Source organism: Epinephelus lanceolatus, chromosome 11, assembly GCF_041903045.1.
Source record: "Epinephelus lanceolatus isolate andai-2023 chromosome 11, ASM4190304v1, whole genome shotgun sequence".
In the NCBI taxonomy this organism is placed as follows: Eukaryota; Metazoa; Chordata; class Actinopteri; order Perciformes; family Serranidae; genus Epinephelus; species Epinephelus lanceolatus.
Window position 1 is genome coordinate 34,644,761 of NC_135744.1, and position 111,026 is coordinate 34,755,786.

Consider the following 111,026-nt stretch of genomic DNA (forward strand, 5'->3'; position numbering starts at 1 on the left):
CTAGCTAACCAGTTAACATTACGAGGCAGCATCCTAGCTGGCGTGTTATCGTAATGTGAAAAATCCGACAATTTTGCAGAGCAGGACAGATGACAGATGCCAGATAGTGCGAGCTAGCTAGCTAACAAGCAACCTGACGACAGTAACGTTAGCTAACTGGCTAGCTTTCTGTCAACTCCAATCTAGACATTGTAAATAGTAATACGTTTTTTCCCCGTCTCTTGCTCGGTGGTAGCCATGGTGACGTCTACCCCTCACTGGCAAGTCAGCATCTGAAATCCCTCGCTCCGAAGAGCTAGTTTCATCCCCACTACCCCTCGTTATGCCCCCTACCCCTACACGCAAAAAGGAATTGGGACACCCCTACCCCTCGCGGGAAAGCGCAAATCTAGGGGTAGGGCTAAGGGGGGGTATTGGGACGTGCCTTTAATCACTCCTGTGTTGTGAATTAGACTCATGGTTGCACTTATGATTGAAATAAGACTGGAATAGTATCTCTGTACATTTCAGAACTGAAAACAACCTTTCACAACAAAGAGCGATTTGTGGATGAGAAGTTATCTGAAGGAAGGATGACTGTAGTGGGAATGGGATGGAGCAGGAGGGAAGGAAGTGATGGTGGTGAGGTATAGCAGAGCTTAAGGACGGAAAGTAGAAGGTGAGGGATGCAGAAGGAGGGTTTGACGGAAGGGAAAATGGCTTGGCTGTACCTTTGAAAAGACATAAACAAGAGAGGGAGTTAATATGTTGAAGGCATCTGAGACAAGGTGGTAAACAGACCACTTCCTGCCCCATTTTCAAAATAAAAAAGTAAAGGAGTGTTAGGTATATTTAGATAGTATCAGACATTTTTCTACTTTTTTATTCTCTATAATCTATTTGAAAAGCTTTATTATATACACATTTAATGATGCCAATGGGGTATACTGGCATTATAGAGACCACTGAGGGTGTCCTTTTCTTTACTATGTATCTTCTTCTACCCCAATAATCCCAGAATCCTTTTGCCAATGACTTTTATTTGGTTGATCCCCCTCACACTTCTCCTCTTGATCCATCTTTTCCATCTCTCTCTCTTGCCCTCCTCTCTGTCTGTTTTTTCCTCCTCATATTTCCTACCTCACCCCCTTCCCTTCCTCTCCTTACCAGTCACCCTCACCGCCTCCGCCTCCTCCCCCTCTCTCCAGCACCTGTGCCCCTGCGGAGGGGGAGTTCCGGGGAAGAGGAAACCCCCAGGGCAGCCAGGCACCTCACAGATGGTTAGCAAATTACACCTTCATTACCTCTCCTCTTCTTCTCTTCCTTCGGTCACTGCTTCACATTTACTTGCTGTTCCTGTGACACCTCACATCTGTCAGCAGCTGACCGCTCTGCTTGTAAAAGTTGCAGCTATTTAGGAAGTTCTGAATAATGAAACCACAGTGCTGCTTTTATCTAATGTTTGCAAGTTACTATTTTTATATGAACTAAAACTCAGTGTGGGCTAAAATATTTAATGTACAGCTATGCTACAGTAAAATCATAGATACAAAGACCCAGGTGGCATTATGTATGGTGCAGTTTGCAGTCATTAAAAGGGTATGTTTATACACTGCAAAAAATGTCCAGCCTGAAATGTAGTTTCAACATCTAATCTTGGCAGCTGCATTAAAGGTTTTTGTTTTTCTTAATTGTATTATTACTGCGCAGGGGCATTGTTTAGCTAATTCCAGTAAATTGAACTCACTCAGCACAGTAATGTGTCTTTAAAACCATATCAGAAACATGTAATTTAATTTTTTAGAAATTGCCTCAAGACATTTTTTTGTCTTTTATGTAACTTCCCTTAAAAACGTTACATTGTCCTTAAAAAGTTGTGTTTATTGAAACCAGAAAAATCTTGCAATCCATCTGACACAAGTGATTAAACTATAAAATATCCCGAGATTAGTTTCATGTCTAGATTTTTTTGTACTGCACAGCATTAACCACAGGGAAATGTTGAACTCGTGTTACGGTCTTCCAGGGAACAGTGGAAACAGAAATCATATTTAGTCAGGAGCAGTTTCAAGAAAGGCAACTCTTGTAGAATTTAATGTTACTAAATCACAGTCATTAATAAGTCATATTAGGTAATAATTTAAACAGTATCACTTTACAAACAGCAGGATGATTAACGGGTACAATGACCAGCTTTCAGCTTTCCTTTGGCTTACTTTGATGACTCCATTTCCAGAGAGATCTTTACACGTCGTCTCTGTTGGACTGGAAAGTGAACGTGTCAAAACGACTGGGGAGGTAATATTATAAAACAGTCTGATAGATGCTCACGGGAGCTATAACATGGAGCTCTAATCGTGATTCACTGGGGTCTGATATATGACACAACATCAGCCTGAGAAGTCTGTTTTTTGTTATTTCACAGAGTTCGAATTAAAGTTCCAAAGTTTTGTATGATTTTTGAAGAATTTCCAGATGAACTCTGTGTAACGTTATCCTGTACGAGGCTGTGTGGCGGACAAATATGCCAAACACAAAGGAGAAAGTTAATCATCAATGGACCAGTTTCTTCTGCAGCTTGAATAATGACCGCAGAATAGTGGTTATAATGCAATTAGGGCTTAACTACAGTAACTTGGTCCATGGCTATCTTGAAAAATCAACCTATGAAAATCTTGGGCACAAAATAACATAATAATCACAGAAAATATATTTGTGCTCATTTCCGAAAATGTTTTGTGGATCAGCATTTGTGTGGCTCTTCAAATCTCCTGCACTGAACAGCTCCTTTGTAAGGCCCAGACACTTGAAAACTGACATCTAAGAACCAGTGGCGAAGAAGGCCAACTGTTGTCGCCTCACGTGGCCTATGTCCTGCCAAAAAGTTGCACTTGAACACACCACAAAGACTACAGCCAATGGCAAACAAACATGTACATTCTGCATCTGCATGATGTTGAAAGAATCAGATGTTGAAAGAACAAATGACATTAACCGTGCACCAGCAAACATTAACATTTGCAATTATGAACTGTTTCTGCAAAGGGCTCAATGGCTAAAAACATAATCTTACCTAATAAAACAAGTTTATTTCGATCAGTCCCCCTTGATTTTAGTCGCTTGTTTACTTTCCTCACTTTCAGTTTCACTTCTCGAGCACTGAACTGAAAAGGTAATCAGAGTTATCTCTCTCACCAATGGGCACACAAGGGCCGACTAGTGCCAGCCTTGCAGGACACACTGCAAAAACTGGTATGACAGATGCTCACTGACGGCCTGTTGACTGTCGGCTTAGTGTTCTTGGGCAAAGATGAATAGTGGTTACATGAGGTTCAGAATCAGCCACAACTCAGCCCTGAGCAACAGTAACCATTCGCTATTGACCAATCAACAGACTGCAGTGGTCCCAGCTCCACCTTTTAGTACTGGATCTGTGTGCTAGGTACCCCAATAGAGGGGTGACCAAAAATGGGGACAGTACAGAAGCGTTCCATTGGTACCATCCACAACTTTTCACAGTGGAAACGGAAAAAAAGCGTACCAAACTGAAGTTTACCGTACCGTAATGATTGGTGGAAACAGGGCTTTACATTGTCACAGCATGAGCCACACAGCTGTGGCTAAAAATGAAGTGTGACAAATGTTAGTAGGCCTATGCTAACATGCTGAACTAAGATGGTGACCATTACATGAGCCATATGCTACCTGCTAAAAATATGCATGTTAGCATTGTCATTATGAGCATGTTAGCATGCGAACATAAGCATCTCACTCAGCACTACTGTGCCTGATGGCAGTCTCGGAGAGCCACTAGCATGTAGACTCTTAGTCTAGTTCAAAAACTATTATTCATAAATTACTTGGCTTACAGTTGAGCCTTTTGTGTGCCTATTTAAAATATGTATATGCTGTGTTTCAAATTATAAACCACGCTGAAAGTTTGTATCTTTTTTTTTAAAGATATTTTTTGGGGCATTTTGCCTTTAATAGACAGGACAGCCAAGTGTGAAAGAGGGAGAGAGAAAGGGGATGACATGCAGTAAAGGGCCACAAGCTGGACTTGAACCCAGGCCGCTGTGGCAGCAGCCTTGTACATGGGGCGCCTTCTCTATCCACTAAGCCACCGATGCCCTGAAAGTTTGCATCTTGAATGCTGCTTCCAGTGTCCTGATAAAGGAGGTCCCCAAAAAGGTCAAATGAAAACACTCAAATGTAGTGAAACACACAACTGTGATAGTTAAGTCAAGGATTCACCTTATTAAAGACAAAAAAAAGTGTTCTCTATCTACATAATATTGTCGCTATATTGTATATTAAAGTAGTCTATAATTCCCTCGTAGCGCCCTCAAGTTCTCCTAATTAAAAGTTTGTGGTTGTGGTTTCGGTCGCGAACAGTCTTTAGTTAACCAGCTGTTTATTAATTTGTAATGACCACTGACTGACTGACACACACCCTGTATCTTATTTCCATGCCTCTTTCAGCCCAGCGTGAAAGCAAGGGGCCCAGTGCACCCATTAGTCAAGCCGAGGAAGGCATGGAATAATAATGAACGCACCTCACACGCATGAGCAACTAAAACCCCCTCCACCACCGCCGCCGCTGCCACCGGTGAGTTTCCAGGAGGTATTTCCATCATGTAAAATGTATGTCCCTCTAACTGCAACAGATCTCTCCATCTTCCATCAGGGAGGGAGATTTCTCTGTTTCCGGTGCTGTGAAGTGGACCAACTGAAATAGCAGAAAGCAAAAAATCACTTCTTGCTTATTTCTGTCTCCCAAAGGTTGTTAAAGTTTCACCTTACATCTTGTAGCCATCATCTTTATCCATATTTGTCATCATCATCATTAATCCCCATGGTTACGTCACTGTAATCGTAGGCCAGCACTTGGTTTGCTCATCTGTCTATGAGCTGCTGAGTTTGAGGTGAAAGGTCTTTATAAGTCTAGTAAAAGCTTTCACGTTTGTCTAACATTAACTGTATGATTATGTAACCATATTATATACTTTACTGTTGTGCAAACAGTCTAATCAGACCAGTGTTGTAACTACAGGGAGAAACTGTGCTGCCTCCGGCCATAAAGTCTTTCCTCATGTCATGCTGTGCTCCATACTGCATCTGGCCTCTCCCAGTATTTAGTCTGCCTTCTTGGATACAGTATGAAAGACTCCACACTACTACTACCGCTATTATCATTATTATTATTGTTATTATCATAAAAAGATAATTAAAATAATGGCATTGCGAGGCAGCTGATGGATTGAGCAGCACGTTTAAGAGAGTGGAAATATGCAGGAAACAATTTCTTTACAGCTACACTCAGGGTGTTGGCAGATCTGTTTTGATGACGCAAAAAACAAATGGATGGAGAAAGAGTCAGAGAGGATATTAAATGGTAAATCCTAATTTCAAATTACATAGGAGGGGGTTTCCTAATACAATTTAACATGAACATGGACACTGGACATGACAGAGGTGAAAACTTAAGTTGGGTTGCTTTTGTAAAGTCTACCATTTCTTATGTAATGAATTCTAAAAAAAAATGCATTCAAACTCTTATACCATGGTAGCCTAAAGCCCAGTTCAGACCAGTGATTCGCGGCGAGCTGAAATTGTTTTAGAACATTGCAGAGAAAAGATGCAGTGTTGTGAACTGGCCGGTCTGAGCTCGACTCAAGCCAGCTGATGGCGTCACATGCAACTCAGGGCTAAAGTCAAAGAGGCTAAAGTCAAGAGGGAGTGAGACCAAAACAAACCCGTTACATAAGGTAAGATTATTTTTCTTTAGCGATGAGCTCTTTAGCTGAAACATTTGTGATGCTTTGTGTTCTTGTTCACTGGCACACGGTAAATACGCTTTGCTCCTTCAACATTGGATTGTGCTGTTAACATGCAAACTGGCTAACTAGGGTCAAGACAGTCTTTCAGTTTCCCTATTTGAATGACGAATATAGACTACCGTGTCTGCTGGTGTGGACAGTTATTTCCTCTCAAGCAAGCACAGAGCGTACATGCTGCTTGATCTTTGGTTGAGGTCTGTGCGGTGTATTCATGGGCAACTTTGTGGCCGAGACACGGCAACATGGGCCAATTCTCTGAAGTTGGTTTAGTGTGTCTGGAGAGGTTCATTTATTTGATTTCTCTGTGAACTGCAGCAGTGATGCAACTGGTTTAAATCTTATACAGCAACAATTCATGATGAAACAATACAACCATTAGCTCGGTATACCCAGGCGTAAAGGCATAGGTGTAGATTTTGGGGAGGAGCAGGGGACACATCCATAGATGATGTGTATTAATCCCCCCTCAATAAGAAACATGAAAGTACCAGAGGACTTTTATTTTGACATTTCAGACATTTACTCCATAAATTTATGCAGAAAAGGCACAAAATGGTGCATAAAAATTCACCAGAATGCATGAAAATAAGTGTTTGACACTCATAATTTTCTGGCGAAGGACCTTCAGACAGATGCAAACTTGAAACACGCTACAAGGTTTAATAAAATTGTGTTTAAAACTCGGAAAAACTTTTAAATGGTCTTAATTGTTGCTTTGCAAAATTAAATTATCTCGGTTTTGACCATGAGTTTTTAATGACTGACCCACCATCAGGGTCTGTGGGTTTAAGAGGTTAAAAGTCTTCCTCATCACCTGCATCATAACAGAAAGTTAGAGATGAAGATCTTAAAAGGAGAGAGCAGACACAAAGATGAGACAAAGCGACAATGCAGTGGCGGAGATGCTGTGGAACAAATGGAGAGGCAGACAGGGAGATGGAGATAAAGGAGGTAGAGCCCACAGCAGGCCAGAAGTCCTCCAATGCTACTGCAGTGGAGTGACAATGAGAGAGGAGAGAGTATGAGTCATACACAAACCCCTCCCCTCTCCTTCTCTATCTCGCTCCCTCTCTCCCTACCTTCCTCGCCCCCCACCAGCCCCCCCACCCCTCCTGCCTACAGTGCCGATGTAGCCGGGTTACGTCGACCCTGACTCATTCATTCACAGCCGAGTCTCAAGCCTACTTTTGTTATACAGATGAAATCATGCTACTTAAGAGACCATCACAGCTCTCATTATAGTGCTCTGACATACTTTACCGCTCTGGCTGCCGGAGCCCCATTCATAAAAATGCTCCAGTCTCTGACTATGTGCAGAGAAGGACACACACACACACACACACACACACACACACATCTCCAATCCCTTATTTGGTTGTCTTGTATAGCTGAATGGGTTGTGGACGAGTGTGTGTTACTGCTAGGGTTTGGTGTTTAATCCCTGCTGGGGCCACCCACACTGTGTTCACCCATAGTACTGTAACACTTTGGATACATTCCTGTGAATGTGCTCTATCTCTCCTCCATCATATTTCCCTCTATGAAGATTCACCTCTATTTGGTTATTTCTCCCTCCTTACATTCCCTCCCCTCCAACATTTTTCCTCCTCTACCCTCCTCTTCATCCTCTCTCAGTGGAGCAGCATCTACCTCCATGTGGTTAGCTCATCTCCTTTTCTTCCTCTCCTTCTCTCTCTGGTTAGCTCATCTCATCTCTAGGCAGTCAGCTTTGCAGGCAGCTAATTATAGGCCACACTGTGGAGCGCAGGGCCGGATGTGACAGCATGCTGTGTTTGTGTGTGTATCTGTGCACTGTATGTATGTGTGCCTATGTGCGTTAAGCGCAGACATATATGTTGCTGTTGCTGTTTGTCTCCACATATGTCTTGCTGCATATGAGACGTGTGTGTGTATCTGTGTACATGTATAGTATGTGTTCACATGTTGTGTTCTTTCACATCTGATCTAGGACCACTTTGAGCTTTAGCTCCTCACAGTGGATATCTCACTGCTCCTTACTTTATACATTTTGGGACTGTAGTCCATTACTGAGGGTCCTCACAAGTATAACAATGCCAATGCGTGTGTGCATGCATGTGTGTGCATGTGTGTGGATGAGCCACCAGCAGGATATCCAATCCCAGCCCCTCCCACACTGTACTGCAGCTCTGACTCATACAAGGTGGAGGCAGAGACAACCAGGGTCTGATGACTGGCAATAAGTGTGCACATACACACACACTCATATATATGGTCTATATAGCAAAGTAAACAGGTGTGGAGATGACATATATGCATACTACATGTAGCATGAACAGAGGTGAAATTACATAGTTACAAGTATTACATAATACTGCATTTATAGCTATAAAGAGAATTCTTGACAAAAATTCAGACACCTCAAAAACTCCTTTAAAAGGTCATTAGATAAACTTAAAAATGACCCATGGCCACAGAAAGTATTCATGTCTTATTGTCTGGCAGGTATATAAAATCATATCACCTCAAGCATTGTTCCAGTTAACAGTTTAAACACTGTTTGAAGTCAGTGCAAAGATATATATTAAATTGCAGGTAACCATGGGAACAGCACTTCGGAGTTGCACTAACATTACCATCAACTCTTCACTGGTGAAACAGACCTAACCATGAGCTAAACTGACTGTAATATCTGCTGTTTAGAACTCACATACAGCCAGATACCAGTTTGAGCTTTAAGTCCAGCACAATTACCTTGTGAGCTAAAGACATGTAAGATAAAGCATTACTACTATGTCAATTTACACATCCAACAGACAGAGCATTAGCCAGTCTAGTGTTCGCTCTCCTTTTAGCTTTGTCTTTGTCTCAACCAACTCCTGAGGGAAATATCTGCCTCTTTAGTTGCTAAACTTCACTGTGTTCGCTAACTTTGCTGTTTGGTCCTGGGCAGGTGATGTGCAATGAATTTATTGTAATTATTGCACCTGCTTCATCTGGAAATGATTTTGAAAGAGATTAAACCAAAACATTCAGGCAGTGGGCTGTAAAACCAAAACAATGAGCTAAAAGACATTAAAACACTCTGTTGTGGATAGCAACTGGTACCTGGCACTTTTTTCAGTGTCACCTTGGTTTAGGTTCAAAGTGAGCTAAGCTGAAACTAGAACTTGGAGTAATAACACTGAAGACCGCTGATTGATCAGAGAGAATCATCGAGAATCGTCACTTGCACTGCATTTACTCGACCCAGATTTTTAAAAATGGCAAAACTATGCCAAACAATACTGCTATGAATCAGCTGAGAATCCTGCCTACACTGATGGGGCACTATCCGTAATGGAAAACGAAATAGAGAATAAAACTTGGTACCAAAAGTGAGTTGAGTCGAGTCAAACCATGCAGTTAATGAGGCAGTGGTTAACTAAAATGACAACGTCATTTTAAAAAATTGATTAAGCACAATGTCTCTTTTTGTTTGTGTAAGTGGCCGTGGTATAAGTGTGATACTGCACAGTAAGAAGTGCTGATATAAAAAATATTATACAACAGTTAGTTCCGGCCCTGCAATCTGATTGGTCGAGAGAGAGTAAAACCGTGACGATATTGGAGTACAACATCACGGTTATTTCACTGTGTATGTATCACTCCGCCTCACAGCTGATTGCAATCAACAATCAAATCAAAACTGACGGTTAGTGTCAGTTAGGTCGACAGTTACGTTGTAGGCTAATTAATTCATCCACTGTCAAACAGCCAAAAATATGGATTTATTTCCTATAATAAGTTTTGAATTGAACTATGAATGGTCATCAGAGGAAGATGAGGGAGAGGAGAAGCTGAATCCATCTGAGCACACATCCAGGTTTGTCAGTGTTTCATCAGCGGAGCTCAATGACTTGGAGAAAAGCAACATACTGTCAGATCAGAAGGCAGAGTCGGCTGTGCCTGTGCAGCGACAGTCCACCATGCAGTCACCAGAGACTTATTTCACCGGCTGCACAATTAATGGAAATGTGCAGATAAATGTGTATAAAGAGTAAGTGCCTGTCGCACCATGTTTGCGTTACATAGCAACGGTGACAGCGGAGTCCTGAGGGAACTATTTTTGTTGGCGGAAGACAAATAAAATACTTAAATTATCTATTTTGTCCTCATTTTTCAACATTTCTTAATCAGCCTTGCTTATTTAACTGTTGAACTGTTGTATAAAAGCAATATCACACTCGAGCTCGTGATGTTATACTCGTATATCGTCATGGCTGTGATTCGGTCATAGGCACGAGGCCGCAGGCCGAGTGCCGCAGACAATCACAGCCGTGACGATATACGAGTGTAACATCACTCCCTCTCATGTGATATTGCTTAAATAAACTCAGCAGAGGAAACCAGGGTGTTCTCGTAAGCTGTTGCACGTATAGCTATGAAAAGTAACACACCAAATTTCATCTATGTATTCAATGTAATCGTGAGCTGGTGTTTCATGTATAATCCATGCATTCAGAAAGGCTGCAATCATGTGACCAATGCATTGTGAAGAAGGAAAGAAGGAAGAAGTCTGCATAAGGCCCAGATCACACAGAAAGCATTTTGCAGGTTGCAAAAGGTTGCGTTTAATCGAATGCCACTGCTAAAAGAAATGCTAGCTGTGCCTTTTTGTTGTTGCCAGGCAACCACGCCATCACCTCCTTACCATAAACTTCCTGTGTAATCAATATGCTGTTTATTTATTTTATTTATTTCACAGTAATTAGTAGGTAGTTAGTAAAATGGACAGGCAGAGGGTACTTTCTGTAGCTCCAGTTGAGGATAAAAGGCTGTCAGCAAATAATTTGTTGGGCGCAGGGAAACAGATCTGTGTGGGTACATGAGACCCTAAAAAAGAGGGTGGATCACAGGGAGTACCACCACTTGGTCCAGGAGATTCGCCTTGATGATGGCCGTTTCCAGGCATATTTTAGGATGACTCGGGGGCAGTTTGACAACCTGCTGTCTATGGTCGGGCTGTATAGTTGTGGGTATTCAGCAACCACCACCAGTTTCTCCACCACTAGGCCCGTTTCCACTGAAGAAGTTCCTGGTACTATTTGGGGGGCAGGAACTACTACAGGAACGTCCTCTCGCTCGGCCCTCTCAACCGCCGTGTCTCCACTGAGAGAGCGGAGTAGGAGGAAGGTTCCTGTAAAATTACCGGGCTCTGGATGTGATGTAATCGTTGCGCGACCATTTTGACCGGGGCGACGTAGGGGCGTTGGGACGCTATTAGCTGTTTGCCGATAGCGGTGACTGTAATAACTCACTAAACTCACAAAGTGGCCCGTGAAAAGAATATTTTTTCCAGCGGATGTCTTAGTTACAACATGATTGAGCTAACTGGAGTAGTTTCATGCCGTTTCCGACAACGGGAGGCTTTTAACAGATGACGTCCTGATGTTAGCTTTGCTGCTGCTGTTAGCTGTCCCTGTCAGCTGCAGCCACTGATGCTTTCTAGACATTGTGATTTCCCAAAACTGAATAAATACCACACATAGCAACACAAAACTGCTTTGCTAGGTCAATCATGTTGTAACTAAGATATCTGCTGTGAGTTTGTTTACACGGCGGTGGAAGCTATGAACGAGCTAACCCTCGTCTGCTGAGTTTTAAAAATGCCGGCTATTTTGTTGCTTTCTGTTGACATCACATTCCACCTTGAGTATATCCAATCAGCACCAAGTAACCCCCAAGCCCCAGCCAGGAGTTTTTCGGGGCCGTTCTGAGTACCTACTCTGAGGCAGGGACTTGTTTAGCCCCTGTAAAAGTTCCAGAACTCTGTCCTTTGGGGGTGGTTCCTGCAGTGGAGACACGCACCAACGGCCCTGGCCCCGTAAAATTACCCCGAAGTTCCTGCGGTGGAAACGGGCCTACTACTGTTTACCAACTGTAAACTTGTTGTTGTGACCACCACAGAAGGCCCGCCTCTCAAATCATCCGATTGGACAATGGGAAAAAAAGCACAGATGACGTGTGGCACTTTCCCACTCTGAGTTGAAGCTTTTCAACTTGAGGAGTTCAGAACGCTCTGGCAAAAATGCCACGTGCCTAGAGCGAGAAATACGAGGCTTGTAGCAACACAAAAACAGTGAGTAAAAGGCTTAATTCTCATTAAAAAACAGTTACAAAAAGCCGCCTCCAGCTGCTGAAACACTTACTGTGTGATCAGGGCCTAAGGGGGCAGGCTGGAGTTGTGGGTGGGTCACAAAACTTCTTCTCCTAAACTTACCTAATTTTACTATCCTTAACCTAACTAACGTAACACCCCACCATGTTTTTTTCTCTCTTCACCTATACAAAGTTTACTTGCCTGAACCTAACCTACAAAACCTCATGTTAAGTATCTCGCTTCATATGTAACATCATTCCTGTGGTGTTAATTTGTTAGATATCAAACGGACCGTTGTATGAGGACGTTTAACATCAGTGTGGTCTTCATTATTTTTTAATTTTCTATAAATATAAATATATATATCCATATATATATATGTGTTGAGAGTGACCTAATTATCACCAGAAATACTTGCAGACTCTGAATACTGTATGACAGCTTATTGTATTTATATTTGACCTACATCCTTTCATAGTTTCTGTAAAACAGGATAAGGTGATACAAAGAGGAAGTGTCAGCATTATACACAGGCAGAGAATGTGCACATGGATTTGTCAATGAATGAAACAAGGTTGCATCCAATCATACATTACGCACATAGACGCATATGTCTGCATACACACACACGCGCGCATAGACAGACAAATAGGAACGGCTTCACACGTAAAGGATGTGTATGCGTTGAGATGCCATGGGAACTCTCTCTCTCTCCTCCTCCCTCTCTTTCTTCTTTATCACTCACTCTTTCCTCCTCTCCTGGTCTGCGTCTGCCTCACGGCTTCCTGTGTCGTCCCCTCCCCCACCGCTATAAAAGGAGAGAGGCCTGTTCATTCATGCATTCAGCCAGTCAGCTGAGCGAGGAGAGAGGAAGGGGGGAGGGAGGGAGGAGGGGAGACAGAGATAAAATGAGAGGAGAGGATGAGGAAGAAGAGGAAGCCTTCCTCCCTGTGATGAATAGGTCACCTGTATTACATCACTGATAGGGGATGGAGCGATGGAGAAGAAAAAAGAAACGAAAGGTAGGACAAAAAAAGACTAGACCCCTCCTTTCCTTCTCTCTCTTCTTCATCCTCTTCCTCTCTGTCTCCTCCTCCTCCTCCTCTCTCTGCCCTTCTCTCTCTCTCTCTTTCTCTCCCCCCTCTTCATCACCCCCTCCCCTCACCGTCCTGACAGTATGAGTCACAGACAGACCAGTTCCCTTGATGCACTGCGGAAACGTAATGTGACGTAGCCTCCACATCTCTCCCTCCCTCGCGACACGCGTCCCTCCATCCCTCCCATTCATCCGTCCGCCGCTCCCTTCCATTCATCCATCCTTCCGTCATAGCACAGCAAGTCTCCATTCACAAAAAGCCCTGTAAGCCGAGAGAGAGGGACACGGCAGGTGGATTCACAGCACCAGAACGAACGCAAACTGTGTCACACCAGAATATTGTACATTTCAGTGGAGCACAAAAGCAAACATTATAACACAACGCTGCAGCGGTAGGCAGATGTGAATTATCAGCACATGTATCATGAAAGCTCACCAGAGTGGGCAAAAATCTTGGCAAATGCAATGAGCATCTTCTTTAGTTTCACCATTACTTCTGAGTTTATCCATTAATGCTGTGCAAGGTTTATTGTTGCCATGGTTACAGCATGTGCAGTCAAATATGAGCTAGATTGCCAAGAGCACTGATTTATAACAGTAATTCAACTGTTGACAGGAAGTATGTTTGTGGTGTCCAAGCATGTGACAACTCAGAGTCAAATATGGACGACTAACCATGAATTGAAAAGGACAGAATAAAATGAAAATGCAATCAACTACTTGTAATATATATTATGCAATACATATCAACAAAAGATTTACAATAGAGTCCAAGACAGTTCATTATGAGCAGTGGGAAGATTGTAGTCTACAGTCTCTCAGGCAGAACTGATGAATAGTGTGAAGAAAAAACAAAAGCCAGGTCTTTGACATCACTACAGGATGAAGTCATGGGCAAACTCGCCTCTCTGCGTTTGACACAGCGGCATCTTGGTGCTCACAGACGCTCTGCCCGTTAATAACACAGACAACACAACAGATATGCGTTTTATGACATTTAGAAGCGTCTGCAGAACTTAACCCGTCAGCAGACTGTGGAGGTAAGCAGTAAAGTGAGAAACAAGTGTCATTTTTCACAGTATAGACTAAAAAGTGCCATCCAGCATGAAAAATAGAGGGAGAGATGTAATGAAATAATACTATTGTCTGTGTATTATAACCGGAAATGGACTGAAGGGACGGAAAAGCATTTATGTGAAAGTTGCAAAATCTGGATAGTAAACCCATTCTGTTGTAACTGCCTTTGATATATTGTTTTCTTGTATGCAGATTACCTTGTATTGAGCACAGCTAGAATAATACTAATCAGAATACTTGTTACATTAACTAGTCTTTCATAACTGTAACCATAACCACATACAAGTAGGTGTTATCCAGGATAGGTAATGTTTAGTAGTGAAATGATAGTTCAGGTTTTGGAGAATTGTGCTCATAAAAGGAATATTTTAAGTGCTGCAGGGATGATGTTTATTTTTTAGGCCAACCTGGAAGTTATCATCACCCTGGTTCCCTCAACAAGAAGCCACTGGATTTTGGATTATTGCAGAAAATAAGCTTTCTGGTGAACAAAAAGTTTATGATGTTTACCATGGTTGCGTGACTTGAACGTCACTAACCCATGAATGTCGCCACCACAACAAGGCGGTAAAGCTGTATTCAGCATGATGACGTTCTGTAGTCTCATTTAGCCACTTGTTAGCAACCACCATTTTATGACATGTAACAGCTTCAGAATCCACAAGTAGGGTATTTAGTGGCACATTTTATGTTGTAGAACAAAATGTGAAAGTCTCTTAAGCTTACCACAGACCTTATTTCAGACATCTAACCACAAACCCATTAAACAACCCATTGACTTTGAGACAAAGGGCCGCGAGTGCTAAAATGCTAACCTATTTCCAGATTTTAGGACTCATTCCTGCACCGCTCTGTAGGCTTATTTATACTCCCTCAACGTACAAAAAGAGATACTTTACATTGTAAACGTCACTGTCCTCATACTTCCATGTGTCCTTTATGATGGCTTAGATACAGCCAATAAAAGGACCTAGAGGGCTGATTCAAAAATTTCACACAACCACAAACGAGTTGACTGGAGGAGGTTATAGTGTACCTTTAAACTGAGGCAGCATTGTAGATGGCAGTGGTCTGTCCGGTCACTAACGGCACATCCCAACATGTGGACAGAGAATTCTTTTCACTTTATGTTACTATGTATTATTATATGTCACCCATTCGTTCTGTCCTGCCAGTATTTACATTTCTTTGTTGTTTCCTGCGGTCGAATCTCTCTTGAACTACGCTACACTGCCTCCAAGATCTCTGGTGGTACTGGGGCATTTCGTCTGTATCTGTAAGCTCTCAGAAAACGTGCACAATACAAGTACGGACAGGAGGTTCCGTCCATGTCTGTTTCTGTATCTACGATTGACCGTAAGACCTTGTTTCTACTTAGGTATGTTAAGGGTGTCCATAGATCCGTAAATATATGGATGATGCCTCTAGTGGTCAATGCAAGTAAGTGCATTTCTCTAGGATGGATAGAAACCTGATAGAAACTACCTGTAGCCATGGTGGGGGAGGCTAATTTTGTCTGCTTTTCGCCATCCACTATTTTGGACTATGCACTTGGAACATTACCAGGACGGGGGACAGGGGACAGGACTTCCGGTTGCCTCGTCTCCGTACACAATGGAAACAAGGCATTACGCATGTTTGACAGCATGCTAGCTTAGCTAACAGCTCAGGCTGGGAACTGCCCATTGGTCCGACAGCCCATTGGTCCGACATCCCATTGTTCTGACCATATTAAACCCATTGTTCCGAAGTCCGTTCCAAAATCATCATGATGCCCTGTTCTGGTTAGGTTTAGGCACAAAAACCACTTGGTTAGGGTCAGGAAAAGATCATGGTGTGGGTTAAAATGAAAAAGAAAATGACGAACACATAAGCTGTGAGCCTGCTTCGCCTCAAGCCTTTCCCAGCTGATCCAGCTGGTCGCGGCACACCATCAAGGTAGAAATACGCCCGCCGGGAGCCGTTCAGCACCGCGGACAGTCGAACTAATGGGATGTCGGACCAATGATATGGACCCCTCAGGCTGCTAACTAGCTAACAGGCTAGTTCCTTCAATTCAGTTGCCTGTGTTGACTGTCAAGTGAGTTTGTATGATTAAAAGAACTTGTTTATCTAGTTTTAACACATTCTGAATCTGAGTAAAATTATTCTGTCAAAATATACATTACATACAGGCAGATTGACATTATGACTCGTTCAGCCATTCAAACGTCTTTTCAATTAACTATTTCACAGTACATGCCATGTACTGTACCTGCAGCAGGTCCTGTTTCTGTCCCAGTAATATTCCTAGCAAATATTCCAAACTACTGGATGGCGAAAAACAGGCATAATTAGCCTCTCCCCCGTGGCTACAGGTAGTTTCTATCAGGTTTCTATCCATATGTAAAGAAATGCGCTTCCTCACATCGGACACTAGAGGCATCATCCGTATATTTACGGTTCTTCCGTAACCAGTCACATATGCAAGTGGAAATGAGGCGTAAATGAGCAGTTATATCCAAGTTTGCTAGCTCTTTCTCTTCCCTACCTTTGTTGGCACATTGCAGTGCTTGTTTGTATGTTTACGGCACCACCTGTCAATCAGCTGAACAGCATGAAACGGGTCGCAGGTGTATCGTGTCTCCCATGTATTATAAAAAACTGGGTATCCACACTTCACCATAGCATTACCAGGGGTCACACACTCTCACCTTCTGATTCATTAGACTTCAGTAACTCAGCTAAGATATTCATTTAATCATTAAATGTGCTCTAAATACCCAGGGACCTAAATATCTACAGTCTGAGGGTGTGTGATTCTGAGTGAGCAAGAAAATGCAAAATTCCTCTGAAACCGAGCAATCCTGCTCTGAGTGTGTCTAATCCCTGCTGATTACATCACTGCACATATGTTATAATGGATGACATCACTAAATGGTCACAGTAGCCAGAGACAAATGCTTCACTGACTTGAGTATGATTTTATGAATGAATGGGTGACATTCAGGTTTGCCCTGCTGGTTGGCTGAAGAGAGGAGCAGAGAAAATCTTAACGTACAGTATGATTCACCACAACAAAGTGTTAGGGAGGGGGTGGTGATGTCATTGGTGGTGGTGGGGGAGTCATCTGTGAGTCAGAGAGGAAAAAGAAGAGGAGGAGATGGAGAAGGAGGAGGAGGAGGAGGAAGAGGATAAGGAAGAGAGGTGGGTAAAAAAAAAAAAAAAAAAAGGAGCACATGGGGAGGTGGGGTACCTGCTGTGTGTGACCCATGGAAACAGGCAATACTGGCCTGTGGATGACTCACCACTGCTTTACCAACCTCTCTCACACACACACACACACACACACACACACACACACACACACACACACACAAAACACAGGGATGCTCACGCCATTCGCCACGGCACACATACATGTAAAATCACATCACAGCCTGTTTCTTGGTATTAAAAGCATGTTGACTTACACACACCGTAAACACACGTCGCCTACATCAGGACGCTCACACAGGCACATACACACAGACGCACGCACTTATACGCACGCACATACGCCACATGAAGTGCAAGGGAGAAGAGGGGAGGGTCAGGATGACTCACACATCAATGATAACACCCCTCCCCCTGCCCAAATCACACATACACAAAAACACACACTCACTCACACACAGACAGACAGACAGAAGAAGTACATATCATTTGGATGCAACCCACATCCTCCCCACATCCTGGGGAACCTCCCATCTGAAACTCAGACTGACAGCAGGAGGCTCCAACTGACTTAAGTTTGTCTAAGGTGATGGGAACTCTCTGATATTATGACTTTAAAATAAATATGGATAAAGTCAAAATGTGGAACGTTTACAGCAGTATGTCTATACTGGTTTCAAGGTTTCTGGTCTTGTAAGCGCTCAACTTTTAACATCAATTTATTTTGATTAACGTCACTTTTGATATCTTTGTATAATGTATAATTGTATATAAAAATGAGATCTTGGCAGAGATGATCGTCACTGGTCGTGTTTTTTCTCCCAGTACATCCCAGTCCACATTTCTCAGAAACCCCCTCCTGTTAACAGAATTGATCTTTTTAAAGCCAAATGTTTTATCTATCTTTGTCTTACTGAGGAGGATAAACATGTTACAAGTGATTTTTCCACCGGCCTTTCACCCATTCCACCATCTGCCTTTCTGAGAAAACTCTGACAGCTCCAGCTCCATTTGTGCTGAACAGTGCCCTCTGGAACTCTTACGAGCACTACACACTGCTGCTGTACACCACTGTGCGCTGGTTATTGCTGTACTGGATCTCCTGCTCTTATGCTTGAACTGTCTGTGATTTGGTTTTTATTGTGTATGTTTTATTTTTGCACCCACGCTGCAAATCAGTTTCTCTTTGTGATAATAAAATCAATCAGTATACCCGACTTCTATGGGAAAGCGACACTAGCAAGTGGACACATCTGATCCATGCAGGATCATTCATTAATTTCAAAATGCAAATTGGTATCTCTAATTTTAGCTGTCCTAATTGTCCCATGTGTGGAAGGGATCTTTTTTACCTTCACAGAGCAATGATAGTGTCACACCTGGCAGCTGCTCAATACAGCCAATACTGTGCAACTTTAGCGGAGCAATTTAAGTTAGAAATCTCATTTCCTGTCCGTGGGCTCCGCTAAGGTTTCATTTGATTATTATGATATAGGCCTACACAACTGCTGAACTCGTTGTTGTGGTTAACCCATACAACCTATTGTTCCATTAATGCTGACTATTTCAAGATATAACCACCACAGAAGGTTCAGTAAATGCTTCTGTCAAAAAAAACAAGAACTATAGTCAGCTATGAAGCATAATTTTAATCCACAGATTGATATTATCTAGACAGGAATGTTGCTGACATAATTTTCCCACACTCCCAGTGGTCCAGACGATCTAAATCCAGCAAAAATATTGAGTCCAAACACATTATAACATTCATAAATATCCACAAACTGCCACTGCATCATTCCATCACTGGTTTTTCACACATATTCTAACATTTTGTATATTGTTTTACCCTCTTCTTTTAAGAAGCACCTGGACAAAACCTTAGAAAAATATGTGCAAAATGTTATTTTTCTGTGATATTACTATAAACTTTGAATTTGACCAAGTGAAGCTTTATGATATGGCCCGACTAGCCATGTTTCCATCAGCCTGTTTAGATGCGCATCTAGAAGTATCGCATCGGAAAATTATGATGGAAATTAAAATCCCCTGATTCGCACAAACTAAAATACGCTCACTTTAGCCAGGTTTTGGTTGATTTGAAAAAATGTTGATTCGCAATACGGGGGATGGAAACAGTTATGTTTGAATTAAGTCTGACATAGCGCACCTCTCTCCATGGTGATATCCACACTTCGGGTTGGGAAGGCGGTAATGCATTTACAAGCTGGTTGCCAACCGCCAGAAAACGTTGCAGAAGAAGAATGCGAGACTTGTTTTATTTCCGGTACTGCGGAAAACTCGCGTGAGTTCGTAGTTTTCACCAAAGTCCGTACATTTAATGGAAACACACAGGATTCGTATTTCTTTTAATGCGCATTTCCCAATGATTCAAATCACTTTTGGATGGAAACATAGCATTGGGAAATGCGCATTAAAAGAAATACGAATCCTGTGTGTTTCCATTAAATGTACGGACTTTGGTGAAAACTACGAACTCGCGCAAGTTTTCCGCAAAACTAGAATTCGTATTTTAATTCAGATTTTGCCGTTTCCATCATAATTTTCTGATGCGAACTAAACAAGCTGATGGAAACATGGCTAATGATTTGAATCACTTTTGGATGGAAACATAGCTAGTGACGATCATAAAAACACGATTCTTATTCACATTCTTGTTGAAAGTTAAATGAGAAGATGGATATCACTCTCAAGACATGAGATTGATATCCATCTGGACTCTCAGTGAGAAAACAAATAAGCGTATTCCCAGAAATCTTTGGTTTCATTAATAACACCTGTGCTTTTCCTAATTTGATAAGTCACACTGTCTGCTGTGAAAAAGATGTACTCTCAAATAGCATCAAAATGTATTATTCCATCACACAAGCACTTTACGTACTCAAAGCTTATTAAAGTCTGTAGTTTAGTCAAGTGAATCTACAGAAGCTGTGAGAGGTAAGTGAGGAAAAAAAGGTTAGCATGATAGCATGTATAGAGTGCCGAAGTCTCGCCCCTTCCGGTAGAGCTCATGGGACCTTAGATCAGGAAAAAAAATGGCAGTGAATGAGGAGAGCAATATTTTTACCTTTTGTTCCCGTTTGAGTTGTGACATGAAATCTAAATATGTCGTTAATGTATTTAAAACGTAAATTTTAAGGTCAAGAAAGTCATACTTTGTGGTAAAACTGTTGAGATATAAACTTTTTAATTAGAAAGACTCAAGAGTACACAGGAGGAGGTCGCGTATGTGACGTCATAGCTTTCGCTTGCTTCCTGCAGTTTGGCCTCCCCGCTGAAATTCCACTGTTTTATGATTAATCGATTTATGATTGAAGATGTCTGTGTGTTTTGTGCCAGGTTGCAGTCACTCCAAGCTGCTGGAAGCGAGCGAAAGCTATGACGTCACATACGCGACCGCCTCCTGTGTAGTTTTTCTAATTACGTTTTTTTCAAAAGCTTATATCTCAACAGTTTTACCACAAAGTATGACTTTCTTGACCTTAAAATTTATGTTTTAAATTCATTAACGACATATTTGGATTTCATGTCGCAACTCAAACGGGAACAAAAGATAATATTGCTCTCCTCATTCACTGCCATTCATATTTTTCCGATCTAAGGTCCCATGAGCTTGACTGGAAGGGGCGTGACTTCGGCACTCTATAATGTCTGTATCTGTATACTAACTGTGAAATATCTACACATGCCATTCAGTCTTAACGTTACTCTTTATTATATTCTGCTTCTTTTTGCTGCTTACTTATTATACTGTTTGCTTATTATATAGCTTTTTTTGTACAGTTTACTTATTTTACAAACTTATTTATTGCTTTATATTTTTTCTACTGATGCTTCCTGTTAGCACTATCACTCTGCTTCTGTAATGTTGCAAATATCCTGCTGTGGGACAAATAAAGGATTATCTTATTTCATCTTAAATTATCTCATCTTGTGTTATTAACATTACAGTAAACTAACGTTAGCCATGCAGTCGAGTCAACCTAAGTTGCAGCTGTGAGTTAGCCATGAACAGTGTTCAGTTCCAATGTTTTCACTCACTAGCTAGCGTGCTAACAGCTAACGTCAGTATCACTACCGGTAGCTAACAGAAGATTAGCGTCAATTCAATTGCATTTCTAGCCAAAAGAAAGACATGACAGTAATGCTACATTATTTGCTAACGCACACCTTGTGTTTAAAGTGCGTTAAGAACTTAAAACTCACCAGGAAGAAAACCTGAATGCTTGTAGTCCTATTTTGAACATGGAGTAACTGGCACTTCAGCTTCTTGTAGCTAAAATGAGTTTTACAACAACAAACACTCAAAAATTTGACCTGCCAAAAAATAAATAAATAAAATTGAATAAAATAAAATTAAATTAAATTAATAATATAAAATAAAACTTCACCTGCCAAAACTTGTATTCACCTGTTTCCACAGATTGGAAAAAAAAAAAGTAATTATCGTGGCAAACTTTTTTTCCACTTGTTTCACATACGAAAAATAGAAATAAAATAAAGGAATCAGAAAGATTTTACCAGAAAAACCTCTTTTTTCATCTTAGGCCATGAACACAGGAGAGAAAACAACTTAAATCAGACTTAGAAAATGGATCACCAGAATTTCTTTCTTATTTGCCTCTCATGGCCTCCGTATTCATCACACACTTACTGCACAGTTTATTTTCTGCAGATTGAGGGGAAAGAAGTTTTTAACTAGTCTGCAGTGTAGCATTTACTTGTTGACATAGCCATAAAAAAAACACAACTGCACAAAGTTGAGTAGTGTTTATAGCAAAGTCTCCCTATTGTATTGGACAACAGGCTTTTTGTCCTAAACATATCATACCACTTTATCAGCTATTGTAAATCAAAATGATCTTTGCACAAAAAGTCTGTTTAACAGAAGCCGGAAAAGTAAAGCTTTGGAAAGATGGCCTCCTCCCAGGCTCTCTGTAAATCAGAAAGTCCCTCTTATCTTTTGATAGCTAAAACATGCAAGCAGTTCAGGCACTTGGCTAGCACACATAATTCCCATCAATTACTCCAAGAAATACTTCCGTCTCTGTAAATCGAGGGCAGCTGACAAGACACAGACAGCTCTTGGCACAATGGAGTCATTTTATGAATGACATCTGGATAACGAGAACACCTGGACTGGGTGACCCTGCTGGAGCTGGGGAGGGATGACGTGACGGAGGCATTTGAGTTGACTGAGGCTGAGTCTGCATGAGATGTGGTTGATAAGGAATTTTTGTTGTTTGTGTGCTTTGCCAGGATTTACAGCTGAAACACTGTCAGCGATTAAACCCATACGCACCTGGCAAAATGAAGAGTGTTTATCCAAGGTCATGTACTGACGTGGTGGTTCATTGGACCGGTGGTGATAGTCTGGAAAATGACCTTTGGCCTATTTGTGTTTCTTTTTCTCTTTATAGGGCTGAATATAAGAAGCAAATGGAAAAACAGTCTTTAAGTACTTAAGTAATTGGTTTTCTAAAGCTGAGACAGTTCACATTTTCAGCCCTGGAGTTAACTGAACATCTGTAATTTCTGACCAACAGCTGTTTCTGTTTTATTAGAGTGCATTGTGCAAAAGAATAAATGACTACAGGAAATCTGATTTTAAGAAAATAGGCTACCAGTGGCACAAGTCAGAGGTAAACAGCTGCATTTCAGTTTCTTGTCATCAAATCTCACAACACACACTCCTCTAAAAAGTGTGGACCGCATAGCATGAGCTCACAATAAATAATCCAAGTATTAGACTGGACGTATACAAGCATACAAATCTGGTTTGCTTGACTTCTGTGTTCTACACTCGGGAACACTTTAATCACATGCTGTAAAATAATCACTGTCAGTGCATTGACGGGGACATTTCCCCCCTGTGCCCTGTGAAAGATGACCTGAGAGGAGTTAATGTCATGTCAGCTGAGCGCCACTAGAGGCCAATATCCCGCCATGATGATGTGACACTGCTGTATGTGACAGTAAAAGTTTCCAGTGAAACCCAAAGACTGTTTGAATCGGTGTGACATGTCTTCCAGGTGGAGTGACCTTCACTTCCTGTTTCAGCTGCAAGGAAAAACACTGCTGACATGTATAATTAGCCACCACCAGTAAATCATCTTGATTTGCACGAGCACACACACACACACACACACACGCATGCACGCGTCTCCTGTGTGTTAAATTTAGCATGGCTAAAAGTACGTCTCATGTCAGTAAGTGAACATCGTGGTCAGCTCAGCTTCCTCCACCTTTTTGAAGCCTCCACACACCGGCCACACTGTGAAATACTTCACACGGAAGGCTGTGTTTTTATGTAGGTGTGGTAAGGTCACCTGTGTGACATTAACTTCAAATTAAACTTGAAGTTTAAAAACAATTTATCATCTCCTGATCTCTCAAATTCTTAATATATGACTGTAACTTAAGTATTTTGGAGACAAAAATAATCCCGAGGTGCAGGGAATAAAGCTTCTTTGTAAATTTTATGATTCTTTTGAAATGCTTTGCTTTACAATTTTCTCTGTTTTAATTTCAAGTTCTTGTGGCGAGCAAGCTGACAGGAAGTGGTATCCTGCGACCAGAGTGAGACCGGTGTCTTGTCATGTGATATTTTCTACTGGAAGCTTGTTACCATCTGATAAAAAGCTTGACACAAAAATAGATTTTTCTTTTTATGAGTTTAATTCCAAACATTTTCCAAACCAGAAACTTAAAATTCTTCTAAAAAATAATCATTCCACTTCCACGATAATGAGGGTGAACATAAAAAGAACGATTCTTGTCATAATTCATTTTTACGTCAAAGAAGAAAAAATAAATCTCAGCCCTGTGTTAATATATTTCTTGTTACTTACAGGGCAGAGTTTCCAAATCACATCTGGCATCTGGGTGTCCAGTAACTAAGACAGGGCGTCAGAATAATTTAATTACTAGAATCATCTAATTGCACATTTGAATCCAGTGACAGACTATCGGCTTATTTCATCCTCATCACTGTGTCCTTGAGCAGGGCAGCCCAAGAAGCTCTGCTGACATACATGTATTATATATAAGGAAACAACAATCCTGATTACAGTATGTGAAAGCATGAACAATTCCTAAATACAGGAGGAAAAAATGCTCTAGGGGAAACCCGGCCCCTACTCTGCTATGTGTGGTCCTCAACCATTTTTAAGTCCTGAACCCAAAAGATGATTTTCCCTTTTCAGTCTTGAATCATACACTATTTCACAAGGGACAAAAAGCATTGGTCAGAAGGGTTAAAAGCACATTAAATCGGTACTTGAAATATATTATTTCACACTGCATAAATCAACCCATAACCCCAAAATTACCCACTGGCCCCTGGGCTGAGAACCACCTCTCTACACAAATGACTTCATCTGATAGAGGACTGGTGGAAAATAACACAAACAAGACTGCCCCCTGGTGGCTACGCAGGAGAGCAGTGCATGCTGCTGCTACCAACAGACAGTAAAACAGTAAATAAGGCATTCATTTATACATCACACACTTCATAATTGCAAATAGCACTTGACAGTTCACCACTAACAACTGAAGGGTTTAAACAGATTTCTCAGCAATCACTATTTTACACCAAGAGGGGACAATAGATGTATTGTCCAAATCAAATGTCAAGCAGAGGAAAGAAATGTTCTTTTCTCCATTTCTGATTGGATCAAGCCAGACAGTGTGTGTCAATGCAAAGGGGAGGGGGAGGGGGAGACGATGGAAACTGATGGATTGTAAGCTCAGTAAATGAAGAGGACTCGGGTGCGGGGCAGGGTGGAGAAGGTGTCGGTCATCTTGCGGATTCTGGCGTAGTTGATGAATCCTCGAAGGAAGAGCAAAAAGCCTGAGGAGCAAAACAAAAAATTGTTTCATGTAAAAAGAAAACAAAATCTCACTGCGGTCATAAATGCTATCTATTATTGCAATTCTTCGATCTGTCCAATGACTGTGAACAGTCATTAGGTCTGTCAGGCTGGAGAAATTATCACAGTAATGTGACCGAAAATATTTAAGACAATTCAATACTTTTTAAGGCCTTATATTAAAAAATCTTAATTTAAGACTGTTTAAGGACATGAGGCCCCCTGATAAATATGACAAAAACCAACAGATAAAACTGCACTTATTAGCTGAGATGAAACTAAGATTAGCAAGATGAAATTAAAAAAACAACTACTAACAAAAAACTTTATCTGAGATCAAACAAAGTTACATCTGTGTGGTAGGAACTGAAATATAACTTAACTTAATAAGCTGATTTAGCAACATGGGGATGACATTACCATGGGGAGACAGCAATAACAAGTAAACTGCTGTATTCCTAGGAAATTAAGTTGAATTGTTTTGGTCACTTGCGATAAAGTCAACCAACTGTAAACATGACATTAGTTGGGTTTTCATCCAAATGTGGTGCAAAGTTTAACTAAACTTTCAGAAAATCTGAAAAAGAAAATGCAAATTCCTATGTTCTTCCATTCATTACTGTTATGTGAATACTGAAAATTGATTTATCAATTTAAACAGTAGGTGCCACTGCAGAAGAGGGCGCAATGAGATGATGTAATTAAAAAAATATCAGTCAAACCTCAAACAAATGAAAACAATGGATGTATTAGTCACAAAGAGCACATCAGCCAATGTAAGTAGAGTTTGGAACAACCAGTATTAGAGCTATGGGCTCTTGGAAGAGTGTTGATAACAGTTGTGTGCATACATAAGCATGTTTAAAGCTATCCAGAGACAACAAAGAAAGTTTGTTTATTGTTTGTTTGTTGAATCTGTTTGCACTGCAATTAGTCACATTTGCCTTTTGTTGATATACCAACTTTTCCACCTCCCCCAAGTGTGAAAACTTATTTGTGATATTTCAAGATTTTTTTTAATACTTTGCATTTCCTCTCAGGTTTTTTATGCCCAAATTGAAATTGTGCATAAAAACAGGTGTATGGAGACGCACCCAGTGACAGTATCACCTTATAAATTTGAGAAGGCAGTCATGTTAGCATGCAGTCTTGTCTCATAACAAATCACTGGTCCAAACTGGGCTTATTAAGGTTTTTCACTATGGGCATGGCCATTAACATGCACTGAGTCACTTAAGCGATTGTTAAAGTCAAAAAACTGTTTTTTTCTTTTTTGTTCTACGTTGAAGAACACTGGTATATCATTAGAGAAAACATTAAGACAATGTCAATTTACTGTGGTGAACCACTTGTTCTCCTTCCACTTTGTTCCTCTATGTGCTGTATGCTAACAACAGCATAATCAAAGTTAAATATCCAGCTGTAACTATTTTGTAACATATTTACAGTCTCTCTCACCTCAACAATGTTGCAATGTAGCTCCAGAGAGCAGAACTGTGTCACAAGCAGGACAAAACCCTCTGATTCTCTATTAAAATCATTTAAATTTAGAGGTTGGCTACTTACCCAACACCAGGAACACCCACCACAGCCAGTACTGTCCATCAAAGTAACCGGGGAAGTACGTGGAGAACTAGAAACCCAACAGAAATGACTGGTTAGAATAAATATGGCCGGCACTGGTTTCACTCAAATGAGTCCTGCACTTTAAAAGCCAGTGAAAAAAGCAGCGCACTTCTCAAGAGATCTTGGAGGTGCAGCGCCAACAAGCCAACCACTACAGACACAACATAAAAATACCAGAGTGGTGTTTGAGGCTTGGGAGTTCTTTGTGCGTACATAAAACCATATTTTATATGTTTGTATGTGTTTGTGTGTAAGTGAGTGTGTGTGGGCTCCTTGTCATACCCTGACTATGAGGATCCATTTGATTAGAGAGAGGCCGAAGCCCGAGATGGCTCCGTAGCGGCCGGCTGCTGAGGTGGTCAGACAGAAAGACAGGAAGAAGCCGATCCAGTTGAACAGGAATGCCACTGAACAAAGGATGGAGGGGAAAGAGAATTATGGTGTTAGATGTGCCATCAAAAAAAAATTGTATCTCAAATAAGAGGGGAAGCCATTTCCACACAAATCTAGGCAGAGAGGAGCTGAAGATGCAAGACGAGTATGTGAGTAGATTGGGTAACTGACTGAAAAAGGTGAGCATGAAGATGCCGTCATTTCCTATCCTCAGCTGATCGGCGTCTTCAAAGTCGTCTCTGGTCACAAAGTCTTCATCCTGTGATAAAATAAGCGACAGAGGAGCAAAACAAAAAGAGAATTAAGTAAGTTATTCAAGCAATAAAACCATTTCACCACAACCAGGAAGTAGCAGAGCTTTCCAGGGCTTTACTTCACTTATTTCAAACTATTTCTAGTCTTCAGATCAATTAATTTGATAAAGCTTGTTTTATTTCAACCAATTTAAGATGCTGGATTTAGACTTATGCAAGTACAATGTAGTGATTAAGCACGGGCAAGCACCTGCTGATGGAAACCAAGCTTTGCTCACAACAGAGAGAAAATACAACACAAACAACCAACAGACCAATGGAACCATCACAACACAGCAAGCCCATCTAATTACTATCATTGTCACTTTATCTTAAAGGTCTAGAGTCAGTCAAATTCAATACAGAGCATCAGAAGAACCAGTAAATCTTGTATCGTTATTACCTAAGCACGAGCTTGCACTCTTAATACACAAACACACAAGAAGGGTGAGGTGCTACAAGGTACATAAACACTGCAGGTACATCTGCGTTCTCACACACCAAATACACGTCCTCTCTCATCATACACTCTCCTCCCACTCCTCCCAGTTACCTCCAGTGAACTGCGAATTACATCGTCAAAAGTCTCCAGGCGCTCCCTGTGCTGAGGCTGCTGCTGAGCGCACGGCAGTGTGTGGCAGAGAAACACAACACCAGCAAATCAAACAGGGTGGCCCCACATGCAGCAAGGTGCAAAGCATCACAGTGACCACTAGAGGTCAGAGATGAGCTTTCATTTTTTACTGAATGGATACTTTTTTTTAAAAACAGTCGTTTTTACAGGCATGTGTGGAATTCTGATGGATAAGACAGAGACTCAGAGATGGCTTCCATAACATGAGAGGTTTGATTATTGGTCTCAAACAGCCCCTCAGGCATTAAATGCAAGTTAATTAGCCTCTTACACAAGATGTGGTGTGCTTTGTCCTTTGTAAATAAAAAGGACTAACCGGAAAAGAAGTAGTTTCCACACACAAACATTTTGTGTCTGTAAAGAACATGGTTGTTTCCCTAAGAAATCATGCCATTAAAGCTTTTGAAACTTTGAATGCATCTTATATCAAATACTCTTTCATTAACAACATTAACATTAGAAACATCTGTCTTTCTAAACACCTGCAGCTTTTTGAAAGCAAATTTTAAAAGGCAAATTTAACTGTAAATTTCAACCTAACCATCTGTGAGATAACTGATACAGAGATAAAGCAGCTCTGTATTGTAGCAAGTTTGAGTACCACAGGAAATGTTAGCTTTTGTACCTAACAGGATAAGATAAATACCTGCCCATACATGAAATGCCTGCCAGCACTGCATCAGAACAGAAAATGTTTTTCAGTCTGAAGCCCCCTCCAATGTTTAAATGCTGCAATTATTACTCAGATTTTGGGAGAATAAAACCAGGTGCAAAGTGCACCAAGGGTGGTTAAGGGCAGCCTGGGAGACTGAAGTGTTCACAAAAGTAAGAGACACAGACTGTGCTCAAATATGTGAAAAAATGTAACACAATGTTCTTTAATATGTTTTTACTAAAAGTTTTTCTTAATTTTTATGAGTCTCTTTTTGTTCAAACCAGCAGTAAATGTTGGCAGCGAGTCATGTGGGAAAGACAGAGACACAATCAGATAGACAGAATGAAAAAAAAAAAAAAACGTTCCATTGCAGGGTGCTAAATACTTCCTGCCTCGCAGACAACACAGGAAATGTTTGAGCACAAGCTACAACGTGTGTGTGCGTATATGCGTGTGTGTGTGTACATAGTGAATGTACCCACAGGCTAAATGAAAAAAAGTGAGATACTCACTCTTCCAGCTACCAGGGGAACAGTAGTCTCAGCCTTGGTTCTTTCTGCTTCATCATAGGAAGGTAGCGTCGTTGCTACGTTGTATGACGGAGGCTTGGGGAAAGCCCCGTCTTCCTTGCAGTCAAAGTAGGCTGAAGTGAAGACAGCATAGTTTCAAACACTATGGCTGAAGTTTTACTAATACAAAGTTGTATTACGCATTGGCAGACAGCTGACTGGCAACCGCATCACATATTTACATATCACTGCTCATACTAAAGCCACTATTATACATGTGTTATTGTTCTTGTGTTTAGTCACTGCAAGCAGCTCTGAAAGTGGAAACAGACTCGAGACATGGAGGTGATGCATGATGTAGAATTTCCTACAAATCCCCGCTGACAGCAAACTGACTTTTTCAGATTGCAATAAATGTGCTGCTTATGCAAACAAGCAAGATCTCTATTGTGGAAGATTTTGCTCAGTGAGCAAATTTTTGACTGCCCCTATAGTGGTTATAAAACATGGTTAAAAAGACTCCCCGCTGTTCTGTAAGATGGTTGAACATGTATGAGTCAACCATTATAAATAACCAGGAGGCCTTCTAAAAGCAACCAGCTTTCACATCAATTTCAGGAAGTCGCATTCTCTATTTATATCATATCAATAATTTACGCTTAACTTTATTTGCCTGGGTCAAGACCTTTGAATCTGTTCACTCCGCTGAGTTCGAGTTGATTGATTCAACTTTAATGAAGATAGAAACAGAGTGTAACGAGTTGAAAAGGTCTCTCTGATGTAAGGCAATAACTTCATAGTTTTTAATCAAGAGCTTCAATAATTGGATCTAAAAGCTCGTGAAAAATAAAGCGTGCCAAATTTAGAAGGCTACAGCTGTTTTTCAATGTGTCAGACATATTTTTATTCAACATTTATGTCAATGTAAGTATTGGATCAAACTCAGTATCAGCAGATGTCCAATATAAGAGGACATACGAGATAGGGGGACAAAGAATGATCGGGATACAAAGGAAGCATTCATTTCTGACCTATGTTTACCTATCAATTTATTTATATGATATCAATATTAATACCCCATTTAACGCCTTGACTGTTTTTCTTTAACAGTCCACAAATGTGTATCATTCACCAGCTCAAGAAATCTTACAGGACCACGTCTCCTCAGGTCACCCCTGTGCAGACCAACACAAATACCACTCCCCATTCTACCACCATTGCAGATGACCAGGGACCAAAGACACATTTGGATGAGTCACAGTCTTACCAGCATTGTCCACTGCGATGCTGCTGTACGGGGGTGGAGCATCAGCTGCTACCTGTGGACTCTCCTCTGGGTCCTCCTCATTGGGCAGCTGTGGGAGAGAGAAAAACCACATCCTGGTTTATTCAAGGCCATAATGCACTTGTGTCAGCAGCACTCGCTGTTCTCCATTTGAGAGGGACGCTTTTAGGTAAAGATGCTTCACACTGTGTGTGTGTAGTGTGAAATTATTATCTTAAAACTGTAGCTTATTTAAAGAACTCACACTGAACATCAAAAAATGATCAGAGATTAATGGAAACTCGGCCCACGTCAAAAAAATGTCTTCAAACACATCTGGATATTATAAAGACAAAAAAGCACAGACCACAACATGTTTTTCATTTCTCCTTATTTTTCCCCACTCATTAAAAGCAGGAGACACATGACTGACCAGACTTAGCCACTCTGGATTCAGCTAAAAATGATTTTGAAACCAAAGCTCATATGATCAATTAGCCAAACCCTACTGTCAGTTTCCAGGAAAGACCATTGAAGTGGTGCCGAGTACCAAATAGTAAGACTGCAACACTGGGGTTAGTAGTAGGACAGCAGCAGTATACTGTGAAACTATACCGTGATATGAAAATGGACAGCTATCATACCGTGAATATTTGTTTATCTACAGTATTGAGGGAAAAAAAAGGAACTGGACGGAAAATCTCACCTGTGTGTGCATAGCTAAATTCCCCCTTACACATATTTCCATTTTTAAAAAGTTTCAATTATAATAAAGCATTTGTTCAACCAAACAATCTGTCTTTTTTCATTCCTTTGAGGATCACTGTAACTGATAATAATAATAATAATAATAATAATAATAATAACTGTGTAATACTGTATACCGCCAAACCATGATGTTTTCTGAGACGGTTATACAGTGAAAATCTCATAAATTACAGGTTAACAACATCTTAGTTTTCCCTTGGTGTTGGTGACACTTTATTTTACAGGTCCCATAGTTTCTTATAGTTTCTCAGAGAGGATAAATAAATGTGTGCATCACATGACATGACATTAAAGGGGAAATGGGGACAGTGGTAACCTGTAATTGGCAACTGGTACATTTACAAATAACTAAGCTAATTCCAATTAACTCCAATTAGTTTCTAGTGAGCTCCTCAGTCAGTGAGATCACCTGAACATGCTAAATTCTAAATTTTGTCTACAGGCCTGCCTCAATATACATGGAAGATTAATGATATCTTCCACCCAAATACTGAATGATGATGAATATTTGTTTGGGTTAAAATTAAGCCGTTATTTCAAGGAAATTCTTCTAGAAAATAACTGCTTATAAACTCAACACTGCAAATGCAAGTTACTGTGTCACTTCAACACCTCTCAGCAACTACAACATGAAACAGTCCATCTTTAAATGCTCGCTGCCTCATTGAGGCACATTTCTCGTCACCCACAGGAAGTAACTGGCTTTCTAATAGAGCAGTCTCTAATGCGTCTGCACATCAGCAAGCACTGCCATCACCCACATGAGCAGACTTATAATAAGGACAGTCTGCACCTTGCTAAGTAGGTTAGCCGGCGGATTTTTGCGGTTAGCGTTAAACTAGATGACCAGCGAACACACCCACTTACTGCAGGTCATGTGCTAACCAAACACTAACATTAGCCTACAGAAAAGGGCGTCGAGAAACGTTCAGTGAAGTTCCACCTTACACCACTATGCTAACTAGCTAGCATATAGACAAAGCTTTTCTGATATACCTAATCGAAATAAAAGACAAAACGCCCGAACAGGAAATCATGTTCACAGTCACGTATCGTTAGCATTAGCATCAACTAAACAGCTAACAGGCAACGTTAGCGTTAGTTAGTTAAGCTAGCGTGCCGTTAACAGCCAGCTCCCCACGATAAAAAATAACGAAATTAATCGGAACAAAATTGACCTAATTAACGTTAATGACACCCTAGAATAGGAAACCGTCACTTTCGGGAAGGTGACACCACCGACACACCTGAGAGAGTGTGAGCTTCTTCAGTCAAGCCAGGCAGAGTCTCAGTGTTAACAGCTAACGTTAACGTGTGCTGTTAAATCTTTAACGTGTTAGCTGTTAGTAACCGTTAGTGTTCACATACCTGCTGGTATCTGCCGCTCGGTTCGGCCATTCCGATGTGAACGGCTGGCTATCAACAATAGAGAGAAGAACACGCCACCGAGACACCCAACGAGAACAAAATTATATAACTGTACAAACTGTAAAGTCGATCCTCGCCACAATGAAAAAACCTGTTTCTCTCTCGACTGCTCAGCGCTCACACCACTGTCAAGCTACACTAGTGTTAGCATACAGGCTAACACGACTTCCGGTTATCATTTTTAAAGAAAGTCCAGATTGAGAAACAGAAACAGTATCTTTGCAAATATATTAACCTAATTTATATCTCAGCACTACTAGCTAATATATTTATTCAGACACTTCTTTCTCACAAAGAAACGTCATCATTTCTGTTTATGAAAGACACTTCCGGTGCTTTTATTTTGAAATCAAAACCAGTCAGTTTCCGTTGTATTCTTGCTCACTTGACGCAGGTCTGGCTCTCAAATCGATTGACGTCATTGGCCACAACAAACCCTCTACCGCCCCCATTTGGAACAAAGTGAAACAGCCATAAACATTATTAAAACATTACTTAAAGAATTAGCTGCTAAAATTAAATTACTGATTAAAAGTTATCCATCATCAGCGGTGAAGAAAGTACTCAGATCCTTTACCTAAATAAAAACAGCAATATAGATAAAGTATAAGTCCTACATATAAAATTTTACTTAGGTAAAAGTACAAATAGTTTTTGCATTAAAATATACAAAGTAGTACTCACTTTGCAGAATGGCCCATTTCAGGATAATGTATGTCATGTAATCGAATTACATTTATTGGTGCATTACTTACATGTACATATATGATGTTACCTCACTAATTTAATTTATTTGTATGTATTATATACATACATATTACTTTTTATACTGCTGCGTAGCTTGTGAATTTCCCCCTGGGGATCAATTAAATCTTATTGGTATACTTGTGTCATAATTTAACACATTTAATTCAACTTAAATTATCACACAAATATAGTGGAGTCAAAGCAGAAAGTGGAAGTACAAGTACCTCGAAATTGTGGTAGAGTACTTGAATAAATGTACTCATACATTTTTAATAGTAACTCATGAACATCAGTAAGTAGCACGACTAATGTACTAAATTTTAAACACACTCAGAGTGGGCATCATTGTGAAATAAAAACAAACGTTACTGGGTCTTGTAAGGTTTTATTGTATCTTTATCTAAAATAAAAAGACAACAACAACACCTGTGACACTTTGTTTCCAAGCTCAAGTGTTGGAGAAGTTATACCTGTACCTGAGATTGATTTCTAGACAAGTTACTTTGTAGGTATCCGGTACCTAATAAGCACAGGGTAAGTGGTGCCTATGTGCTTTTGGTTGTAGTGGTGGCAAACAATCTCCACGTCGTAGAAACTGAACTGGACTTTGACGCGCTCGTTGGGCGAGGTGAGGAAACAGAGGGTGTAGAGGGCAAACTCAAACTCGGGACTGACGCCGATGAAGATGCTGCCCTTGGGCTTTATACCATCCTTCCAGCTGAACTGTAGTGCCAGGATGTGTTTGTTCTCGTCTGGCTGCAGGGAGACAGAGAGAGAAAGCAATGGCAGGTGATGACAGAGAGGAGAAGAGGATGGTGAGGGATGGAGAAACATGTAGGGCTGTTTGACTAAAGCAGCTGTGGGCTCGTCATTATCAGTCTGAGTAGAAGAGACCAGACGGAAAGATGTGAAACAGACTCATGCTGTTTGAGGTGTCAGCTTGTTATTATGAGTCTTAACTAAGAGACTGAAATATGAAGAGGAAGTGAGACAACAAATTTAACTCAGACAACTTAAACAGAAACATCTGTTTATAACAGCATTATTATATACAACATTATTATACACCTGACATATGGAAGCCAATTTTCACCAAGAAAAAAATAAAAACCATCAAAATCATAAGATAACGAGTCAGAATTTTGACTCAAAAAGGAAATAATTAATTAGTAAGTCAAACTTTTGACTTGCTACCTCACAATTTTGACTTAGTATCTCATACTTTTACTTATTATCTCATAATATTGACTTTTTTCCACATAATGTGAAATTCTTTGAGTTAGCTCATGATTTTATCTTTTTATCTAATAATGTTGATTTCATAAGTCAAAATCTTGAAATTATCTCATAATTGTGATTTACTATATCATAAATTTAACTAGCTAAGTCAAAATTTTGTGTCACAATTAGTATTTTTATGCTTTTTATCCACAACCTCTCACCTATTTCCTTTTCCGGGTGGAAATGTGCTTTAATATGATACATATTTTTGGGTATAATTGCCCTATTCGTCAACTCAGCCCTTAGCTGATCAGGATATCAAACATAATAGTGTCCCTTAGTTCCAGTCCTTCATGCAAATACTTGGGCGTGCAGTATGCTGCATGATACTTGGAGAATGGAGAGAGGGGACTGGTGGATGATAAGCAAAATAGGATATGAAAATGATGCAGTGTTTCAAACTACAGGAGACTTGTTTCTGTGTTGAAATAGAAGCATTAGGCTCCGGTTAGAAAGACAAACTGCAGAAAGCTGAGCAGAAGGTGAGAGAGTGAGTTTCGTCATGGCAGGATGTGAGGTTTCTCATGAGTGTGTGAGAGCAATGATGAGAGCCAGACTGCAAAGAGTGCAGATCAACTTTGGGTGAAAATATATTCTTGCCCCATTGTGGTCCATCTTGATTAAAACAAGAGATACAGTACACAATGACATTGTACCTGGGGTGAATGTGCGTCAACGCTGTAGCCTTTGTAGTCAATGTGTCCCAGCTTCTCTTGAAGGTAGAGCTGGATCCAGTTGTGGAAGCCGATGACAGTGCGCCCTCCTCTCGTCTCTCCAACAAACACATGTTCAAACCCGGAGGAGTCTGGTCTGTGGGGAGAGACACAGGCACATTTGACGATTTCAGTGTCACTTATTTTGTCAGTCTTATTTCCCAAAAGTGTAATTTGATCACCTCATGAGAGACTTTAACTCTAAACTTAGCAGCTTGACGTCTGTTCCAAGAACTAAATTGTCCTGAGTCATGAGCCATTTGGACAAAATATAGTGTTTAGTTGCTGCTAACCATTTTCAGTAGCTGTACTCACAGTGCCTGGGATGTGCTACACAGAGCCAGTTTCTCAGAGTAACACAGTTACCATCACAGTGCCAGATTCCACTGGGGAGGTTTTATTTAGGTGCTGTGCCGGATTCCACCCACCTGCTGGATCCTCTCCTCGCATAGAGTTCAAACCAGATCCTGTACAGCTGCTCCTTGAATTTCGTCTCATCCTCTGGAGAGAGGTTCTTCTCTGCCAGGTATTTATGAGCTATCTGAAAGCAAACAAGAGTTTCCTATAAAATGTTGCCTTTTTTTTGTCTCATTTATATTTGATTGAATGACCCTCTGACTTTTCATCTAGCGCCATCATGAGGTCAACATTTTAATTTGTCCAATGCAAATCTAATAATCTTCCCAACAGCCTCAGGTGTAGCTGGTGTTTGGTGCTAATAAGTTAATGTTAGCATGCTAACTTGCTTAAATAAGACAGTGAACATGGACCTTTATTTTTGGCAAAATTAAAGACATTTATACCATAAATTGATGCAGTAAAAGCACAAATTGGTGCATAGAAATTCATCAGAACGCAGGAAATCGACTGTTAGATACTCCGAATTTTCTGGTGGAGGACCTTCAAACCCCCCGTTTCATGTGTCCGTCCCAATATAAAAACACAACCTACACCCTTGCAAGGCTGTGTCGAAGTACAACCTCACAGAGACACTAGCACAGCTATAGACCTTGGTATAAAAGTGATAATTTAATAATTTAAAGGTTCAGTGTGCAATTCTAGAGAACGATAATTGGGTGTTGAGTCTCATTCTCAGGTCGTCAAATACTGACAAACGTGGGTTGGTAGAACCACCAACCCAAAGCTTTGGTATCTGACAACCTGAGAGTGAGACTCAACAATTAGCCATCTTTCTTCCTTATTTCATACTGCACCTTTAATCATTGTTAGAGTCAGTGTAATTGTGTGATATGAATATTTAAACACCTAATTAGCTCTAATTCAATCTGTAGTATAAAAGGCTATTTCTGAGGCACAGCAAGAGGGAAGGGTTTATTTGCAAACATCCCCACATGTACCTTCATAGTGGGAGTCTTAATGATGGCGTCCAGGAATTTGTGGTTCTCTGCCACCTCCTCGGGGGTTACAATTTCTGGCTCGCCGGTGTCACTCACATAGTTATCCAACAGGGAGATAAAGGCTGCAGAGACAAACATATACACTCTTCAGAAGGTGATTTTGATCCGTCTGGGGCATGGATTGTGAAAGCTGAATACAGAAAAGCTTCAAAACTCAGATTTGTGTTCGCCAGGTCTAGTAACCAGGTGAGGGACAGTGAAGCAGGTTGCTGGAGACTATGGACAAACTCAGTACAAAAATAGCAAGAAGGGAGCAATCCTTTTTTTCCCAACAGGACAGCTGCCTCACAGTGAACTCTGAATACCAGCTGTTACATAATTCAACTCCCCATACAGCTCTGAGCGAAGGCAACATGATGCACAACATAAATCTGTGAAAACATCACTAGACAAGAATTGCCGGAAGGAAGCACGCTCCAGCAGTTATCAGACGGAGGAAGATTTTGAGGATGCCAGTGGTTGTAGAGGAGCATCTCTCTGCACCCAGTGTACTGAACTCTGCGTGCTCTGTGGTTATGCAACACGCCACTGTTCGTCATAAGGAGATTATGAGTAGATGAAGAAGCTTTAGTCTGAAGGGAGGCGACGAGGAGGATAGTATCAAACGGGCAAACGGTGGGGTGGAATGTGTGAGGCGATCACGTCCATTCAGACACTTTCTAACAGAGTGGTTGTGTAAGAAGGAGAAGGACACTGGACATGAAGACATGAAGACAGACCGTTCGCTTCTGACGCTCTGGCCCTGTGCACTTACCTAAAAAAGTCTCCTTTTTGAAAATGTTCTCGTTAACAAATGTAAACAGAGGATATCCTGCTCCATCATTGTTGTCGTTGATGGCCATGCTGTCTCCAGCTTTACCCTGCAGCAGCAAGAGAAACATTAGATTTGTGTAAACTGTTTATGCCACAGCTTTCTGTGTCCTCCCATTAAATCTCAGATGCTCTCATGCATGCTTTCATACATTTTGCATTCAGTCAGAGCTACTGCCACAATGTAAGATGATAACCAAAGCACTTACAAACAAAAAAAATATAGGTAGTTACTCTAAGATACAGGAACACAACAAAGGTCCCGAAATTGAAAGAATGGGTTAATGCAATGGTGGAAACAGCATCTTATGAGTGTATGCTAAGTGGAATGAATGGCGATCAGGAGAAAGGAGTGTCTCCTTGGGACCGGTTATGGACTCCTTTTAAAATGGAAGATAAGCCTACATAATTACTTTCCTTTGAGACTTATTTGTTAATTTTTCTTTGTGAACTGGAGCCCACCTCCATATTATAAAAAATATGTGCCTTGTTTTCTTGTAAGCCTGGAAAATAATATATATATGCCATATACAAGCCTGTCAAACCAATAAAAACTTGGTTTAGATTAAGACCACATTTCCCACAGTCCTTAAATCCTGCTTCCCACAATCCTGCTTCATATCACATGCTGTTTGCCTTTTCGCAGTGGGTCTCAGATTTTCCCTTTTCATACCTTTTCAAACTGAAGTAGGAAAGCATTTACAAAGTCATGTATCCTTTTATATACATGTTGTATTGACCTAAATGTCTTTATATCTGTGTTATGGATATTTATTGATGTTACATGTGATGGAAGTTGCTTCAATATGTTACAGAAAACCAGTATAAGACTCTTAAATTACAAAAAACCAACTGGGTCATTGTAGGTCCAGATGAAAGATCAAATATGTAGGCAACAAATAAATTGCACATAATAAGGTGATGTCATGATGACTGATAAAGGGAGCAGCTTCGTGTGTGTGTGTGTACACAGTGCACCTGCAGAGAGATCCTGTAGTCTTTCCCAGGTTTGAGTCTGTTGATGTCGTTGTCCCACAGCTCCTGCACCATGGACGACAGCTCTCTGTCACTCTCAATCATGATGTGAGTGCTCGGTCGTGTTCTTGGTCCCGCAGTGAATGAGCTGTAGATGGTGTGGTTTCAGTAGATGTCTATAACAGGAGAAGGACAGTTAATAAAGCTTCTGCTGTGTTTGGTGTTAACAATGAGCCACAGTTAAAAAAAAAAAAAAAAGAAATTCACTTTAATAATGAATTAAAGTACAATTTTCAGGGACTGGAAAGCCCTCAACTCTGTGTCCTGATGATCAAAAAATTGGAATTGCTGTTTGATTTATCTAACTTTATCATTTTCATTTTATGTATAATTGTCGTTATTTAACAGGGGAGGTATCTTCATAAGCCATTTTTGGCTTCTAACCTCCCCTGTACAATGTTTAATTAATTTAATTTTTTAATTTCTTTTTTTTCCCTCTGTATTTTCTATACATGTATGTGCAAATAAACTAAACTAAATTTTTATGTGTTTATCTTTGTCTCTAAAGCCTGGAAATAAATGCAAGACACATTATTTCATTAGTATTTATTATGATTTCTCCACTATAATGCGGCACGTGCATTGTTAATAATTTATGAATTTTGCTGTAGACAGGAAGGTCTAAAATGTGGGTGTAAAAGTCTCTGTAATATTCAAATTCCTTTCATTTACTTATGGACTCTTGCAGTATTACTGGACTTAATTAAGGTGTCTTGTAAGCCCACACAGGCTGGGCATAATGTATACATGAGATAATAATCATCCATTAATTTAATCATATTTAACTATCCTTTGTTAAATATGGCTTTAATTTATACAGCCACCTGTTGGCACTGTATGTCATATCAAAAATGGCACATTAAAAATACTTTTCCAGTCTTAAACAAATTGATAGATGTCCATAAAAGTCCAAATTTAACTCATAATCACCAAACAGTGATGGCCTATCCTGTTATAGTCGTCTGCATTGTAGAAACATAATACAGTGGCCTGCTCTGACAGACAGCGCTCATACATGTGACCCAACAGCCACACTGCATCCCACAAAAACATGGCTGATCACACAGATCACACATCCATGACACCGAGTTCTGGGATCTTCATCATTGCTCACATCCCATCAGCCACCACATCAAAAATCCACTGACCTTTTCCTCTGACTGTCGTCCTGCTTGAGGAGAAATGGTGATTGATTCGAGTGTTAGTGAAGTTCCTCAGTGTTGGTCAGGTGCTGCTTTCCTGTGTTTGTGAGCGCAGGTGTTTTTATGGGCATAGCAACAGTTCGTTCAGTCAGTCAGTCAGTCAGTCAGTGTATGGAGAAAGACAGGCAGGGGCTGCAGGGGGGGGCGAACAGAGGGCATGAGGCAGGGGATGGGACAGGACAGGAGAGAGGGGCCATTTTAAAAGGGTTATCCCCTGTCAGCAACTCTAGCCAAAGGGATTACACCATGTTGTCGTCTCTTTTCAATCTCAGGCTAAAACGTGGGCTCTTTGTTTCTTTAGTGTTTCATTGTTCCCCTCTGTCACAGTGTAACCTCTGGATTACAGGGTAAATGTGGGTCATGTTTCAGGTAACAAGGTGCTGTAAAGTCTCACTTAAAGCACCACAGGGAGCTTTTTTTGTTAAGCAAACAGAAAATTATTGACTTTTAAGACTAAATGTTTGAGGAAAATTTAAGTCCGTAACAAGCTCTAAAAAGGGTAGTGACACACAAAACCAAACTTCAGAAATGCCTTGTATCAGACTTGACATCAGCATTTGCTTAATTACTGAATTATCATCAAATAATGGCATGTTAAGAGTTAAATAACCCTTTTAATTGTTTCTAAGTGTAATTTTTCGTCTTTTTGCACTGAATGACAAAAAGGAGGGAGGAAACTCCTTCTTGGCTCCTTCTGTATCTTTATAAATGATATGTAGTCTCACTAAACCATCATACTAACTGTCTGGAGCTAATATATTGCTAATAAAACATTTTAAACAACTAACAGTGTGTAAACCAGCACTGCTTCTCAGTTCCTCTGGTGCGAGACTGTTTCAAAGTGCAGGACTGAAACCTTTGGTGAGGCAGCCATTATGCTCCGAGCCACTGGACAGTTTGCCTGAGGATCTGGGAACAGCTAGAGGTGTTGAAATGTTTAGTGAATGTAAAACCTACCTATTCAAAGAGGCTTTCAAGAATGGCTAACAGACATTATAAAGTCTTAGGGCCACCTACCTATGGCTGGTTTTGCCTGTCTTATATGATGCAGCACCTATGGCCGTATCAGTAAACAAATAAAGGAGGTCATAATAGACACTGGCATTCTATCTGTCTATTCGATCTGCTGATGATGTGGTGAACACTTGTCCATTCCAGAGGCCGCAATTTCTGTGATATGCTGGTACAAGCAGACGCATCTCATAGATAGTATAGACGGCACGATGGGCTTTTTTCCTTGCGGTCATTGCACTTCCTGCCAAAATAACAAGAAAGCCAATACTTTTGTCAGTCGTATCACCATAAAATGATACAAGATTAAGAAATGTATTACTTGTCGTTCCACTAATGTTAATTACCTTCTGTCATGTCCTTGTGATCTACAATATATAGGCAAAACCAGCCAGCAACTCAGAACCAGAATCAGCGAGCATGAGCTCATGAGCTCTACTCACAGAGTGGATCCAAAACCCCCCGTAGGAAGCCAAACATCCAGCTACTGCACTCAGTTTCTGTGGCACTGATGTAGTTAACCCTAGCTGCTGAGGTTTAGTTCAAGAAACTTAACTCCTGCAGTGTCAAAGTAGATGGATCTTTCTTTTTAAAACTGAGCAACCTTTAGGCCTGAATGAAACACTTCATTTGTCCTGCTTTTATAGACATCTGCATGTACCAGCACGGGCCTGTTGGACATGCTGTCATATTTTGTACTTTCTTTTAGTCTGTGTATAGCTGTGTTAATTGTACAATTGTATATTATTATGTTCTGCTATCATACACTGGTGTTTGAGGGTGTTGTGAATAGTGTAGTACTCATAGGACAGGTCATTGTGATTTGGTAGTCAGGCTTCTGCCCCTCGGAGTTGCTCTCATTTAATAAGTGGCACCAGTGAGTGGTATCTGTTCTGTGAAGCACTCCTGTCAGTAGCACTGATGATAGTGAAGGACTGAAATGTTTGCTGCTGTTTTATTCACTTTTTTAAAACTTATTTTTTGCACTTTGAGCACTGTTCTTTTTGTGCACGGATGACCTAAATACACTGACATTATTTTTGCATTAGCCTCAGCCTGTGAACCTTCTTTGTGGCTATCCAGCCCAGGTGCACTGGTGTACGGGTATCTCCTCTGCTGCCCTAACAGACATTTTTTTTTACATTATTTTATTCTATTTATTGCAAAGTTTTATTCTTTTTTTACTTATTTTTTTAGCCTTATCATTTTTTCCGTTTTGTCTCTTAAATCTATTTTACCTAGTTTTTAGTCTACTTTCATTCAACAAATTTATTATTTATTATTATTATTATTATCATAGCTTAAAACCTATTTTAGTTGCATTTTTATTCTTAAATTGGTTTTTGTTGGTGTTTTTCCAGTCTACACTTGTTCTGTCTTATAATTGGTTATAATTGTTTTTTCAGTTATCCGTGAAGCACTTTAAACTGTACTAATCTGTATGAAAGGAGCTATAAAAATAAAGTTTGATTGATTGATATGTATGTTAACTGAACAGTTACTGTGCCGTACTTCCCCTGTGGATTTAATGTCAGTCTTTCACTGGTGATACTTGGTTTCTTCTTGACATAAAGCACAGTGTCACTCATGCAACAGCTTTTGTGAATCCAGTTTGCATGTAAATGTACTAACTCTATTTTACAATACTGTAAGCCTAACTCTTGGTTATGCATTTTCACCTTTTTCTGATTTGCAGTCACCATCACTCAATGTGTTGTCCAACACTGGTTTCACAATTGTTTTAAGTAAAAGCCTTTAAGATCAATTGCTATTGGAAGTGTGTTTAGCTCACTGCATAGCTGTGCGCCTACACACAGTGCGAGCAGAAGAACTATGCTGGCACCAAAGCACATTTTTCAGTCTCAGATCCAATTAATAAAATCAACACAATGTTAAGTGGTAACATTTATTTGGAGGAACAGTATGCCTGAATTTATTCTAACAGGATTCTGCAAGTCCTGTATTCAAACATTTCTTACATGAGACATGACGTGAAAGTGGGTCTGCACTGAAGGGAAAGTGAATCCATGTGCATTTCAAGACTGAACAAGAGATTGTCTTTTTTTTAAATCAGCCCAACCCAGCATCAATCCTTTAAAGCAGAGAGCAGCATATCATTCAACATGGAAAAAAGAACAGATTTGATGCAGGGCTCAGAACAGAACTGCCTGCGTGATGTAGTCTACTTTCTTAAAAAAGGATAAAGAAAAATTAAAATAAATTAAGCATGATACAAAACATTTTTTTATATTTTTTGTATCTCTAGACAAGATTATATGGCCTCTCTTTGACACTAATATTTGGCAACAGTTGTACAAAGGAGGTGTGAATAAATCAAATCAATCACTCCTAAATGTCTCGGCTGTTCACCAAGTTAGGATTTCCTGTCTCACAACTCAGTCCCTGAAAAATTCCACACACACACACACACACACACACACACCATTATTACAATCCCTGTTACACCATCAGAGGACTCACTGTCATAACTATATTTAGTGCGGCATCCTCCGTTATTACATTCTGTATGGAAAAATACATGTGACTGAAACATTCCCCGCAACCAATCTCATAAAATTCCACTTCTCAAATCCTGTGACTTTATATGGTGTGCAAAGACACGTTTCTAGAAGTAAACTCATCTCAAGAAAAGCAAATCTAAACATAATCTTTCAAAAAAAACAAAAAACAAAAAACATCCTTGGAAAACATGAAAAAAAGGTCATCATACAGAGTCTGAACTCTGAGGGAGACAGAAGGGGTTCCCACTCTGGTAGTCAACCAAAACAGCCTAAAGCTGAAACAACGAAATCTAAGTCTGTAATTATGTCTCGATGAATCTCCAGGTTCGCCTTCATTGCTTTAAACCCGTGTCAAGGGTGTGTATCTTGCTTAGATCATGAAATCTACTTAATCATCCATGTTGAGGTTTCAGCTGTTAGTTGTGTGTCACACTTTAGACATGTGACCGAAAGCCAGCCAGAGGATAGATACTTTATATAACAAGCTGAATACTTGATGTGACGAGGAAGGGCAAATGCAGTCCTTCTTTCCCTGCGAGCTAACTGAAAGCAAACACCTTGAATTTAACAAACTGAGTCAGTGGTTGCAGTATTGTAAGCTTGTGAGATGTCAAAGCTTATCATGAATAAGTCCAATTATGGAGAGAGTTTTAAATGCATTAGTTGTTTTCTGTTCACCTGCTTTACGTTTTGAGATTTAGCTTCAGTTATATGACACTGTCATAAAAGATTCAGTCAATAAACACATATTTTCGATGTTAAACCTTTTTAAGAAAACGTCTACATTTATCAAAATAACCAAATCTCTCCATTTCTCTCTGAGATAAAGCTAAAACTGTTCTTCCCATTCCTGATCACTTTATGTACATGACATCTGTCATATATTATAAATACAAACAATTTATACCCAGACACTGAATGTTTTATACCCAAGATGCCTGGTCATATTCAACATAAACAGTGATACCGTAGTACATAAATGCAGTGGCACCGCTGTGCTAATGCAGGCATAGTGAGTGTCACAAGTGACGAGATGGTGATGTGAGATAAAGTGCATTCGAATGGAGCATACAGCAGCGAGGCACTGCGCAGGTGTCAGTCCTCCTCGTCACTCCAGAAGGCATCTTCTTCATCGAGATCCACACCATGGAAGAGTCTGCGACGGGAAAAGAAAAGACGCACAAATATGTTCATGGATGCACAGTAAGTGTCGGTGAGAACAGACACAGAGAGACAAGATCACTCACTGGTTGTAGCAGGGTGAATGTGGGTTGTTGAAGTGACTGTACGGGTTGACTTTGCTGAGGAGGCCCAGGCACAGCCAGCAGAAGTACTGTCTACACGAGGTACACGTCATCTTGTTACAGCCATCCACTTTCTAGAAAGACACAGAGACGAGGCATTAGGAAGTGAGGACTCAGCAAACACAAAGTGACCACCCTGAAGACCCGACCCTTTTTGCTCTGCGCTCCAATAACAACTGAGCAAGCCTCAGTCACACCCAGCAGAATCACGGTCAGCTTTCCCTGTTCCTGTTATACCAAGATATGTACGTGCTACACTTGTCACATTACATTGTACATAGTCGCATCTTAAGTTAGCTTATGTATGCAAAATGCCAGCTAACTAGCTAGCTATGGTATAGGTACATTAAGAAGCGTTAGTCTTATGTCAGATCACCATCAGCCCAGTTTGCTTCCTCCTTATTTCTGTGGTAACGTTAAAAAGATTTGGAAAAGGACACATAGGTTAGTTGCTGAGATATTAAAAATATGACATCAATTATCGTTGGCCTTTGTTTATATTGTCTCTGTAGGGCTACTTGTCACCCCAAAGTAACATTTGGTGTTGTTTATTTGGATATACATGACACCTTTAACCCCATCATGAAAATATCCTTCAATCACATACTGTAGTCCTTGCTGTCGGCTTCTTGAAGCTAATCTAATACACACTTTGACACCCCGCTTAACAGAACTGGCATCTCCATGTTACTTTCTGTCAACGTTGTCCAACCAAGCAACAGTAACTAAGACGGGCCGGACCCTGGATTTGGTCAATTAACAACAGTAACTGACACCAACTGGGGCTTGAAATCTTGATCTTTAAAAGAAATGTGCGTCAAACACAGGCTGCAGTTTGAATTTTGTAATGACCCGAACGCCTTCTCTCAGTCTTTGTATCAAGTAAGTAAAATAAATGCTCTGTTTGTCTCATCTTTATAAACTGACAGCAGTGAACACTGACCCCTGCTGATGAAGTCAAAGCCTGTTCTAACTGTTCTGAGACAAGCAGTGGGAGACCTGTATATTAGTTCCACAGCGTGGGCATCCTTTGCAGTTCTCGTTGAGCCAGTCTCTGCTAAAGGACTCTTCCACTGCTTTCTGGATCACCCTCTTCCCGAAGCGTTGCTCCAGGAACTTTTTGCCCTCATCTGTGGCTGACAGGTACTCATCTCTGAGGTTACGCAATTCATCTGTGGAACAGGGCAAATAACAGAGACAGGAACTCAGGTATGGGATTCACAGAATCATAGAATTGTGCATTCTTCCACTACAACAGCTACACAGCTTCAAGTCTGTCATGAACCTGAGTTGTGCAGCTATTTTATTTCCAATGACATTACCTGCAGTAACTTTACAATGGGAGAGACCGTGATAGCCCAGCTTGCACAGTGTGCAAAAAGCATACTGGCAGGCCGAGCAAATGCCCATGGTTGTGTCTGGCTCCACCATAACAGCGGTGCCGCAAGACTGGCGGGGACAGTAGACCACGTCGGCCATGAGGTCCAGAGTGGACTGGAGCAGCAAACGGTCATAACGGGCAAACAGCTCCTCATCCACCAGGTGCTTCACCTGAGCAATGAAGACAGCAGGAAGGAAGGAAACTTAAAAAAGTCCAAATGTGGAATTCAGTTAAGCCCTCCTCTGAAAAGGAACCCCCCCCCCAAAAAAAAACACCCTTCACTTGTAGGCATGCGCGCACACACACACACACACACACACACACACACACATCTACTTTACCGCTCTCTTACCTGTGATGGTGTGGCTAAGGAGGTACATTTGGGCTCAGGGCAATTAAGGCACTGAACGTTGCCGTCCCGTATTTGGATCTGGAAGTATTCAGTCATGCAGGCCTTGCAGTAGACATGCTGGCACTCCTTAAAGCAGAGGCAGCTGGAGCCCAGCTTCTCTGCAAAGCAGATCCCGCAGCCGAACACCTTGCTATCAAACACCCTTTGGCGCTGCTCCTCGTCAAAGTCCAGGAGCTGAGGTAGGAGGTCGGCACACGGGTCCATCAACAGGACGGCCCGCGGGTCCAGTTGAGAAGACACTGACAGAGGTGGTTCAGACTTTTCTTTGCTCACCTCTCTTTTCTTTTCATCAGCGTTTTCAGAGTGACTCGCCTCTGTCAAAGCTGAACAGAATGGACAAACATTATAATCAATCTTGAATTCAATTTTGTCTGCTTACAGAGCACGTTAGCATAGTAATCTGATTATTTTAAAGTAGAAAAATGCTTGTCATTTTGCTTAACATGTAAGCTGACTCAAGACTCTTACACAGTGTGTGCTTTGATCAAACAAAGCACATGTTTGAGCTACCAGCGATCGTTTTATCAAAAACAAATTAAGCAGAATGAAACAATGTTAACTGCAGGTACTCCACCCATTTAATCTACAGAATCGAAGAGGAGCATATTTGTACTTGTGCTGACCTAGTTCTTCTTTCAGCTTAACTCAAAAAAACATTACAAAGTATTAACAACTTTTAATAGGTAATACAGTGGTATGACTAATAGTCACATGAGAGAGGTGCTTTAGTTAATGCATATGCATCCACACAAGAAAATAAACTATTCATTCCACAAAGCACATGCCTACCTGTGGCTGCTGGGTCGGTTTTTCTGTGTGCACCACCTGCCTTACTTCCCCCCCTGATGACTTCAAGAGGAGACTGGATGGCCAGAAAGTCCAGAGCCTCCTCTTTGAGGAACTGGATCCATGTGAAAAGAATCACACAGCCTTGGTTCTCCTCCCACAGCTCATCCAGGCGTCTGCACAGAGAGCTCATCTGTGCAGGTAAAATAAAAAAGGAGAAGGAACAGGTATTAATGATGTGATGCATGGTAAGGAAACTTTCTTGAGTGATACTAACAATAATTAAAAGATAAATCACCCACTTTTCTTCTCTTGACTATCAATTTGGTGGTCAGTTTTTGTATCGTGAAGTAGTGAAAAGTTATCGAGGCTTGCATGAGTCTCACCTGTGCCTTGGTCATCCATTTAGAGCTGAGAGTGAAGACTGGTGCGGATGTAGACGGGTAGTCTGCAGGAAGCTCAAAGTTGAGCACCAAAGGAGGTAAGAAGCAGACATTATATTCAGTTTGCTTCTCTCCTGCAAAACACAGAGAAGTTTTAATTAGATAGATAAACTCCAAATGAGAGTGAGGTTCTTTTATATGCCTTAATACGAGTAGGAGAGAATTTCATTTAAAGCATTTGCAAAGTAGACCTAAGGCAATGTCTCAGGTGCCTTCTGCATTTGAATAGCAAATGATTTGTGCCTTAGATTTACACAGCTCACTGACAGCTGTACCTTTGACAACAACTTTGAAATCAGGAGGGAGCTCCAGACAGAGTTGGATCTCTCCCCCCTGAGCAGTCTCAGCCTGGCGGAACTCCTCCTCATCATAGATACTTGCTAAAGCAAGCAGCTCATCCTCCTGGGCTTCCTTGTCTTCAGACATTTACATTCCTGCAATGAAAACAGTCACTAACAAGAAAGCAACACAGGAGCCAAACAACCAGACATGACACTGTCACTAGTGGCTGTCAGTACAAAAATGAAACTAGCATTTAGCCTGATAATTGTACACATGCCTGCCCTGTCATGATTACTTGATTACTTAATCTAAGGCTAGTCGGTTACAATTCACTCAAACCACTCATAGGTTACAGAGTAAGTGAATGCTACATCAATGGTGGGCAAGGTTTGTGATTAACAGTTACACAAAGCTAACGCAACTTTGTTGTGACATAACCTCAGCATACCTTAGCTAACGTTAGGCTGTGCTGTGGCCCCAAAGTTAGCATGCTAGCTAACTAAAGTAAACTTTACCCATATTAAACGTGGTCGTTATTTAATAATAATGTAACGCTGACCTAAATAAGAGTGGGGTGACTTGTGGACGGGGGCAAACTGGTAAATGTAACAATACAGGACAGTTGGCGAAGTGGGAAACTTGTTAGCAGAGAGTGAAAGCACACAAGCTAGCTAGCAGTTAGCTGATGTAAACAGTGACTATGGCTACAGTGTGAGCTCGGCCCTAGTTTAGCTCCATGGCAACATTAAAACATGACACTTATCTTTCTGTACGTCTGAGGAGAGCTACGACACGATATAAAACGTGAGGCGACGCGGTAATGGTGTGAAAGTGCACGTTTCTTACCTTGTCCGACCAAATACCAGTGACTCCTGCCCTATGACTGGTTCATGACTGGAGGCAGTGTGGGTGTGACAGCGACGCCTGCAGGCTGCTTAGTGTACTACTGCATTTAAACTGCACTCATACTCATGTAGTGAAGCCAGCTGTGTGTTTTTTTATTAGTTTACACTGAGAAAAGTTGATTAATTGGTTCAAATGTATGCTGTGACACTATCTGAAACTCATAAAACTCATATGTTGGTATACCATACTACTAGGCCTAACTATCATCCTCTACTTCAAGGGTGTAGGTTTCATTTCAAAACTGGGGGGCACTCCTAAACGTGGGGTTTGGGGGTCCTCAGTACAAACACATCATTTCTTGCATCCTGTTTAACTTTAATGTACCAAATTGAACTTTTCTGCATCAGTTTTAAGGTGTAAATGTCTTTAATTTTGTCAAAATAATAATCCTCTGCTACAAAATACATGCTCTAAATACTGAGGACATATCCCTTCTAGACATGTGAGACAACCATTTTAATATTCATATCATTTTGTGATATTTATATTACAAAATGTATAACTCCAAAATGCTTTTCTTGCAGTTTTATATAGTATTTTTTATCCGTTTTGCTAATCAATCAATATTTTCTTGACTCATTCATTCATTTTCCATAACCACTTATCCTGTTAGGAGTCACAGGGGGGCTGGAGCCTATCCTCGCTGACACTGAGGAGGCGGGGCACACCCTGGACAAGTCACCAGACTATCACAGGGCTGACACATAGAGACAGACAACCATTCATGCTCACATTCACACCTATGGACAATTTAGAGTCACCAATTAACCTGCATGTCTTTGGACTGTGGGAGGAAGCTGGAGTACCTGGAGAAAACCCATGCTGACATGGAGAGAACATGCAAACAGGCAAAACACAGTTCTTGAAAAATGCCTATTCTATTCCTTGTCAATAAGCCATTTCTCACATCACATGCTTTTTTTGGTCAAGATTTATTTTTGCTTTTCTTGGTGATGTGGCGACAACAGCAGCACCCAGAAGGTGACTCATTGGACCAGCATTCACACTGTTAAGTAGAAAAAAACAGTACAAGGCTACCAGAGAACAACCAACGGACCATTGCGCTTGAATGAGAAAAGCCAAATAATGAAATACTGCATGACAGTAACTTGTAGTATCTAGTTTAAACATACAGTACAGGTAAACTCAACAAAAACACCTTCCCTCCTTTTAAACTAAACATATCATCCAGCAGTTACAATTATCTGTAGTGAAAAAAATGCACTATTTGTCATGTACAACTTGGAACAATCCATGTTCTTGAACATGTGCCACTGTACCTATATCATATTTAAACATACTGCAATATTTTACATATCCTTGAATCCTGTGTTTATTACTAGTTTTCTTCCGCACAGCCACTTTGCTTACAATTCTTCAAATCTGACATTCTTAGCTAAAGTATGCTCAGGAGATACTGAACAAAACAATCTTTAACATAATGGCCATCAAAGCAACACGAAGAAAGCAGTTTCCACCCCACGCACACGACGTTTGTCATAAAGTAGTCCATTCTATATTAATATTATGCATTATTTTTGTATTCATCAAAGAAAATGAGACATGCCGAGGTGGCTGACTGATGAATAGTACTGATCAGGGATGCTGCTGACTGTTTTCTGTGTCCTCGACAATGATCTCAGAAGAACGACAGAATCGGGGGCAAGTAGCAGGACGAACGGAGATAAAACTCAGGGGTGGCAGCTGCGACAGTTAGTCAATGTCCATTTCAGGGAGCTTGTTCTCTGCCGTTCCCTGTTCCGTGCCGGCAGGTGTGGCTTTGTCTGGGTTGCATGGCTGACTCTCTCTTCCTTCCTGTCCATTGACTGGCCCGTTCTCTGTCTTCTCCTCCTTAGGAGGCTCCACCTTGGGCTTGGGTTTGGACACCACAGAGTTGCAGGCTGAATATAGCTCCTGAACAGGGAAGACGAAAGCGTTCGTTAGAGAAAGGTTCTGTTCTCCACTTTATTTTTATAAAGCAGACTTGTTTTATTATTTCACATTTCTGTGCTCCTACTACACCAACAGCAGCTCACCTTAGAGTGAACTGGTTGCACTGGTACATCAACCACTGTATGTTTTGCCTGTTGGGCTACTTGATATGCTGTGGACCTGAACTGAGCTGTACATTTGTATTTTTTACAGTCATGTGTTTTCTTTTTGTGTGCGCTGTTGTAATGATTTATGGTGTCTGTTGCTTCTTTGTGTCTTTGTACTGAACTGAGCTTCCATGCTGTACTAAAACATTTACCACCAACTACATTAAGTGGCAATAATAATAATAAAGTATCAGGTAACATGGGCTGGCAGTTGTTCGATCTCTGGCTGTGTGGTGCCAACACATCTAAGCAGACAAGCACAAAGTTGCAATGGCTGCGACCAAGTACGTGCATGTATCACTGCCTTCATGCACTTACACACACAAACACGTGACTAGTCCAGTGATGCCTACCTACAGCAACTGGTTCATGAGTGGCAAAAAGGTGTGTGTGTATCTTTCTGTTTCAAAGTTATGCACCTTTTTGTTTGAGACCATTTTTGTCCCTTAGCATGAACACAAGCACACATACTTGGCCTCTATGGCAACTTTCAGCCTCCTAGGGTGACAACTGTGGCTACCAAAGGGTTGGGAAATTTTAGTGGACTGAACGACCAACCGATAGAGCGTCCTATAGAGCTGCTGGTTGCAGCTAAAATCACTAATCCTACACTACTTTGATTACTTGCCATGCCATTAAGTGCACACAAGTTCAAACATGGCAACATAGAGCAATGTTTTGATCATGCACATTGTAATTTCCCCCACTGCTGTGTTAAAATTCACGTTAGTCAATGTTAGACATTAAACTGCAGGAAACCAGACATCAAAAATCTACAGGACTGGACTTGGTGAAGCTGTTGGTAGCAAACTATCTGAAGATTTTCATATCCTCATATAATGTTAAGGCCATGTGTACACAAGTGTCTCGAATACAGTCTCAGTACCTTAACTTTGGCCTGGATCTCTACAACTTTGACCACTGGATCCAGAGTGAGGTCCTGGTTATTCTGCTGGTTCATCTTGGTGTTCATCCAGGCCATGGCATCTTTCACCTGCTTTTCCACCCGAGTCACCTCCAGTTCATCCAGGTGATCATACAGCTCATCCTGTTGGGCGAAGCACAGGGAAATTAGGACATCTGTTTGGTGCTTGTTCGTTAATAATTTAATATACAATCGCATTAACGGTTATTAAAACATCTACTGTAACCAGCAACAAAATTTAACTCTGCAGTCACTTGACTAAGTCAATAAACTTGCTTTTCACGTCAGGTTACCTTTGCTTTATAAGCCTCAATGACCTTCATGTACATCTGGATCTGTCTGCCAAGCTCCTCAAATGCTTTTGGTCTCTCCTCAGCTTCCATATGTCTCTCATGAATTGGCTGGCCAATTTTCTGTAAAAAAAAAAAAAAAAAAAAAGTTCACTTTTGAATGGGAATACTCCTTTTTTACATCGAACCATCTGCACAGTCACGCACACTGCATGCCTGCTTACCTTCAGTTCAGCCAGTTTGTCAATGTAAACTTGTTTCTGTTGGTCCTCTCCGTCTTCATACAGCCAGTTCTCTGTGTCCTCCAGTTTTAACGAGAAAGAGTCACGATCCTACGCGTTACATCAGAGGTGAGATTAAATTCACAAAAACATCAGCATAACAAAATATGAAATAAGTGCAGTAAATCTGAATTCAGGTGAAGGTTAGTGTCTGTTAACATGTTCTTTATTGCCTCAAGTGAGACCTATACTCACAGCTTCACTGACAAACTTCTCCAGGACGCCGTGCAGTTTATCCCTCATCTCGTACACATACTCTTCGACGTTGTTCTTAGCGTCATTCCTCTCCTTCTCTAGCTTATCCTGCATGATCATTTTACCCTGGAGGAGACACAGTGAAGGTGTCAATGATTAGTCAGCAGATGTGCACACAAACAAACTGAAGACGAGAACAGATCAATCCACTTGAGGATGAACTGAAGAAACAGGAAATATAGGTGATATTTGTGTCATATTTAGAGCTAGAATGCAACTTAAATCTTCAAATAATGAGGGAAAAAAACTCACGAAGGGAGAAGTGTTTAAGTAATTATAGAGTATTATGTCATCAGATGAAGTACAGCTATTATATTATAATCTATATGGTGACCAACAGTCATTCCTATTTGTTTTAAATAAAACCCATATGAAACCAGAACCAGTGAGTCTCACTAGCACACAGCTTGGACAACCACTGGGAGAGCATACTAGACATTCCTGGTGATTTTTAGAGCATTACCTCATTCTCCACAAACATATTTAGTACGTCACTGGACAGCTGCCAGTGCAAGTTGTTCTCTATGGGCAGCTCCACCGTCTTCGTTTTCACTTTGGGCTTCTTTGCCTGAGGAGGCTGGTCGGTCTTCTTCTCCTGCTTGGTGTCCTCTGTTGTCTGAAAAAGCAGAGATGAAACATTCAACTATGACACATATAAAGGCCAGGTTAAATGTTTATTTGTTATTATTTTATTATTTATTTTTATTAACAAATGGATGCCTTTACAACACACAGCCTTATGTGACTCCAGTCATGTTCCACTGGTTAGTGGCCCCTAACTGGAATCTGTCAGGCTCTACTTCCAAGTTGAAGTGAAAAATTTACAAGATTTTTTTTTATTATTTTGTGCTTTTTTCCTTAACTTTAATGATAGTCACTTTGAATTTGCAATGTCAGATTGAATTCATTATGCTATGCTATATGTGATCTTTTGTGTTTGAACTCTTAATACCTTTTATTGAGCTTTTGAACTGAAGTCAATTTGAATTCTTTTACATGTATTTGTCTTTCAGGGGGGCATGTAAACATTTTAAAGAGTTGTTGGTCTCTGAAGTTTTTTGGGATATTCTTTTTTTTTTTTTTGGTTATTTCATGAAATTATTTTATAAATAAATCAAAAATGGGTTGCAGAACATCCTTCACCAAATCATCCAGTGTGAAATGTTTTGTTAAAATAAAGTTGGCAACTTAGTGCTGGGTGATACGGCTGCACGTTATAACAGCGATTTCCACATCTTACCAGAGCAATATTTATCCCGAAGCGTGGCATTACTATTAAATGCTTCATCAAAGCTTGACCACTCATTAACATGTGATGTTTGCTGATAAGAAGAAATCGCTCTGTGTTGAAGTTATCGTCCATGTGTAATGTTTTCAGTCTATACTTCTTGGGAAAAAGGAAGGCAGTGTAATACTGCCCTAAAATGTATTACAGATGCATTGACGTTATGGTGATTGCCATATCGCCCAGCACAAGGTTACCTCCATCTCTTCTGCCTCAGATTTCTTGTCTTCATTTTCTCCTGCATGGTTTTTCTGATCCTCCTGGTCCACCTGCATTTTGTTCTGACACGTGACAAAAGGAGAGACAGTACAGAAATGATATTAAAGAGAACATGCAGTATTTTGTGGCTGATTTTAACCAAACTCTGGGCTCAGACGATGTCAACATGAGTGTCCCCAGTCAAAACCAAACATCACTAAGAAACACAAACACCTGTTGTAAGATTTGAGTCGATTTCTATGTGTCCAATATGTGTTGTTTTCCATCCAATAACAAGAGGAAGCCTGCTGATGTTTATCACACCACAAACTTGAAACGAGAGTGCCTGACTCAGTGTCAATTATGGCTTTTGCAGAGGCACTACGTCCGACAGCATTAATTGTCCAGGTGTTCATGATACTGGTTCACCCCTTATGTAATTCTTTAATCCTCTCACCGTTTTTTGATTGCGTCAACTCTGGTGTTTAAACTCAACTGTGTGAGTAACATTCAATCAGCAGAACACTTATGACGCATTAATTTGGGGAAAAAGGCCAAAGAGTTGGCTCTGGAGTGCAGACGGTGACAAACCACCCAAAATAAAATGCCAAACAAATTACAAAGAGGCATTAGTGAGAGATAAATGCAACCCCTTCAAGCTGTGTTGAGCTTGTTAAGGCAAGACATCTAAATTCCACAGTGATGACATTACTGACTATTAAAAAAACACAAGGTGTGGCCAGACTGACTGTGAGAACGCGATCTCTGAGGTGAAACACAAAGCAAACAACATACAAAAAAGAAAAAACAGAAGTGTAGAAGTATGTGTGTGTGTCTCTGTCTGTCTCTCTCGCTCTCTCACACACACACATCATCATTTTTTTCTTACACCCAAGCTTACATACAGAGTACACACCTCATCTTCCTTCACTGTCTGGTCTGTCTCCATTGGCTCTTCCCCCTCAGCTGTTTTCAAAACCTCTACAAGTGAGGCGCTCGATACACTGAACACGCCGTGAACATTGACCCGTACTTTCACTTTGACCTTTGAACTGTCCCCAGATGCCTGAGGAGCCACATTCTGGATCAGGAACTGGCCTGTACGGTGGAGGAAAGGGTGAGAGGTTAGAATAAGTGTGAATATCTTCTTATGTCAATGTGTTGGGGTGAGGAAGCTAAGCTGTATCACATTTCCAGGAAATATAACTATTAAGGTGTCACAATCAACGTGTTTTAGCATGATCATCAAACATCTTGTGACAGAACGCTGGATAGAGTTGGTTGATTCATGGATACATGCTTAATAGTTGGCATAATTGAGAATGCAAAATGGCTGCAACCACTCAAAAAAAGTAGCTAACAAATCTAACACAGAGCTGGAGCAAATGTCAGAGTTAAAAATTAACTGTCTCCACACTTTGGACCTAAGCTTGCTTTGCAAACTAGAAAATGATTTAAGAAATACAGAAGATTTTCAGTTATAACTCTAAAGCATTTTCACAAAATAACCCCCAACCCAGAGACAAAGAAAAAAAAAGGCTTATTCCATACTTGGTGTCCATATTATCCACTTATCTTGTACACGTTATGTCTTAATGAAGTTGAATTTGCAGTACCTATAGTGCTGCTGGGGTAGGGCAGCTCCTTGGGGTTGTTGTAGTAACCTTCGAGGGTGAAGGTCTCTTTCCGGAAGAAAGTCAAAACTTTGGAGAATGGGGCTGGATGGTTCTTTGGGAAAACTTCACAATCACTGTAAAAACACAGCAGGAGGACACGGTCAATAGAACTACAAAACCAAATACAACGGAATATTCTACAGAGATACTATTATGTCATGATTTAAAATTAAGCTAGTAGAATGTGAATAAAACTGGCTGAGAATTCAGATAGTGGGTGTGTGTGGTACAAATCGACTACAGGTGTGTGCAGGTGTGGCAGAGAGTCCTGCAGGTACAGGTAAACGCGGCTAAATAGACGAGAGCAGGAGGCAGGTTTAGCCTTAAAAAAGACAATCCCATGCAGACTTTTAACCTCGTCTTAGCTGCAGGTTTTGGGGAAGACTTTTAAATTCCACTAACAGACATGATGTAAAATGGCAGAAAGGAAAACATTACAATGATATGGTAATAGCAGTCTAAGCATTTTAAGGCCTCCTAAAAACACCTGAAAGCTCAGACCACATAATATCAGTGAAGTCCATTGATATCCTCATCAACCCTGAAGTTGTGTATTAGCTTAGCAGAGTCTTGTAAAGCATGATGTCCAAACTAACAGGTGTGATGAACCCTCCTATTGTCCCTGTAAGATTCAAACAGTAAAAGATTTCCTTATTTAATGTTCTCAGGTGATATAAGCAGAGATCGTACCTCATTCCCTCCTCTGCGGCTGAATTCCATTTTAGAGAGATGGCGTAAGGGACAACATCTGTGATGGAGAACTCTCTGACTTTGAATGCTGGTGACAAGATAGCACACTGAGGAGAAGAGGAGAAAAACACAAGTTATCAAAGCTCAAACTTTCGCCTTGAGGTTGCTTTCTTATTCTAACCAACATCAATAAATTCAGTTTCAACAGTGTCTGACCAAATGTCTCTCCCTCTGTTTCTAAGATATGACGTTGATTAATGGCCAGACAAGTGTTTTTACACAACATCATGATGTCACAGTGATGACACATGTTCAGTGAGGCCACAGCGACCTTCTTGACCAGCATATATATTCTAATAAGTTCATTCTTGAGTCCAAGTGGACATTTGTACAAACTTTAAGGAAACTCTCTTAAAGCCTTCCAGAGATGTTGTATTCATGTGAATGAGACTGATGCAAGGTCACACTGATCTTGACCTTTAGCCATTAAAATCTAATTAGATCTTTGATAAGAACAAGTAAACGTTTGTGCCAAATTTGAAGAAATTACCTCAAGGTGTTCTTAAGATACCCCTTTAACGAGAATGAGACGGATGCAAGTTCACATTGACCTTGACCTTTGACCATCAAAATCTAATTAGTTCATTGTTAAGTACAAGCGAACGTTTGTGCCAAATTTGATGATATTCCTCTAAGTTGCTTTTGAAATATCATGTTTACGAGACTGAGACCAATGCAAGGTCACACTGACCCTGACCTTTGACCATCAAAATCTAATACCTTTTTTTGTTAAGTCCAAGTAAATGTTTGTGCCAAATGTGAAGAAATTACCTAAAGGTGTTCTTAAGATATCCCTTTAACGAGAATGAGACGGATGCAAGATCACATTAACCTTGACCTTTGACCATCAAAATCGAATTAGTTCATTGTTAAGTACAAGTGAATGTTTGTGCCAAATTTGATGATATTCCTCAAAGTTGCTCTTGAAATATCGTGTTCACGCGACTGAGACAAATGCAGTGTCACAGTGACCCTGACCTTTGACCATCAAAATCAAATTAGTTCATTGTCGAGTCCAAGTGAACTTTTGTGCCAAATTAAAAAAAAAAACAATAAATAATAATAATAATAATAAGAATAATATTACTGTTGTTATAGTTTTAAATCTATTTTGTTACATTTATATTGTCTTGCGTGCACTTGTCTCACACTGTTGAATTGTTTTTGTCTTTTTGTTGCTTTTACAGTCAACACTTGTTCTGTCTTTTTCGGCTTTTCACTCACCCGTGAAGCACTTTGAACTGCACTAACCTGTATGAAAGATGCTACACAAATAAAGTGTGATTGACTAATTAATGTATATGCGCATGTGTGTCATATTTCTCCCACTCTACCATCACAGTTGCCAGCTAGCGAGTTAGCTGTGCGAGTCCCTAACAGCATCAAGATGCTGGTCAACCAAATGAGTTATACCTGCAGAGCACAGCCTCTAGCCACGGCCTCATCTGCATTCAGGGTGGTGCTCAGCTCTTTGCCGAAGAATTTGCTGATTCGCTCTTTGATGGCAGGGATTCTGGAGGCACCGCCCACAATCTCCACTGCATAGATGTCTTCCTTTTTCAGCTCTGGATAACAGAAGGCAGGACAATGTTGATACAAAACAGGCTTGTTAGAGTTTACACACTCACAGCTTCCTTTTCCAGAATCTCAGATTTTTTTTTCTTCAAAGTTAAAGCACATTACTCAACAACCCTCAATACCACTACACTGGTATACCCAGATATATTATTTGAAAATTATTTGCCATATGAATGCTCAAAATAGACAAGCAAGAGCAGGCAGGCAGAGATAAAGAAACAAGGGATGATTAAAGTGAAGCAAGAAGGCAGGCGCGCTGCCAGTATCCGGAGGGAAGGACTGTCTCAGATCTCTGTGCGAGTGCGCACGTGCTGAATGGGATAGTCCAGCTGCTATTAGAGTCAGATGCACTCACTGGTTTGTTCCATGACGCTGCGCAGGGGACCCTCCACTTTGGCCAGCAGTGCCGCACACATCTCTTCAAATTGACCTCTGGGGATATATGATCATAGATTATTAATAGAATCACAAACACAGAGTACCTCTAAAGACATTTCTAATCATAGCAACGCCATTTTTAGTTTGTGCTTATCTATAGCAGCCCTCTTTAATATCTGGACAGTGGTCCATAGAAAAGAAAACTCAAAAAGATTGTAGAGGATCCACATAATCCATAAACAGAGTGAACAGATAGCTACATTTTCATTGGCCCATCTAAAGCAAGAACAGCTTTAATTATAGTGTCTCTCAAGCCACTGTTAAAGATTTTAGTTATACCTATGACATAACAGACACTGTCCCCTGATTGATGAAGTAACACCACATCTCACCTGTTGAGTTTACTGGAAACATCAATGTCATTCATGAAGCACTCAATGTTGAGAGGAAGGTCAGAGGAGTTGGCACTCATCAGCTTCTTAAGCTTCTCGCACTCTTGGTACAGTCGGACCAGTGCCCTGGGCTTGGACCTGACGTCCAGCTTGTACTTTTTCCCAAACTCCTCACAGAAGTAGTTGACCAGGATGTCGTCAAAGTCTTTGCCGCCAAGCTCTGAATCACATGCTGTGGCCAGGATCTGATGGTGGAGGATGATGTATTGGTTAATATTTGAAACTGATCAAACTACTTGATGTTTTTAATTATTTATTCAAGATATATGTTTTAATCAAACAACATTCAATAGCTACATTAAGTAGTTTATTAAATTCTATTAAAACCACTTCCTGGTTTTGGCCTACCTCCGTTGCAAGGCAGCCCACTGTTACAGCATTCGTAAAAAGCCTGTGCAACGTGAGGGTTAAACGTTCTTTTCTGCTGACTGAATGTTTTCAACTCCTTTTTTATTTACACTTCAACTAAATTACCATAAACAAGTGATTAAAAAAAACATTGCTGGGTAGCTCTCCTTACCACTCTGTTTTATCTATGCCCACACGAGAGAAATTAGCAACTTCCTGGCAAAACCCCCGGAGAACATAGTGCTGTGTCATCATAACCTGCCCTAAAAACATTTCCCCGGTGAGTATTGCTTTTCAAAATGGCCACAAATTATTCATTACCCACCTTGAGCTTTCCCTTGTTGAAGGCACAAACTGACACCTGGTAACCCGAGTGGCCCACGTCCACAAACACCACTATCCTGGGCTTCTCTTCTGGAGCTGGCAGGTCCTGCTTGTAGATGCCATATGCCAGAGTCACTGCAACAGACAGGCATAATTTGATGTCAGTGTGTAGCACGACTGTGTCATATTTACATAGATTTACAGCTATGGCATGGCTCAAACCAGGGTACCTTCACACAGCCATGACTCATAGGCTATATTTTGCCTTATACTTGGCTTAGGTGACAACTCAATACTTTCTTATACCTTTCTTAATAGAGGACAGATCTAACACTTCTCGCACCCTTAGTAGGCAAGTTTTTTTCCTAGGATAGCAAAACGGTGACCCGCCCTACTCTGCCTCTGATTGGCCTACCCTCATATTCTTACCCTAAACCTAACCAATCTCACACCTCTTACCAAAACCTAACCAACCCAACCAATGAAGTCAACAAGTACTAGCCAATAAGAGGGAGAGAAAGGCGGGTCATGCCTTTGCCATCCTAGGATTTTTTTTTTTTGCCTGCTGTAGATTTCATTTCACAGCACAGTGTGATATAATTGCCTCAAAGCCCAATAACTAGTTATTATGATTCAGATGCTGTGTGTCCTTCATAGAGTATTCTGAGTTTCAATGTACCTGCAGTGGTCTCATTCATTAGTCGTAGACAGTTTAAGCCTGCAATCTGAGCTGCATCCATGACAGACCTTCTCTCTGCGTCAGTGAAATAGCTCGGTACCTGCGGGCGGAAGACAATGCAGATGAGGAATTTGACTGGAACTAGTAATATTAAAAGAGACTGCATACACATGTTGGGTGTTACTGTAAGGTATTTATAACATGCCAAAACATCCTTTTCTCCTTCTGTGTACATGATCATTCTGAACATGACTGATACACGACTCGTCTGTATCACAAGCTGTCTGGGTAGTGTCGCTGCGTGAGTTACTCCAGGTGCCAAAACAAAACATCTCCTTGTGGAAGAGGGCTAAATTTAGCTTTTGGCCACAGTAATAATAACATGTTATCCATCTCTGGGGCTGATGCAAACTGTAGATTTCGGACCAGTGAAAGTAACAGCCTTTCTGTGTGCAATATGTAACATTACATAACAGATGCCGCTGCCGGTGAATACATATACTGAGCACAGCAAGAAACACACACACACACATCCCACTCTTCACCAACAAGGTGCAAGGGAGGAAATAGAGCTTTCAGACAAGACATCTGGTGAAGGGCTTCGAGCTCAAAATGTCACATGAACAGGTGGTAATACATGTATACACCTCGGAGGCAGCTTTCCCTGGGCATTTTAAAACCTAAACTGCGGATGACATCAACAGCTGCCACTCAGAATAGCAGGATGTAAATGCACTGCACTATTCCACTTCAGCACAGAGAACAACATGGAGTAAAGCAAGTCACATGTCTCTTAAAAGCCTCATCAGTCCAATGGCACATCTTAAAATAAGCTACGTGCAGTGATCCAACAAGTAAATTAACACCTCCTGAGACATTTAAATCCAATTAGATATGTTGGTATAAAAATTAGCAGGTTGGACGGAGACCACGAGGAAGCTAATGCAGTGCACCGACAAACCTATTTAAGAAGTTTTATAGATTTTTTTAGACACCCTGCTGAAGCCGGCAAACTGCTGTGGGAATGCTTACCGAAATGACACAGTCCGCAACTGGTTTCTTCAGTGCACTTTCAGCAGTCTCCTTCAGTTTGGTCAGCAGCATGCCGGTGACTTGCTCAATGCTGAACACTCTCTCCTCCTCCATGTACATCACCTAGAGTTGACAAAAATAGGGAGACTATTACACCTGAGGGAAACTGTTTACAAGCCCTATAAATAGCTGTTATATATAGTGAGATTTAGAGACAATGAAAAAGGCCACTGCTGCATATATTATCTAAATATGCAATCTGAAAATGCAAGGGGTGATTTTGTGGGCAACACCAGGTTAAAGCAATCTTCCTCAATTTGTCATTTCTTCTGAGGGCTCGTGTTAATTATCTCCGCAGGGGCACAAAAACAAGCTGGGCTGAGTGTTTGTAGTGTGAAAGCCAGGCATTGATATTTGTGTACTTTGTATACCCTCTGGGTACGTTTTAAGTCTTACGCTATCAATCTGCTGGCAGCAAAAAAAATTTTTTCCTATTGAGGCACTCAGCTGATTGCAAGGTTCAGAGACACGGCACAACAATCATTTCTTACCACAGAATAATGTTAGAATAGAACAAATGTCAAGAAAAAAAAAACATAACAGCTTAAGACAGAGACAAGAGAGACTGTTTTAAGGATAAAAGCATAGGTTGAATCAGAGGATAACGTAGAAGAGCTATGATTCAGAGCAGAGAGCATTACGTGAGGCACTTCTTGGAGCACACCAGGTGAGAGAGGAAGGGAGCAATATAGTCAGGAAAGAGCTCTTCTGTTTCTATACTTTGTCTGTTAAATTTCTTATGGCTGTCCTTCAGTGCAGTACAGTACTGCTAATAAAAGCAGTTGAGTGTGCTAACCCAACCCTTACATTTCTGTTATAAATTATTGTGTCTTTTTCTCCATTATATTATCAACCTTACTTTTATACCGGTGGATCCAGAGGGCATCTGTGCCAAGTCGTACACCAGCTTAGACTTGGCTCCCTGGACATAGGGGTCTGACATCGCCCTGCCATGGAATCGCTTGAAGCCCTGCACCGTGTTCTGACAGTTGGTCACCACCTGGACACGATGACAGACGTTACATTGTTTTGCATCCAATTTAGTAGGAACTCTGAGGGTGTTAACAGGGCGACTGAATCGATTTTACCTGGCTCTTCGCAGCTGCTCCAATAGCTCGATTTCGTGGTCCAAACGATACAAATGACCTGGAAGCAAGCAAACGAAAATGTTAAGCCACAACCTGACACGCTATCACAAGCAAGCAGTCTAAACTGATTGTATAAGCAGCCTATTAATACAAATACACCCAAATCAAGCCACATTTACTTGTTTGTCAATTATTATACAGTCTCATGCCTACACATGACATTTCAGAGCCCAACCCATATAAAACTGGACAGACTGTTTCCGTTGTCTGCAGTAGCAACACTAGCAGTTTGTTTTGGTTTGCAGAAAAGCAAAATTCAATGTGTCATATCAGCTTTCTAAAGATAGTTGCTTACAAACAGTCCCTAATGTAAAAGTAAAGCTTTTAAAACACTGATGGCAGACTACACTTTTTTAACCAACAATAGATCATAACATTGTTCAAAGCTGTTTTAAACAAGTATTGTGGCTGCATGTAGGCTTGTTATTATCAATCTCGCAGCTCACACAATGAGTCTGAAGTGGTGTGGTCAGTCCACCTGCATCCACGAAGGCTGTGGTCAAAACATGCATGTCATTGTCATCCCTATCAAACACAGATGTCAGAGCTGCAATCACAGTCAACACACAAGCACTGTTGTTGATGTATAAAAGAGGAGAGGGTCAACGCAACAAGTCTCTGAGGAAATGCTGGGCCGCATCTCGACCAAGAACAGACTAGTGACATGTATGATGTGGTTTTTCTTTTGCTCATTTTTAGAGGTGAGGTAAGAACACAGGAACAAAAGAAAACTAACTAATGAAGGAACATTAAAATGGAAAAACTGGTAAATTAGTAAAGGATTATTTAGGAAAGTTCTGGACTAGTTGGATGGCAACACCTCTAAAAGCAAACGTTCATCACTCTAATTAACAGACTATTCTTTTGATTAAACACTAAATCTTGAAAATGTCAAAAACATTTTGTGAGTGTTAATCACAAGATAACAAAGGCCAAACTGATATAATGTTAAAAAAGAAAGCAGCACTAGCAGAAACATTATCATCCCCCATCTTTACCAAATTGATTATCCCAGGGAGTCAGCATATTATGAATACTCAAACAGGTGTTATTTTCTTTTCTATCCTTTCTATCTCATCAGGGAGGGAAAAATCAAACCTTTATAGGGGTATGGTCTAAGCAAGATTTTTTAAGACTTTTTTATGTACTGGAAAATATATTAATGTTTGCTCAACAGTCTCTACATTAATTTAAAAGGGCTTTTATGTATGGCTTGTGTTTTGTTTGTAGTAGTGCAAAGTGCCAAAAAATGCACTTGAACTTTACCTATTTTAGACCTTTTATTCCTTCTAAAGTTTAAAATAGCATCTTTTGTGACACACTGATTTTTCCTTTAAAAATCAGTTTACAAATACAACTCTGAATCGATTATTTTCTTTTTTAATATCACGTGAAGCCTTAATATTAATAATATTCCAAATATTTTCATAACCTGCAAGACTTTAAAAAGGTAAAAACATCTGAAAACACACCCCAATTATTATTCAAATAAAAAATACAGTCTATTAATTTGTTATAACAGGTTATATTCTTGTTACAATCTTAAAAGTCTCCTTAATACCACATGAATACACGACAACACCTTAGAAACAACGCCAAAGATTCATTTAAATTAATTACTATTATTTTTTTATTGAACATTGTATGTGGTGACGGGACCTACAACCACTGTGGGTACAAAGTGTGCCGTGTCAGCCGCATGAGGTGAGCTCATGAACTTGAAAACACCATTCTTTAAAGAACATATACATATCCTACAAATAACAATAACAGTACATATCTTTAGTACAAATTGCTAAACTCTTACAGGCACTTAAACTTGCTAGAATATTCTAGCAAGCAGTTAACTGCTGTCGTCATCGCTGAGAACCTAACGAAGGCGCACCGTTTGTCACACGGGGCACACCGGTTGGTCGGAGATCTCGCCTTCGAGATATCGACTACACTGATTAGAGCAAGGGAAACACCGCCCGCTCATGTCCGCCGGGCAACGAAAGCCTATTTCCAAACTATACAGTTACAGTAATAGAAACTGTGAGCTTAGCTAACTGACCAGCTAGCTTGCTGTGGCTCCATGGTTGGTGGGTGAACAAAATGTGAACGTTAAAGGTTAATATTAGACGGTTACAAGTTCGCTATGGAAATATTAACAAACGTTTCACTGATTTACACACACTAACAGGCAGGCTTAATAGCCACAGGGATACGAGTTCAGCTAACGGTAGCTTGTCAGAGAAGCTGCGTTCACGTGCACCGGTGAGACAACAACTGAGAGAAAATGAACCCCTCTCTTCTGTAGCTATCCGCTCAAAAGTCAAATAAATAATAGCTTTATTTTAGGTACTTACGGTGTACATCTGTCGCTGTACTCGTTGGCGACTGTCTCGATTCCTCCAGCTCGGGCTACAGCTACATAGCAGCTTTGAAAGCCCAAGTCAAATCCCACCACTGACATCTTCAGCGATCCGACTGTCTTCTAGCTGTAACGCTATCTACAGTTCGACTTATAAAAACAAAGCTGACGTACAGCTAAAGCTTTAAAATCACCAGGATGGTAAAAGTCAGGTGGAGTAGTTGTGCGGCACTGTGTTAAGTATGGCTACTTGTAGTCATAATCCACACCGCTGACTATTTACCGGTGTCTCTGATCTTCTGTGCTGGCAGGCTGCAGCAGCAAGGTGGTCTAAGTGACTTCTCGTCGGGAGTCATCGCGAGATTTGCGTAGTTCTAGATATCTCTGGACCTTTCTATAACCATGTGAATGACTGTTCTCAGATATTCGAGATTTAGGGACAGATACCCTGAAATTTCTGGCTATTGAGAGATCGTTTGGGGGTTTAAGATTTTCTGTAGATGCAAATTGCATTAACAAATCAACGACTGATTGTTTCGATGACGCCTGGGATCAACTCTAGATGGGAAAACAAAAATAGACTGTGCTGCACGAGGGTGTTAAAAGTATGAAGTCATATTTTACAAGCCTACCACACAGTTTAAACGCCCGAGTGGACAAAAACAGCTACACATTTTATTTTTACAATATATTTAGGTTTTTGTGATACTATTTACTACACTATCTTTTGTTTTTTGTTTTTACAAAGTAGAATATGCTAATAATTTAAAGCCATTGATTTTACTTTAGTCTCTTATAAAACAAACACAAATGCAGTCCAGCTAAGTCAAAATATAAGAATCTAATGAAATAAATTAATCTTAGATACTGTTTGTAAGCAGTAAAACAGGGACGTGTAAGATTAACTATTGTAATTTTTTGTTAGAAGTGATGATAGTATCAAAGTATTTTCCTTTGTGTTTGTGTTTGACCTTTTAATTAACCAAAATTTTGGGGATTTACAGCATTTAAAGAAATTACTTTTAATGCATTTTGGTGTTACAAAATAAAAATATATAACATGTTTTGTTGGTGGAATTAAAATACTGTTTAGGAACCCATGTAATAGAAATGGCAAACGATGGTGTATACATGCAGCCCTGACAAAAAAGTAAAATATGGGTGGGTGTAATGACAGTTGAATGTTGGGCGGGGGCACTGTGTTGGTGACATAGATAACCAAATGTTAAACCTGAGCAACTGTTTGCACAGTAGCTAAAGATATTGAGAAAAGAGAAAAGACAAAAAAATGTATATAGTCCTATCATTTCCTATCTTGTTGAGATTTTTTTAAATCATCTTTTGGGATTTTTGGGGCCCGGTAGCGCATGGCAATTTACTGGGATAATGTGAAAACAACTTTTATTTTGACTGATTTATTTTTCATGTCCTGCATTGTCATATAAATTAATATTTAAAAAAAACATGTGAAATTACAGCTATTTAGATTGCGTAATTATTTTTCCCTGAATTCCTTTTCGGATTTAAAAAGAAAATTAATTGCAGCGAGTTATTCATAAGACACAGATGCAGTAGAATATCACTGCCGATAGGGAGCACTGTGTGCCCTAAGGGAACCGGAAATACATTCTGGAACGATGTCGACGAAGAAGAAAAAGTAAACTGCAACATGGCGACTCCCATGCATAGAATAATAGCCAGGAGACAAGCGTGAGTATAATTAATATAACTAGATGAAGATGTAGTATTTTCATCGTTTTGTGAATATTATTGTCTTTAAAACACAAATTACGTTAAGCTCGTCGACCTTCGTGTTAGATAATGGAGGTAAATTACGAACCCTGCAGGGCTTAAAGGGAGCCCGACTGAGCCGCGGTCTTTCTCTTTCATACAGGGTTGTTATTTAACTGCTGGACTGTTTTCTTTCTTCAGACATTTATTTAGTCTTTGAACTCGTGACTGGTATGTTTTAATAAATCAATAATCGTCGATACTCCCATTTATGCGAGATGAAAGTGTGAGATATGCCAAGATACAATAACTTGCCGTTTGTTTTAACGGTCAGAGTTTCTAAACGTTTTCGACTGAAATATTGGTTCCATGTTTGTTTCGCCTCAGGACTGAGTTATATAGAAAAATACCCCATTAATACTGTTTCCATATAGACATTTAGCCTGTTACAGTATGTGTTTAGGCAAGATAAATCACTTGTATGAAATGTATAACATTACCATGCTGGGGAAAGAGCTGGACAGTTAGATATTGTTGGGCCGGTTCAGGATCACTTTGGCATGATTCTGAAATTCTGACTTGTGCACACATCAATAAAATATCATTTATATAGTGAAAGAGTGCTCTACCACCATTAGAAACATAGTCTGTTTGCCTTGGACAACTTATGAGCATAATTTCCATATTGCTGAAGAAATAAAGTGGACCTTCCCTCGATTTTTATATTTAATATGAGCTCAAATCAGGAAAACCCTGCTGAGGAAAACCGATTTGTCAGTTATTATCAATGAAAATATTTTGATTCACACTTGCATTTTTTGTACTTTAAATGTCATGAAGGTGATAGAGTTTTTTAACTAAAAAGAAGTGCTAGGGGAGGATGCCCCGGACAGCCTGACAGAGGTCTGGGCTAATCCTCCAATGTCCTCAAATCCTAGAAGCACCCCTTAATACGCCTGCCCTGTGTGGGGTTCCTGTAACTGTATTCACCTCAAGAAAAAGATGAGTCAGGACAGCAAACATCCGTTTTAACTAGTAGCCTAAATATTGTAAATGTTTGTTTTCTAACCGGCCCCTGGCCTCCTGTCATTTTGCAAAAGTGTCCCACGTGCAAAGCAAGTTGAGTATCCCTGATTTAGGTGATCCATGTTTTTTCTCACTTTCAGGCTCTAAGAGAAAACAATAAACTGTTTTACCTTAAAAAATGATTGGAACTGTCGAGCTTTCTATCTTATTATGACCTCTATAAAATCAGGTCATCTCACTGAGATCATATCTCAGTGACCTTAGTGCAGCAGCATAAACAACGACGACATAACACAGCCAGTCACGCACAAGCAAATACAAAAGGTATTTAAAAAATCTCTAAAACAGATAAAAGTTTTGCTAGGATGTTTACAGAACCTTTACCATCACCGTAAATGTTTCCCCTCCGTCTACTTCTGCAGATTGGTTTTACCTTCCCCAATATCAATTTCTAAAGTGTTTAGGTGAAAATATAGACCATACAGTGTTTAATTTGAAATATAAGCAGGCATCTTCAGAAACGTTCAACATTCCAACAGCATCACCAACTACAAAGCTTGACAACTAACACAACTAACAACAAGGAAGTGTAGCTGCAGCAGTGATTGATTTTTTTTTCTCTTTAGAGTTGTAGTGAGTGTCATTGTTGAGCCTCATTTAGATTTGTTTCTGTTGTCACACACAGGGAGGCAAACAAACAACATGTGCGATGCCAGAAGTGTTTGGAGATGGGACACTGGACCTATGAATGCACAGGGAAGCGGAAATACGTGCACAGACCGTCGAGAACTGTTGAGATGAAAAAGAAACTGAAGGAGAATGAAAACAAACCACTCAGCATCACTGGGTAAGGTCTCTATCAGTTCACCACTAGGCAGAGTCTCTTTGCTGATTTTATTATATGCTACTTTAACACATGAGTGATTGACAAAGTGCCAGTGGGTGATCTGGAGGGTCTCCTTTAAGACAAAATTCTGTTTATTTATCGCTCTATAACTGAAGCTCTTGCTGCCGCCACTGTTTGTGTTTTTTCTGTTAGTTCACTTGGCTGCGGTGCTCAATAACAGGGATAAGGTGTATACATGCAACAGTACCCAGTTTCTTTCCAAATATTCCTGATAGCATATTCAGGTTTCTCATGAACAGGATAAGGGTTTGTCCAGGGTTCTTAAAATGGAGGAATGGTGTTTACTTGCTGAAACACATAAACAGAATAAAAAGAGGACCGGTCCAAGGCACCCTCCAGGCAAAAGGTTAAAAGACCTTTAATCAGATGGCTGTTTTGTGGTGAAATGGGTTATAACACAACTCTAGACTAGAGCTTCATGGATTAATCAATTAGTAGTCAACCATTAGATTTATCACCAATTCATTTGACAATTGATTAATTGGTTTGAGTGCTTTTTTAAAGGAAAAAAGTCAAAAGTTGCTGATTCCAGCACCTTAAATGTGAGTATTTTCCGGTTCATTTACTTCTCTATGATGGTAAACTGAATATCTTTGGGTTGTGGATGAAAAAAGACATTTGAGGACATATTTGATAAACATATTTTGCCATTTTCTGACATTTTATATAATCAAAACCTAATCAATTAATTGCAAAAATGATTGACAATGCAAATAATCTGTAATTACAGCTCTTAATCTCAACATGTGCTAGCATCGTCTACGTTTTCAGGTGAAACAGAGCTGTGGAAGATTTGACAGCAGCCATTTGACAGCAACTCTGGATAACTAACATAGAGGGGTCAGGATAATGACTGGAGTTTAAGGGCGTACAGTTTTCTGGCACTCAGTGGTGGTTTTCACGGAAGAAAAGGGCCTCATTTGTTCACTTGAACGGCCCAATCTTCTTTTGTGTCTACCTTTTTAGCTCAGTATTCAAAAGTCAGAAGCCTCTGACTGTCAGAGAGGCTGGTGTTCAAACCTTTTGGCTTTACAGTTATCTGCTCCGCTAAACATTTTGGAATGAGGTGGGCGACCAGACTGAAATAATTTTCATGGTCATCTTAGTCATTCAGGGAATTTGGCTCATCAGAGGAACAGCGAGGGTGTCAATATACGCTGAGATTTCATGTTGTAACACACTGTGTACAATGGCGTAGTAAAAACACTCAGCAGTTTCTGACCTGACCTAGACCGTTCAGTCTGCACATTAAATGGAGCCACTGCTGTACTCATGTACTCACAGAGTGAAGAAGTCTGTACTGTGAAACTGTCATATGCAGAAGAAGATGCTGTTGCTTTTTATCGCCATCTAGAGGACATATTCATAAATACAACATACTGTTTAAATGTCCACATTTCCCTTAAAGAGCTGTTGCTTTTTTCTTTCTACAGACCAGGAAGAGAAGGCTCCAGTGAGAAGAAAGTTAAAAAGAAGTAAGTAAGATGTTAACCATATTGTGACCATGTTGGATGTTTTGGCTCTACACAGTATGTATTTTGATGTGAAACAAGTACAACAAGTGCACACATTAAATACAGTATACTTAAAAATACTGTAATAATATCCCAACACTTCTTTTTGCCCCATTAGCCAATATGTTTACTCCATTACATTTTTGGTGATTGATAAAAGTTTTCTTTAAGTCTGACCCATTTTGACATATAAATCCACTATATTTTATTATAAACAAAACATTTATTTACACGTGTTTTACGTTGCTTTTCTTATTGCCGAGGTCAGGTAGTTATTTCAGGAGAAATCCTTTAATGCACCTTAGGTTAAAAAACTAGCAACAGCAATTTGTTTGGAGGCAGCTAGATGCTTCAGTGTTGAAGATGTCGTACCACTCATCCGAGAGTCATTTTATTTAGGTCATTCACACAGTGTCACACGAGGGTGGATAAGGTCACATGTGAGTTGTTGGAGTCCCAGGAAAGCTGTGAGGGTCGTAGTCACATGAATTTCAGTTTGAATTTGTGTGAAAATCTGCCTGTGAAGCAAGAAGACCCTCTGTGTGTGGGTGTTGGATGGCGTCCTTCGCAGCATTACGTCCCACTCTTGTATCAAAGGCCTAATTATAGAAGTTTATGTGAACATTTCTGACAGGAGTGTGATGTAACAGCCCCCTCTAGTGGAGACCATCAGAGCCACTACAGTCTGTTAAAAACTACTTGCAGTTATCTAGTAGACCAGCAGCTGTAAATGCTTTCAGATGTCCAAAGATTCTTTTCAATCATATTGCAACAGTGATGGTTTCTAATCCAGTACTTTAAATGCCTGCACCTTCTAAAAATCACAGTGTGACTTAACTGATATAATTGTTTAAGTTATAAGTTTTATAAGTCTAAAATTTGCTTAATTATGCTTAATATTTCTATTTGTGTTTTACTGTAAATAATTGCATCTAAATATGTACCGTGCTAGGAGTAGGCCTGTTTCACAGCAGACATTTTTACTTGTCATAGTAGTAAAAGCACAGGTGTTAGTAATAACATTAACACTGACTCTGTTCTGCTCATGCACAACACCAGGACCCTGAATATGAGGCAGCTAAATGGAATTCAACCATCATTAAATCTATTATTTACACCTCTGCTTTCTCTATTGTGGCATTTCAAAATGTCTTCCGGAAAAAGACCTGTACTTTTAAGCACTTAGCCCCCCTCCTCACTCCTCTTAACAGACTTGCTAGCGTGTGAGCACTCTTGTTTCTGTGTCGCTCCCAGATGGATCAGTTTTATAGATCTCTGTCACAGCAGACATTGTTAATAGAACCAGGGAAAGCACAGGTGGAACTAATAACCTTCGCTGTGGCTCAGTTCCAGCAGTTATTGCAGAGCTGTGCAGCAATTAATAATGTTATTAGCTACACAAGTCAGATTTCTGCTGTGACGAAAGGTCTGTTCAGCTTTAGTCACACTCTACATTTTTCCCCTGGTCACGTGTATGGCCACCTACACACACACTACTGACTTGCAACATTACAGGTTGATTATTGACTTGTGGCTGTCGGCTACAAAAATGTCGTAATAATGTAACCAAACAGGTATTACAGTGTGTACTACAGTGTGTGGTTCAGCAGTGTGGACTCTGTAGAAGGTTTGGCCTCAGTATTAAAATTCTCGTGTGTCATGATTACTTAATTTTTGTTATAGAGAGGCAGGCCAAATGTCTGTTGGCGGGAGACTATCAGAGGCTGGTGACTGTGGGGAGGTCATGTGTGAGACAATAGGCCTCATGCATGAAGCCATATATGAACAAATTTTCCCTCCTTTCATATCGACAGTAGTTTTTTTTTTTTTTTTTTTTTTTGTACCCATTTATTTCTGGTAAGGCACTCTTACCAAGATAAGAGAAAAGCATCTAATTTTCACAGTCCATAAATTGTTTGTCCAACGTGAGGAAAAATATGTTTTAAATTTGAGGAATGGTTAAAAACAAAAGCATGAATATCATATGATCAAATTTAGATGTTTTAGAGCAGTGGTTCCCAACTGGTTCAGCCACAGGGTCCAGATTTCTCTTTAGTCATTAGTTCAAGTTCCACACAGTTTAATATATTCAGCATCATACTTGTGTTTGGTCGTGTCATCGAGCTAATTCAGTGTCTCTTTTATGTGTCTGTCCATTATTCACCCACTCTACAGCAGGAAACAGCACTTCAAAATAAAACTCTGTACTGGAATTTTACTGTACCTAAAAATGAAATGTGTTTTTTACAAACTTGAAACTTTGGCGAGTCACTTGAGGTCCATTCAGATTAGATCCACGACCAGCTTTGGGACCGTGACCCAACAATTGGGAATCACTGCTTTAGAGTAATCATAATGATTGTATGCATCCCTGTGGTGACCAGTGCTGTAATGTAACTAAGTATATTTACTCAAGTACAGCACTTAAGTACATAATTGAGGTACTTTTACTTGCTTGAGTATTTTAATGTCACGTAACTTTCTACTTCTACTCCACTACAATTTTTAATCCGCTACAATTATTTACTGCACAGTGGTGCAGTGGTTAGCATTGTCACCTCATAGCCAGAAGGTTCCTGAGTTCGAACCACAGGGTGGGGGAGCCCTTCTGTGCAGAGTTTGCATGTTCTCCCCGTGTCAGCGTGGGTTTTCTCCAGGTAGTCCGGCTTCCTCCCACAGTCCAAAGACATGCAGGTTAATTGGTGACTCTAAATTGCCCGTAGGTGTGAATGTGAATGTGAATGGTTGTCTGTCTCTATGTGTCAGCCCTGTGATAGTCGGGCAGCCTGTCCAGGGTGTACCCTGCCTCTCGCCCAATGTCAGTTCCCCCACAAACCCACAATAGGATAAGCGGTTACACTGAATGGAGTGGATGGACAGTTATTTCAAAACGTCAGTCTCCTAGTTGATTCACAAATTAATATTTTTGCACACAATTAGTTGATTGACTAGAAAATTCATTAAAGTTATTATTCATGCAAAAACATTTCATTGTTTCAGCTTCTCAAATATGAGGACTTGCTGCTTTTCCTTTTAATTATTTTTGAACTATGAAATTGAATTAAATTTTTCTGCATTGAGTATTTTTACTTTTTATACTTAAAAACATTTTCCTGATTGTATTTCCATACTTTTACTTAAGTAACATTTCTAATGCAGGACTTTTACACGTGACAGTATTTGTACAGTGTGCTATCAGATCTGATTAATTCTCCATCACTGCTGCTGACACAGCATTTACAGCATCACACAGGTTTTGCTATTTCTGTTTTTTTCCTGTAACATTGGGAAAATACTCTGGAAAATTACATATTCACTTTTTTAAGTTTATTAACAGTAAGTCAGTTTCACTACTGCAGAAGTTCTTCTATTAACAGCCTTTTTTGGTGGCACTTCTTCAATTCATGGGCATGTGCCACAGTATTTGCACACAGCACCATACCTGCCCTTACATAGTGTTTAGCGTGTGTTACCTATGCCAATAGGTTATTCATGATCAGCATTTAGCACACCTGGGTGAGAGCAGATTTGCATGGTTAAGGATGTTTGGTGCATCTTCTCTTAACAGAAAATTAAAAGAGAATGTTGCTGCATGAGATCCAATGACCTCTCATAAAAGAGAAAACACTGGTGCAGTCCTGATGGGTCAAACTAATCTCATTGCTTTTCCTTTGGTGTGACTACACTGGTCTGTAGAATTTCCAGAGGGAAAAGGGTGCAAGTAATGTTCCCAGTTTGCCAACATTTTTCAGTTTAAGTAAAACACCCAACAGAAACCTCGCAGATTGACACTTGTAAGATTGTAGACATTGTGCCTGTTCACTTTGAAAGTAGGTGAACCAAGCATGTCAGTGTCGCTGAGGAACAATCATCATAGCAAAAAGCAGGTCAGCGTCACCACATATTCTTTTCTCCTCCTCTCCTTTGTGAAGTGACACCAAAACAACCAGACTGTAACAGGTGTAGCACGAGGCCCTAACAACAATACACGCTGTTCTGATTTCTGTATTCACGTCTCCCCTTTGTGCTCTGCCACTTGCTCTCAGGGCTAAAGATGGTAGCGACAGCAGCAGTGATTCAGACGGCTCCTCAAGTGACTCATCATCAGACAGCAGCGACTCCTCCAGCTCCTCTTCAGATGACAGCGACAGCAGCAGTGACAGCGACGATGACAGCTCTTCCTCATCTTCCTCTTCCTCCTCCTCTTCATCCTCAGACAGCTCAGACTCAGGAAGCAGCAGCGATTCCGATCAAGGACCTCCAAAGAAGAAGAAAAAGAAGAAATAAGTGAATGTGTTGTTTGTTTCCCCTAAGTTAACTTCAGCTGTCCACTATTGTTTCCCCTCTAATCCATCATAGCTGGTTGGATCTGAAAGGACAGGGCACATTTAGGGCTGTAATACTGCTTGTACAGTTTTAGCAAAAATGGAAATTAGAAGAGTTTATTTTGGGTTGGCTACTGTGTCATGTTCTGATTTTGTTTGTTTTGTTTTTTAAAACACATTTCCCCTGTTACTTTTGTTCATGTGATATTTTCTCACGTTCGTAGCTCTACTGAGGATATAAAGTTCAGATATCTTAGGAAACTAATGTGCTTATTCATGTTGAATCTGTGATTTTGTACTAAAGTATATTTTTAGTCAAACTTAATCGGTACAGCTCACAACCTCAATAAAGCAACACCACATCTGGTACTCAGTAGATACTGATAATGAGACCTTTTAAAGCATACTGAATAAGTGTTTGTGGAAAATATAAATTAGTTTGAAATTAGAAGGTCTTGTTGCTATTGCAGTTGTTTGTTCCACTGTAAAATAAACTGCTTGTTTTTAAGGCTCTTGCATATTTGCTATTGTAACTTTTTATTTTGCTAAAGAGAAACACGTTTACTTTACATATATGAATTTGAGAATAAAATGGTATCAAATTGGCTTTTTGTTAAGTGATTTACAAATATAATTACTTCAAAAACACCATGTTACTTTGCAAGGGTATGTTGTCTACTAGGGTTATTTAAATTTAATTTGTTTTATTATTTGCTCATCAAAATTTTCATCAAAATATGTGTTGCATGTGTGCAGCTCGCCTAATTTAAAGTGCAACTTTTTTTTAATGCAGAGGGGGCTTGAAATTATGGAGATAAGCTGCTTGATCAAACACTGCTAGTCTTTTGGAGTATAGTTATTGATTGCTTCCATTGAGGAAATTAAATTTAAAGTATCTAGCATAGGCTAATCAAATTAATCAACTAATAAATATGTGTTGTTGCACATTAAAGCATAAAAAGATCTGAAGTGGATGCCAGGAATCAAGCACCACAAAGTTGCCTTAATGGGCTGGTGGAAAATACATTATCATGTGTGTAACTGTAATTTACAGACAATTTATTCAGTTTTATTTTTTTATGTTTTGTTTGCCAAACACGTGTGACAACTGAATTTAGTAGTCTAGTTGCATATTTAAAATTAGATAGAGAACAATGAGACGCTCCATGATTTCCGTGCCGACCGTCAAGTATGAGCAACCTGTGCGTCACACCAAATGTCGCATTCAAAGTGTGTGGGAATTACCACCACCCTTAATGGCCGTGGTGTTGCTGTGAAACAAATACACGGTTAAACTGCACAGTGACAATTTAAAGGTTCAATGGATTTGACTCAGCTACCACATCGGCGATTCTGGCATCCGGTAAGCTGACAACATGTCCGCTGTAATGCTCATAATTTCTCTCAAGTTGTATATACCACCTAAAAGCTACAGTCAGTGGTATTTTTAATGCCCCATTGCTCAAATTACTTCTTTTCCTGTCACGTTTACAAAAAACTTCCCCATTGTGTTTACTTGGTTAGGTAGTCTGTTTATGATATTTCCGACAGTACTTGAAGCCAGCACCGCTTGCTGCCATCCATGCATCCAGTCCTGTCTGTGGTACCTGCTGGCTACTTAACTTAGCTAGCAGCCTTACCTATCAGTCACTTATGTTCAGGAATAATTAAATGAACGTCAGACAAAATGATTTTACTTTGTTTTCCGCTCGACGCGCAGTTGCGTTTTAGGGAGAAGATGGACACCATCCATTCGGTTTTAGTATTTTAGCTGTTATAGCGTTTTGCTGAGTCCATTTTGCGTGTAACTGGAAGTGGAAAAGACAAAGAGAAAAGAGCTTTCCAATAGCTAGAATGGTTTGGGCCTAAAAAGAAGACAAGAGGTAAGGATGGTGCATACCACAAAAGACGCAGTTTGTTTATCAACTGTTATTAGTGGTTATCTGTCATTTTGAGAGAGTGTTAATTTAAATTTCCGCAGAAAATTTCAATGGTTTCGTGGCTAGCCGCTAGCCTAGCCTCCAAACGGTACTAGCATACTTGGCTAGCTAACGTTATGCTAACGCAAAGATGCAGGTAGTCCTGTAGGTAGCGTGTTAGCTTCTTGCTAAACGGGCAGACATTGTAGCTACTTTTTAGTTCTCATTTCGGCAAACGTTGATTGCTGATATGATGATGACGCAAAATTTCACTTTTATTCGTCGCTGGCCACCAGTTATCGAAAAGTATGACAGACATCGTAGTGATAGCGATCATGTTTTTGTTCATGCAATGTTGGCTAACAGGTCATGACGTCTGATGTTTGTGTTTTCTGTGTTTAGCCGTGGCTGACATACCTAACACGCCTAAGTTTGCAAACTAATAGTAGCATGTGTTATCGACACGGAGGCAATTATTTGATAATTGTTGTGTGCAGACGATAAACAGAAGCTGCTCATAGTTTGTTTATCATGCAGATATCTGATATCCACCTCAGATTCGTGGATTAAATTCCAGATGAACTCTTAAAGCTGAACAATCCAAATACAAGCAGCAAATGTTTTACTTGAATGCAGTTTTTCTGCTGTAAAGCGGACAATTTAACTAATCCTAGGCCCAAAACATTTGTCGGTTTTCTCACAGTGACTAGCAAAAACTTTTGGTTTGTTGCCCTGTAGCCTTCTCGCATTGGTATCCTGCATTTATTATGTCAAATCACTCTCAGTGCAACTTCTCAGTCAAAATCATAATGTCTCAAAAGTACTGTTAAATAGGAAAGCATTAAACAGCTTTTGTGTCTAGCTGTGGTCTAGCAGAAAGACAGCTGATTTGCTTTTCCAGGAAGCCATTTTACGTGCCACATTTGGGGGAAGGGCCAGAAAATGCATCACAGGTCCACAGTTAGGTAACCAACCAACAATTAGGATTAGGAATACCACTGCTACATGTTTATATCTAGCAGGGTGTGCTTGGCACACAGAGACGAGGAGGTCGCAATCAACTTGTTTATCTTGGTTGACAAGCCATGGGTGGGGGGAGGCCTAAGGTCATGAACCCATTTATGGCAGGTAGCTGTGAGCTGGCACAACATCTGCAGTCAGGTGGTAGATCGAGGGTTGGGTTGTAAACAAGTAAACAGTTGTGTAGGAAGTAAACTGTGCATGGAAATGTGAGTTTATTTTAAGGTGGACTTTATTCTTTAGACAGTGACAAACTGGCCAGATTAGGGAATTACTCTCTAAAAGAAATGTCAAAGTATTATGTGGTTTTTTTAATACACTAATGAATGCAAGCGGCTCATCTTTAAGCGTAATAGCTGTAAAAGACGTTGAGCATTCCAACTTGCAATATTAAAGCACGAGTAAACAGCTTAACTGAACTATACTATGTCTCTCAGTTGGAGATTTTTACAACATTTTGTGGCACAGATGGCAATCCAACTGTTAGATGCCTTTGCTGAACTTGCCTGAAGTGTATAACATGGTAGCAATATGTCCGAAACTGTAACTGAAACTGATGTTGATGTGGTAGGAGTTGTTTTGGTGATTATCTGGCTATGGAGAAGGGCTGGATGATATGATAAAGATCAGTATCCACATAAACATTTGATAAATACTTACCTAGATGTGGATTAACGAAAGGTAAGTTTCAAATACAAGATGTTATGTAAACTGTTAAATCAAGAGCTCATGTTGCATGCTGCATATAGAGAGACAAGGTAAAAGCAATAGACTGCAAAATGACAGAGCGTCGTAGTTAGGATTAGGGTTGGTAAAGAATCACCACATGAGACATTTGTTGCCTTAAAATTAGGTGACTCGCAGTGCAAGTACTGTTAAATCGCAGCGAAATGAACAAATCAGCTCTTTTAGGCAACCAAAGTATCAACCTAATCGAAATTCTGTTTTATTGTTTGTAATAAAAGTCCACATTCTAACTACTGCAGACCATGTAAACATGGTCAGCATGTTATGGCCGATAAAGACTTTTTTCTCTTGTCTTGTGCTCGCCGTGACGCAGCTCGCTGTGAAATCCTCTTCACTTCCTGTTTAGGTTTTGCTCTGTGGCTTCAGTATAACCGTTTCCTCTGTAGCCAAGCAAAGGGCACATACACATGTTCTGTTTAAATGTTGTGGTGACTTGTTTGTCCATTCCAGACAGAGAGGAGTGAGTGCATGTTTTCTTTGGCTTTGACACATCTATTGTACGTTGCGGTAGTACTACGGTGTGGTTTTCCAGGCTGAATAGTTGGAAAATGAGCAATACATAGCTCCAGACTACTAGACGACAACAAGTAATTGTGCAAGATTGTCAGGATGCCCACCCAAAATGGAGTAGTCCTTGTCTGAATGGACCACATGCTTTACAATAGTGCTTTATTTTATCTTCATCACCTTTATCTCCCTTTTGATTATCGAAATCGAAAAAGGGTCAAAGCAATGATCTGTGTTTGTTTATTGTACAGATACGTCTGCATCTTAGCAGTTCTTGTCTTTAACCCTACCTAAAATAAGAGCTAATTGTGTCTTTAGCTGAGGCCTGTATGTTTATAATCAAATCTTATTTCCTTTATAAAGAGAAGCTTGTCGAAAGTAAGTTGTTTGAAGGCTCTTCCAGAGTCTGCCAGTTTAATTAGCCCGAATCTAATCAGACATCAGCAGCTCTTTTTTTATCCCTCTGTACTGTTGCTCACACAGCAGAAAAATATGCTACTCACTGTGTCCTGACCTCATGCATCTGTTCTTCGGCTTTTGTTCTCTAGGATGTGAGTTAAGCTCTCATGTGGCCATATAGTCCGGTGGAAGTGAAGCTCATTAAGGCCATTTCATTTCACAGATCTGGCACACATCCGTGGTGCGAGATACTGCGCTTTAATATCAGTCTGGAAATGAGAACGTTATTAGACCAGTGCGCCAGTAATACTTCCAATAAAACGCAATGAAATTCATTGGCATAGCATTTTTCACAGCAGGGTAAGTGCTTTCCAGGCAATAACAAATGGATCAGTAACATAAACAGTCAAAATTCCAGTTAGTGAGATGGATCCAAAAGAGTAAAATGAGAAGCGCAGCAAGTATTGATTTATGTTATATACAGATAAAACTTTTGTAATAAGTTATTCAAGCTTCTGCAAAGACACCTGCATGGCAAATACTCAAATTATGAATCACACAATTTAATTTTTCATCAACTTGTCTCCTCTTTCACCCATGTGTATCAAAGTGCATGCTTGGGTGAGTGTGAAGGTTTATTTAGAGGTACAGAGTAGTAAGCTATAGGTTAGCGTGTTTCTATTTGAAGACCAGCAGATATCCCAGTGTCAAATTTAGCCCGGACTGCTCTCTGAGGAATAAGATTGTGACTGATGTACGGAAAACTATTACACAGCTCAGAAATCCGTATGACTCCTCAATAGGGTTGGGGTCATTTTTAGCTTTTCTTGTTATCACGAGTGATTAATAGGAATGACTGCATGTTAGTGCTGTTTAAAATGCATGATGCATTCAGTGTCATGTTTTAGTAGGGTTTTGTAATTTTCTGATTAAGGAAAGGTTAAAGTTCCAGTTTGTAGGATTTAGAGGGATATATTGACAGAAATGGAATATAATAAAATAAAGTATGTTTTCTTTAGTGTGTAATCACCTGTAAATAAGAATCGTTGTGTTTTTGTGACCTTAGAATGCGGCATTTATATATACACATAGGGAGCGGATTCTCGTCTACGTAGTCGACCACGTTGCGCCACCATGTTTCTACAGTAGCCCAGGAAGAACAAACTTAACACTGGCTCTAGATAGGGCTTTTTCATGTTTTCGCTCAGCCATTGTAGGTAGCGACCCCTCCTTCACGAGCCAAACAATGTTGGAAAAACACAGATTTTTAAAGTGAAACTACTGTATTCTGTATTTTTACTGCTTTAAATCACCGGGTCCATTTGTTTTGGAGAGCAAGAGAACTCTGTGGATAATTCAGCTCCCAGTAAAAACCTCCCGAATAATGCACATTTAGGGAATCCTACCACACATGAGAAGTTTCATCTGGTCGCAATCTGCAGTCCTCATCACTAGATGCCACTAAATCCTACACACAGCTCCTGTTAAGTGGAGCATTTCATGGATGTGTGCATTAATGGCTTCAAGCTAAAAGATGCCACAAAGTTGAGGGTTAATCTGCACGACCAAGCCAAGATGGGTGTCATATACCAAGTGTTGTGTGTCTTTGCATTACATTACATTAGTGAGCAATAATCAGTGAATTATTAAAAGCATGTTCGCACAAAAGCTTTTATGTAAACAGTTGACGTGGCCCATCTTTGCAATATAATCGAAGTTAATGAGATATCTTTCACACATTCACAAAAGTGCTTCCTACTGTTATTATTTAAACAAATAGCCAAACAAACTATAATGATTTTGTATTAAAAAGCTTTAGTTACAATTGTGTGACATATCAGTATATTCTCATTATCACTTTTGTACTAAGAATTCATTATCTTTTGTGCCTTACATGTGCTCGTAAGACTTATTTTACTCAAGTCTGGATGATTTCACTCTTCACTGTAAGGATCTAACAGGCAAACATTTTCAGTTTCAGGAGGGAGCTGCCCAAGATTGTAAAAGCACACTTAATCTCAGTGTACTGTACATACTGAAACATGCTGAGTTTGAACTGTAGTTGCATCATACACTATGGTATGCTAAATCAATATTGGCTCAAAGCCAGGAGAGTGATTGTAAATTGTTAAGTCTTACAGTAATTCAGATACAGGTGATGAGGGTCATGCAAAAATAAGTAAATGTCTCTCGACAGGCTTGGTATGGACACTGACGAGCTCGAATGACGCAGGCTCTTTAAAAGCGCTGCCAAGATAATAAAGGTTGTGTGTCATGTTCCACTAACAGTACCCTGAACATTGTGGTCTTTGTGTCAACGGTGTGAGCGAGTGTGTTTTCTTACTGAGCTCGTCCGCTCGTTTTTTTTGTTTTTTTTTTTCAATTCATAATCCACATGAACTTTCCAAGTGGTCACAGTTTAGCTCTGTGTGCTGTTGAGGCTAATTTACCACAGATTATTACACTGTGTTGATGCTTGTTACATCCCGTTGTGGTGCCTTATCTAGTTAATACGTCAATGTTAGCCTGAAAGCTTTGGGAAAGTTCCTGTTGAAAGTATGCTTCTGGTTGTTTGTTTTTTTTTTCCATTTGATTTTATGGTCTCGGCATGAAGACGTCACTGTCCTAGAGGCATTTGGGCCATTTTCAAAACACACATTGGGCTTCAGAGTGTGTTGTGCTCATGGTAAATAATACTTCGCTTCTCAGTAAACAGGTTAACTGGATGTGAAATCTAAAAGCGCTCCTAAATTAATGTATTATTAATTAGTTCTCAAATGCAAAACAGTCACAGCACTTGGCTCTTATTGGTAAATGCTACCAGCTCCCTCCGATTCAGATAATGTACGCCTGCTGAGTGGAGGCATTCCAGGCAGTGAGTCAGTTCAAATGCTTCAAACCTGCCTGAATGAAAGGATATAAGCAGTTGTTTAGAGAACGTGCCAATCAAGTCTCAGAGACTTGTTTTGATATGGTAATTAAAGCTGAAATGCAAGCCAAATAGAAATACTGAAGGGTTTTTACTGAAGCACGAACTAAAGAACTCTGAATGCTTAATCCTAATTTTGACATCTTCTTCCTCAAACATCATCAGCTAAATACTTTGACATAAAAGGCGCACAGAAAATTAGACTCATTCATTTTTTTACCCCTATTGTGACAATGAGAGTGTGTGCCATACGGATAGAGGAATAGGTCTTTGCACTTGAACGAAATCTACTGTATACTACCATTTGTGTTTTTCAAGAGGAAAGTTATTCGATTGTTAAAGTGTTGATTTAAAGTTACTGCTGTTGAGATAGAATGAGAGTAGAATGGACATTCCCATTCAAGTCAATGTAGCAGCATGGTTAGAGCGGCAGCCATTTGCATTGCAACAGTTGTAGCCATAAACTATAAAGATTGACGACATGACAGCTCCCCAAAAGTGAAGCCAAAACATCTTGATGGCCCCCTGCTGGCTGGCTGCAGCATGGTATAAACTCCAGCTAGCTCCTTCATGTTAGCGGATGGGACATGAGCCAAGCTAAAAACTCAAAGTACACGTCAAAGATATTTTTTTTCAAAGATGGTTTCTGTCATTTAAGGTAGTCCTTAACAGCCAATATATGTTAAAAGTGTTTGTTTTTCCTGATAAGTTTGATTATAGCAAGTCATTTTATGTGGAAAAAGAGGCAGACTGAGGTCATGATTGACAGCTGTGTGTGCCAGTCGATATGCTCACTATCATTGGCACTGGGTGCGATTGGTTGGATAGGTCTATGGGCAGGAACTCAGAAATAGCTACTGCGCGGACTCTGGCTCTAAATGACTTCACCATCGCAAGATGGCAGCAGCTCTATCCAGGATGTTTTGGCTTCATTTTTGTTCAGTGGGAATGAGTTGAGATGTGTCGTCCATCTTTTTAAACAGTCTATGGTTGTAGCAGGTTTACTTCCATATAAATGAACCTACTTCCAGCAAGTCCCAAACTCACTGATGGGAATGTTCTGTAGGAACGACCAAACTAGAACTGTAGTAATACATTTTAAAATCAGCAGTCAGTTACTTTTAAAATATGGAAACTGTTATTTCGCTGTTTCTTTTCTTGCCATTGGTAGCATGTTTGTTGAAACATGATGTAATGTTACCGTAGCTGCCTCCAAAGAAAGACTTAGTGCCACTGCTCAGTGGACAGCCGAGAGGCAGACAGAGGCCACATGGATGAATGTATCGCAGCATATTTTACTTGGTGAATTAAGGATTTATTTCAACCAAACCAGAGCTGGTGATTGTTGGAACAGTGGGCTGACTAAATAGAGGATGTGCAAGACTAAGACAGTTTCTGTGAGTTTTTTCCTTGTTGTTTCTGTTGAGTTTGAAATAAGCAGTTTTACAATGAGTTAACAAGGCAATTAAGCTTAAATGTGAAAGAGAGACACTTGGATTGTTGTACTGTTGTACTTTTCTGTTTACTAATAGTTGTAAGAATAGGCCTAAACAGAGATCTCAAACTAGTGAGTGTGACATCAAAACAGCTAACAGATATCACCATTTTCTTTTATTCTCGTCAAATGAGGACAGCAAACAGTATGGTGTCCAATTATTCTATATTTATAGTCTCTGCATTGTCAGAAATCTTTATTTTTAATCTTTCTGGCCATTTCTGATAGAGACCACATCGCAGCAGCATGGAGTCTTGACAGCACTCGCCCCCAAACAGCTGCTTATATGAGGCAGGTTTGCAGCATTTGAATGGACACTCCCTCTGGAATGCCTGCTGTCAGCAGGTTTGCTTCAAAAGCACCATGGGAGGTGGCACTGACCGCCCATCTGTACCCATTACTGAGAACTTGTTGTTCAGATGCATTTTGAAATTCCCTTTGTAAACAGCTTGTGGATGGATGATGAAGGAAATGATCTGTAGCAGTTTTGAAGGGGTGTTGTATGAAAACATTGACTAAACATAATGCTGTATTTATTTTTAACACCCAAGATTCACATGAGAACAACTTTGTGTTGTTACGTTCACTTTTTTAACTTAAAATCTGGCCTTTATTTGATTATCGTAGTATTAAGATTATAGACTCTACACTAGTTTGGTGGTATGACATTGTTCTGTAGGTGCTGAGTTGCAGTTTCTACATAATGTGATTTCTTATTGATTGAATCGACCAAGGGTAGTAGCCTGCTTCTATTTATAAAAATAAATGGCATATTTAATTGATGTGCTTAAAAAACTGACTACTCCACACAACAATGAATTTAAAGAGAGAGATAGAGATTATGAAAAGGTGGTTTTAGATTCAGTATTAACTTGATATTATTCAAAAAGTATAGTAAATCCAAAAACATGAGATCATAAAGACACGCAGCCCTCCTCAGTTCTGTGGACCAGCAGAGTTTCCTTAGACAACATGTCTACAGACACACAGCGCATTTCAAAATGTCACAATAAAGTGATTGTAAACTGAGTCAAAGGGAGTTTCCCACGTCTGGATTTCACCATTTATTTCAGGACTGAGTCTTCGGGATTGTTTTTCTCATACTCACTTTGCATTATCCCGTCAGTGACACCAAATTAAACAGCACATCATAAAGATAACAAAATGTTCTGACAGAATCATTATGCGTGTTCCCCAAAGTGGAACAGATGTTTTGGGAAACTGTAATATTCTTTATGATTGACTTTATTAAGTAAGTTATTGCAACAAAAATTCTTAATGATCAAATAAAATACAACATTCATAATTTACTGCAAATGTAAGAGAGACAGAAGATATTAAGGTGAGAACTACATGAGAACGTGATGTTATCAGAGACTTTAAAGTAACATCTAAAAAAGAGGTTTAAAGGTGAAGGGGGCATAGGCAAGTATTTTGTATGCACATGCGACATAAAATGTACAACAAGCCCCATCCTTCGAGCTTTGATTTGAACAAGGAGAAACTTTAAAATGTGAAAAGGGGGGCATCCTGATAGCTCACATATACCATTTAGAGGACATACCTAGACCCTAGTCTAAATCTGTTAAGCATTCCCACCACAAACAGAACTCCTACATGAAGGCAGGGTTATTGTCACTGCTCCGTCCAGCTTTCACTGTATTTCCTCATTACTGGTGACACAGAGGAACGTCCTTGATACACGTCAACATTTTTAGAACAAGAAAGAACAGGCTGGAGTGACAGTCCTTGATGGGATATTTAAAAATAGCGGGTTTGTGCATTGAGTCCTTGTCAAGCAAGAGCAGGGGTTTAGTGTTGCTGGAGCGCACCAGAACTACACAACACCATGTTTTTTCTCCATGTTAGGATTAGAATTTGCTGGTTGGAATCCACATACATTTTCTAAACTCTTAAAGATCCAGTCATCATTGAAGTGTGTGTCATTCAAGAGAGACAGTCAAATGTGTCATTTAGGGTATGTTGATTAATTCATGCTATGTATTCATGCATTGAGTAGCATTACAAGTAAACGTTCCACCTTATAAGTCGCCAGTAGCTGCTGGCAGTCGCCATAGTAAATTAAATTATTTTTCCTTAGTCTATAGCTGCTGCTAGAGGTGCCAAAATATCTGTTTATTGTACAGTTATAGTTTACTAAATGTATGAAAAAATGGCCAGGGTATGAACGGTGGTTACACAACTTTGAAAACCAGTTACATCTCAGCTCCGAGCAAGAGTGATGGTTCTCTGCTGACCAGTTAATAGACTGCAGTGTTTCTAGATCCACCTTTTAGTACTGGTTTAGTGTGCTAGGTACCTCAACACAGGGCTGGCCAAAAAAAATGAGGACGGTTGTGACACAACGGAAATGAAAAAATAACCTTTCTTATGTGTACCAAACTGATCTGAACTGCACTGCTTGGTGGACAAGGCTTAAAGCTGAGTCTTTATGGCAGCAGCCAGGGTTTGAATGCTGCATGTCATCCCCTCTCTATCTGTTTTTGTCAAATAAAGCAGAAATGCTGAAAAAATAAGTGAAAAGGGAAATGTGGAAATCTCAGGATGAGCAGCAGACTGAGAGACATGCAATAGTTATTATATATATTACATAAGAAGTAGCCGAACTAAACACAGACTACAGAAAAACAGTGACTGCTTTAAACTGTGCTAAATAAATACTGGAACAATCTTTTTAAGAGTTTCAGGTGCAGTATAAAAGATGATTAGCTATAAACATCTTTTACAGGGGGCCCTGCCAAAGGATCTGGTTACTGGTTATCTATAATATATCAGGGAGCCAGATCCAAGTGTTCTTCAGAAGTAATCAAATCTTTAAATCAACCCTAAACATTAACAGGAAGCTGGCAGAGAGATACCAGAAGTGAAATGGCATGATGCTGCCAGTTTTTTCTTCTACATTTAAATTTTAAAAAAAAAGAAACCCTTGTGACATGTCATGACAACACATTTGTCAGCATGTGTCATCATTTTCTATCGCTGATGAAAACACCTTGCATTAATTACATGTGCCGGAAACTGCACTGTCTCTTTAACGGGCCGCTCGGGTGCTCTGCCCTGTGCTCAGGGCATAGTGGGGGAGGGAGGGAGGTTGTTGACGGAAAGATGGCTCCCGATTGGCTGTGCCTTGCTGAGGGCAGTGACATCACATGGAGGAGAGGCCCTGTGGTGTAAAATAACATCTCCTTTTATGGGACGAGGTGGACCGTTCCATTCAGGCAGAGAGGGGAGATTATGGGCCCCTCTCGCTGCTCCCTTAGTGCTGTCCTCCTCCCTGTAGATGTCCTCCCTAATGGGCCTGTGTTTTGTAAATTAATAAGGCTAATTTATTTCTTTTGTATTCATCCTCTCTTCTAAACAACCTATTTTATCAACTTCTGTTTTTCTACCTTCAATTTTGAGTTTTAAGCTGTAATAATAAACTTTTCTATCTCTTTGCTCATCTCTCTTCTTTGATTCAGCCTAATACTTCAAGGCGTAATTAGTCTGATTAATTGTTAGAGATGCTGAGATGTATTTAAGTGTTTCGGCAGTCTTTACAAATGGTTCCTCATCACTATGCTTTGATGTTGCTTTGAGCATTGTGCCTGCGTAAGTGCCTCCTTTAGATAGCTCATATGCTTAATTTACTGCGATTAAAAGATCACTCTACCCCTTGCTGGGCAGTTTTTCCTCATAGCTGAAGATTAAAATTGGCCCACACAGCGCTGTTTGCATTTAAAACAAGAGGCACCACCAGGACTGTCCACACTCTTGTGGACAGCAGACCTGCCAAATCACTCTTTTTATTCATCCCATTTTTCTCTCTCACACTCGCTCTTAACATTTACACACTCACCCACCCCCAGCCTCTGTTCACCTCTCTTGTTCCCCACTCGTGCTTTAACCTCTGAACACCACACAAACAGAAACAAAAGCTGCAGCTCCCCTCAGACTTCACCTAGCATGTGACTTCCCCCCGCTGCTTGCCGACGTGGTATACGCCGAGAACGAGCAGTCACCTCCCCTCCCAAGTCAGATTTGTCACCACTCCAAGGAAATACACTGTACCTTTCGAGTCGAGTAAAGAAACTGTAGTTACACTCTCCCAGCTGGACGCCCACAGATAACATTTAGAGGGAAAAAAGGGCCAGGGTGTCTTCGCTGGAGGAGGTTGGCGTAGAAATTTAGGCTGACAAGCCATAACGAGAATACTTCTGAATCCCTGGGAGATCCTTTGAATCCTCCTCCCTCCTCCTTCCAATGTTTCAGTGGTTGGGGCCATGGCCTCTCAGTCAGGGTAAGAAATGCATGGCTAGTTGGCTGCTTTACTCATTTCTCTTGGTGTCTGTAAAGACTAAAGCACTTTACCTCATTTTCACTATGTTGTACAAGTCCTGCTAAAATGTTTCTGGATGGTCTTCCCATATTGGCTGTCTCACTGAAGTCCAGTCCTGTGTTCATGGTGCTCAGATGACCATCAGTTCTTCCCTTTTTTGAGGATCGTGTTAAAGACGTGGCCTGGCTGTTATGTTGTGAATTAGAAAGAGACAGATGAGCTGATTAATTTAGGTACAGAGTGAACTGCCTTTTCAACTCTGCAGACTTTGACCTTTTCAGTCTGGCACACTGTTGAATGATTACAATAGACATGGCTGGCCACCACTCTCTGATAATTAATGTCATTTAAAAATATTCTGTAACAAGTGATTTGCTCTGACAAACTTTTTCTTGTTTTGAAACAATCTTCATTGCCTACCTTGCTATATTGGCAACTGACCAGCTACATAAGGCTTGGGCCTTGAGTGCAGACTTGACCAAAAATTTAAAACAAGGCTCGTTTATGATCTGCAGCTCCAATCATTTGCTCTTGAAACAAGTATAAAATAAATTACATTGCTTGTTTTGGGTGTTTCCCAAAATGGGCTGATGCAAGGATAAGGCAAAAGTATGTGGTTTCCCAGAAGGCCACAGGTTAAATGGCATCTGATTTTGTGGGTATTGCATCATGTTTTATTTATACAGCCTGCCATCTTTGTTAATGCCCAGGAAATACACAAGAAATATGCTCAGTCGTGCTCCCTTTACCAGGGACGGAAATCCCCCCAATACATGGCTTAAAAAAAGAAGATATTTGATATGAAACTGATATAAAAATGTCGCGTTTTTCTGGCAATAACTAATTCCGGAGCATTACGACCACAGGTGCATTCAATTTGTACTGGGAAGTCTGAATTTCTGAGTTTCCAGTTGCAATTTTTAAGTGAAACGCCAGCGGAAGTTGGATTTCGACTCCGAAAGTCGGAAGAACCTCACCAACCCCAACCCCGAAATCAAAAAAATACTGCTCTGTGCGTCAACAGTATTGAAAGCTGTAATAATATACTGTTTATAAGTACTTATAAGTCTTGTTTTTGTCTAACTGAAACAGTCAGTCAATCTGTGGATGTGTTGCTACTGTGTTTCGAACATGCAAAATACAGCCTAATGCATTTTTATCAACTGGTTTGCTAACTATAGCTAACCTGGCTTGAACTTGTATTGCACACATCATTTTGGTTTTCTGCCTTGTGTTACTGGAATGCGATCAACTCGCATGTAACATCATTCCCAGCTCCGACATCCAACTTCCGAGTAAATGGAATGAGGCGTATGATTAAGGATATCCTCGTCACTGTGCTGCAGTGGTTGCCCTGTCATGTTTGACACTATCTCTGTTGCATATGGTTATTTTTGTGAAGGGGTGGTTTTTTTTATGTGTCCATGCTGTCTTTTGTGATTTTAAGCCATGCTTAGCAAACAGTAGCTTCCGTCCACCATATTGTAAACACTGCATAAGTGAGGCAACATGTGGGAAGCCTGTGATCCAGACACAAGTGAAGTTGGTGCAAAGTTTACAATATTTAATAAGTTAAAATGAAAAGTTTCTTTGAGAGTTTGTGATTCAGTACGTCCACACATTTGATAATTCAGAAAAGTTTGCTCTCTATAGGACTATTCACGTTTACTTGTCCTCAAAGTCATGTGATTTCCTCCAAACAAGAACTCTTTAAGTTTTGGTTTTACACCTAATTAATAGGAAAACTTTTCTTAAAGCATTTTTGCAATATTTACAGTAAGGCATTGTTGAACTGGTTTTAGTTGGCTTCCCCATATAACCTAGTTTGAGTTTTGAAGCTGGTCTAAGGCCAACTTAAAAACAGGTTGTGCTCAGAAGCTTAATCCAAATTCACACGGTCACATTGTGTCGCCAAGTTTCTCCATATTCTTTCTTCCGTTTCGTTACCTGGTGTAGTTATTTATTTATTCAAAACCAAAAGCACACTGTGGCTGTTTTCTCTCTATAAAGGGGGCCAGAGTGATCTTTGAAAAGCAACATGGGAGACAGAACCAAGACAGATTCTTTTAAAATACTTAATGGTATTCTGCATTTGCAAAGGCACAAAAGCAAAACAGACTGCCAGCTGGTAGGAGCTTAAATGCAAGCATTTATGCATCAGTATTGTTTAAACCAATAACAGACACTTAAGAATCCTGTCCTGTTTTCCTTAAGTGCTGTGCTACAGTATGACAGGGTGTAACCCCCTGTTCTGCAAATAAAAACCAACCGATTGGGTCAATTAGTTTGGGCAGAATGGGCATGAGCAGTGTTTACAAAGGATTCTGTGCCTGGGGCGTTTGACCATTTAGCACAGTGCTAACAGTGGGCCATTCACACATTCAGCCCCTCTCCAAAACTGACATCGACAGGCTCATTTACATACACATAGTGCCAGCATACTAAAAGCACCCTTAGTACATAATCATTTTGTTGAATTGTCTTACCAGCAGAGCAAGTCAGACATTTCCAGGGCATGAAACCGGGTTTTTCTCAAACCAAAGACAACATTTATAGCATGAAAGGCCTTCAAATGATAGTCGTCAGCTGGGTGTCAGAGCAGGCAAAATAACAAACATCAAGCAGAATTTACTAGGATGTGGCTGGAGCAAATCTTCCGCTCCATTAGCTGTGTGTGGTAGACACTTGTTGTCTGTTCAAGGAGATCAGCGGTCTGTTCACTTGTAGCGAGTTTGTTATCATTCATTTTTACTCCGACAGTGTCTGCTGTTTGGTTTTAGACAATGTGTAGTCTAAACTTGGGTCTTTGCTGTGCTGTAAGTCAAATAAAGTCCAGAGATGATAACAGTGGGCTGGTGATGGATACCCCAAACAATGTTTTCTTCTTTCAACCTCTGCTTATGTAACTGGTGTTAATGGTGTGTCTCAAACAGTTTACAGAGGCCTAGGTCACCTCATGAGCTTTGGTTTAATGAAGCCTAGCTATAGTGTGTAAATCACGTAGCCTGTTATGAGGAATGACTCATAGCTGGGTGTTGTTGATGATGTAAAACAGGCAGAGGCTTTGTAAAGATGTTGGTTGGGAAATTACTGTTTAGACTCACTGATAAGCTTAGATGTAACCAGTCAGAGGTTTTTTAAAAGAAAATTTTGCTCAAGTGCTGGCAAGATTAAGTCTCCAAACATTACTTTGTGATTGATAGTCCTCATCAGTTTTCATGTAAGAGCAGTGAGAATTCCTCCAGGAAACTCTCAAAGTCTCAAACATGAAGTCTACATTTCACGTCTTGTTCAACTCCCCTGTGTGTACTTTTATTTTCTATCTACTTCTTTCTGAAATTCATTTCCAATCTGCTTCCTTTCATCTTTTCATTCATACTTAGGAAAGACTGAAAACGCCCCTGTGTGCCGTGTTTATAATCTAGGAGGAGGCCGGGTGGTTGGTGTGTAATCGCACTCTGTCAACAGTCTTAAAATCATTGTTGTCATTGGAAGAGCCTGAAGCTGCTGGCTTAAACCGGGAGGCGACACGCCTGAGTGATAATTTGCTTGTTTCAAGTTTTAAAAGCTCCATAGTTGCTTTCAGTTAAACGACTCAGTGCTCTTTTTCAGGCTGGTTGCTCCTTCAAAAGAGACACACAGTTGTTTGGTCCAAATGCCCATGTTTTAATACTCTAAGTGGCATCCAGCAGAAAATTTATGTGAAAGTTTTACTGTTTGTGAAACACATTACACAGTGTACACATTTGGTGTTGTTAAATTCTCCGATGTGAATCCATATGTACAGTTATAAGGTCTTTCTGTCCCCGAATAGCTCTCTGCTTTTATGTTTGCAGTACACACATTATGCTCAGGACAGTCAGGGCAGATATGTGTGTTTAGTTAACAGTTATGGAGCCAGTGGCTTTGAGCTGCAGTTAAATTGTAGCGGGTTATTATTTAATCCTAATCACAGCCTGATTTACCTTTATGCTGTTCCTGGGAAGACTTTCATGTTGTTTTCATGTGGTGTTAGTGATGCTTTTACAGTCTACTTAAAAGAAACCCAAACATTTCTGTTTAAATGATATATTTGGTGAGTTATCAACCACACAAATTGTAGCTGACGGACTTCTAAATGCATGTCAACACTGAAAAAGTCCATTAGTAGTTTCAGTTGGGGTACACATTTACATTTACCATCTGTACAAGCAGATTATTTGCAGTACAAGTAGGCTACTGCGCATTGTCTAGACTAGTCTAAGCCTATTAGAGACTACTTTCTCCGCAGGTCATCTCTGTGCTCCCCTCTGATCGTGATGTGTGGGGTTTCACTAGTTGTGGTTTACCATAAAAACTGACCTTAAGTAGAGAGTAGATGGTGGCAGCCTGTCTGTATGATCTGTGTTGAATAGTTGGATACTGGTTGGCGTTCATTTCTAAACCAAGAAAGAGTATGTTTTAGGGAAATTCTTCGAGGCTCATCAGGCGTTACTTTCATGAACATGTTACTTTCATGATACTGCGTCTTTTTGTAACCATCTTTGCAAAGCTACAAGATAAGACGTCTGTTTGTTGTCTCCTCTGGGCGTGTTTTAATGTTTACTCGTTCTTGTTGTTGTGTTTGCTTTATTAGCAACATGAACCGTGAGGACCGGAATGTGCTCCGAATGAAAGAAAGAGAAAGGAGAAATCAAGAAATCCAGCAGGGAGGAGGAGAGGCCTTTCCAGCTAATTCACCTCTCTTCCCTGAACCCTACAAAGTGGTAAGTTTGTTTATCTCTCATGCAGTGTAGCCAAGTAATTGATTAGTCAGTTTGGAGGAATTTGTCACAGTGACAAGAGGTGAGAGCTGCACATACTACCAGGAGCATTTGTATTAATGGCAGTTTTGTCACCACACACCTATACCTTTGAGGATTATTTTACCTGTTTTGCAAAGCTGCTAAGAGGAGTGTAGCTTCAGGCTTCTGTGGCAACGGTGGAAACCTTCCTTCTTTTGCTGTCTTTCTGCACGTGTGTGCACACTTTATGTAACATTTGTTTGACTTCATTTCGACATTTCTTCAGTCTAAAAAAAGAATTTGTTTTAGGCTTGAGAATATAGTGTTTTGTTGCTACCTTATCAAAAAAAAAAGAAGTTTGTTTCTTTTTCTCAATGACCTTCAGGATCCTGTAGTCTTGTTTTTGTTTACAGTTTGTGTCATGATAGCTAAATAGGGCAAACTCATGCAGTACTTATCTGAACTAGCTCTACTGACATTGACATACCTTTTTAATCAAGATGATCTTGGACATGTTTCATGATTTGATCAGCTCATCTGTCTGCAGCATAGTATGTTGTCATGTTATTTATAGGTATTAAAAACAATATGTTTTTTTGTGGCATGAACTAAGTGAAGGTTACCTGTCAGACAATTAACAACTGGCTGAAGGCTTTTGCACACCTAGTCCGTGTTTTTTGTCCGAAATTATTGCACGTTAAAAAAATAAATGACCTCACGTTGTGTCAATCCCATTTTCAGACTGGCTCCAGAACTGAAGTTCATCATTTAAGTTGTCGTTACAGGTTTACTGCGATTTTTAGCAGCCATCAAAAGAGTTGTTTGACCTAGAAGCTTTTTGGAAAATATGGTTTAACTTGAGGGACACAAACATCCATAACAAGAGAGAGCAACAGGGCAGAACTGCACAGCGGGCCAGCAAGAAAGAGAAAGTAGAAGCAATTAATGTTACTTTCTTGAACTCTGCTCTAGGTTTGCCACTGTTTTAATTCAATTTTTAAATTATTTTTTGCACTTTGAGTGCCTTTCTTTTTGTGCACAGGTGTCCCTAGATAAATTGATCTCAGCCTGTGAAACCTTTTTGTGGCTGTCCAGCACAGGTGCATTGCTGTGCAGGTATCTCCTCTGTCGTCCTTTCTTGGTCGTCCATTGTACCGACGCACCCAAGATAAACTTTTTTTGTTGCCCTAAGTAGGCACAGTTTCACAACAGCCTTTAGACTTTTCCTAAAATCTTCCACAACTAAGAGGAGGTTACATTAGCCTATCCAGAAATGCACAACAGCAGTGACGATGCTCATAACATAAGTGCAGTTTAAATGAAATGTAGCGTCACATTTGCCTCGGATTTCCTCAAAGTATAGAGCAATAAAACATGTAACTCTCACAAAAGCTACAGACAAGGTGTGCAAAGGCCCTAACTCTGCACACGATACAAAAGAGTCTGTTGAATTGACAGCACCTGTCTTTGGTTAGCTGTTTTGTAGTGCAGCTAAAGAGGGTAAACACAAGATCACGCCAGCCTCCTCCCCCTTCCTCCCGTCATGTCTTCCTCCAGTACTCACACACACACACACACACACACATAGATGTAGGCCAGCCAGCTCCCAGCTCCCGCCCGGCCAGTATAATTGTAAAGAGGATTTGAGTTCTCTGAACTGGTCTAATCTTTGCCACTAACCAGATTTGAGCAGAGGTAAGTGGCTCCTCTCCTTAGCTAGAGTTAGTCATCAAAGAGGCAGAGAGGAATGTGTCCTGACAGGTTGGGAATAGAAAGGGGACCAGAGGTGAGCGATGAGTGCTGGCCCGTGTGTTTTGGACCACTACAAAGTGAAAGGTACAAAGCTGTCTTTGAAGAGGGAGAAGTCCTTGACCTTTGCACGCGAAAAAAGGCATCAAATAATTTTATTGTGAATGTTTTTTTTCCCTAAGAATCCGTAATACAAAAAATGTGAAGAAAAGACCAACTGTTTAAGTCACTGGCTTTTGCACACCGTGTATCTCTTGTCTCCTGCTTGTCTGAGCCTTATGTAAGCTTCAGTTTGGCTTTTTTTCCCCCCTCTGTCATGCTCCACTAAGTGGAAGTTTACTGTGTTCTGCATTAAAGGCCATGTGTGCACGCAGCTGCAGCTGTGGCCTCCCAGCTGTAGACCAGCAAGGCAGTAACATTTTTATGGTGCTGAGTTCATGCACTCAGCTGCACAGAATGAGGGGCACAAAATTATCCATTGACAATTAAACTGTGATTTTGGTATATTTATGATACAGTATATAAAAAATGCATTTTGTGATTATTGAATTTGATAATTAGGCAGGCCTTTTGATTGTGCCAAGATCTAACTAGCCCCAGAAACTCCATTTAGCACATTCATGTCTGCAAGATTTGGCAAACGATACGGGTAACAGATTAAAAACTGATGCCGTAGTTTGTCGTTTGTGCAAGCAGAGAGACACCAGAGGAAAGATGGAAGTGTTGGCAATCAGTGTTTTGTTCTTTTGTAATTTACTGCTGTGGATATATGATGTTGGATTATGAGTATAGATTCTGGCAGGCAAGGAAGTCCCACCTCAGGACCAGGACTTTTTGTTGGACAGGAACCAAAACTTGAACAGGGTTTCTCTGGTTCCTGAGTTCTTAAACTTGTTCCTGAGAGAGTGTTTGCAGACAAGAAGGGCTGCGCAATAAAAAAATGTATGTGTTATGTTAATACAATACTCACAGTACAATAAACCATTTTTGTTTTTGCAGACTTCTTCCTCTGCCAGCACACTGCAGTGTTGCAATCAATTTGTCTGTAAACAATGAGGTTGTTGAACAAACTGTGTAATGATTCAGCTGTTTCTAATTTACCTCAAGCACTTTCTTTTTTTACTTCATGGTTTTTACTTTTATCCACCAGCAACATATGCGCCAGTATGTGTGATAAACCATATAATATCAGCCTTTTGAAGTACTTGTATTAAGCAGTGGTATTCACAAAAAGCAGAGGACGTGTCTGCTCCACTCGAGGTTTAATACGATCACAATAAAACACGTCATTTATGCTCGTACTACAAAGTGAAACAAACCCCCCACAAGAAAACTTAAGTGATGCTTCATTTCACCAGCCACACACGTGTGAGCCAGGCCGTGCTAGCAGGAGGTAGTAGTGTGCATGTTATGACCAAGCTAGTTACATTTCCCGCTACAGATAACGGCTTGTGTTTCCTCACCCTCTGTGTGAATCTGTCAAACAAAACAGAGGTCTGAGGCCTCGTGTGAAACTGGATATTCTGCGCGGATTGTCACGGGCTGATTGCGAGCAGGTCGGCTGAAACCTGTGGCTTCAAAGTGATTGATTAACCTCTGTGTTGGAGCTATGGGTAGACTCTTATCTGTGTACACAGTTGGGTGTGGACTGATCAGGGCTCAGTTTGAACAAGCTGACTCTGGCTGAGCTCTATGTTGAATCGATTATTTTCTCGATGTTCAGTCAGTTATTTTAAATTTGAAATTGGTGACACATGGGATTAGGATATGGTTTGTTTCTTTTCTTTGTGAGATGTGAATCTGCATTTCAATTATGCACATTTTAGTGATTTTAAGTTTCTTCTCTGTTGGAGTGATACATTTTCTCTCCATTTTCAGTGTATTTGATGGAAAGCAATTAACCCAAGTGTTGAACCTGTTCCTATAATGACTGTTTTCTCTGCCCCTCTTCTCTCCTCTCTTCTTTCTCTCTGTTCATTTCATCCACTTATATTCTTCACAATCCTCCTCTTTCTCCATGGCTGTCTTTTTTTTTAATTCTTCATCATCACACTGTCCTGTCTTTGACCTCTCCCTCCCCCTCTCTTCACTTCTGTCTTCAGTCCAGCAAGGAAGATAAACTGTCAAGCCGTATTCAGAGCATGCTGGGCAATTACGACGAGATGAAAGAGCCGATTGGTGACACACTTCCCAAGCTTGGCGGTAAACCTTCAAACAGCTCGTCTTCCTCCGAGGAGAAATCGGGCCCACCGTTGTTTGGCGGGGAACAACGCGGCGTCGGTAGCGGTGGCAGCAGCCAGAGCAGCAAGTGGACTCCTGTTGGCCCCGCTGCGGGCGGATCCTCATCCCAGTCCCAGAAACGCTCAGGACTCCAGGGTGGGCACGGCAGTCAGAGGGGTAGCGGCAGTAGCGGCAGCAGCAGCAGTAGCCAAAGACACGGAGGGGAGGTGCGGGAAAAGAAGTCGAGTAAACACAGCGGAGGGTCAGAGCACTCAAAGTCGCACACGTCGAGTCCGGCCAAGGGCTCTCTGAGTTCCTCCGGCAGCAACAGCCACTTGCGGAGCTCCTTGTCTGCTGAGCAGCATCACAGCAAGGAGCGCTACCGCTCCAAGTCCCCACGAGACAGAGAGGCCAACTGGGACTCTCCCTCGCGGGTTCACACATCCTTCCCCACAGGACAGCACTCAAGTCAGGCCTTTCCCCCGTCTCTAATGTCCAAGCCTGGCTCCATGCTGCAGAAGCCCACAGCGTATGTGCGGCCTATGGACGGCCAGGAAACGGCAGAACCCAAGAGCTCACAAGCAGAAAGCTACAGTGGCCAGTCGCACAGCAGCACCATGGGTGAGATGAAGTCCAACAGCAAGGCCTCACTTTCCAAACTCAAGATCCCCTCACAGCCTGTAGAGGTAAGACCTGTCTACAGGGGCTGTATGTTGTGTTTATGTTCTGTAATCTATCATAGCATGGCAGAGTCATGTTTATGTTTGGAGCATATATTCATAATGATGTAATAACTGGAATAGATTACCTCACGGCATGTTACACGGGGTCCTAGTGAGCTCGTAGGTCTCATAAAATGCCTATAGACTGACTTATGCCACTCAGAATGGAAGCCGCTTCTCACCTGCTGCACCGACATCATGTTGTTTATGAGCATGTGTTAAACGTGATGATTCTGTCTTTCAGGGATCGGGTGACGCCAACTGTGTCGATGAGATTCTGAAGGTACGTATATAATGGTGTTGAGTATTCTAAGAACAGCTTTCTGCCCGAGTCAATGAAAGAGCATTTCACATTACTCACACCTCACAACTCATTTTCACATTTTTTTCCCTGTGTGTTTTTTTTTCTTCCTTTCAGGAAATGACTCAGTCGTGGCCCCCTCCACTGACAGCCATCCACACCCCCTGCAAAACAGAGCCCTCCAAGTTTCCATTCCCCACCAAGGTCAGGATTGCATCAGTCCCCGTGTTTGTCCCTGTACTTTGATTCAAGTGATTATGTGTCATAATGAATCAGACTTAATTATTTGTTTATTACTTGTGTATAGTGCAAACAGACCTTATGTAAGACAGCTAATCCGGAGCAGTCTTGTGTGGTGGCTGTTTAATTAGATCTATAAACTGGTGGGTCTTACTGTTGATTCATATTTAATCCAATAGAAGGTTAAAGTACTTTTCAGTTAGTTGTGGTGTTTATGTCACTAAGTGCTTGCGTGTAAATATAAACAGCCACAAACCCAAGGAGAGAAAAATCCTTCTAATTGATTATCAGATTCAAAAGACAAATTTTATAAAGGCCGATAACACAATGAAAATAGTGAAAGTAATTCAGGATGTTTGTTTTTTTTAACCTCAGGACTCTCACCCTTTTCCAAGTGGGCACAGTGAGTATCACACACGTTACCTATTCAAACTCAAATACAAAATAATTATGTATGTGTATAATTAAGGTGTATGTTTATATAGACTGAACCTCATGAATCTTGTTTGTGTTTTCAGAGCGAGGCAGTTCTTCCAAGAGCTCCAGCAGCCATCAATCTAAAGCTTGCGATGACCAGCCCACGTAAGTGCTTCATCCCTCGCAAGACTGTCTGTAGTTTTCCGGCTATTGATTCACACACAGAGTAAGTCACTAAAACAAATAGTTATGATAAGTAACCAGATATGCATAGTTGGCCTCAGGAGGTTATGTAGACATAGCCAGCAATCTCAAAAAATGAAATACAAAGATTTTAATTTCGTTTTGTTCCTGTATCTCAGGATGCTGGAAGATGATCTGAAGCTCAGCAGCAGTGAGGACAGTGATGGAGAACAGGAGCCCGCCAAGAACACCTCAAGGAATACATCAGCAAGGTAAGGCACAAAGCAGAGTACATTTACCTTTGAGAAATTTTCACGTGTCAAGGAGATGTCATGTTGGTTTTGTATCAGCTCACATTATATTTCCAGGTGTTTGTTGTATTATGTTCCTTATCGTGAAAGAGAGAGTGCATAAGTTAGGTGCAAATTACAGAAAGTACAGAACCACTTGGGAAATATCAGCTATGTTTAGTGGTTAAGAGTAATCCTGAAGCATGACTGTATACCCTCTGCACACATTATAATGGTATTTGACTCTCTTCTGTAACCCACAGCAATAACAGTGAAGGAGCGGAGCAATCAAGGGATGACTCAAGCAGCCACAGCGGCTCAGAGAGCAGCTCGGGCTCCGACAGTGAGAGCGAAAGCAGCACGACAGACAGCGAAGCCAATGAGCACCCGCGGCCCGCCTCTCCTGAGGTAACAGCAACTTTATACAAAGCATTAGTGCTACGTAGTGATAGTTCAGTACTTCATCAGCTGCTCTTTTCAATTTGGATTGGGAAAGTTGTAAGACATTGCTCTTGCTTCTGGCCAAAATACCATCTTTGTTTGACAAGGTTTCAAAGATAATAACTTTTGCTCCCTAACACAATTTCTTGTGTCTGTGTGTCTCTTTAGCCTGAACAACCCATGGCCAACAAGTGGCAGTTGGACAACTGGTTCAAGAAGGCCAAGCAGTTCTCCCCAGCCTCTCCGGTGGACAATAATGTTCCAACCAAGTGCAAGAAAGAGGGCAGAGATAACAGCTCAGGACGTGGCTATAGTAGCCAGGGCGGGGGCTCTAAAGACTCAACGGCACCCACCCCAAGCAGAGACCTACGGGCGGCACAAAAGGGTGCAGAGGGTGGCCGTGGCCGGCAAAAATCCCCCGCCCAGAGCGAGGGTGGCACAAATCCACGAAGGAGCGTGGGTAAAAAACAGCCTAAAAAGTCTGAGAAGCCTCCAGTGGTGGAGGAACCAAAAGGAGGTCTGAGAGTGGAGAGTGAGCCGGCTCCGGAGATACCTCCTCATCGACCCAAAGCTGCTACTAAAGGTTCCCGCAAACCAAGCATCAAAAAAGAACCTAAATCCTCTCCGCGGCCGACTGCGCCTGCCGTCACCACCACTGCAGATAAACGCAAAGCTAAGGCGCCCACCAAGACTTCTCAGAAGTCTCGGGAGTTTGTTGACACAGACTCTTCATCGTCAGACTCCGAGGGGAATGACAGCATCCCGTCCTCGTCGCAGACACCCAAGTACACAGAGAGTATCAGGACCCCTGTGTGTGTGTTTTCTCCGATGGAAGAGAAAGAGCTGTTGTCTCCGCTCAGTGACCCCGAGGAGCGTTACCCTGCGAGGCAACCTCAGCAGCAGGTTTTACTAGTGAAAATAGGTTAGTCGAAGCTGCTCTTATAACAATATATTACAAATTCTCTTTGTGTTCTGTGCACTTTTTTACACTTGTCAAGCTGGAGTACACACTCCTGAAGTTTTTCTTTTCTTTGGACCAAATTAAACCGTACCCTACCATTCCCTTTCCTTCCCACTTCCTATAGATCTCAGCTTGCTGTCGAGGATCCCGGGGCGGCCCTACAAGGAGCCCGCAGAGATAAAAGTGGAGAGGGACGACTCTCTAGACAGGGACAGCAAAGACTTCAGCAAACAGAGCACTGAGAAGAGCTCTAGTAAGGCCAAGAGGAAACACAAGGTACGAGACTCGATAGAGCAAATTAGTCTGTTATTCCTCACTGAGTGTTTCTTTCTCTTCAAGATGTAGATTAAGATTAACCAAAACTGTTTTTTTCATAGGGATCTTGTTGTCAGTATGATCATTAACACTAAATGACTATTATTAGGGTCTAGGGTCTTTTTTTTTCTTCATCAGGGAAGTTATCGTTTCATTCTAGTTTACTTCCAACAGGATACCAAATCTCTTAAAATAACCTCCGAACGGATTCCCATTAAAGCAAGAAAATGCCTTTCAGCCAAGGAACAACTGATTCAAATTTGGTGGAGATCCAGATCTGTAATTCCTGACAGTACATGATTGTGTTTGTTTTATTTCTAATCATAGCTGTGGAACTACCAGAGAAAGAGACTTTACAATCTCAGTGATGTGCTGGGGTGTAACAGCAAGATGGTAAACCACTAAGCATTGGCAGAAAGTTGCACTGTATCTTGTAAGAAATGAAGTGCTAGGTTGCAAATTTCTTTGTCTTTAAATCACTTACTACAGAGGCACACACACATCAATAAATCCTTTAATGTGACGTGTAATTTTCTGCAATCTTTGTGTCTTTTTAGAACGATGAGGAAGGCACCAAGCCAGAGAATAAGCGATGCAAGCTAGAGGAGAAGTCCCTGTCTCATCATAAAAACAGCAGTAAAGAGTGGGTATTCTTTCCTTCTTCACCTGATATCATTCACAGTAAAACCGTCTGCACATCGGGAACACTTGTGACAGTTGTTCGTAATTTCGTTACAGGCAAAATAACACTTGCGATATTTCTTTTTCTATGTTGTTACAATTAACGAGATGTTACAATGACATATTATAATCATATCCCTCCAGGTCTAAGAGGTCTTTGGAGAAGAAAGAGGAGCCAGTCCCCTCTCCTTCCATGTCAGGTCTCCAGCGGACGCCCAAGGCAGAGCATCCGAGTCGAAAGAGGACGGTCAGCCAGTCCTCCACCTCTTTGTCCAGCGGGACAGGAAGTGGGAAGGAGGGAAGCCATAGCACCAAGGGCAGCTCCACCTCCAAACACCGAAAAGGAGAGGACAAGGGGCGCAGCACACGCGATGGGAAGGTGAGCGTGAGTAACCTTATCGCGTGGCATTTGCTGGCGGCGTGAATACCTGGCAAGGGTAGTGGGTACTGGGCAGTGCAAGTGCAATCTTTCATCATGTTTGCCAACCGTGCAGTGTCTCCGCGGGGAACGTAAATAACGAAGCAAGCGTGAAAAAAAGAAGTTGTTGCTGTGGGAAGAAAGGGAGTGGTCGAGAACATAGCGTCGACGTATGAATATAGGTTTATATACTGGATGTGTCTAATATCCGCAGAGCACAAAACATTTCCACCACCACACACCCTCGATCTCCCCCTTTCCTCCATTTTATCCTCCACTTCAAACACCAGGCCCCTTTTTCCTGAAACTTTATTCCCTCTTGCTTGCTGTCTCTGCAGGAGAAATCCTCAAAGGGCTGCGATAACCAGCTGGCTGTGCCTCCGCTCTCCACGGACGGCTCCAAGTCTCAGAGATCCAAGCTGGTGTTTGAGGACAGGTAAGAGGAGCTCTTTCCACTGTGGATAACCCCTCAGCAGGGTATGCAGAAAGAACTGCTGTGGGGATCTAGGGTTGCCTTTGATGCATAAAGCTGTAGGAGGTTGGGGAGGTCATGAATAGATGTGGAGAGATGATGTAAATTTCCATTTTAAAAGGCTCTCTGTCGGGAATGTGTGCCCTTTTCATGCGGAGGTAAAGAAACAGCATAGTCTTGCCTCTTAGTTTTTGTGTTGTTTCTGGGTTTTTATTTAATGACATAATGAGAATCTTAGACAGTGTGTTTATGTGTAGTTTCCAGGCTCTGTGCTAAGAGGAAATTTGTGTAGAAACTGAGCCATTACACAGCATTGTGGTTTTCATATGGCTCACAGAAGTAATGAAATGTGTTTGACCTGTTAATGATTTTGTTTCAGGGTCCACTCAGCAGATCACTACTTACAAGAGGCCAAGAAGCTTAAACACAATGCCGACGCACTGGTAAGAGTCAGAGCCCACTGACTATTTACATATGTAATTGAGATGCTATGATGTCAGTTGCTGCATGCAAAGCAGTGCGAGCGGAGGGATGTTTGACAAGGTCTAGAGATCTGTGTATAACAACATCATGCTGAGGTTTTGCATAAAGATTGATGTGAGATATAGGAACACAGTTTCAGTTTTATCGTATCTCCTTTCATTGCTGACATTTATGTAATTGTATAGTGGTTATTGTATTGACTGGGAAGCTTATCCCTGGCACAAAGTTTCCAAAGCCCTTTCTTCTCTGTGATATCACAGTTTTTGAGTGTAATGGCCTGAACAGCTAAAACATAAATGCTATTGTTAGCAGGTGAATGAAAGATGCGGCTGTAACTGAAGGTCTGGTATCAGTTACTTTCTTCAGGAATACAAGATACCTGATTTACTGCACGTTATTTCCAAACAAAATCCTTGAAAAATGATTTAGTTGCTGTAGTTTTTTTGTAATTTTAACATTTCTTTTCTTACATTTCTTAACATTTCTTCTTTATTATTTCTTTTTTACCATTTATTAACCCACACTAGAGCTAATTAGTCCACGTGTTCTGGTACACATTCATTTTAAAGGCCAAACACATACATAACTGAGTTGTTGCTGCTGTTACTCAGTGAAAAGAGAGTCTATGTAGTCCACACCACATCATGTACAAACCATGTCAGTTATATAAAGTGGCCACGCCAAAACCATGTTGAATTAAAAGTCATGTGAAAAGCATTTAGTCCTGCACTGCTGTGACAGTTTCACATAGTAATTCAGTATCAGACTGGTGCCTCTTTACTAACTCAAGATGCACGGCAAACAGTGATTTTATTTTTTTGTGTGCGTGTCCCTGTTTTCCTCTTCTACAGTTGGACCGTTTTGAGAAGGCAGTCTACTACCTGGACGCTGTGGTGTCCTTCATTGAATGTGGTAATGCTCTGGAGAAGAGCGCCCAGGAGGCAAAGTCTCCCTTCCCTATGTACGCGGAAACGGTGGAGCTTATCAAGTAAGGACAAATGTGTGTTTATCGTTGTCACAATTTAAAGTGGAAGACTGCAGTTGTACGTCAGCTTCATAATTAAAATGTGACATAAAATATTATTTAAAAGCCGTACTATAGTAACCAAACAAATTCTTGGCAGTTTGTTTTATCTGATTATATTTATCTAATATTATCTGTTAGTTCAGGGTTCATCAGGTTCTTTGTCAGTTGAATCAGTTTGTGGTTTATTTGGGATGTAAACGGATTGTGGAATCTTGGGACATGCTATGTTGTCACGAGCAGCTCTATCTGGTTCTGACTGTAACAACATTTTGAGTTAATTAATTTTTTGGGAGCACGTTTTGTTTGCTGTCCATTTTCTATATGTTACAAAGTGGTGGCCACTGATAACAACTTGGCACCTGTTAGTGTAGAGCTCTGGAAGTGCATCGCTAAGTCAATTAAAGAGAAAGACAAACATTTAGTAAAATATTAATTTGAAAACGTCTATAATGACTTCGGCATTTAGCTCTCCTATAAACTAAACATTTGCTCTGTCTGTTCGCTCAGATACACTATGAAGTTAAAAAGCTACCTGGCCCCAGATGCTACGTCAGCAGACAAGAGGCTAGCTGTGCTTTGGTGAGTATGCTGACTGACATCTGGTGATCATGCTCAAGATGTGTCGTCCTGTCCTCAGCCTTCAACTCAGAGGCAGCCCACCCCACTCATCTCTGGTCATTGTACTCTTCTTTGCAAGCTTTAAATCAATATTAACTTATTTGTTTTTCCAGCCTACGATGCCAGTCCCTCCTCTACCTGAGGTTATTCAAGTTGAGGAAGGACAGCGCACTCAAATACTCCAAAACACTCACTGAACACTTAAAGGTACTTTTTGTTTCCTAGAAGCTGAGATCAAGTTTGCTTGGCAAATATAAATCCCATGTAAGTGTTTTTTTTCCTGTGAATGTGTAACATAATGTGTACATAATGTCCTTCCCTCATTTTGTTTGACAGAATTCTCTGAGTAACACCCAGGCTCCCTCTCCTGGAATGGGAAAGTAAGTCACGTCCTCCTTTACTGTTTGGTTTACTATTAGGGAGACATCTGTGTCTCCTGCACAAGTGTTGAATGTGAAATTAAGTTGACATTTTTACAATGGTTAAAAGAATTTCACAGAAAGTAAACTCCTGGAAAAGCTATTTTTTTTTTAAATATCATCACCTATAAATATGCTTGATCTGGTTTTAACATCTTGTTGTGAAGAACATTTTGAAGCTTTTGAGTCACACTGGGCAGCAATTATATATAAATACTGCAATCAGTTGTGATTTTCAGTTAGCACTCAGTATATTTAACTGTCACGCGGGCACTAAAAATAACTTTCCTCGTACCAAGCTTTGTCTAACCCAGCACCATCACTCTCATAACCATGTCTGCTCGTTTCTGTTTCCCAACGCAGCAAGGCAGCAGGCATGCCCTCTCCGGTGTCTCCCAAACTGTCACCAGGCACGGCCGGCGGCTACTCGACAGTCAGCAGCAGCAGCAGCGCCAGCTCGTCTGTGACCATACCTCAGCGTATCCACCAGATGGCTGCCAGCTACGTTCAGGTCACCTCCAACTTCCTGTACGCCACAGAAGTCTGGGACCAGGCGGAGCAGCTATCCAAGGAGCAGAAAGGTAAACTGACTTAATTTATATTTTATTAGTGTTACTTGGATTATTAGGCAGTCCCTCCAAACTTTGTTTTTAAGCCTTTGTTAAAATAGACGATATTTTTGGACAAATAAATTCGTCATTATAAGACTGGCAACAGATTGTCGTATCAGATGGGGTATACTTACCAGTGTTACACCCCCGGGGTCTCATTCAACAAGCTGTAATATTATTGACTGCTTCAAACTTGACAACATAAAGTTTCTAAATGGGTCCCTTTGTATTTCTTGTGGGAATGTTTTGTGTATGTGAATGACATCAGCTGACAGGAAGTAAACATGGACTCAAGCCTAGCAATGCAATTCCAGTGAAATGGTCTATAGCATGGCCCTTTTGCTTTTAGTAGTTTGGAGATTTTCTTTCGCCGTTGTTCTTGAGATGTGTTGCAATTGGCACTCGCATGTTGTACTGTTCCAAAACTTCATTATGATAATAACAGTAATACATTTTATTTGAAAAGGCGCCTTTCAAAACACCCAAACACATATTGTGAAACCGGACTGTCGAATGTGTGGAGGTAGGGAGATCCAGAGCCTGGGGGCAGAGTAGCTGAAAGCCCTGGTGTCCATGGTGCTGAGGCGTGAGGTGGGGATGGTCAGGAGACCAGCAGAGGAAGAGCGCAGGGAGCAGGGAGCAGGGAGCAGGGAGCAGGAGGGGGGTGTACTCCTGGAGGAGATCAGGGAGATAGGTCGGGGCTAGGTTGAGGAGGGCTTCGAAGGTGAGCAGAAGGTTTTTGGAATCAGTCTGGTCGGATGTGGTTGGATGATTCGGTGCGGGTGATGATCCGGGCAGCAGAGATTTGAATGATTTGAAGCCTGTGAACTTTACAGGACAGTGTTATTAGACTGGGAATTTCCCTCTGACATCATTTTTAGCTCTAGGAAATTGCTTTTCACTACCTTCTGACAATTTTTAGACTAAACCTTTCATTGATTATTATAAATATTAAACAGGAAATAATGATTGTCCCACCTTGAACTTTCCTGTAATCACTGGCATTTAAACTGACGCTGCCTGCGTTCACTGTGTCTTCTGTTTTTCCCAGACTTCTTCTTGGAGTTGGACAAGGTGATGGGTCCTCTGATCTTCAACACCAGCAGCATGACAGAACTGGTGCGTTACACACGGCAGGGCCTCCACTGGCTGCGCCTGGACGCAAAGCTTATTCCCTAACGAGGACTCGTTCCCTGCTCGCTGCTTCCACACACACACACCCACCTCAGCCTCTTGTGTTCAGCAACATGTGCTCAAAGACACACGCATGCCCTCAGACACACATACATACAATGTACTGTATGCATACACACACACACACACACACACAATGAACTTCTCAGACATATCTCCAACACTGTGTCCATTTTCTACACCAGCTTGCCAAAAACACTGAGCAATCTAGAGCATCTCACACCGTCGACAGCGCCACACAGGGAGAAGCATCGAAACCGCAGCACAGGAACAAAAAGAGCTCGTCGCCATGCTTCATATATCGGCATTCTTACAATCTCCGAAGGCCATGTTTTTATCTATTTGGCATGGAAGCCCTGGGTGAATTCTGAATATGCTTAAAAATGGGGTTTAGTTTTTAGGCTACTTTGGCTTTTAACTTTTTATTTGACTTTTGTTTCACCAAAGTACCTCCCATAAACACCAAAGGTGCTTTAAAACGAAGGTTTCTCTTTATCATTTTTGTGCCTTGTATGTGAGCAACAGGAAGACAAACAGCCACCCATCATATCATTATAAATGTTTATTTTCCCTCTTTGAGTCATTTTTTGCATTTTTAAACATTTAATGGAAGCTGGCAACATTTATGTTTTTAATGGCGGTCTTTCATTTTTAAATCCTGTGAATGAATTTACAGCAAAATGGAGTTGTCCATGAGTTAAGCTACATCACACCATGCCCTTGCAGCATGCCCACAAGATTTAAGGAGAGACTGAAGGAAGGGCTACTGTGCAAAGCAGATTAATACATCTGACACATATTTATTAAAGTTCTCTGTATCGATCAATGTATTTGTTTTTTACAGTGTCGTTTTTATTCTCCAGAATCTTTTACTTCAAGCCCTGCTAGAAAAATGAAAGCTTGTTCAAACCTCTTTGGTCCAGTTTGATGCAAGGAGTGGCATGGCCTCTAGAGGCCGCTAGCGGGGACTGTCAGACTCTTGGCCTTAATGAAATTGACCACGTTAATGTTCTCTCTAAGAGATTTGTTGTCGTTAAAGCTCCAGAATACAAGTCTCTTCCAATGAATTTTACCCTCGAAGCTACACTGCTTAGTGAAACATTTCCTGGAGGAAGACTCACTTCCTGACAGTGTTATTCTTTTGTTGATCCCCTTGTTTGCTCAGAGAGTATTTTTCTAAGGAACAGCAGGGAGTGTCTTAAGTATTGAACATCATTTCCACACAATACAATGCAGTTATTTACATTGCAGTTTATAAAAATAACAGGGCCTGAATGACGACATATTCGGCTCAACAAAAGCAATTTCATCCAGGACGAACGATTCAGAGAGGTGTTGCATTCAGTGTTGCATTTATAGAACAAAGAGTTTTAAATCTATCGTTATATATTTCAGAGTAGAAGGCCGATATAGATTTTATTTATATACCAAGCAGTTTTTTGTTTCTTCCTCTGGCCATGCAGAAGTATAACTTTTCAAATGCATTCTTTTCAAACAGGGTTGAACCAAGGGTTATAAGATGCAAAGTATTTGTATAAGTGATTTTTTTTTTCCTATTTAAATTTTAATCGTACTTGTATGTAAGACAGTAGATAAGAAACGTGTCGACTAGTTAGGCGGGGTGATTACGACGGGGTAACAGTGTATGCCAGCTGTCCAGGAATGAACATTTCTGTCATTTAAAACTATTGGTTCTTATCGCAGGAAATCTGAATGTTCGTGGTTTTTGAATGAAGATGTATACTTAACACCTAATTTGTTGAAATTTGGGTGTTTAGTAACAGTCAATGACATGAAGAACTGTCCTTTTTTGTTTCTTTTTTTTTTTTTAAAGCCCACTTTCTACTAAAACATGCTGGAAATATCAAAGCCTGGGTCAAATAGTACTCATGGGAACTACTACAGGTTTGTTTTCGCTCACGGGAGATGGGTTTGGACATGAGGAAAGTGCTGGAAAGTTTCACACCTGTGATAATCTGTAACTTTTCGACACTCTTCGTCCATTTTCAAACAAAAATTTGGTGCATCTTCCACTTTTTTCCATCTCACGACGAAACAAATCCTCTGAATTCTACCATTTGGCCCAGCTTTGACCTTTTTTGTTATGTTTTGTACTTTCTTTCCTTCACTGGCTCCCTAGCCTTTACTGTAGGAGGGAATACTGTTATTTCCTCTGGCACTTGAAAAAGTGAAAGTCAGAGGAGGTATTATTTTAATCTATGCAGGATTTTTACAAAAAAAAAAACAACAAAAAAAAACGGATCTGTTTCTGTGGAAAAAGTTTAATTTTTTGGCTTGGGATTTTTTTCCCCCACTTCTGTGTTTTTTTTCCACCTCAGTGAGAAACCTGTTGAACTCAAGTGTCCAATGCCTTTAGCTTTTTGCAATTTTTGTGTAATGGTTAGTATATATGTGTATATAGATCTGTTTTTATAACCAAACACCGATGGCTTGAGCCATTTTGTACTTAAAGCTGGAGGCCACTTTTCTCATAGGAATTCCTCTGTGGGTTTTGCCAGCCCAGTCAATGTCTTCATACACTGGTACACTTTGTAAGTACAGGTCCGCGCCTTGTGTTCCCTACACTATCTTGTAGTCAAATGTACAAAATTTAGCATTAGAGTAATTTTTAACAGTTTGCTACTCACACTTATTTATTTTTCTGCCCCTTTGCTTAATATTTTTTTCTATTTTTGCCATTTTAAGGAGTACCATTTTATGAAATAGAAAGATGTAAATGTATCGGGGTTGTTCATGATGAGATTTCATTGTAAGTAGTAATTAATATTAATTCTAACTTGAAAGAATCCAGGGTAAGATGAGTTTCTTTTTTTGACATTCAGTAGGAAGATGTTAACACTTGCATGTTTCTATTTAAATACAAATGTATAAATTGTAAATATAACATTTCTTTAAGGGTGAATTTCTACTACAGGTTGACATTTTTATTGAAATTTAAAAATGCTGTACATACATTTGTGAGATACTTTATGCACATTTTTTTTTCTCCCTCCCCCCCGCGGGCTTTTGTGTTCTCTTCTTCCAAGCTGTTACAGAGTACATCCCAGTCTCTTAACACTGTATATCAAGGTTGATTTCTCAGTCCTTTTTTCTTACTGTGCTCGTACACGTTGTCTTTTGCTTCACCGTCTCTCAGTATCATGGTCGCCACATAATCATTGTCTCTAGATCCAAGTGCGAATATTTTGTCTTCTCTGTATTTGATATGGAGGCGTGTACTTTTCATGAAATGTATATTGTTGATCTCATGGAGTGGATGGATGGATGGATGAATGTATGGATGGATGGTGTGTACAGTCTGTTGTGTAAAATCACGTCTGTTTCCTCCTCACGAGAGAAAGCGAGCGCGAGAGAGAGAAATGTATTTACTATGTGTCCCTTTTGAACAATTGGTCCAACATGTCTTTTGAAACAGAGGTATTTCTCTACAGGTCAAAACAGTTGTAGCAGTTTATACAGTATGTTGTATAACACCTTTTTTCTAAAAGTCGTCTCCGGAGCGAGACCAGCAGCATACACTATGTACAATAGTCTAAATTGGATTAGTTTTAAGAGAACTGATGATAGAGATACTATATATGATGGATGCAATATGATTAAAGGTACTCATTGAGTTTGATCTTCAAACTTAGGTTATGTAATTTAAAGCATTCTTGTGAAGTGAGTATTAATTGTGACTAATGAGAGTCTGTCCTGAATATTCTTTGTATTTTGCCGTATTGAGAATAAAATATATATGGATATGTTTAATGGGGTGTTGCTCGTTTTGTTTTAGCAGCTCAGTGTTTCTAGTTTTAGAGACAGAGAGCTTAAGTCTGAACCTGTTAACCTGGTATTTCAATTTGCCAAGGTGATAATGATGCTCGTGGAGTTTTCCTGGAAACAAAAAAAGTGGTTTCATCCAGTGTTACATAACAAATCACACTGTACGTATTGTTTTACTCGAATAGCGTGAGTGTGAATGTGCATCCTTGTGTGCTCCACAGTGCTAACAGAAGGCAAAAACCCCCTTTTTAAAGGAAACTGATGTTTTGAGAGTATAATGTCTAAATAAACACACTTGGCATAGGCAATGTCATGTTAACATTCTGTGGACAAAAAAACAACGAAACAACAATCATAAATTTCTGTCATATCATATGAGGGCTTATAAGCAGCAAATGTCAGCTTTTTCAGTCAATGGCTAAGTATGTTTTTAAGCAGCTAACAAAGACACAGTACCAGAACCTCTGCCTAAATTACAGATACATTAATATAAAAAAAAGCCTAATAATTTAACATATTAGTGTAAACGGCTGTGATGCAAGTGCCATTGATAAAGAGGAGCATGGGCCACAAACCGGAATATGGGGATGAGAAAGTAGCAATACTCCATGTGAAAATTCTGCATTCAAAATTTTACTTGAGTAAGTACATAAGTAAGATCTATAGTTTGAGTATGAAAAGTAAAAGTGCTCATGCAGAAAAATGCATAAATCACATATTGTT

At 40.4% G+C, this 111,026-nt stretch overlaps 6 protein-coding genes and 1 long non-coding RNA gene across 12 annotated transcripts; 3 read left to right on the forward strand and 4 right to left on the reverse strand.

Annotated features, from left to right (window-relative positions):
- The first annotated feature begins 1,184 nt into the window (after positions 1-1,184).
- On the forward strand, positions 1,185-5,078 carry LOC117262992 (uncharacterized). Its single transcript, XR_004502161.2, has 3 exons — positions 1,185-1,259; positions 4,462-4,588; positions 4,667-5,078. It is a non-coding gene; the product is annotated as an uncharacterized LOC117262992 (long non-coding RNA).
- Positions 5,079-23,988: 18,910 nt separating this feature from the next.
- Positions 23,989-32,926, reverse strand: ndfip1l (Nedd4 family interacting protein 1, like). Of its 3 annotated transcripts, none has more exons than XM_033609640.2 (8): positions 32,711-32,926; positions 30,578-30,665; positions 29,314-29,444; positions 28,066-28,125; positions 27,391-27,478; positions 27,109-27,233; positions 26,767-26,833; positions 23,989-25,181 (listed from the first exon to the last, which is right to left on the reverse strand). In XM_033609640.2, the coding sequence occupies exons 1-8, from the start codon at positions 32,738-32,740 to the stop codon at positions 25,078-25,080; spliced, it is 693 nt and encodes a 230-aa protein (XP_033465531.1). In that variant the 5' UTR covers positions 32,741-32,926; the 3' UTR covers positions 23,989-25,077. The 3 variants fall into 3 exon arrangements, with proteins under 3 accessions (XP_033465531.1, XP_033465524.1, XP_033465538.1); XM_033609633.2 differs by having other exon boundaries at positions 28,066-28,128; positions 32,711-32,904; XM_033609647.2 differs by lacking the exon at positions 28,066-28,125 and having other exon boundaries at positions 32,711-32,902.
- A 960-nt stretch (positions 32,927-33,886) lies between these two features.
- On the reverse strand, positions 33,887-40,126 carry endou2 (endonuclease, polyU-specific 2). Its single transcript, XM_033651316.2, has 7 exons — positions 39,923-40,126; positions 38,718-38,890; positions 37,684-37,789; positions 36,870-36,991; positions 35,940-36,052; positions 35,455-35,608; positions 33,887-34,273 (listed from the first exon to the last, which is right to left on the reverse strand). Exons 2-7 carry the CDS (start codon positions 38,817-38,819, stop codon positions 34,016-34,018), a joined length of 855 nt encoding a protein of 284 aa, XP_033507207.1. The 5' UTR covers positions 38,820-38,890; positions 39,923-40,126; the 3' UTR covers positions 33,887-34,015.
- Positions 40,127-42,879: 2,753 nt separating this feature from the next.
- Positions 42,880-49,033, reverse strand: rnf14 (ring finger protein 14). Its single transcript, XM_033651304.2, has 9 exons — positions 48,964-49,033; positions 48,111-48,269; positions 47,779-47,909; positions 47,396-47,585; positions 46,547-46,929; positions 46,136-46,364; positions 45,813-45,985; positions 44,757-44,887; positions 42,880-44,665 (listed from the first exon to the last, which is right to left on the reverse strand). Exons 2-9 carry the CDS (start codon positions 48,259-48,261, stop codon positions 44,605-44,607), a joined length of 1,449 nt encoding a protein of 482 aa, XP_033507195.2. The 5' UTR covers positions 48,262-48,269; positions 48,964-49,033; the 3' UTR covers positions 42,880-44,604.
- Positions 49,034-49,461: 428 nt separating this feature from the next.
- On the reverse strand, positions 49,462-65,462 carry hspa4a (heat shock protein 4a). Its single transcript, XM_033650045.2, has 19 exons — positions 65,130-65,462; positions 62,722-62,779; positions 62,493-62,633; positions 61,574-61,696; positions 60,542-60,641; positions 59,864-59,997; positions 59,131-59,375; positions 58,716-58,792; positions 58,196-58,347; positions 56,723-56,829; positions 55,973-56,106; positions 55,273-55,454; positions 54,356-54,439; positions 53,337-53,489; positions 52,814-52,939; positions 52,562-52,669; positions 52,341-52,460; positions 52,009-52,170; positions 49,462-50,937 (listed from the first exon to the last, which is right to left on the reverse strand). Exons 1-19 carry the CDS (start codon positions 65,234-65,236, stop codon positions 50,737-50,739), a joined length of 2,514 nt encoding a protein of 837 aa, XP_033505936.2. The 5' UTR covers positions 65,237-65,462; the 3' UTR covers positions 49,462-50,736.
- Positions 65,463-66,687: 1,225 nt separating this feature from the next.
- On the forward strand, positions 66,688-75,243 carry zcchc10 (zinc finger, CCHC domain containing 10). The gene is made up of 4 exons (XM_033639044.2): positions 66,688-66,844; positions 68,577-68,738; positions 70,232-70,273; positions 74,359-75,243. The coding sequence occupies exons 1-4, from the start codon at positions 66,804-66,806 to the stop codon at positions 74,597-74,599; spliced, it is 486 nt and encodes a 161-aa protein (XP_033494935.1). The 5' UTR covers positions 66,688-66,803; the 3' UTR covers positions 74,600-75,243.
- A 1,137-nt stretch (positions 75,244-76,380) lies between these two features.
- On the forward strand, positions 76,381-107,594 carry aff4 (AF4/FMR2 family, member 4). Of its 4 annotated transcripts, none has more exons than XM_033642085.2 (21): positions 76,381-76,520; positions 92,608-92,737; positions 96,607-97,410; positions 97,691-97,729; positions 97,865-97,951; positions 98,363-98,390; positions 98,506-98,569; positions 98,767-98,859; positions 99,141-99,285; positions 99,487-100,240; positions 100,404-100,555; positions 101,152-101,237; positions 101,420-101,654; positions 102,032-102,129; positions 102,545-102,608; positions 103,500-103,636; positions 104,183-104,254; positions 104,407-104,500; positions 104,630-104,673; positions 105,076-105,293; positions 106,375-107,594. In XM_033642085.2, the coding sequence occupies exons 2-21, from the start codon at positions 92,612-92,614 to the stop codon at positions 106,500-106,502; spliced, it is 3,468 nt and encodes a 1,155-aa protein (XP_033497976.1). In that variant the 5' UTR covers positions 76,381-76,520; positions 92,608-92,611; the 3' UTR covers positions 106,503-107,594. The 4 variants fall into 4 exon arrangements, with proteins under 4 accessions (XP_033497976.1, XP_078028687.1, XP_033497968.1 ...); XM_033642077.2 differs by lacking the exon at positions 76,381-76,520 and adding an exon at positions 87,790-87,953; XM_078172561.1 differs by lacking the exon at positions 92,608-92,737.
- The last annotated feature ends 3,432 nt before the right edge of the window (positions 107,595-111,026 follow it).

What these genes read in the sequence shown, in the direction of transcription:
- endou2 (XM_033651316.2), bottom strand. Translation starts at nt 38,819, where the DNA reads ATGATTGAGAGTGACAGAGAGCTGTCGTCCATGGTGCAGGAGCTGTGG. An exon ending in ACTACAGGATCTCTCTGCAG is followed by an intron (nt 37,790 to 38,717) that starts GTGCACTGTGTA and finishes TTGCTGCTGCAG; the next exon opens with GGTAAAGCTGGAGACAGCAT. An exon ending in TTAAGACTCCCACTATGAAG is followed by an intron (nt 36,053 to 36,869) that starts GTACATGTGGGG and finishes GTTTGCTTTCAG; the next exon opens with ATAGCTCATAAATACCTGGC.
- aff4 (XM_033642077.2), top strand. An exon ending in CCCTTTTCCAAGTGGGCACA is followed by an intron (nt 98,391 to 98,505) that starts GTGAGTATCACA and finishes TTGTGTTTTCAG; the next exon opens with AGCGAGGCAGTTCTTCCAAG. An exon ending in GAAACGGTGGAGCTTATCAA is followed by an intron (nt 103,637 to 104,182) that starts GTAAGGACAAAT and finishes CTGTTCGCTCAG; the next exon opens with ATACACTATGAAGTTAAAAA.
- zcchc10 (XM_033639044.2), top strand. Translation starts at nt 66,804, where the DNA reads ATGGCGACTCCCATGCATAGAATAATAGCCAGGAGACAAGC. An exon ending in ATAATAGCCAGGAGACAAGC is followed by an intron (nt 66,845 to 68,576) that starts GTGAGTATAATT and finishes TGTCACACACAG; the next exon opens with GGAGGCAAACAAACAACATG. An exon ending in AAACCACTCAGCATCACTGG is followed by an intron (nt 68,739 to 70,231) that starts GTAAGGTCTCTA and finishes TTCTTTCTACAG; the next exon opens with ACCAGGAAGAGAAGGCTCCA.
- hspa4a (XM_033650045.2), bottom strand. Translation starts at nt 65,236, where the DNA reads ATGTCAGTGGTGGGATTTGACTTGGGCTTTCAAAGCTGCTATGTAGCT. An exon ending in CAGCGTCATGGAACAAACCA is followed by an intron (nt 58,348 to 58,715) that starts GTGAGTGCATCT and finishes TCTGTTATCCAG; the next exon opens with AGCTGAAAAAGGAAGACATC. An exon ending in TTGAGGCTTATAAAGCAAAG is followed by an intron (nt 52,171 to 52,340) that starts GTAACCTGACGT and finishes TTCGCCCAACAG; the next exon opens with GATGAGCTGTATGATCACCT.
- ndfip1l (XM_033609633.2), bottom strand. Translation starts at nt 32,740, where the DNA reads ATGGCCGAACCGAGCGGCAGATACCAGCAG. An exon ending in CATCGCAGTGGACAATGCTG is followed by an intron (nt 29,445 to 30,577) that starts GTAAGACTGTGA and finishes TCTTCACTTCAG; the next exon opens with CCTACTTTGACTGCAAGGAA. An exon ending in CTTCATGCTCACCTTTTTCA is followed by an intron (nt 27,234 to 27,390) that starts GTCAGTTACCCA and finishes TCCTTTGTTCAG; the next exon opens with TGGCATTCCTGTTCAACTGG.
- rnf14 (XM_033651304.2), bottom strand. Translation starts at nt 48,261, where the DNA reads ATGTCTGAAGACAAGGAAGCCCAGGAGGATGAGCTGCTTGCTTTAGCA. An exon ending in CCATTGTAAAGTTACTGCAG is followed by an intron (nt 45,986 to 46,135) that starts GTAATGTCATTG and finishes CCTGTTCCACAG; the next exon opens with ATGAATTGCGTAACCTCAGA. An exon ending in CATTCACCCTGCTACAACCA is followed by an intron (nt 44,666 to 44,756) that starts GTGAGTGATCTT and finishes TTCCCGTCGCAG; the next exon opens with ACTCTTCCATGGTGTGGATC.